General features: G+C 41.7%; 9 protein-coding genes across 15 annotated transcripts in view; 4 read left to right on the top strand and 5 right to left on the bottom strand.

Annotated features, from left to right (window-relative positions):
- The window catches only part of LOC120570801 (inactive phospholipase C-like protein 2), a 26,280-nt gene extending 1,420 nt beyond the window's left edge, over positions 1 to 24,860 (bottom strand). Inside the window, exons 1-11 of one of the 2 annotated variants that reach the window (XM_039819353.1) lie at positions 24,599 to 24,860; positions 14,355 to 14,456; positions 13,989 to 14,138; positions 13,653 to 13,813; positions 12,655 to 13,123; positions 11,300 to 12,523; positions 10,958 to 11,207; positions 10,512 to 10,798; positions 8,278 to 8,481; positions 5,875 to 5,950; positions 1 to 147 (exon numbers count right to left, since the gene is read on the bottom strand). The exon at positions 1 to 147 is cut by the window's left edge and continues 1,420 nt beyond it. In XM_039819353.1, coding sequence (XP_039675287.1) covers positions 1 to 147; positions 5,875 to 5,950; positions 8,278 to 8,481; positions 10,512 to 10,798; positions 10,958 to 11,207; positions 11,300 to 12,523; positions 12,655 to 13,123; positions 13,653 to 13,813; positions 13,989 to 14,138; positions 14,355 to 14,456; positions 24,599 to 24,844 — 3,316 coding nt within the window. In that variant the 5' untranslated portion in view covers positions 24,845 to 24,860. The remainder of the gene's footprint in view (positions 148 to 5,874; positions 5,951 to 8,277; positions 8,482 to 10,511; positions 10,799 to 10,957; positions 11,208 to 11,299; positions 12,524 to 12,654; positions 13,124 to 13,652; positions 13,814 to 13,988; positions 14,139 to 14,354; positions 14,457 to 24,598) is intronic. The other variant, XM_039819355.1, reaches the window with a different exon arrangement.
- Positions 24,861 to 27,975: 3,115 nt separating this feature from the next.
- On the bottom strand, positions 27,976 to 56,259 carry dnah3 (dynein axonemal heavy chain 3). The gene is made up of 63 exons (XM_039820903.1): positions 56,026 to 56,259; positions 55,849 to 55,880; positions 55,352 to 55,453; positions 55,039 to 55,246; positions 54,817 to 54,862; positions 54,565 to 54,724; positions 54,273 to 54,465; positions 53,213 to 53,408; positions 52,627 to 52,752; positions 51,589 to 51,784; positions 51,309 to 51,488; positions 51,043 to 51,173; positions 50,845 to 50,950; positions 50,574 to 50,752; positions 50,246 to 50,430; positions 49,932 to 50,055; positions 47,952 to 48,105; positions 47,683 to 47,827; positions 47,343 to 47,554; positions 47,113 to 47,204; positions 46,830 to 46,944; positions 46,498 to 46,614; positions 45,721 to 45,900; positions 45,481 to 45,617; positions 45,053 to 45,254; positions 44,782 to 44,874; positions 44,498 to 44,608; positions 44,269 to 44,383; positions 43,979 to 44,177; positions 43,700 to 43,808; positions 43,456 to 43,569; positions 42,415 to 42,591; positions 42,166 to 42,257; positions 41,832 to 42,051; positions 41,580 to 41,714; positions 41,349 to 41,460; positions 40,736 to 40,977; positions 40,497 to 40,593; positions 40,145 to 40,227; positions 39,893 to 40,022; positions 39,516 to 39,749; positions 39,321 to 39,424; positions 38,934 to 39,228; positions 38,647 to 38,826; positions 38,435 to 38,558; positions 38,181 to 38,337; positions 37,951 to 38,094; positions 36,507 to 37,173; positions 36,259 to 36,424; positions 35,106 to 35,322; positions 34,832 to 35,014; positions 34,461 to 34,659; positions 33,819 to 34,332; positions 32,081 to 33,708; positions 31,689 to 31,914; positions 31,359 to 31,603; positions 31,056 to 31,172; positions 30,559 to 30,716; positions 30,069 to 30,236; positions 29,798 to 29,940; positions 29,434 to 29,638; positions 29,017 to 29,154; positions 27,976 to 28,900 (listed from the first exon to the last, which is right to left on the bottom strand). Exons 2-63 carry the CDS (start codon positions 55,864 to 55,866, stop codon positions 28,547 to 28,549), a joined length of 12,099 nt encoding a protein of 4,032 aa, XP_039676837.1. The 5' UTR covers positions 55,867 to 55,880; positions 56,026 to 56,259; the 3' UTR covers positions 27,976 to 28,546.
- A 725-nt stretch (positions 56,260 to 56,984) lies between these two features.
- dazl (deleted in azoospermia-like) lies at positions 56,985 to 64,561 on the top strand. 3 transcript variants are annotated; one of them, XM_039821076.1, is made up of 10 exons: positions 56,985 to 57,113; positions 57,918 to 58,031; positions 58,779 to 58,870; positions 59,913 to 59,964; positions 60,058 to 60,124; positions 61,021 to 61,160; positions 61,709 to 61,789; positions 62,022 to 62,072; positions 62,412 to 62,482; positions 63,801 to 64,561. In XM_039821076.1, exons 1-9 carry the CDS (start codon positions 57,111 to 57,113, stop codon positions 62,454 to 62,456), a joined length of 645 nt encoding a protein of 214 aa, XP_039677010.1. In that variant the 5' UTR covers positions 56,985 to 57,110; the 3' UTR covers positions 62,457 to 62,482; positions 63,801 to 64,561. The 3 variants fall into 3 exon arrangements, with proteins under 3 accessions (XP_039677010.1, XP_039677009.1, XP_039677011.1); XM_039821075.1 differs by having other exon boundaries at positions 56,986 to 57,113; positions 57,909 to 58,031; XM_039821077.1 differs by lacking the exon at positions 62,022 to 62,072 and having other exon boundaries at positions 56,986 to 57,113; positions 57,909 to 58,031.
- A 2,724-nt stretch (positions 64,562 to 67,285) lies between these two features.
- rftn1a (raftlin, lipid raft linker 1a) lies at positions 67,286 to 91,172 on the top strand. 2 transcript variants are annotated; one of them, XM_039819730.1, is made up of 10 exons: positions 67,286 to 67,561; positions 73,392 to 73,543; positions 79,769 to 79,952; positions 83,971 to 84,079; positions 86,314 to 87,082; positions 87,181 to 87,384; positions 88,122 to 88,231; positions 88,414 to 88,517; positions 88,902 to 88,977; positions 89,262 to 91,172. In XM_039819730.1, exons 2-10 carry the CDS (start codon positions 73,396 to 73,398, stop codon positions 89,691 to 89,693), a joined length of 2,136 nt encoding a protein of 711 aa, XP_039675664.1. In that variant the 5' UTR covers positions 67,286 to 67,561; positions 73,392 to 73,395; the 3' UTR covers positions 89,694 to 91,172. The 2 variants fall into 2 exon arrangements, with proteins under 2 accessions (XP_039675664.1, XP_039675665.1); XM_039819731.1 differs by lacking the exon at positions 67,286 to 67,561 and adding an exon at positions 68,164 to 68,239.
- On the bottom strand, positions 91,173 to 103,805 carry oxnad1 (oxidoreductase NAD-binding domain containing 1). Its single transcript, XM_039819732.1, has 8 exons — positions 103,642 to 103,805; positions 102,897 to 103,009; positions 100,939 to 101,011; positions 100,594 to 100,697; positions 97,164 to 97,305; positions 93,783 to 94,025; positions 93,497 to 93,605; positions 91,173 to 93,315 (listed from the first exon to the last, which is right to left on the bottom strand). Exons 2-8 carry the CDS (start codon positions 103,001 to 103,003, stop codon positions 93,158 to 93,160), a joined length of 936 nt encoding a protein of 311 aa, XP_039675666.1. The 5' UTR covers positions 103,004 to 103,009; positions 103,642 to 103,805; the 3' UTR covers positions 91,173 to 93,157.
- Positions 103,806 to 112,821: 9,016 nt separating this feature from the next.
- On the top strand, positions 112,822 to 115,147 carry LOC120571033 (proline-rich protein 15). The gene is made up of 2 exons (XM_039819728.1): positions 112,822 to 113,180; positions 113,700 to 115,147. The coding sequence occupies exon 2, from the start codon at positions 113,719 to 113,721 to the stop codon at positions 114,070 to 114,072; it is 354 nt and encodes a 117-aa protein (XP_039675662.1). The 5' UTR covers positions 112,822 to 113,180; positions 113,700 to 113,718; the 3' UTR covers positions 114,073 to 115,147.
- A 2,039-nt stretch (positions 115,148 to 117,186) lies between these two features.
- On the top strand, positions 117,187 to 127,204 carry LOC120571029 (WAS/WASL-interacting protein family member 3-like). The gene is given in 9 exon segments (XM_039819723.1): positions 117,187 to 117,495; positions 119,719 to 119,816; positions 121,209 to 121,344; positions 122,624 to 122,785; positions 122,907 to 123,316; positions 123,319 to 123,634; positions 124,524 to 124,661; positions 125,834 to 125,938; positions 126,025 to 127,204. Coding segments are annotated over 8 exon segments (1,389 nt in total). The 5' UTR covers positions 117,187 to 117,495; positions 119,719 to 119,735; the 3' UTR covers positions 126,066 to 127,204.
- A 239-nt stretch (positions 127,205 to 127,443) lies between these two features.
- Positions 127,444 to 132,339, bottom strand: LOC120571032 (peptidyl-prolyl cis-trans isomerase FKBP14-like). The gene is made up of 4 exons (XM_039819727.1): positions 132,005 to 132,339; positions 130,283 to 130,434; positions 129,175 to 129,302; positions 127,444 to 128,605 (listed from the first exon to the last, which is right to left on the bottom strand). The coding sequence occupies exons 1-4, from the start codon at positions 132,193 to 132,195 to the stop codon at positions 128,447 to 128,449; spliced, it is 630 nt and encodes a 209-aa protein (XP_039675661.1). The 5' UTR covers positions 132,196 to 132,339; the 3' UTR covers positions 127,444 to 128,446.
- Positions 132,340 to 132,425: 86 nt separating this feature from the next.
- LOC120571030 (acetylcholinesterase collagenic tail peptide-like) lies at positions 132,426 to 141,131 on the bottom strand. 3 transcript variants are annotated; one of them, XM_039819724.1, is made up of 18 exons: positions 140,735 to 141,131; positions 139,924 to 140,038; positions 139,713 to 139,822; positions 139,469 to 139,582; positions 139,180 to 139,224; positions 138,993 to 139,019; positions 137,718 to 137,789; positions 137,566 to 137,628; positions 137,448 to 137,474; positions 137,312 to 137,356; positions 136,942 to 136,977; positions 136,789 to 136,869; positions 136,264 to 136,360; positions 135,995 to 136,134; positions 135,759 to 135,878; positions 134,641 to 134,770; positions 133,825 to 133,927; positions 132,426 to 133,238 (listed from the first exon to the last, which is right to left on the bottom strand). In XM_039819724.1, exons 2-18 carry the CDS (start codon positions 140,018 to 140,020, stop codon positions 133,169 to 133,171), a joined length of 1,377 nt encoding a protein of 458 aa, XP_039675658.1. In that variant the 5' UTR covers positions 140,021 to 140,038; positions 140,735 to 141,131; the 3' UTR covers positions 132,426 to 133,168. The 3 variants fall into 3 exon arrangements, with proteins under 3 accessions (XP_039675658.1, XP_039675660.1, XP_039675659.1); XM_039819726.1 differs by having other exon boundaries at positions 139,469 to 139,579; XM_039819725.1 differs by lacking the exon at positions 140,735 to 141,131 and having other exon boundaries at positions 139,924 to 140,702.
- Between the last annotated feature and the right edge of the window lie 1,552 nt (positions 141,132 to 142,683).

Below are 142,683 nucleotides of genomic sequence, written 5' to 3'. Positions count from 1 at the left end.
TTGGGTTTTTGTCAGTGTACGAGTGTGTGTTGCTGACCTTAAGGATGGTGATGTTCCAGCTGAAACTCTCCAGCGCCCGACTGACCTTGCGACCCCTCAGCCCCTCCTTCGCCGCCAGAGTCTGCAGCTTCTCATGAAACTCCATGGCTAGAGCCGAAAATACACACAACAACAGCAGGTTAAGATCAACCTGTGAAGAATTATACCTATAAACAAACTTGTCTGAACACAGATAACAAAACTATACACATTTTCTGTGTAGATGTAATTGTACACAATAAGCATCATCCAAAATAGTTAGAGTTGTATTTTCATTAATGAAATATATGCCATGCTAGCAGTGTGGCTCTATGCATGGCAAAGTCAGTCAGTCAGTCACTCGGTCCACCACTTTGGTGCAGACTGAAAAAAACTATTGGATGGATTGACATGAATTATTTTTGGACGTAAATGATCCCCAGAATCCTACTAACTTTGACGATCCCTTGATTTTCCCTCTAGTGCACTAGTATGTTAGCATGCTTATGTTAACATTTAGCTCATAGCAACACTGTGCTTAATGGTACAGGTTTTATTTACATCCATGGTGGCACAGCCTTACAGAGCCACTAGGGTGAAGGTAGACTCTTGTCTTATTGTTTGTCTTAAGTGTATTATGTACGTTCAGAATGTATAACAATAATATCACAGAACGTCCTCGCTCTGTTGCACTTGTCATTGTAATTTTGTTCAATTCTGTGCAAAAATACCAATAAAGAATTTTTTGATTAGAATCTATGACAATAACAAGCAGTAGTCTCCTATTCCCCCACAGACCTGTGTCCAAAATGACACGCAATTTTTGTATGATCTTGTGCTAATTTGACCAAATATAATTTAGCTCAGGTTCTCTTTTCTCAAATAAATAAAGCTACTGTAGTCACTTAACAACAGTGTATGTTACACAAGAGTAGCTGTAATGGACCATGAACACAGGGATAATTTTGATTTCTGTGTAGACTACTTATCAGTTAAAGCTTAGAGCACATTGGTCTTGTCTCTTTCAGATACTGAAGCCCACCAACCATCACCATCACCACACATAACACAATAGTGAACACTCGGTATGGATCTCAGAAAGTTTGTCACTCAAACTTGCATTTTACACTACTGATCAGCCCCTTTTTTGTGTAAACTGTGAAATGAGAAAAGAAAAGATGTATCCACACTGAGCCATGGCTATGAAAAAAAAAAAGGCTGAAGATGGTTTGTATACTTTGTCGAACAAACTGAATAGATTAAGAATGTCAAAATACATCAACGCCATATGTCTAATCCAGTATTTAGTGGTTGGGCTTGGCTCTCTCTGGCTATTGGGTGTGTGTGAAATTCAATAGGTGGCTCCCACACTGATTAAAGGAAGCTTTGGCTAAAGTTCAGTAAGGAAGATGTTTTGTTTTGTCCCACCGTTTTGCCTTTATTTCTCTTAATTACATTCACAAATTCTGACGTGACCATATCTGACCAATCAACTTTTTGCCTGCATTCCTCAAACCAATCAGTCTGCGAGTTTACACCTACCATCCACCCGCAGGCTTTACTCCACCAACAGCAGCGTCTAGACTCTGGGGAGTCCTGTCCTATCTCCTGTCTTCATACGGGCCTACGCTTAATGAAGATGCTTCAAATCAATAGGGCCTAATCATCAAAGTCGTTCTACGTTGCCACCCTCAATTAATTGTTATACACACTGATTAATCTCTCCTTTTTGAAATTCAGACTATAAGCATTACATTTCACAGAAATAGAAAGAATAAGAAATGAGAAATGCAAAGGAATGATGGAAAGTGGATGGAAAATCTGAGAGACCAGATAGAGAAAAATACAGATAGAGAGATAGAGAGAGAGGGTCATAGAAGTCTGGCCGCCGGGTAGTTAGAGTATGTGCAATGAGTTGTGTTGTGTGTCTGGCTTCCTCTGACTGCCTGGGGGCACTGTCCCACTGTTACCATGGAAACCCGGAAGTGGGTTAACACAGGGCACACATCACTGTGAGCCATCAATGTTAAACATGCCAAGCTGTGGACCACACACACACACACACACACACACACACACACACACACACACACACACACACACACACACACACACACACACACACACTCTCACACTCTCACACACACACACTCACACAAACATATTTTGTAAACACTAAACAGATTGGATGTGATTATAATTTAACAATCGCTCACACATAATGCCTCTCTGTCACTAAAGGTCTGTAAACATAGACACACACCTGCACACACATACGTTGCCACTGCTCCATATTCACACACACCTACAAAAGTTGCCTGAATAATAACCTTTACGGCACGGTTGCTAGGCAACTCAAAGCCTGCGTGCCAACTTAATGTGTGTGTTTCCCTGTGAAGCCAATGGAGGGAACATGATTTCCAAGCCAATGCTGGGACAGTTTGCATACACAGACAAACACACAGACACAGGGTCCGGGCCCAGAGACCAAAATAACCTTCAGTGCCAGCCAAACAGGATATAGCAGGAAGAGTATCACCTTCACTTCCTGCCTTCTATTTGAACTGTGAGCAGTTGTGATAGGATAGACATAATCTACTGTTCAGACTTCCAACCTGATGTCATTAAGAAACAAACAGGCATATGTATTTATTAGCATCTCATGTGTGTGGAAGTGTGGAATCTACGTCTCACTACTATACACATCAGGGTCCTGGAGGAAAAGCAGCTGCTCAACTGAGGTTCTTAAAGGGTCAGTTCACGCAAATGCACCAAAAAAAAAAAAAAGAACAAAAAAAAATCTTCCAAAAGATATGTTTATTTGGGGATGATGGTGGTGGAGAGCTTGTTGAAATCTGGTGGGTGCGACAGGCCAGAGCGTATGATTCACATAATCTTATTCATCAAACCATTCAGTGACTCCCTGTATGCTCCATGTAAAGCATGTTCATTCATTATCAAAATGGTGTAACAATTACAAATAGTAGTTTGTCCAACAGAGAGCACTAAGTTCATCAACTTATTAACTACAAAATGCGTCTTTCAGTACATATCTTGGTCCCAGTTCTTTAGCAGATAATTTTAAGGGAAACGTATCGAAAATGTTTGTTGGTCATGCATCTATTTATTAAAAAAACGAATATCATCTGATATATCATTTTCAGATTTGATTGGCCTCAAAAATCGAGTATTGGTCAGGTGCTATCACATGCTCTAGTGGTTAAAGCTATTAAAGCTGTGGTAGGAAATGTATTTTTGGCATCATTTGGCAAAAAAATCAAACATAATCTTTCAGCATATTATTATTCAAGTGTTCTGAAAGAAGAAGAAAAATACACATGGTTCTGTTTTCAGGCTTGAATGAAATTGCATTGCATTGAATTTTCAGCAACACCTCTTTCCAGGAACTACTCTGTATAAACCACAGCCCTCACTATGTTTTCATTGGGCCTACTTTCTAGAAAAAAACCACAGTGTGTAGTGTGGATTATCCAGAGTAATGACTCTGAGGACACTCTGAAAGACACATGGCAAAAAAAATTAAATAATAATATATATCAATTTTTCAGAGGTTTGTAGCTCCACTCTAGATGTGTACTCCAGGGTGTAAGGGTACGCTGTGACATCACTTATGGGTGTGGTTGTTGGGTGTAGAGACGGCATCAAAACATTTCAGCGTGGTGTTGTTACTTTTTTATTAAGAGACAGATATCTCAAAACCTGTCTAAATAAAACTAAAACTATTTGTATGGCTATATACCACCGAGAAAATAAGCGTTTCTATATAATCCGGATGAACCAGCTCTTTAACACACCAACACATTATGATACTGAGGGGGAGTCACTCTCTCTTCTCCACTGAGGTTCTTGTCTTCCTCTCAGCATTGCCTCTTGCTATCCATCTCTACCATCTTCCCATGGCTTTCTTCTCCCTCTCTGTTTCAACTCTCTGATCTAATGTAACTTCCAGACATCCGTCTCTGCCACCAGCCGTCCCATGGCTCTCTCTGAGTGACCTGTTTATGCCTTCTCGCTGCCCGCCCCCTTGTCCAAGATTGAGAGGAGGACCTCCGCAATGGGATCACCTGATTGCCATCTTCACTCTGTACACACAGGAAGAGCTTTGTTCATCAAATCAGGCCTCGGGGTCTGCAGCAGCTCTTGAGCGTAGTGGCACCTAACCAAACTATCTCACTTTCAAATCTCACTCTATTTACTAATAATACTACAAGTGATCACATTAGAAATAAAAGTATATGATAGCGTATAAGATGGTTGCACAGTATCTCAGCAGCAGTTGGCCTCGGCTGCAGTCCGAGCTGCAAAACGGATGTCACAAATTATTTGATCAGCGAGTGACGCTGTGGCCACGGAACGCTAGAATAAAGTTCAGTGGAGGATGGGTAGGTTGTCTGGAAGCAAAGTGGAGCAGTTTGCAAATTTGTAAACGACACTCATCTCTGTCAAACACTCGCAGTCTCCAAAATGTTTTGTACCATCATCATCCTCTTGAAATATCAATTCACTTCAGGTTCACTTTCATTTCTCCTTCCTCTCCTCTTTTCTATTCACACCTCTCTCAAGGCGATGTTAATGAAGCTGACATGTTTGTGTGTATTTCAACCCACAAAGGTTTTATGAAACCTATAGATGAATAAATATATGTCCCAATAGTTTGAACCTGTGATGTCTGTAACTGCAGCTTTTTTTAAATCCAGCGCCTAGAGAATCATATTAATAAAGTGAATGTGTTTATTTTTTCTCTCCAAGCCACAGGTTAACGCTTCCAAATGTCATTCATAGTGACTCCTGGGCGACAGCTAAAGACAGGCGAGGATGGGGATGTGGGTGCAGTGTGTGTGTTGTTGTGTTTGTGGGTTGTTTATTGCCTCTCTGATGACAGTCAGCCTGACTAATGTCAGATGACCCAGGGGGTCTGGCTGAGGTAAACAAACCTCTGCCAAAGATCACAGAGATGATTTCAGCAGGTCAGATAGGGTGCCCTTAGCTTAACAGACTGAAGGATGATCGATGGCGGGAGCTCGCCAATTTAAACCCCCTCCATCCAAAACACACAGATGAACAAGGCCAGTAAAAATGTAACCTTGTGTGACACTGTTGATTATAGACAGATGTCTGCAGAAGATAGGATAGGAAAACATATGGTGGGAGAGGAGAGGACAGGAGAGGAAAGAAAAGGAAGGAGCATAAGAGGAAAGACAAGGAAAGAAAAGAGGATACAAGAAAGGGAGATGAGATAAAAGGAAATGAAAGGGACAAAAAGGACAGAAATTAAAAGGGATACAAAGAGAAAAGAGGACAGAGTATAAGAGTAAAGGAAAGGAAATAGGATACAAGACGAGCAGAGGTGAGAAAAGCGCATACGCAGAAACAAAGAACAATGGAGTAAAAGAGGTGGAAAAGGATACACAGAGAGGAAATGGAAGAAAAAAAAGAAACAAAAGAGGAGAGGGAAGGAGAGGAGAGACCATAAGAGGAAATAAAAATAAAGAGAATACAGGGAAATGTGAGGAAAGTAAAGAGAATGAGGGGAGAGGACAAAAAAGGAAAGGAAACAGGATACAAGAAGCAAGGATACAAACGAGAATAGGAGAGGAGACGAACTGAAAGGAAAGGAAGGGAGTTAAGTTAATGACCAAAGCAGCCACTGCAGTGTGGAAAACAGCACTGTTGTAGAGGCTGTGTGGGAGTTGTCATGACTGAAATGGGAATATTGCCTGGTTTCAATACACACATCATAACACCAGCTACATACCAGCATCTCATACAAACACCCACAACACCCACCCACACACACACACACACACACACACACACACACACACACCTACACACCCATTGTCTGTATATGCAGGATCCTGTCGTAGAGTCCATCGGAGAGCTCGATCACTGCTCTGCTGGTCTGGACCATCTGCAGACAGGGAAACATCTATTAACATTAAACAGACACACACACACACACACACACACACACACACACACACACACACAGTTGTAGTGCAACATTAACCCTTTAAGTAATTTTGCCATCTTGTTTTTGTGCGTAAATCACACATGTAAGCAAATATAGCTACAGTCTGTTTTATTATCTGCTGTAAAAGAACAAAATATACTACACATTAAACTGGTATAAATGACACGGGAGGTGAACATTAACAATAAAATAAAACACAATTGTGATGTTTTGCATATGTTGGCGATTGCTAAAGGTGCCCTGCCATACAAAACCGTTTTTACTTGCATTTTTTTAAATATGTTAGGTCCATATGTGTTTGTGTTATGTTTTGAATGTGAAAATGAACTGCTACCTCCTCTGTCAGCTCTAGCCACTGAAAAGAAATAAGCAGAGAAATCAGGCCAATTACAAAAGCTGGTCAGTCTGACATCATATTGCCTGAGCTCATTACTATTCATTAGCTCGCCCAGTTGGGCTGGGTAAAGGATTCTGACAGACAGGCTCTCGTTGGCTAGCTGTTAGCCTATCAGATTCAAACAGCTTAGCTTGTTGAATATTAATGAGAACTGGCAGAAATCAAGCTTTCTATACCACACGAGAATGGCTTGAAACAAGGTAACCAAGGCATTTTTTCCACACAAAATTTTTTTACAGAGTCCATGGTAGAACTTCAGACATTACGACAAAGTAATGAAATACATGTGGCAGGGCACCTTTAAAATTATGGAAATAGCTGTTTGGAGTTCACACTGTAGGCTGTTTAGCCATATATAAATATATATATGTATCTTTCCATTTATATGTTATCTGCTTTGGCAATATAAGCATGCCAATAAAGCTCTTAAAATGTATAAAAAATATATATATATATATATATATATATATATATATATATGTATGTATACACACACACATACACACATTACACATGCATGCATGAGAAGTCACCCACAGAGACTTTTTTAAGTAATTACCACACACAACACACATACACACACACACACACACACACACAGTAACAAACACACACACACACACACACACACACACACACACACACACACACACACACACACACACACACACACACACACACACACACACACAGGAAGGACATGAGTAGCTTCCGCCTGATTAATTCTGCACCTCCTCTAACAAACCCTGCTGGGAAGTGACCCCTCTATGGGAAAAAACACTGTTCAACAAATAAGGGATTAGCTACAGAACATGAATTTAACCAGATCCAATGCAATAAGATGCAAACACACACAAACACACACACACATTACACACTTCTTACTTACACAGTCACAGGTCTATGTAGTTGCTATAGTTGCATAGCAGTGACAAACAACCCTAGTTAAAGTGTCACACTGAAACCATAACTTAATAAGTACAGGTCCACTTGTCTCCACGACAGCCTGTTTCTGGCTACAAACCCTCTCTCACTCATAATGCACACATACTCGCACACATCACACATGCACTCTGGACAGTATCTCTAAATTGGCAATTCATACTGACTATCCATCATCCTACCCAAAAGACTCCTGGGGAATATCTAATATGAAACACAACAAGTGCACTTTGAGTAAATATCAATTTAAAAAGTATTGCAGCAGCCAGACAGATGGCGAAGAGAGGGGTATAATGTTGTTTCATTTCATGTAACATGGCAAAGTGGGTTAGAGTGCTGGACCACAGCTGGTATGATAAGGACAGAAAGAAAGCCTGACATTGGCAACCTAAATTCACACAAACACACTGATTCATCCCACCTTATTGACTATTTGACGCGCTGACTAACAGACCAATTGACCGCTCTGCCCCTGCTTTTCTCTCTTCCTCTTTATCTCTTTGTATTTATTTCCGCGGGGGAGGCTGGAAATATTTTTAGACATCATTAAATAAATTAAGTCAAGTAAATAACTTTCTCCTCGTTCGGTGAAAGTCACAGTGGATTCAGGCCAAGGATGTAGCCGATGTGTTTACGAGCCTTGTTACAGCCAAAACAATTGGGAATGTTGTGTGCTACATAACAATGAGAGCCCACTTTGTTTTTGAGAACATATTGGTTACAGTAAAAAGGAAGCTTTTGTCTGGGAGGGGATGTTTCATTGTTAGGTCAAGTACATAGGAGATGGGAGGTGGTTAACTGATTTGTGATGTTTGCTAGTTTTGTTTGGCCTTCCCTTCCTTTTTATGTATTTCAGAAATGTGAGACTCCTTCATCTGTTAAAGAACCATAAGTATATTAACTGTCAACTCTCTTCCATCCTCACCGTTTCATAGGTGGAGACGACCCGGCGAAGGACGTCGGGAAGCGGCCCCTGGGGCTCCAGTGTGGGGTAGTGGTCCCTGAGGTCAAACAGTAGTAAAGGTGCCCCGTCTGGTCCTGACACACTGGAGCCCAGAGCCAGCACGCACTGCATGAGGTTAGCCACTGCAGACACTCCACACAGCTCCCTGAACACTGCTACAGAGTTCTGTTGGAAAGAAAAGAGGGTAGACAGATATTACATCTGCAAATGTAAACCAACACAAAAAGTCTTTCACAATCTTTCTTATTTAATTAATTGTGTGAATGCTGATTTAGCAGCATACACAGTACTGTTATCCGATTCTTCCGTACGATTTTCGGTCACCTACTACTTCTGCATACTTTCAGCTACAAAAACCATTAAAATATCAAAATGTTCAGCCCTTTAAGGACATTTGTGCTTGTATTCAACTCTTCTCCACCATTTATACTTTTTAAAATATTAAGCTATTTTCTTTTTACATAGAAAGTCAATGGAGCAATCTTTAAATTCTCTTCAGGCTTCTTCCACTTCTAAATGCTACTCCTCCCACATAATTTCACCTATAGACGTCATTCAAACTTTAGACTGTCATATGTTACAGTGTGATTCAGCTTTTCAATATCTTTTACAGTTATGTTATCACTGTTTAAGTTTAGCTTTTTTTTATTTCCGTGTATTGCATGACTATGCTATGACAGTTTATTTGTTAGCATGGTAGCTTGATAGGGTGTTTTAAGCCCCCAACGTCGACTTAAAGGCAGCGCTGCGACCGTCGACTTCAAGGCACCTAACCCTAACCTTAACCATAACCCTACCCATTGCCTAATCCTAGTGCCTTCCAGGCAGCGCTGCCTTGAAGACGACGTCGGGGGCTTAAAACACCAAACACCGGCACTGTAGATCAGTGGTTAGCACTGTTCTAACTAGCACCAGCAAATAGGCACTGCAGACTCTCACCCTTCATCGACTTTTTCAGCATACTATACTATACTACCATACTATGAATTTTTTTGATATGACATACTATAAATTTTCTATCACTTTTTTCAACATACTATACTATGACTTTTTCGATATACTATACTATGATTTTTTTTTTACATTTTATACTATGACTTTTTTTCAGCATACTATACCAGAACTTCTTTATCACTTTTTTCGACATACTATATATACTATGATTATTTTTGACATACTATACTATGACTGTTTTATAACTTTTTTCGACATACTATACTATGACTTTTTTCAACATACTATACTATGAATTTTTTCGATATGATATAATAAAATTTTTTTCAAAATGCAATTCTATGATTTTTTTATAAATTTTTCGACATGAATTTTGTATCACTTTTTTGACATATACTATGACTATTTTCGACAGACTATACTATGACTTTTTTATCACTTTTTTGACATGCTATACTATGACTATTTATCACTTTTTTCAACATACTATGACCTTTTATCACTTTTTGCGACATACTATCTATGACTTTTTTATAACTTTTTTCTACATACTATACCATGACTTTTTTTTCACTTTTTCAACATACTATACTATGACTTTTTTATAATTTTTTTTGACATACTATACTATAACTTCTTTTATCACTTTTTTTGATATGCCATACTATGACTTTTTTCGACATGCTATACTATGAATTTTTATATATATTTTTGACATACAATATTACTTTTTTATCACTTTTTTTCAACATACTATACTATGACTTTTTTCGACATGCTATAATATGACTTTTTAATCACTTTTTTTGATATTACTTTTTTTTTTTATTATTTTTGGGCATTTTCAGCCTTTATTTTGATAGGACAGCAGACAACATAAAAGGGGAGATAGGGGGGAATGACATGCAGCAAAGGGCCACAGGTCGAAATCAAACCCGGGCCTGCTGCATAGAGGAGTAAACCTCTATATATGGGCACCCACTCTACCAACTATTTTTGACATTCTAAACTGACTTTTTATCACTTTTTTCGACATACTATACTATGACTGTTTTATCACTTTTTGACATCGGATACTATGATTTTTTTCAAAATGCTATACTATACTATAATGCTATACTATAGGGGCGGCCTATAGCTCACCCAGTGGGAGCGTTCGCTGTGTTGGCTGAGTCCTGCAATAAATACAATGAATAATCAATATTGTTACTTTTGCAAGCTAAATATTCACTCTTCCTCACCTGCATATTTTCCCTCAGGTCAGTGGCTTCTCTCAGCGGAGGAGCAGCCATCTTGAAAACCTCGTCCACAGCCCGGACCCCCAAGTCCCTCAGGGCGGTGTAGTCTCTCCCCTTGCGGGCCTTTCGCACAGACAGTCCCCTTTTGTAAGGCTTTCCCCCTCCTCGCCGATTGGTGAGGGCCACATGGACAAACAGCTTGGCGTGGGTAAGTTCCTCCCCTGTCAAAGACTGTAGTGGTACATGTCGGTAGCCCGGTTGTAGACAGTCCAGGCCGATGGTATACTGACCTGTGGTGGTAGGCAGATCACATTTAATTTAAAAGCATTTCAAAGAAATATGAAAACATGAGCGGTAATAACATTTTCCATCCACTCAAACCTAAACTATGATATCGTCCATTGAGTCCATTTACAGTAACCCTTCTGAACTCTGACCCTGACACCGACCTATGAAATCATCCCCTATGAAGTCATCATCCAGCACCACAAAGCGAACCATGGCAAGCTCCGGCAGGTTGATCTGGAACTCAAAGCTCTCATCAAAGACGGGGTTGTCCCCATTCTGTGTCACCGTCCTGGTGCGGCGCTCTGTGCAGTCAGCTGGGATGCCGTGGATTTCAACATACACGTAGGGGTCCACCACATCTCCTTTGGCCCCCGCACCCTTCGGCTTGGGCAGGTTCTGGCCGCTTATCACCTGGGAGAAGAAACATACTCATGAGTTGAGAGGATTATTCCAGTTTAATATAACTTCACATTTATTGTGGTTTGCACATTATTCCACCACACCTTGACATGGAGCAGCTGTGGAGACACACCAGGCACTGTGTCTCTGGTGTCGGCACTGAAATAAGACACCTCCTGCCGCATGATGGCTGGCCGCAGAACATAACCACAGTTCCCGTTCTGCCTGAACCAGGCTGTGTTCAGGTCCATCATCAGTCCTGCTGTCTGAAAATTCATGGACACAATCTGGCAACCGCACTTCCACAGGTCCTGAGGGTTCATGTTGCTTGAGTCAATACGCATGGGACTGGGGTACACCCGCGACAGGAAATGCTTGTTGTGATTGACAAAGTCGCCAGGACTCTCGCTAGCGAGACGCACGGCCAAAGACTCATGAAAGGAACACAGTTCCCAAGGGTTTTGGCTTTTCGATGATGTTGGGAAGTCAATAAAGAGGACTGAGCGGCAAAGAGTTACTAGGTCAGAGAGCTCCTTCAAGAGTTGGAAACGTTTGGGAAGAAGATGAGGAGGATTAGACTGAGTGACAGCTGTAAAAGAGACACTTTTCTGCACCATGTCCTTCTCATTTCCTCCAGGCACTGTCCCTCCACTGTTAGCCGCCTTCATCCTTTGACACATCTCTGCCCCTTCATCCTCCTCACTTACCTCCCCGTCCTCCCCATCAGAACCTGGCCCCAACTTTTTACCCTTTAGGAGAATTCGATTCTTTAGGGCATGGGGCGATGGTAGGTATGACTCCCCTTCGTAAGGGGGATCTGTGTATAAACTCTTCCCTAGTATCCCTATGAGATGTTGCCACAACACTTTCTGTTGTTGAAGTGAACAGTGGTTCTCAATACATATAATTAATGGGTACTGCGAGGCCACAAATGCAAACTTTCCAATTGCTTCTAACACACAACGCAGGACCAGTGGTGGGGAGAGGGTGTGTCCAGTACACACCACTGGCTCCTCATCGGGGCCGTCCCAGACGTCCACCTCCACACATCGACAACCCATCTTGAGAGCGCGGATGTAGCCGGAGATGTCGGACGGACCTCGAAACTGGTCCTCGATGAGGTAGGTGTTGTGGGAGGAGCTGATGTAGTAGTGAGACAAAGGCTGGGACATGTCCTGGCACACGGTGTCATGCTCCCTATCGAAGAGGTGGCACTCTGCCGAGGTGAGGTAGCTGGTGAAGCCATCCAGTGACAGGTATCCCTGCTGCCGGCCCTGCTCCGATGGCTCGTGGGCCTGGATGAGCTTCAGGCTGGTCTCCTCACTCACCTGGAGGACACAGTGAGAGAAGGGAATTGAGAGATAGAAAATTGGATAGGGGTGTAATGACATACAACAGGAATGCTGGGATTGCATTTGTTTTCTGCTATTTGTATGCATGATTAATTTATGTTACCCACTTGAGCCATGCCTTGCTCAGCCTCGAGGAACCTCATCAGGTCCTTGGTGTCCAGGAACTCCTTGTTGCTAGAGAACTGCACCAACAGAAAGTAGATCTCTGGGCGTGTGCAGAAGTCATGGAAGACCTCGATGAACTCCTGCCTAGTGACTCGCTCATTTCTTCCTATTAGTCTTTTGTTTTCGCCATGATCTTTAACTCCAGATTTGCTATCTAGAGTAAGCCCACACATCTTCTCCCTAACTCTTTGAAGCTCTTTAAACCTGTGCTCCACTTTGCCTCTGCCCACCCCAGGGTTCACGCCCTGTATCAACTTAATGGCTAACTGCAAGCGGATCCCTTCCTCGGCATCTTCCTGTCCGTCCGATTCAGCAGCAGAGGAGAACAACTGCTCCAGCCAGCCAATTCGAAGGCTGTCCTGACTGCTGGCGAGCATGTCCAGGGCATGTTTCCCATACTGCATCAGATACCTGGAGGAAGATGAGAGAAGACAAGGCAGATGCAGTTGGACAGAATATTTGCCTTACAATGCTGCATCACAAACATTTTCATTTTCAGCTCACTTTCATTTCGCTGACTCTCACATAAAACACCACAACTGCAGCAGTGGAATCAGTTTAAAGTCAAATCACATTCACTGCCATAGCCCTTCATCACAAGAATGTCTCAAAGGACTACACAAAGAAATCAGACCACCAAGATCTCACTATTCACCTCAATACAAGAAATACAAGAGAGAACACAAAGCCTAAGACATGAAATATCATGTTGGACTGACATAAAGGGCCTGACTAAATGAGCTAGCCTAGCCTACCCCACATGTACAAACCTCAGTTCAACCACAAATTGATGTCAATTTGTATCTACGTTGGCACCTTTGAGAAGCTCTGAAGATCAGAACATTCTTTACCTATCAAATGCATGTGGTGTGTTTCTGGTACATGTTACATCACAGGTGTACAATGTAAGACCGCTCCTAGTTTTATTGTTGTGTCATACCTCAGGCCAGTCACCCAAATGTTAGCCACTTCAGCAGAGTTGGCCACCAGGTCCAAACTTTCATACATCTCTCCATAGATGATAGAGAATGCACAGTCTTCTGAAATCTGCTCATAAACTCCACTGGTGCGGAAGGTTTCTGTGTTACGACCTGTCCGTACCTAGAATGTGAGACCATAAGTGATGCAAAAACCCACATCAGATATAATAAAAACAAATCAACTGCTTCCGTATGGTTCAGGGTTGTTTTTCATTGCCTCAGTCTAAAGGGATCAGTGAGATCATTCATAAAGTGAGGGAGGGTTGATTCATAAAGCTTTTTCTCTGGACACTGACCTCTCGTATGGAGGCCAGCGAGATGCGAGCTTTGTCTGACTCCTTCTTGGATGGCTCCCAGCATAGAGCCTGGAGGCCTGCGTCCAGCAGGTAGTAACGCTGGTAAACACGTGAGTTGGTTCGAATTTTCTTCAGCTCAATCCCCTCCACCTGCAAGCAAGATATGGATGAAGTTGTCACACACTGACTATCAGTGTAGAGCTCACTCATTTTCACTTCTGAACAAAACTCTGTTGAGTGTTTGAGAGGCTCAAAAGCCTGTGATCTAACAGAAACCACTGATGCATGCACTGCACATTAAATATTTCATGCACAGATATGTAAGATGTATATTCTATGTAAAGGGTTACACTGTGGCTGACCCACCATGGAGTGGATACAGTCTGCAGCGCTGCTAATCTTCTTCTCTGACAGGCTGCTGCTGAAGGACACTGTCTTCTTCCTCTCCCGACCAGCACGTGACCCATCCTGATGAGGAGGATTGGAAGGAAGGATGAAAAGATGGAGCAGAGAAAGAAAGGGGGGAGGGATACAATAAGAAGAAGACAGATAGTTATCCCTCTAAAGAGTAGGCTTTGCTTAGGCATGATAATAATTTCCATCCAGAATGGATCTCAAAGGATTAAAAGGCATGTCAGTTTATATAACCATACAGTACATAAACACAGATTATTTTGTCTACTACATAGAGCCTCCTCCTCCCAATCTGTTATTGTTTTTCCTGATGCTAAAAGCCTTTGCTTGACCTTCACCATTAGACCATTAATCATACCTGACCAGACAAAGGCAGCAGGCAGCAGCATTCTAATTCTGCCCCTCCGCAACGACACTGCAGACCCAATCAGTTTATCTGAGCCGACCATCGGAGCTCATCCATCTGATGTATTGACCAATCAGATATCACCCCCAAGAGAACAGATAAGAGCATATATGTGGGTGGTTATTCAATTATGGATATATTAGAGTCCTGATAAAATCCAATTAAATACTTAATTGAAGCTAAGGCAGGATAAACAGAATGACATAATTGTAGTTGATTTAATCGAAGTTAGGTGATGGAAGACGTAAACACCCTAACCCTCAACATATGATTGTCTTAAATCTTAAATATAGAAAATGTATATATATATATATATATATATATATATATATATATATATATATATAAATGTCAGAAAATACTTTAAAATTCCCATCACAGTTTCCTAGGGTCCACAGTGACGTCTTCAAATTTTGCTTGTCGACCAACTGTCCAAAACTCAAAGATATTCAGTTTACTATAATGTAAGACAAGGAAAAGCTGCAAATACTCACAGTGGAGAATCTGTACTCTGCAAACATTGGACATTGTTGCTGGGAAATGACCAATAATTGGCAATTCATTTTCTCGATTAACCGTTTCATACAGAATTCCAATAAAAATGAAAATATGTTATTATCATAGTCTAGATTCAGATTTCTTTCAGGAAGTTGTTTTGTTTTGAAATAGTGAATAAATCGAAACAAAATTTAGAAAATTCCAGTAAGTGCACATATGTCTGCAGTGGAAGATCAAATCCATCCAGCAGCCTGTTGCTGCACCTAACAAATACATAAGGCTCAGTTGTTTTGGAGTATTTAAGAAGTCGAAATTGATCACCAGTAGACCGATCAATATTTTCATATTCTTAATGAACATCTGTGAATACTGATCAGTGGCGGATTAATATCTACTTATCAGCATAACTCTTTTCTTTTCATTCAAACAAGAGTTTAAATGAACCTCAAGAGCACTTGGATCTTTTATGAGGGAACCCTTCATATGAAAGAAATCTGGGGGATATGAAAGACAAAAAGAGATAAAAGAAAGAAAGAGAGAAAAAAAATCCTGAACTGTGTGTTATCTAAAGAATATAAACATGTGAGAGAGAGGAAGCATAATTCACAGAGGATGAAAAGGTTTCCTTTAGAGGGAAGGCAGGGCGCCTAACCATCACAAATTCTCATAGAATTGTCTCATTAGGATGGAGAAGTGTTTCCAATGGCGACAAGTTTTTTATGGCCTGGGTGGCAAGGGAGGGAGGCGGCGCTCTAAAAATACCCTTGGTGCCAAGGGGTATGATAGAGGGAGTAAGAGGCGGTGTGGACAGAGAGACAGTTACTCTGAAAACTACAGAAAGCAAAAGGAAAAGCTCTGACAGTCAATTTTAGCGCCTTCAAAAATATATTAACAAAATAAAACCTCACCTGAGCTAATTGATGTGTGTTCTCATTACAGTAAAAAGCTCAGATGCAGCTCCACACCAACAGCAATTTATTTTGAAAACAGCACTGAATTTGAATCTGAAAGCTCATGGGAAGTTCCCAGTGACGCACAAATGAAACACACTTATTCATTTAACTCACAAATACACACACGTGCACCTTCACACAGGAGCGCACAGTACCACCGTACTCAGTCACACTTCTCTCTTTCCTTTCATGCAGTGCGATGACAGGCACCGGAGATTAATGTTGGTCTCAATCTATATCTCTTCCTCTGTGTGTGTGTGTGTGTGTGAGACATTTACGGTTAATGGTCCCTGTGCGGCTGTACCAGCACCAATCGCAGTCCACACGACACCCAATTAGGAAACTCCACATAAATACCATTGGTCTCCACAGACATGCATGTGACCAATAACAAACATGTCATCCCTGATTAATAAACAAGCAATGGAAAGATATTATATTGAAGCAACCTAATAAGCATCATATGGTGTGTTGTGTGCATGTCACAAGCTGTGCTTGCAGCAGGGGAAACACCAGAATTCTCCCAGTGGCCTGTTCAACAGTTGGGATTGAATTATCGCATGTGTGGAGGCTGTCCTGCACGTCCACCTCTGTTAGCCTACAACATAAATTACTGATAGAGAGAGAGAGACACATCCAAAGAATGCTGACGTCACTGTAGATTCTGAATCAATTATCCTGACAGGATAAAACGAGAGGGCACAGATTAATCTCCAAGTAGATAAGCACATGAATAAAATACAAAGGTAAATTTATTGATTTTTCGATGCAAAAAAAACCACACACTGTCCAACCAGATTAGAGTACACACACACACACACAGACACACACATAGAAAAAGAAAACAAGTGCAGCTTCTACCCGCTGATAAAAAATTCCATTTGACTTTAAGCTCTGTTTGAATGTCTCCGTCACAAATGCCCTATTTCGTTTTGTTTTTGAGTGGGGAAGATGAGTCTCCAAAACCACCACTGTGCTTCAAAACAGGAAGCCGCCTGTCAGCTTGTCACAGAGAGCTTCCTGTGGCTCAGCTGAGAACCGTGTGAAGCGACAATGCAGAGGACGAAGAAAGAACGAAAGAACAAAAGGATTCTTGATAAAGCAATACAGTAAAACCTCATCACTCCTGATTAGTGATATATTAGTTGTTATTTTTAGGTTTAAAACATATGTGAGCCCAACAAGTGATAAACATTGAGACCAAAAAACCCATTTGGATACTTTTGTAGCAATTCATAGCCACGTAGACAGAAAGTTTTCTTTGTTTATACATTGTTAATACAACCTGTTGAATATACTGTAGTTCCTATAGACCTTTATAAAAAATAAGGATTAAAACACTTGCTGTTACTTCAGCAGTATTTCACAGAGGTTAAGTATTTCTTTTCCAGCTGCCAGTTTTTATCTGATGGAAACACATAAAAGATTACAGTTTAAATACATTTGGAAACTATAATACAATATAAATACATTTTACACACTGCTATGTGATTACTGATGTTCCTGATAGGACATCTAGACTGACTGAACTGTAGTGACAGATGGACGGATGAAGGGCGAGAGAAATGGGGGAGACTGTGTGGCAGAGCAGATTGGATGCAGTTATCAGAGAAGGACCCACAAGATAACAGAGAGACATTACAGAAAGTTGAAACTTGAGAAGAGGACACAGATTAACTAAACAAGAGGAAAATAAAAAGATGAGCTAGAGGACGGATGGAGAGAAATAAATAGAAGCTCTTTGGCACATTAGTGTCTATGTTTATACGTACAGGCACAGAGCCTCTGCCCTTGGTATTTGCCTCTAGGTACCAGCATAGCCTTCATTAGCCAGCTTACATGCATGCAAAGTATGATGTACTGTATATGAGCGTATGCAACAAGCCCGTATCACTAATTACAGCATCTCAGAGTCCGCAGAATGAAGATGTAGGTCATTAGTGGGTGTTGTCTTTGATCCACTAATTAAGAGAGAAAGAAAATCAGAGAAAGCAAGATGGTTGTTAGGTGAGAGAATGTAAAGAATAGAGGAGTGGAAATTGGTAGGAAGGCAGAACTGTCATCCCTGTGGCCTTGTGTTTGACGGCAGATGATGGATGATTAATGGCGTAGGTTATTTCAGGGCCTGTCACCCTGGAGGAGGGGGGTGGGGGTAGCAACATGGGGAGGTTTGCTGTGAGGTTTATTTGAATTGTGTTAAACTCAACACTCACAACATGGTGCCGGCAGCCACCAGCATGTGTGTGTATCTTATCATCACGTGATACCATTGCTACGGAATAATTGCTTCTGATTGGAGAACATAGTTCCAATCAACCACTTACCCACCACTCTGAATCACTACACAAGGCTATTACACTGCAGGTAACCATAGCAATACTAATGATTCATGCTATGTACCAGTAAAGTCTTAATGATTAAACTGACCTAAATGTTGGTTACACAGGCTACATACAAACAAAAATAATGGATGACAACTTACACGCAGACACTCTTTTCTTCTTTGGTACGCTAGCTACATGTAGAAAACTAGTGCACTCGGAAAGCGCAGACCTCAGTGGGGAAACACCATTCTGACTCATGTAGGCCTAATGCTAGTCTTGTCCTTTACGTTATTATTTTCTTAAACCTGGACTAGAACTGAAATGTCGATCAATAGATTGGTCGATCTACCTAAAATGTATTTAAAAGAATTACAAAAAATCATGACTAAAAGTACACAGCCATGTTAGTTGCTCAGTGAAGCTGTAGGCCTACTAATGCCAAGCACAGCTGCTGATGTTTAGCAGGTATTATGTTTACTATGTTCACCATCTTAGTTAGTTTAGGGTTTTAGCATGCTAACATTTGCTAATAGGCACTAAACACAAAGCACAGCTGAGGCGGATGGGAATGCCATCAGTTTTGCAGGAATTTGGTCATAAACCAAACTACTTAAGAAAATATATTTTTTTATCTGATGATGGCACTAGATGAAAAGTCCCCAAAGTCATTACAGTTCATCCTGAGGGGAAATTAAGTACCAAATGTTATGGCAATCCACCCAATAGTTGTTGAGATATTTCACACCCAAAATGTTCTGACCTTTTCTAGACTTAACAATTAATCAATGAATCTAAAAAAACTCACTCACTACTTGGTATTCACTGCCATAACCAGGACTTCTTCATTGGTATCACTTACTAATTACAAAGTGTGTAATCATCACACCATCTGTGTCTTTGTGTGTGTGACTGAGATAGAAGACGGGACGTTGGGGTCAAACAGGGAGCAGGAAGCACTGTGTGTTCAAGTTATTCTATCATGTATGGGAATACTGTTCAACAGAAAATGTGGTGAGCATTCAGAGTAACTCAGCTGCTCAGTCTGACTATAAACCCCTGCCCTTGTGGTAAGAAGAGCTGCAGATGCTCTTTTACGCCTCAAACCTTTAAAGTCCCATGTGCGCTTAAGCACACATACACACAATCAAACACACAAACCACACAAAATGAAACATGTAAAAGGTTGACTTGAAAAGGTCATCTTGTCAGAGAGCTAACTGCGTTTTCAGCTGACAAACGTCACAGAGATATTTACTGAAGATAGGAGGACCACTGAAACCAACAACAGGCGGTTGGAGACTTGAGTCAGACATCAGCATTTCACATGCCTCCATGATGGTGAGGCTCGCTAACAGGCACAAACACAGACATCCATACACATACACACATGCATGGCTGGATGTATATTATAAATGTAGAGTGTGTATGTGGAGCGACTCAATCGCCAAAGGAGCTCCGAGTAGTAGCATGTTCTGTGGCTCCATCACAAGCAGAGAGCTGGATTCCATAGAAATATGAGAGTAGAATGTACATTGAACTGTTTGCCGTGGGCATTTGACTTATGAAAATAAATAGTGACCAGCTCATTGACCATAAATAGAACGAGTTAGCCCGCTACAATGGTCACAGTTCTTTGCAATGGCAACGGTATACAGAAAAATGTGCGCTGCTCTGACCATCCTGCTATTGATTTGAATGGGAATGTCTGTTCTACTCTCAGTCTATTTCTATGGTTTATCCTCTCCCTGTGCTGTGCAGGGATCATTCGTCTGCAGGCTAAAGTGTTTTAAAGCAGGCTAAAGATGCTGATTTGAACTGCAGGAGGTGCTCAGGGCTGCTCTGACTCAAACTACTGCCTTTTCCAGCTGTGTGCTAATGCTGCTCCCTCAGTCTGAAAAACACACACACAAAACAGACATCAACCACCTAGGCCAAAATTAAATACTTCACTTGCGCGTACATGCATACTTCACATACATAAAAAAAAACATGTACTAGGTTCTCCAGTCAGTGCCCTTGATTAAGGCACTGGCTCAGATCTGGAGTAGGTCCCCGGGCGCTGTAAATGGCTGGCTGCCCACTGCTCCCTTGAGGGATGGGTTAAATGCAGAGAATGAATGTGTATGTGACAATAAAGTACCTTTACATACATATTTATTTGAACCCAAATGATCATCTTTTCCTAAAATTAACCAAGTATTTTGGGTTGCATTCACAACGTTAACCATGTGTGACGTTAACTTAAAGTTGCTACAACAAGGTGGCACACCAACCGCCAATAACATGTAAGAAGTCATGAAACTCAGAAAATAACAAGTCAGCTTAATGTAAAAATGGGTTTCTCATGGGATGCAAGTGAAAGTCTTGTGTTTGACTCATTCATCCACAATAATGATCTACCTGATTCTCTACAAAAAGCCAGGCTGGATGTCAGGATTTATCCCAATTTCATACCAGCACTTTACATCTGGCAATTCTGATATTTGAAGTTGATTACTATTGTTTTCCACAGCTGTTGCAATGGATTGATCACAAAGGGAGTTATGAGCGAGCAAAGCTTTACCTGAGCTGCATCATTGACTGCCGTAATGCATTTTGCCTCCACCTGTCTCAACCTCTTCATTTATGTCATTGGCGGTGGATGTGCCACATTGTTGTAGCAACTTCAAGTTAATGCCACATGTGGTTACGTTGTGAATGCAACCCAAAATACTTGGTTAATTTTAGGAAAAGATGATGGTTTGAGTTAAAATATGTATGTTTGTTACGTAAGTTAAGTAATCAATAAATAAGTCACAAGGTGGCTTTAGACTGGACTTGAAACCTAACTTCCTGTAAGAAAGTCCTGTGTTTACTCACTTCACCATACATGCCATACTTATACACACATACATACATACTCACACATGTTATGCATGTATGTGCAAGTGAAGTATGCATGTATGTGCAAGTGAAGTATGCATGTAGGTGCAAGTGAAGTATGCATGTATGCGCAAGTGGTTAGTACTAGTATGTATGTATGTGCAAGTGAAGTATTCAATTCTGGCATAGGAGGCTTCTCATACCAAAATGCGCACACACACACACACACACACACACACACACACACACACACACACACACACACACACACACACACACACACACACACACACATTAGAGATATACCATATTTGCACACTTGTGTGAACACACTCTAAAATATGCTGTCCAGTAAAAACATATCTTAAAATTTGAAAAAAGGAGCTAACCATTTATTATTAATAGAGAGAGAGTTAGATGAAAAGATCGATACCCCTCTTCGATCATTCGGTTAGATGTAGCTGGAGCCAGGAGGTTAGCATAGCTTAGCATAAAGACTGAAAACAGGGGGTAACAGCATGGTTCTACACTTGTGCTTGTGTGCAAATTCAACAAACAACATATAACAAGTTAATTAGTGAGCTTTAGGTGCTGACGTGCATATTTGTTATCTTTGGACAGAGCCAGGCTAGCTGTGTCCCCTTGCTTTCAGTCTTCATGCTAAGCTATGCTATGCTAAGCTAAGGTTTATACTGAATGGGCAAAATTTAGTGGTATCAATCTTCTTATCCAGCTCTCAGCAAGAAAGCCAATTTATATAACCCAAAATGTTGCAATATCCTTTTCAGATGAGTTAACACTTAAAGAGGTGAGGCAATTATTGGCTTATATCCCTTTAAACTCCCATTAGATTATTATATTAAAGTGCATTGTTTTTCTTGGTTATTAAAAAGCGGAGAGTGCCCACATATACACTATCTCTCTCACACACACAAAGGACCACATTAACATGCCAACCATGTATTTCGGAGTCTCACGCTGGCATGAGTAACGAGAGAGCTGGAAAGCTGATATTTGTTTTGCCTAGCTGTGTTTTACTAGAAGGCAGGTCTGTGCAAGAGTGTGTGCTTGTGTGTGTGACTGAATGTGTGTGTTTTAAAACTAAGAGAGAGAGAGAGACAAAGAGAGTGCCTGATGGTTATCTACATCAAGATGAACTTGAAGCATAAACTGAGTGGGCACCTGATTCTGCATCTCCTTCACAGACAGAATAAATGAGAGGACAGCAGACAGCATGAAGTACTGATAAAATACAATTAAGGGTACTCTCATTACTTCAGCCGAAGCGAATGGAAGCACACCCCCCCCACACACACACACACACACACAGACACACACACACTGGACATAATCCCATGACTCCTGTGAAAAGTGGTCTGGAATGTCATATTTCCTGTTTATCTGCCTACATACCACCATATACTCCTATTGTGTGGAATCCTGAGTTTAGCCATATGGGTAATTTATGAAACAGCACATGTAGATTGATAGCTCCTGAGCTCTATCTATCCCAAGCCTCAGCTGTTTAGGATTCAAAACATGCTTATGGTGAAAGCATAAACGTATACGTGCACTGCTGTGCGAGACGGCTGGTTGATTGCTGAATGTTCTCAGCATTAAATGTGCCCACTGAACCTGAACAAGTCAAATACATCCTCATACCACAAATGCATGCTTCAATACACGGGATGGATATGCAATGTACAGAGTTTTTTTCCCCACACTGTCATGCATTACAACTCTTTGGAGTCATGTTTTTGGATGCAGTCAGGACTTATTTAATGCCATTTCTGACCCAGCATATAGAGATAACAGAACTTCCCTGAAGCAAACAGAGTGTTTTTAAACCCTCTGTGTCAGGCTGGCTGCAATGGCGTAACAAAAAAGAAGACAGACAAGACCAGGCCTGTGTGTTGGCAAATAGGTGAGAAACATTGAAAAAAGCAGTGTGTTACGCATCATCACCAACTGCTCATGACTTAATAGCAGAATTGCAACATGAACCTTGCGAGGAAATTGGCCAACTGGCCGGCTTCCTGTCTTGCAGAGTGGGAGCCAATCAGACACAGATGAAGCCATATTTGAATAATCATGTCTTTACAGGCAGTAGCTCTGGAGACAAGCAGCAACTAGAGATCAATACAAGACCTCCATGCCAAGAGGACTGAAACCATAAAAGGCCAAAGTCAATAGATGAGTTATTGATAAGATGTTGTTATTGGCAATACTTTAAATGCCTTATGATTAAAATAAACATAAACTGTTGTGATATCTATTTCAAGGGCTTTATACAAATAAACATTTGCTTAAATCTGAGCTCAGATCAGTGTAGGCTGTGGGGTTAATTGGACAGGGGTACGCAGAGGGCGAAGTGAATGCAATTTCTCATTCTAATAAAAGACTGCAGCAGGTGCATTCACTTATTAGTTCCTCCTCCTCCACTCTGGCTGATTAAGTGCTAATAAGTGACATTGCCTGCTGTTGTCTGTGGCTGGAACAAAGCCTTGCACATATATACCCTATATGATTGAAAAGCTCTGAAATTGAATGTTTTTTTTCTGGAGTCCTGTGAGGTCTGTAGTCAAGGCTTGAGGTTTAAATGTATGACAGGCAGCATTTAAACATCCTAAATGTGACATGAGGCACATTTTTAAGCACAAAATACTTCTACTCATTCGTCCAAATTTCTTCAACAGCACTGAAACATGATGCAAATGAGGTGACTGATAAATGTGCTCGAGACAGATGGAGCGGAAGTTGACAGGAAGCAGAGACAGTGTATTAACCGTTTATTTTCCAGGTTGCAGGTAGATTATGTCAGCAGTTTATGTCAGAGGGAGAGCTCCGTGGCTGTGTGTGTTAAGTCACCACATCTATACATGCACAACTCAGTAGTAATTTTATAGTGGCATTGTATTTTTTGTAGGACTATTTTAATTTTATTTTTTTACATCCCATGGCACCAGCATGCAGGGACTTGTAGTGCAATCCAGAAGCCATATCCTGCTTCGTCATGTATTTTACGGAATCATTAACTTATTGTTTAAGGTGGACTTGCAACAGTTTGCATGCGTGTTTTATTTGTTTATTGTGTTTCCTCTTACATGTAAAAGCAAGACGAGCTGTTTTCTCCTGACGGAAACGATGGCCTACCTTGATCAGACTGCTGCGTCGAGGAATTGGTTTGCAGGCTGAAAGTGAGCCCGCGCTCTCCGACGTCGGGGACTCGCAGCTGGATTGGTTTTGGACCCTCTTCACGGTGTCTGACACGCTGCAGTTTCCGTTTGACACCGGCTCTCCTCGGTGCGTCTCCAGGCTCATTCCGGCTCCTCCTGACGCTGCTTTCCAGCCAGCAACCGGCAGACCGACGGCTCTTTTGTTCTCTCCAAATTCAGCCATGGTGACACTTTTTTTTGGATTTCTCAGATATCTTGAAAGCGCCGGGGCTCCGAACGCAACAGCGCTGGACGCGGACGCAGGCGTGCCATCATCTGAAGTGAGCGATAGGCGACCGTGCGCCAAGAGCAGAGGAAACTTCTCTCTCTCTCTCTCTCTCTCTCTCTCCCTCTCTCTCTCTCTCTCTCTCTCTCTCTCTCTCTCTCTCTCTCTCTCTCTCTCTCTCTCTCTCTCTCTCTCTCTCTCTGGGTGACAGGAGGAGAGACAGCAGAGCGACAGCAGTGACCGACACCTACTACCTCCACCGCCAACACTCAACACATCTCCGGCCGCTGCGTTCAGGAAATGCACATGCTATATGGCTGTCTGCCTTCCCCTCCGCCGCCGCCGCCTTAATACATCCTCTTCCTACTGTGCTAAAGAACAACGTAGCCTACACCATGATGATTTCTACATAACATCAGCTCCTACTGTAGTTTCCCTCCCTCGCTGTCTCGCCAGTCTTCATCAGCAGGCGCTGGGTTTATGAGTGCAGCAGCAGCAGCAGCAGCGGGCTAGCATCTGTCACCGGTCTGTCAGATCGGTGGTTTGTTCTTGTCTGGTTCTCCAGCAACCGTGCTACTTTCTATTAATGGTTGATACATCAGTTATTAATGCTTTATAGATAATCCGCCAATTTTGGGTGACAAGTTGTGGAATATCTCTTTAATTGGTTTGATAGTTTATTTCTAGAAAAGGGCTGCAGAATAGCTTGACCAGAATCTATTCACTAACAACTTTTTAACATTTACAACTGCCGATTTGGTCATTAAAACACCCTATTAATGACTTATTAATGGGCACAGCTGCAAACCTGACAATTAAATCCTTTTAATAATCACTTAGTAATATATTTATAACCGAATACCGTATATTAAACCCTTTTGACACTTATTGACATCTATAACTGCAGACTTGATGATTAAAACCCTCTATTAATGACTTATTGGCCTAACGTTCTTTGTAGACTAGATATTCAAACCCTTTATTTACTTGGCATTAGTATCTTATGTCATCTGTCTATGCCTTGAAAAAGTGGGTATTACGCCGTTTAGACTTGCACTCAAATTAATATTCTTTTCTGGTATGCACTTTTGAGACAGTCCCTTGCATACCTAAACACACAGTAGAATGCACCATCAACTGCCTCTCTAAATTTCAATTGAAATCAAGGTCAGGGATTTTGCTCAAGGATTCAGGGGGACATTTGTGTGATGCATTGCTCAGGGATAAATGCCAAGATCCATTCCGCATTTTTTTTGTTGCCCTAAATGCAATTACTAGAACTTAATAAATTATCAGTAAGAAAGGATAGAGTAGTGCATCCAGGTCCTATGGGTAGACTGTTTTTCATATTTTCTGAACTGCAGTGTTTCTGTGACTTTGCAAGATGACAAACATCACGCTCCAAATAGCTGAAATGATTTTGCTTGTTGACACACAGTTATACCAATACTTACACAAATCAAGGTCAGTGCAACGTCCACTGATGATCAAAAACTGAAGTCGAATTTTTGTGATGTAATACTAAGTAAATAGAGGTCTCACACTCTCATAAAGTGTTGGAGGACATGTCTGTGTTTTGCTCTTCTAGGCAGTTCAGTTGGCTCATTTTCATTAAAGAGAAATGATCCATTTAGCTTTCTAGGGGACTCTTTCTGAAGGACATTTACACATTAGCTTAAGGAGGAGCTGAAGGGACGATAGAGGATGACTAAACTGGAGCTGGAGTCAGAGGTTCCCTAAGTTACAGGACGGATGCTAGAGATGTACCACTGAAGTTAGTAGCATCTGTCACTGAAGTCTCCATCAGCTGCATTTAATAATATATAGATTTAATGTTGCAGTATTTTAGGCCCTATAATCTAGGATGGGTATTGATGCGGCAGCTGAATTTAGATGTCAGATGAATTATGGTTGAACCCACGAGTGCTGACTACAGAGTGCATCAAGCAATGCTGACATTAAAGGTGCTGTAGGTAGGATTGGGAAGATCCAGGACTTAGCCAAAACATTTTAATATCTAATATCTATAACTTTTCAGTCCCTCCCCCCTTTCTGCAAAAGCCCAAAACGGTCTCCTAAGCCCCTCCCCCCACAAGGCGTGTGCCTGAGCAGTGATTGACACACAGTTAGACACCACCCCCCCCCCCTACCCCGATTGGTGCATCCGAACAGGGAGTGGTGGATTTTTGTAAATCGCACTACAGGCTGTAGGTGGAGCCAGAGGAGCCACATTTCTTTTTTAAATTACCTGCTTCATGTTCTACTCAAACATAGGGTCAGTTTCAGCAAATATGACAGAAGGTTAGTTTTACCTACTGCACCTTTAATACAGCATCAGCCGCACAGCACCACTCACAAGCCACCTGATCTAAAGTTACAGGGTTGAGTATGTGAAACTATACCACTGGGGTTTTAATGCAAAAACATTCCTTACACAAAAGTTTGCAAAGTTGAATTAAAAGTCCATCATGAAAAGGCTCAGTTGGGGATTTGTGGCATCCTGTGGTATAATGTACAGCCTGTATGCAGAGAAAAGAATTAATCCCGTAAGGGGGTTTCATAATTAAGTCATGAATCTGCTTGTCAGTGCAGAGAATTGTTGCCACACTCCCAGCCAGACCTCAATCAGTGATGGTGAGGCACACTTATCAACCATTTTTTCTTCTTGCTTTGCATACAACTTCTCAGCCCTTAATCTGAATAAAACCCTCTTTAGTTTGATAGATGAGCCATGTTTTAACATCACTGTTGCATTACCAAAGCACTACGGTGAAGATATTTTGGCAACCCCTATGTCCCAACAATATGTGATACTGTTTCTCAAACCTAAGACCACACTTCCCATAAACCATACTTGCACTTGATGGCACACTGTTTTGCTGCATGAATATACATGATAACATATATTAATGATACAAGACTGTATCTCAGTGTAGATGTAGTGAGGGGACATTCTCATTGAGGGTACCAGTTCAAAGCCCTGTGGAATAGTGGTTTGCCTTTGCTGCCATCTAGTGTTTGCTATCAGAACACACTGCTGAGTTGAGAGAGCACTATAAATATTGACATCATCCAGTTGTTTTGCTGACTTTATTATCAAGTAATACATCTTAGCAATAACCCTCCACCCACTCTGAAACAAAAGAATCATATATAATATAGAAATGTAAAGTGCATCATAGTGCAAATACATATGAAAACTAGTTCTTTTCATTATGAGCTTACACCAGTTACTAGCCCCTTGACTAGAATCAGTATGAAACACATTGTAAATATCACGTTTTTGTTTTAGAGTTGTTTTGAAATACATTCTCCACATCCACACAATGTATCTTCTGTTTATTGTGTAGCTCACAGCTAGTATATGTTATGAACTTGGGGGTTTTAGTTTCAAACTTTAAGAGTCAATTTCCCAAATCATCAGAGAAAACCAAAAAATCATGCTTGATATCCTAAAATATTACATACAGATTTAAATGTCATCCACTATGACAAAAAATAATAAAAAAAGATTTGATTGTGGTCATGGTTGCCAATATGTGCTTACAACCGAGCTTTAGAACCTTTACGTGTTTCAGTTTACACCTGTGTTACTTTGGCATACAAACACAGACATTTTCTTTGGCATACATAGTTAGTTTAAAATACCGATGCTAGTTTTTAGTCATCCAGCTGGCAGAGGCATGCCACCCCACGGTTAATCCAGTGTTTCTGTGGCTTGTCAGAGGGCAGCTCGATGGACAGGACATAGTTGGTGGAGTGGCCGGTGGTGGACAAGGTGCCTCTGCGGGCGCTGGTTTTGTAAACAGGACAAACATAGATGTTTTCATGTTTAAACTTAGCCATTTCCCCTGGTTTCAGCTTGATGATGGGCAAAGAATCAAAGAGGATCTTGGGGAGGGACTCTCCAATGACCATGTTCTCTCTGTCCCAGCGCGCCCCCTCCATGTAAAGACCCTTGACATAGGCCCCGTCCTCTGGTTTCTCATCAATATGGGTCTCATTTTTGGTGACCTGGAACACAACTCAGAGCATGAATATCCACCCTAAATATATCCCTGTTATTATGAAATTCATATGATTGAATATGACCTGAAACACTGAGAAAGGTTGGCAAAATCATTACATGCCTCAAATTCAAAGCCAATGAAGTCTATGGGGATGGTGTACTTCCTGGCAAAATTCTGAGCCACTCCAGTGAGAAATGACTGGGTGAAGTAGAAGCCAGAGACCCAGAAGACTGTAGGTGGGCCGGTATCTATCCAATCCTGTCAAAAAGATATCCAAGCATATGCGTAGGAATCAGTATATTTTTTGGAAAAATGCAATGTAATCTATTCTCTATACAACCAGTGTTGCTTTACTACAATCCAAATGTTATAGATCAGTTTTTAAAATGATATTCATTATGCATATTCAAACAATTTCCCTGACTGTACATATGCTATTGGACTTGAACTACTATGTGCTTAATTTATCTTGCAAGTCATATTACAATGTTACCTTCGCTCAAGGACTGTATAACCTATAAAAATTATAATTCTTACTTGTAGGAACTTCAGCCTGGCTAAGAGATCAGTCACGTAGCTACCCATTGGCTTGAGAGAAGGGTATGACTTGGCTGCCCACATAGCGGGCAGCTTGCCCACCAGCATACTGTTGAAAACATTCTCAAGTTCAGCAGACATAACGATCTGGCCCTTCAAAGCTTTGCGGAGGTTTACCAAGCTGACGCGCACCACATGAGTGAGTCTGTTGAGAGGGGGAAAATAATGTTGTCAAGCATTAGTTGTAAATGATGCCATCAGTGTGTCCTACAAAAAACTGATCAATGATCATGAGTTATTGGTAAATAAGGTTTGTCTTTTCTAATATGAATATTTATTGCATAGCAGCCCAAGTTGTTAATACCTGTTAAAGCGGATGATTTCCTGCCTCAAAACCGTATTCATGGACTCCTCATACATGACTGGGTATTTATCTATCACCATTTGTATGTCAAAGTCTGCTGGCAGCTTAGACAGGATGTCTTCTGCAAGCTCATCTACTACCTCCTGCAACACAGGCGACAACACATAGCTTGAATATAAGTCAACACGTTTGCAAGTAATGTTTCCTCAGGGAAATAAGTGTAAGCCGAGAGGGTGAAATTAAAGTGATTCACACAACAGGCAGTGCAAACCTGAGGAGACTTGGCCCCGCCGCCTGTCTGCCTGGGCAGAGTCAGCAGTACTCCATCCAAGAGCTGATTGGTCTCTTGATTATCCTTTGTGATGTCAGCGTTGCTATGGAGTCCGAACACACAAGGATCGGCACAAATTGGAAGACTGCGAATGTAGTTAACATATGTCTGGAATAAAGAAAATAATTGATCAGATAGGATGATTAAAGCAGTACTTGAGTTATAACCGTGATCTTCAACACAGTGCCTCCCAGGCCAAACATGATCAAGGTTTCATTCCAGACGCTCTATGATTGAATGATTAATCCTCCTCTGGGTAACCTGTGGAATCTGCTGCTTTTGGGTTCATTTGAAATGCAAGCCTGTATGTACTTTGGCCATAACGATATCAGAAGACAACTGCTTTATGTCACGTCATGACTGATAACAATGGATATGACAGTCTTGCGCTGTAGCAATAATTAGGAATTGACCAGCGTTCTGACAGTACCTGATAGGGGCCATGAGCTGGGACATAATACAGATCTCCCTCACACAGGTGGTAGCCCTCCTGCTCTATCAGGTCCCAACTGTAGAAGATGGACAGAAGCGACAACAGCAGACGCCTGTCTTTGTCGTCTGTCACCCTGCCACCGTAGTTGCACTCACCTGAGAAAAGAGAGAAAAGAGATGATTATTAAAGCAAAAACAAAAGTTGGAAGTGCAAGCACAATGTTTTGATGTTAATTGTGCGGTTTTGTCAAGTTTGTTTAGTGATTATATAAGTGACATGTTACTATATACGCATGTTATATAAGCAAAGAGAGAGGGAGAGAGATTTGTGATAAAGGCCATTCATTTAAAAAAATAAAAATAAAAAAACCTGCCCAGAGGTTAAGGGTATCCACCAGGTTACATCAGCCTGTGATTCAAGGGTGACCTACTTACTCAAAATATCACCTCGGAGTTAAGTAATGCCCTGCTGTGTTACAACTATGGCATTTTCACCTGTAAGGTATGCGAGGGCCTCCAGTGGAACCTCATCATACTCATCCAGGAACATCTGGATCTGCCTCATACTGATCCTCAGATCAGACTCGTTGAACTCATAAGGAATATTCCAACCTGAGAGAAAATGGACAAACAACAGCAACAGGATTGTTTTACAATCAGAATAATGGTACAATAAAAATATTAAATAATCACAAAAATAAATCAAAATGGAAACCGTACTTTACAATAAGCCAAGGTAAAAATAAAATAAAATACATCACACGGGTCAAACAGTTAACTACAGCTAATATTCCTCACCCAGAGGTCCAAAGTTCCTCCTCTCCTGTACTAGGGCGTGGAAGAAGGTGAGGCCAAATAGGAACTTCTGCCAAGTGACCTGTTTCTTGGAGCTGTCAAAGAAGTCAGGGTCAGAGATGGGGTGACTCAGGTAAGAGCGCAACAGGTTGGCTCTTATTCCTTTAGGAGGCTCATTGGTCATCTTCAGCCCATTCTGCAGGATACTGACTGGGAACTTGTCAGATGGATAACTTGTTAACCACAATCTAGGAGAGAAGAAAAGATACTTGCCTTTATCGGTTTCTTCAGACAAGAACACGTTTCAGTTAAACTCACTGTGTAGTCTGTTACCTAAAGCTAGGGTGTGTGTTCTCTGGGGTGATGGTTTCCTCACAGATCCTGTCCAGAGCAGGCATCCAGCTGGTGGCCAGGTGACAGTTCTGCAGGACCACCCAGGTGCCATCTTTGATGCCTTTGATAATCATCTGTGCTGCGATGGGTCCTTGTCCCTGTCCAAGAGAAATGGTTTGGGTCTTGCTGCCCCCCATTTCGAGGTCATCGGCAAACTTCAGCAGACCTGAAGAAACAATGCAATACTCTATTAAGGACTTTTTGCACCCAGACATAAAACCATGAGCCACTTTTGAACCAAGTTTCCTTCTGTATTTAATTCTATATTATAGTTTGAATATATGGTTTGTGTGTAAAAGTGTAGAAAAGGTCACAAGTCTTTGATTAATCACCTGCCGTTGGATCAGACCCTGGTGACAACACAAAAATGAGAGGAGAGCAGCAGTTGGAGTCTTTGTAACTTCCTGCCAGGTCAAAGGTGGGCGGTTCAATGTAAGCCTGTCCCATGTTATTCACGATGAAATCCTGCACTGCTGGAACCATTTTATCTGGCCTGAAGCACCTGATTACTACCATTCTGTCCATCCCTTTCAAGGTATTCCACTGGTCGGGTAACTGGTCCTCATGGGGCTTCCCTGAATCATAGAGCTTCTTCCATTTTGAGACGCTGTCTCGGACATGTTCAAAGAAACCATCCAGGTTTGGAAGTTTGGACGCCCTGACGACTTCAGACCAAGATTTCTCAGACAGCCAATCTGGAGCAGGGTTTGGGTAAGGGTTATCTAAAGCAATGCCACCTGTTAGGAGGAAGCGCCAGACTTGGTCGTCAACCTGGCCCTTACCCTGCATGATTCCTACAGTGAGCAGCAGGGAGAAAAGCAACTTATCCTTCTCAAAAAGCGAGCGGCACACATTATTGTAGATGCTGAGGGTAAAGTGCTCAACAATATTGTTGATCCTTTCAGTCACATCGTCGCTCTTTAAGCTCTGGGCAATGGAATACAGGTAGAGGTTGATGAACCAGGTCAGGGAGTACTGGTACATAGGCTCGATGTTTGCTAATTCTGAGATACAGAAAAATAAAATGGAGGAGTGCTCAGCCACAGGACGGTAACCCATGCGAGTGTCATCAATCTCTTTCTCTGTGACACTGGCAATTTTTTGCTTCTCTGAGATCTCCTCAGAGAGGATTTTGGAGGATGACAAGATCTTAATGGCGGTCTCATCCTCCAGGATGTTCCCCTCAGAGGAGGAGAGCACTTTCAAGATCTTATCCTCAATTTCCTTCAGCTGCTTGTTGTTGGCAGCACTCTCCAGAATGAGCTGGTTCTTCTTCTCTTCCAGCTCAGGTTTCTCTTTGGCTGCTACAATCCCTAAAAGCTGGTCCTGTAGGCCTTGTGGCGTGATCATGAAGTTCAGCAGACAGACTTTGACAGCCACCTCTGGGAGGTAGTGAGGGTTCCTCAGCCCAGTTGTCATGTAGAACAAGAAGTCTTTAGAATATTCCACAATATTCTCCCCTATTTTCATGTACTCAACACCCTGCTGTTTAAAGGTCTGCTTCAGCAACACAGGTTCAAGTACTGGATCAAGCTCCTCTCCAATGTTCTCCAAAAGAACTGGGGTTCCGAACTGGATGCAGTTCTCCAAAATTCTCACATAGTTTCCATCAGATAGTTTGATGACAGCAAGTTTATTACCCTTCTCCATGTTCTTCACCCACTTGTTGGCTTGGCCTTGAGGGTCAATCATTAAGGGCCATCGACGGGAGTTAAACACAATGATGCCATTGTCTGTGGAGAAGGAGTCCACTGGCAGTCCAGCAATCTGCCATGCCCTGATGGACACCTGGTTACCCAGAGTGTTGCTGAGGGTTAAGACCTCAGAGCAGGGGATATTCTTCTTCTGGCACAGGATATGCCACTGCTCCTGGCACTCCATACGGTAGTCTACTGTGAATGCCCCAAGGTAAGATACAGTTCCCGAAGAGAGGAGGATGTCACCTGTCAGGTTGGTGTATCTGCAGAAGGGAGATATAGTACCAATCTGATTATATCAAAGTTCAGGTGCACCACACATCATGACTAATAGTTAAGATTAATATACATTAATATAGGTTTGTTTTGATACCTAACCCCGAGTAGCCTTGCGGCCTCGGTCCACCTGTCCTTCTCCCCACCCAGTCCTCCAATCAGCTTCTCTGCCCTGATCAGCTTCTGAGAACACAATTCAATGTTGTCCTCCAGGTCTTTCTTCTTGGTAATCATGGCCGCCAAGTCATCATTCAGGCTCTGCAGTCTGTCTACAACTTTTTTTAGCTCAGCTCTTTTTACAGTCAGCATTTCCATCTGTACAGCCAGCTCATCCTCAGCCAGCTTCAGTCTCTCCTTCTTGGGGGCTACCACTTTGGCTACACGCTCATACACTTCCATTGCTCGCACCCATTTACAGAGACCCTCACAAGCCGAGGAGACATTTTTGATGATAGAGGGCTGGAACTCTGGGTTGTCGACAAACTTGTCTCTGATTTTCTTCATGTACGGTGCAGGAATGTTGTCTCTGTCGTAGGCTTTGAGGCCTTCCAAAAACTTCAAGTCTCCCAGGAGTTTCTTTGAGGGGCCCCAGAAGTCCTCAATCATCTTACCTGCAACAAATTTATTGGAAACAGCAATGCTGTTATCATATTTTATATTGAGCTGAATATTTTCTTTCAAAAGTGCAATATAAACTTGATGCCATATAAAAATCATTCTTTCAAAGCTGTGATCTTACCTGAGCCACTCGGATCAGGCTTTCTCTCGGGTTTGATGCCCTTCATGATACAGATTGACTCCATGACTAGCTTGACCAGACCTGGTGGGTTCTGCATAGACTTAACTACCGTAATGTCTGCAGGTTTTAAGGTGTCCAAGGCTGATAGGGCAGCCTCTAATGCAGGCATTGCTTCTGCCAAGTCTCCCTCACACTCTTCCTGAAAGACAAACAATCCTTGTCTAAATACATAAATGGATGCAAACCAAAATACTGCACTTCTTAAAAACAATTGGTTGAAATATTTTAGAAAGAAATATTTGAAAACAATATAAACTATGGACATTTTTGCAATGGCAAAATGAGTCATTACTGTTGAAATATCTGTATACCTTAATGGCCTGGGCTGCAGCTGCTGCGTCATTCGCCACTTTCTCATCAGCAGACACAAGTTCCTTCTTAGCATCCACCTCCACTGTTTCCCCCTCTATCTTAACCATCATCTTATCTGTCTCAGCTGAGGTCTGGATGAGCTCTGGCTGCAAGGCAGTCAGCTCCTCCTGCATCACAGACACCTGTGGACATAGCATGATGTGTCAATATCATTCATATGGTCAGAAAACCAAAGTGAAATTCAAAGTAATATTGTTTGCCAGGGTGCAACACCTGAGATGCAGCGAACTCCAGTTTCTGGAGACCAATGATATAGCGCTTCCTTGCAGTATCCACTTCATTCCTCTTGGCATTGAGCAGAGTCTTGAAGGTGAGGATGAGTTCAAGGTAGGAGGTGGGCGTGACATAGTTGTGTCTCCTCAGTCTGGAGAAATACCTTTCAGACATATTTTTGACACTTGTCTGAAAGGTCTTGCACATCTCCACCACCCTGAGATCACAGAAAAACAACCTAAATGTGGGCATACTACATAGTGATAGATGCAAATTAAAGGGATACATTAGCATTAAGCTTTGTATCAGTAGAAACCCGGTAGTATTTAGAATGACCGTGCTTCCCTCTGTCATGTCCCCCTGAAACTAGATTTCTCTGTATTGTGGGTCTGGAAAAAAGCCTCAGATGACGCAAAAATCGTCATTTAGCGTCATCTGAGGCATTTTTGCCCAGAATCTATCCAGCTACCAGGCCTGCTAGCCCTCCGAGCAGATGTTGCTCTGTCGGGTAAGACTCATGGAGGCGGGCTGTGTTAACACGGACACGGACTGGTGCAGAAATGGGGTGCTTTTATCCAACTACTGCTAACTGCTGGTGGAGTTTGTGACTGTTAGATGCCCACCATTCTACATTGCACGCAAATTCACGGCTGTGTTTATACTCTGTGTTTACAGCCCACCAAGCGATAATGCTACCAATTAGCTGAACTTTATGGAGCCTATAATGTGTGTGCACTAAATGTAGCCTATTTCGTATGTCATTTTTATATATTTTAAATGTGTAACACCATTTGAGTCACGGTGAAACGTTGTTTTGTGTATATGGTTGAAATGACAATAAAACACATTTGAGTTGACTTAACGGTCTCACTGTCTATTATGTCTGTAAACAGTAGGCGTGGCTTGGGAGTGGACTAGTAGGGAAGCGAAGCAAGTGCATTCTGGGAGTTGTTGTCTTTCTTCCACATGAGCCAAAAATAAATGTTCTGGCTTTTCTCAGTCCAGAAGGCACCAACTTCTAAAAGATTTTCACATTTCTACTACATAAATTACCCAATTTAACTTTCCAGTGGTGAAATATCCCTTTAAGTATGTGCCACAGTCAAGCAGCTAGAATTAGTACTACTTTTTTGCACCCTTCTTATGTCCTTACTCCAGTCTGATGTTACTTTCCATTTCCACATCCTCAAGGAATTTGTGTGCCACCATTTCCAGAGCATCATTTGGCCAAGCATGGAACCAGTCAATTGTGCAGCAGTTGATAAGGGAGGGGAACATCCTAAGACGGTTCCTAAAGGCATCACCGATAGGACTCATTGCTGTTGAATGCAATAAATCCCAGTTACTTACTAAAACTTCAATAAAAAAAACAAACGAAAAAGGGCAGGTAAAAGTGCCTACCTAGCACAATGTGAAGGTTAGCCTTCACACGGTCAATGAAGAAGTTGTACATTGAGAGCGGAGTGGCATCGATCTTTTTTCCCTCAAGCCGGGCTATTCCCTGCACTTTATCTATGATGTCAGCACGTTCGTCGGCAGCAAAGATGTTCGGCACATCACCAGTGTTAAGCAGCATGTTGATGTCTTCTAACATAGCCTCATCCTTAATTTGGCTGTCGTTGAACAGGAAAACCAGGTTCTTTCCCTCGATGCCTGCTTTAAGCATAATCCGCTTCAGGTCATCACGCCAGTCTGACATGCTGTAGTTCTTGGTCAACTCAATCTGGAACAGGACATAATCGTTGATATAGGTGCCCAGCTTAGTGGTGCTCTGACGCCCTGAACCGCCAATGCCGACGAGCAGAAGGTGGCCATTGTCTTGTTTCAGCACACGGCATATGCGGGAAATGTGCTCAATGGCAAATTTGAACATTACAAGGGGCATTGGTGCCTTACTGCAGTTGTTGTACTCATTCAGGTAGAACTCCATCACTTCTTGTAAGGCACACAAGTCTGTGATTTCATCGTAGGCCTTAACGTCAGAATCAGGCTTGCCATAGTCCCCGAAGAACAAGCTACGGATGCTCTCGTCCACTACATTGCCATCTGTGCTTAGATGGCTCAGGAGCTAGACAACAATAGGAGAGATTTAGGATTAAACGCAGTGTACAGTTTTGAATCTAGATCATAACACACTACACTACACAAAGCAGCAGCTTCTTTCACAGTTTGTTTGTGTACTGAATCTGCTTGTGATTGCAGTGCTGTATAGGTGACTTGGAAATGTTTAGGTTTGTACTTTCCCACTAGCACTTGGATGCAGAAGTAGTTATTGAATGAAAAATGTATCTAACAGCAGAAACCCTTTAAACTGATTTCGACCCAAATCTACTAAAGTGATCTTTTTGCAAATAGCTTTTTATCTATCTATTTAGCTCTGCAAGTCAGTCTGGCCAATTCTGGCCCATTCAAGCCCATTACCAATTTTTCCAAATCGAGGTACAAATCACAACCATTGAGGCGGGCTTTACACGATGACTATAGCGCAGCGAGGCAAGCAGCTTTTTGTTTACATTCAACATGGCGGCCACCGAAGCGCAGCAACCCGTTGATGTCGCTGTCGCTGTTACGTCACCCGGATCGTTGGTCTGATTGGTTGAAGGACTATCCAATTGCGCCCAGAGGCATTTGAGCGGCGTCCGTTGGTGACGCCCCTTTGGAAATGAGCTGTGAATGAACCTTGCCCAGACCCACTCTCAGTTACATCTGAGAAGGGTCTGGTGTAAACCAGGCTACTTTTATAATTTTAATTTGTTATATAAAATGGCAGGACTAATAAACTATTGTTTTGACTTTACTAAAATAATAATTGTTAAGTGTGTGTGCGGACACTAATCAAACATACCTTTTCCACGTTCTGCTTAAAGAAGTTTGAGGTTCTCTCTTTGACAATACCAAAGAATGTCTCCCTGTCTTCATTGTCAATGAGTCGGTCATAGAAAACCCGGTAGACCTCATGGATCCACAGGCGTATCAGTTTGTTTCCGTCCTGACATAAACAGCCAACATACATGGAAAAGATACATCAATTCAGAACAATTAACTTAAATATTTCACTATCGTCTCCCCTCTTACCTGCATGTGGGTATGTGGAGCCAGGAGCACACCCCGTATCACTCGAGCAAAGTCCCGCAGGTTGAAGATGTAGTGGGACTTAGACGGGGTGGGGAGGAAGCTGTCCATGGTATCATTATAGACTGCCATGGTGGCCTGGACCATGATCTTGCCTAGCCTTGGGTGTAACACAAAAAACGGTATTTCTTTCTGACAAAGATAATTTATTTAATTATGCCACTGTTTGACATTCTAATACATATTTCACAAGTTACCTGTAGAAAGAGGCATCAAAGCCCTTGCTGAAGTGCCAGTCAGTGATGGAGCTGAATATCTTGGTCAGTGTTTCAACATCAAAGGAATCAATTGAGATGACATTCAAGTGGCGGGTGAAGCGGCCTAGCATTTAAAAAATGTTGTCAGTTTGATCTGCGGCTTTCTTTTGATGAAATTACTATTATCAAATAAATAATTATTTCAAAAATACCTGTAATGTCATTTTTCCCACCACCAGGAGGCCCCATTGCAGACATAAACAGCACGTCCTCTATGTTTATTCTGGAGGTGTCGGCCTTGTCATACCAGTGACGATGGTCAATCCACTGCCTTAACAGCTCGATTGGGGGTTGGGCACCGTAGATTTCTTTAGCTGGCATATTCAGATCATCTATGTAGAAGAGATAACAATCAATTTGTATGTGAAAAGACTATCAAACACTCAATGATCCAATTTTAGTCCAAGAGTGTGGGATCTGTATTTGGGTCTATCTTTACCAACATAGATGATACACTTCTTTCCCATAGGAGGTCCAAACACGCCCTTCCTTCGTCGGTCCAGCTTGGCCATGATGATGTCTTGAGTCTGATTTGCTGAGGTTCGGGCTGAGAAGTTGATACAGTTTGGTGTGTACTGCTCTTTAGGCAGCTTTACCAAGAAGCTTTTGTTGATGACAGATTTGCCAGTGCCAGTGGGCCCAACAAACAACATAGGTATCTCATGTGCCAGGTAGGTACGCAGGAAAAAAAGCTGACGTGCCGTCTCCATGGTTGGGATAATGAGGTCTGACACCTGGTAAGGAAAAGCATAGTTTCAGCGAACATGGAGATTTACAGTGGCATCTTTAGCAGCAGTAGTAACCTCTGTGGCATAAACATACTCACATTGGCTGCAACTGGAATGACATTTTCTTCATTTGTAATTGAATCAGTCCATATATTCCACTGTCCTTGTCCATCCTTATGAAAGTAGTAGTCGTAGACAGTGCCTGCAAAACAAGTAAACATGAGGCATTTCTAATGTTAAACGGGCAGGTTTTTAACTGCTATAGTAACTGCATATGTAAATAAATGTGTGACCTCTCTCAGGGAAGATGTTGTTCTTTTTGAGTTTGATACTCTTAGGCCGAGGGTGCTCATCGTCCATGCCCATGATCAGATTGCGGTAGAAGACATCAAACTTCTTACGGCTGTTCCCAGCGATGGTCCCACCCACAGTCCATACAACAGCAAATATAAACAAACCCTGCAGCCACATGGTTATCTGCTGGCTGGACATCTGAGTACCATCAGCTCCGGAGGCAGAAATTTCATCTGGGTATAGACAAGACCGTTAACCCACACAGACCCACAGCCGCACACACACACACACACACACACACACACACACACACACACACACACACAGCTAAAAAGAAATATGTATAAATTATCAATTAAATACAATTCTTACTAACCCATAAGGCAGGTGTACAACTTCATTAGACTGGAGGCCAAGTGAATGGGAGATGTTTGAACCACAAAGCGACACTCTCTATCTATAAAGTCCAGACAGGGCTGAACTAGCCAATCAAACAGGTCCACTATCTGTGAGACAAAAGTTCAAAGAAGCAGGTATAAGACACATCATATGACACCTTTAAGGACATAAAAACAACAAAAACTGAGCATCAATGAGCCAATTAGAATAAGCGTGTTTGTAATGTCACCAGTTCTCTATGTTCAGTGCTCAGGCTTTGGGCGGTTATTGGCAGGTGTGTATGAATGTCGACGAGGGGCATCTGCTGAGGTGCTGGAGGATGTCCATCCGTATATCACACCTGGTCAACACAATGTTTACATTCAAAAGTTACAACAAAATACAGATAAATTTCGGAAACGTGTGCTTTCCACACACACACACACACACACACACACACACACACACACACACACACACACACACACACACACACACACACACACACACACACACACACACACACACACAACACACTCTCTCTCTCTCTCTCTCCCTCTCTAAAGTTGCTAGCGTCGCTTCTGTCTGTGCTGCTTACCTACTGACGGTAGCCGGAGAGGCTTGCTCCAGGTCAGCAGCCTCAAAGATGAGACTCATCTTGCTACTCATCTGGATGATCTCGCCACTCATCAGACAAAGCTAGCAGAGAACAAAGTGAACAGGACAGAGGCAAAGTCTGACCAACCAGTTGACTAACTAATTGCTAGCATTTAACACCCAGGATTTTAACAGAAGTACATAAAAAAAACTACAGCGAGGAAAGCATCAAAGTGGCCAGTACCTTCTTGTTGTCATCCAGAACAGTATTCATGTTCTCGATCCAGACAGCATCAATGGGCCCATCGAAGATGATCCACTGTCGATTATCTGAAGTGTTGATGGCCTGATCCCTGTAGGAGGTGGCCAGCACACCATCAGACCACTCATGGCTGACTGGATCAAAGCAGCCATACAGCTGGCCCATGGTGATGGCCTTGGGGTTGATGATGCAGTAATCCACTGCAAACTCCTCCACCAAATTGTCTGAAAAAGTGGAATGAGAGAGAATAAACTCTTATGAATAACAATTGCAAATAATTCAAAACTGAAATAAAAATCATATCTTTGTTAATGGCTTGCTAGGAACCAACGTATGGTTAAAAAAACATGGTGGCAGTGGCCCGGGTTAGCTCAGTTGGTAGAGCAGGCGCACATATATAGAGGTTTACTCCTTGACGCAGCAGCCGCGGGTTCGACACCGACCTGCGGCCCTTTGCTGCATGTCATTCCCCCTCTCTCTCCCCTTTCATGTCTTCATCTGTCCTGTAAAAATAAAAGGCCTAAAAATGCCCAAAAAATAATCTTAAAAAAAACATGGTGGCAACTAGAAGATAAATATTAATTGCAATACCTACCCCTATAAAGGTCCCCAAGGGCAGCAGAAAGAACTTTATATGCACAAGTCTTTCCTCCAAGAGGGTCTCCTACTATCATGAATCCATGGCGTACCAACATCATCTCATACACCTAAACACAATCACAAATCAAATTCTGAGCACATTTATGTGGTTGATGTATAACAACTAGCAAAACAACGTTTATGAGCGTAAAGTATTACAGTATTACTGTATGCTCCTGCTTGGTACCTGGATCATTTTGCCAATGAACCATGGGACAGACTGGAGGTTGAGCTTAGCAATGTTGTCATTAAGAGCCTTGAGGAGGAGATCATAGTCGGGTTTTGGAAGGACCACACCAGGGAATAAATCTGAGATGATACCCTGTGGCAGCAGATGGAGAATTACATTAACTAATTAGTAAACCAATTCATGCATTCTTTACATAGGAAAAAAAGAAACACTAGTGATTACAATTGGATTTGGTACAAAGTCTGTCACCTGAAACAGTGGCACATCCTGTGCTAGAAATTTGGCCATGTTGACGTCCATCAGCGCCCTAAGCAACAGCACACTCTCGTTCTCCTCGGGGTACTTCAGCTTCAGGTTCCCTGCTGCAGTCAGCACAGACTTCACAGCTCGCATACCATAGTCATAGTGGTGTTGGGAAGACAGCTGCTCGGAGCACAAGCGGTAGGTGGCCACAATCTTCCCGGCGAGACTGGAATTTTAGATGTATGAGGCTTGATGAATCAACCAACCAGGAGCTAAGAGTAGCCCAGAAAGAAAGTATTCTTAATAAAAATATGTTGTCCAGGACATCATTCACACATACCTGCGAGACTCAATGAAGCCCATGGAGTATAAGGAGATTTCTCCAATGAGACCATAGTCTGGCACCATCATAGCAACTGTACGAAACAGAGCCTACAAGACAAGATTGATAGGTATACATCCGGTGCCAGCATCTTATTCTCTCTTATTAAACTCTACTACATTACACTTTTCAAAGCTCTTCTTCATTATCATATTCTGCTCTGTTGAGTAATGTTTAAGACTATGCTGAAGTGTTACAGTGATGTACCTTTAGGTTGTCAGGGAGCTCTGCCCTGCCAGCATAACCAGGGTTCATGGTGATGAACACAGAGCAGGTTGGGTTGAGTGACAGCTCGGTCCCCTCAAACAGGAAGGTCTTCAGATCCTTGGCAATGGCCTGTTGTATGCTGAGGATCTGCTGAGCCACCACAGAGAGCACCTCCACCTGTGACACACCAAAAAGACACATGAGTAACTACGTGAACAAATATGATAAAAAAAGAAAAGAATATGCATTTATGTGACTTGCAATGTGACTGAGAAATAACATTATATAATATTCATGGATTATTCTGGATTATAATTTACTCGCAAATTTACATTTTGCAGGCTAAATATTCTCCTCAAGTGGGAGCTATAAAGTAGTTTTCTCTGCATTCATCATTTGCATAAAAATGTAAGTGCTGATATGTTTGTTATCTAATTGCTTGGCTACAAAACAGCTAATCCCATGTGTTGTACTGCCATTGTTAAAAAAAAAAATGTTTGTGCACAGGTAAATCAGGGCCGATTAAGGTGCATGGTACATTTGTGTAGAAGAAGATGAGAGAAAGCACAAGACACAATATGAAATTATGGATATTCTGATATATGAAAAGGTGATTGTACCTGACTCTATAATACAAAGGAAGCCAGTGCAATACAGACAAGACTGGAGTCAGTTTTTTTAAGAAAACTCTAGCAGTAATGTTTTGTACGTTGCAATCTGTCAATTTCTCTCTTTCTTAAGACAGTTCTGTATTAAAATAATCCAGCAGCGTCTTTATATCCTATTGAGTTGCAGGATTCTCTGTTGTTCCAAATCTATTAAGATTCTGAACATAATTCTTCATCCGAGATGCCAAACTGACCATTTGAGCTTTATCATTAACATGTTACCAATAACAAACAAAAAAATAGTAAACCTAATATTAATAGAATATATGTTCACTTGTCCTAAACTACTATTCAGTTAAAGCAGATAGGGTATTTGGGTCGTTTGATTTAACAGATTTACAGATTTGACCACTATAACAATAGCTGTGCTCACCTCAATACGATTGAACTCATCAAAGCAGGCCCAAGCTCCAGACTGAGCCAGTCCTTTAAAGAACTTACTCATGGCCTTGTAGTCCAGACCATCGGAGCAGTTGAACACCACACACTAAGATAAGATAAGATAAGATAAAAATGTATTTATCCCAAGGGATATACAGAAAAATAACAGCTCATGTGTCAGTTTTAAGAAAAGCAAAAACAAATAAAATGCAGATCAGTGTTTCACTGAGGTGTACCTGTTTAGCCAAAGCTTTTGCCAGATCTTTTGTGGTCTCAGTCTTGCCAGTTCCAGCAGGACCCTCAGGAGCTCCCCCCAAGTTCAACTTCAAAGCCCCCATTAGAGTTCTGATATAGCACAAATTTGACCAAATGATACAATGAAAGAACTTCACATCTTTTGACATTTGAATTAACTTTAGAAGTGACGGTATGTCAGAATAAATTGTTTTACCATGATGTATTTTGCAACTCTCTTCCATAGCCAAGGATAAGGGATCAAATAAACTGTAACTAACCTGTAGCAGCGGTCAGTAAGCGGTGTAATGACAAGACGGGGGGAATTGCCCAGATATTCATAGCCATATTTCAAGCAGGTGGTGATCATGCGCAGCATCACTTCTCCATCCTCCCAGAAGTAACGCAGCTGAGAAATCCACGCAAAGTCATTCAGTGAGGAGATGCCGTCCTTTGCCAGTTTTGCCACAACATCTCGAGCTAGTAGAGGAAGAAAGCATGAGATTGTCTGCAAGCTAACTTTAATCAAGAGAGCATATTTTGTATTCCTTTAAAAGAACAGTTATATTACCATGAACATCTATAACAGTAAGACCACCAAGGGTCATCCTTGCCCCTCCTGGCAGCTTCCCACGCACCAGCTCCACAATGTCACCAATCTGAGCGTTGCATTTCTCCACATATGCCTTTAGATGGAATAGAAAATCAGTCCAATGGTTAGGCTAGGTGTAATCATTATGTAAGTTTTAAACTTAAAGAAGTTGTCTTTCTATGTGGAAGTTAGCAGAGGATTTACTGACAGGCAGTGTGTTGGTCTGGATGGCTTCAGATACTTCAGTAGTCCAAAAGATAGAAGAGGCACAAATGACAACTTGGCCAGGCCACTGCAACACCCACTTCTTCCTGGGCAACTAGGGCAAAAAAAAAAGATAAAACATTACACAGTAGAGATAAAAACCGTACACTGCTGATGGATGGTTTGATAAAATGAAACGAAGTCCCCAGTATAGTCCCCAGTATAGTCATGACTTGCCCACATCTACTATCAGTCAAGTTCATCACAGATTCAAAAACTAAGTTTTACCTCTGTATACTGCATCACTCCTTGATGGATAACATGTCGAACACTCCTCAGCATTAGCTTCTCCACCTGCAGCAGCCACTTCTCTACCATACCCTAAAACAGCACACACATACAGTATGTTCACTTTGTTATGTCCAACAAAGTAAACTTTGTTAAGAAATATAAGAACATAAAAGATATGATACATTTAGTATATCCATTTAATGTAAAAAATAATATATGATACAACTACGGGCACAATGTATAAAAACCTTGTATGTATGTTCTATACCTTGGCTTGTGCTGGATAAATCTTTTCTGTGAAGGCCACAGTCTCCTTCTCGGAACTGATCATGCCAACGATCTCCAAGTCCTCAGTGAACTCCAGTTTGGCAATGCCCTCAAAGCACTTCTTCAGGTGGGGCTGCACACACAGTGGGTCTTTAGTCTGTGACAGGATCTCCAGCAGCTCGTCGTTGGAAAGGAAGAAGAACCTGGGAATATGACGAGGAGAGACAAAACAAAAACAGTCACTTGACAAGACCCTTAAAAAGAATGTCAAGTGCTCACTGTGTCATGTTGTCATGTGTATGTTCTGTAATGTAAGCAAAATTAAAGTGTTTTTAATGTCCCTGACGAGTAATTTGGTGTACAGACATAAGTCAAAACAGTCAAAAGCTATTATAATGTACTATTAGGGCTAATACTAGTGGTCAAAACCTTGGGAAATACAGCCTCTTCTGTTCCAGGTAGGTATTGAGGCCTTTTTGGATGTCCTCTAGAAACACATTGGACTCCTGTAGCCGTTCCAGCATGTTGGGCTGACCTGTAGCCACCAGCACACGCGTATCCTTAACCTGGACCAGTGAAATCACACAGAAGCCAAAGCAAAGCAAAGTGCATGAGACATGAGAAGTTTTGCATACTAAAACAGGAAGATGTGTTTCAGGAGTATCTTACCGACTCAGCGATGATGTCCTTCCAGTAGCTATCCACAATGGCAAACTTGCGTCCCTCCTCAGGCATCTGGGCAATGATGTCCTCAGAGCTGAAGATGGGTTCGAGGTAGAGCCAAGTAGCTTGACACTTCAACATGGAGTCGAGGATGTCCTGCATACTCAGCAGCTTGTCCTCCCATTGCTAGGTAGGAACGTTATGGTGAGAAATACACAATTATAGCAACAACAAGCTATTGTTGTGTCCCACAGTTGTGGCATTTCTAAAGTATAGTTTACAAAATGCTTTAACGATCCAACAGCCAACATCACACTCAAGACATTAATGATCAAAAACCCACAAAAAAATAAGATGACAGGCAGAAATGATACTCAAAAATGGTAGTGTAAAAAAAAAAAACATATACAGTACCACGTTCAATCCATAAAATATATTTGCATTCAGGAGATTGCTGTGTGGAACAGGTTGTTCCAAGCTTTTTATGGTAATTTTATGGCAAAGCCATTTCCACTGGTGTAGAGAGTGGGACAGCTGAGGTTGTTTTATGCAGAACAGGCTATTTTGTTACTTGTTCTGGCATGAAAGTGTGCTTGCATTTCCATCTGCTCACACCGCCTCCATCGCACACACAACAGTTACTTTTGTGGCTCCAATTGGCAGAGGGGCACACACAGACTTCCAAAACCACACAAACTCATTTAATGTATGTTGGCTCTTTGGCTTATATATATTTTCAAAGTCTAAAGGGAACCAAGAGTGACTTGTGGTGCCATGTCTTACCTTACATGCAGTTTCTATTGGCTTAATGAAAGGTGAACCTCGTATGGTCTGCGTCTTAATAATGTGGTCATCAAGAAGCATTTGGATTTCATCCACTGCGGACATAATACTGGTACCCTGTGGTGAAATATTAAATGTATTTAATACAAAAAAAAAGTTGATGTCAATTTCCTGCATGGAAATTAATTATTAGTTAAAGACGACATAACCAACCAAAAATGTTGTAATATTTCAACATTCAATATGTAATTCTTTGGAAAAAGTTACAATGACAATCCAATTGTGGTGTGTCTATTGTAATAAGTATGTGATTATTTATGCGTTTGTCTTACTGTATCTCTGTATGGAGTGAAAGTGAACCGGAGCTCGACCCATTCATTTCTCATCTTATCCATGGATTTTTCCAGAGAGTACTCCTTACTAGCCAATGCGCCAACCTCTTCCAACCTAGGGCAGAGGTAAAAAAAAATAAAAATTAATCCATCACCTTCTGATCATGGTAAATATTTCCATTACTCTGGGTTACTTTTTCTTACAAGCCATGATTTACCTCTAAACACAGTACATTTATTCTGCTCTTTCCATGTATTCCAACATGTCAGTAAAGTGTCTTACTTTTTAGAGAACTTGGAAAGCCCCAGTTCCAACATGTTCAGCAGTGAGCTGCTCACATCCGGTTTGACAGCAAAGCCCACAATGCTGCTAATCTGTAGACGGACAGAAAGTGTCGTAAATTATTTAGCTTCATGGATCACAGGACACGCAGGACACTTGGTCCACACAAAGTGAATCTGATACTGGATCGTCAGATGGTCTAATGAAACTAAAACACTAATAGAGCTGACCGTGTCCCAGTGACGGTCTTTGATGCCAGGGTTACAGATGGTCGACAGGATGGGTAAGTGCTGCTTGAACTCGTCCAACTTGCTTTTAAAGCTTTTGGCCACCCGACAAGGCCCGGGAAGATTAGAGAAAGACTTTGTCAGTTTATGCATGGTCCTCCACATGCCATCTAGTTCATCAGAGATTTTCTCAGCATCCAGGTGTAGGAAAGGACCTAGGAGTTAAATGATAAAGGAAGTATGCTAATGTCAAAAGAGCTGAGCATCCTGCTTGTAGTTGCTGTAGGCCATTAGTTAAAACCAAACAAAAATGGATGTAGTTTTCCCTGTGTGAGTCACGTACCATTCATCCACTCTTCTGACATGCACTGAAAGTTTAGCGCTGTGGTCCAGAGCTGTTCATATGGCTGTTTGTCGGCTATTAGAGTTTGGAGCTCTGGGAACTCTGTTTGTTCCCTGTCCAGCAAAGCCTGCTCTTTGTTGATATCCTGTAGAAATGACGTGGTATTAACATTTTGTAGCTCCCAAGATCTATGTTTTGCTTGGGTATGAAAGCTTTGAAATGAAAAGGATAACCACATGCATTTTGGTGCTATCTGAAACACCATTTACCTCTAGTTCAATGACAGCAGCCTCCAGGTTTGCAGAGATTTGAGTGAGATTTCCCACGTTGTTTTTCATCTCCTCCATGTTCATCACTTCCTTCTTCTTAAAGGCCTTTATCTCCTTTTCCACATCCTGCAGCCTCTGGTCAAAGTCTAATATCCTGAGATAGTCAAATGGAGATATATTATTTGTCATTGCAGTTGTTGGCGTTGGAGACACTATAGTTAGTTTGGTGCTTTAAAGAACACTGAGTAATAATAATATTTTTTTTATAGGCGTCTTTCGCGACACTCAAGGACACCTTACATGTAATAATAAATAAAATAGTATAAGTCTAATTGAAGAAAAATTTAAAAACTATAAAATTACACTGAGTATGCCAGTTTAAAGAGGCAGGTTTTAAGGTGGGATTTGAATGTGGGGATTAAGTCAGTGTCACGGATGGCTTGTGGGAGTGCGCTCCAGAGACGGGGGGCTGCACAGCTGAAAGCTCTTGACCCCATGGAAAACAGCCGTGCAGGTGGTGTGGTGAGGAGCATGGAGAAGGAAGAAAGGAGAGTACGGGTAGGGGTGTAGTTGTGGAGGAGGTCAAGGAGGTGCCCAGTTGTGGAGAGCTTTGAAAGTGAGGAGGAGAATCTTGCTGTCAATGCGGTGTTTGATAGGCAGCCGGTGCAGTTGTCGAAGGACAATGGTGTTCGATGGATGGGGTTCCAGTGATGATCCGAGCAGCTGCGTCAAGTTTATGGAGGAGTTTGAGTGGGAGACCGGAGAGGAGAGAGTTGCAGTAATCTAAACGGGGGGTGACGAGTGCATTAACAAGAACGGCTGTACTGTTAAGTGTGAGAGACAGACGGAGACGGTTGATGTTTGCGTATGTGGAAATATGCAGACCGAGTAATATTATTGATGTGAGATTCAAATGATAGAGTGCTGTCAATGGACGACAACCAGACTCTTAAAATGGGGACACACTAGTCATGTTTCCATCTAATTGTCAAGCAAATTTTAAGCAAACTTTTAAAATGTCGCAAAAAAGAAAAAAAAAAGAAAACGCGAATTAGAAGTGTTTCTGTCTGGTTTAGAGCGAATAAACTAGACTACGCAAAGCGTAGTTTTGTCACAAATTGACGTTACGCATGGTTGTAGATTGCAAACCGGCTTGCTAAATTAAAGAGTTTAGAAGCCAAGTTCTTTGTCTAAATGGAGAGAGGTAGCATTGTACAAGTTGGCCACCTGTGCAGAATACAGGGTTGTGGCAGAGACATTTGGTGTCAGCGAGATAACCGTTCACCGCTGTGTATACGCGGTGTGCAGGGACATAGAATTCAAGCTGTCGAACCAATTCGTCAATTTACCCAACGTGGCTGAGGTACAGGCTATAGCGCACCGCAACTCCACTACGCACCTTGTGCCACAAGCACATTGGATGGGACCCATATCCCGATCCTTCCCCTATCCGATGGATACCGGGACAATAGTCATCTGAGTTACATGTTCGCTACGTCACAACTTATTCGGCTGTTTCCATCTCCCATTTGCGAATTTGAGGTTAGTGAGGTTAGTAGTTGAGGAAGTTATTTTTTTTATTTTGCCATTTCCATCAACATTTTCTAATGCAATACCTCAAAATACGCATAAAAATACATTGATGGAAAGATGACTATTGACACAGTTCAGGAAAGATGCTGGGATTCTTAAAGCGTTTTTTTCTATACATTTCAGTGACTTTCTGCATACTGTACGAGGGATGTGAGAAAAAAAACATAGACATTGTATGTGTGACATCACCCACAGGTTTTGGAAGGGATGAATTAAAATCTAGATTTGAGTTTACTGCACTTCTTGGAGCCAAACAATTCTCATGTGGGACACCGGGTGGTGCGTGGGTGAGGCTGATGAGGGACAAAGAAGTTGAAAACACCACATTCAGCTGTGGTGGTTGCCACTTGTGTGAGACCAGAGTATGAGAAGTGTTTACTCAGTAACCTTGTTTGGACATGGTGTTCAGCCTGTCTTCTAATTGCAATCAGACGAATTGTGCTGTCATCAAGCTCAGTGAGGATCTGATTGGGCCACTGGAAAACCAGGGAGTTTAACCTCAAGTCATCAGCTAGAGTAAGAAAGAAAAGACAGAAAATAAAAAGATTAATTTAACACATTCAAACATTCAAACATATTGATAGACCTTAGGTCTGGCTAAGATTTTTTTTTTTTAAATACACGTCATCTATGGTCTATTTGTATACATTAAATGTCATTTCTTTTGACTGTAATTGCAAATACCACTGTGTTTCACATACAAGGTAAAGCGGCATAGTCCAGGAGGAAGCTGAGGCGGTATGTTGCCTCATCAATCTCATCTATCAGCTTGTGAATGGTCACTTCACTGGTCTTTTTAATGTACTGGTTGAGAGACACCAACTCCTCTGTGGTTTCTGGGGTGCCTCTGACGGTCTCTGTAATCTTCTCATACTTTTGACAGATCCTGGGAAAGAACATTAGCTTGTAGTTGACATTCTCTCTCTTTAAAATGGAACTATACTCAATATAACTGATTTGCTGTCTAAATTAAACAAAGAAAACAAATCAGATGTTGAATCAAGTTAGAGACAGAGAGTTTCCTCTCACCCCTTGTTAAGCTCTCGGTTTTCCTCCACTTCAAACATGATGATCTTGTCTCTCAGTCTCTCAGCATGGTCACACAGGTCCTCATTCACATTGCCAGCATAAAGACAAAACATGGAGAGGGGCACCGTAACGCGCAGTGAGGCAATCTCCTTCCACAAGCGATTAATGCTCTCAATTTTCTGAAGAGAGGACATGGACACTTAGTAGACAGCGAAGGCCAGTTGAAATCTTTCAGATTCAGTGTCAATTTTAGATAGAAAAATGCAATCACCTTTGTAAATCCCTCCAACGAGTGTCTCTCTTTGAGAAAAGCGGAGATCTCCTGCTTTGCTGTGTGGTCCAGTAGATTGCTGTATTTTTGATATACATTCAAATACCTGAAGAACGAGATGAAGTATTAGCAGCTCCTTTACACATGCCGGTACATCAGAATAATTGACAGGCATAAGTTCACTTCATGTGCAGTTACTTTGTAGGTCCCACAGTGTTCTTGTGGAAAACGTCTTTGGCTTTGTTGATTAGGTCTATAACCAGCGGCTCATCAGGACGGACTGTGCGTAGGTACAAGTTCTTGATTTCGGGAAAGAGGTTACATTCGACCTGGCAAAAGCACATTAGTCACAGATTATACATAGGTTTGTTTTATAAAAACAAAAACAGCACTGTGTATTGTGTAATTTAAAATAGATGGCAATGACATAGGTAAAAGCTTATGGAGCTAAGGGAATACTGTACCCTTGGGAGCTTCTCAGCACTCTTGATGATTTCCATGAAAGCTCTGTGGATGAGCTCCCAACATTCCTGAAAGCTCGGACTAAAGTCAATGCGAGGCTCATCCACTCGTAGCTTAACCAGCAGCACCTGAGACTGGACATACTTCATCTCATCGAACACCTCGCCAAAGTCATTGCCGCCCTGAATAACACAGAACGCAGGTGATCCTTTTGCACAATTCCAAAGACTTGGAAATTTGAACATGTTCCGAAATTGGAACAACTAAAAATGTTGTCCATACCTCATGTAAAGTGAAGAAATATAACAGGTCCTGTAATGATTCTATGACCAAGCTTCGGAGCTGCAATGACATGAGAGCAGCCACACAGCTGAAGAACTCCTGAACACTAGCTGGAGCCAAGTGCTCACCCTTGGGTAAGAGGGGCAACCCCAGGTCCTCGAAAGTGTCAAAGAGTGAAGCACAGTGAGGCAGCCACCTGAAAGAAAATGGTCTCGATAAGTTCAGTTCTAGCTATTAGTTTGTGTTTAATATCAAAGGATGAGAAGAATTGAAAAGACATATCGACAAAAAATATACCCAATAATAGTGTTGCAAAATATATAATATCCAGAAATGTCAATTTAGGTTTAAAAGAGGTCTCAAAAATGTGGTTTATTTTTAATTGAAAACTCCAATTCACAAATCCAAATGAAACGTATGCCTGGACTGGTCACATAACACAGGGGGTCATACATTTTCTCTCTGCTGTTAATATAACTCGCTTCCAAGGGCATGTGTGATAATAAAATACCTGAAGGACTTCCTGCACAGTTTTTTGTTTTACTCTACAATATGATGTCTACTGAATAAAAGCTCTACTGACTGCACTAGTTACGGCATGTATTATATCTTGAGACACGGCAGAATAATGGTATCCAAGGAGGTGCAAATTACGAACATGGAAACAAACAAACAGAAGCCAGTTTCTACAAATTATAGTGGCTCATATTTCAGTCAGCCAGCCAGCCATCCTACAGGGCTGTTACATGGTCTAACAGGCTATCCAACAGGCACGAAACAAAGGATGCCATGGAATCCTAAAGTGAGACAGTGTGTAAAGCATTCCCCTGAAAGGCAGCCTGACATGGTCTGACAAAGTGGACAAGGCGGTAACCTGAGACTGTACCTACAACAGGATTAGCTCTCTTGGTTGTGTACACACTGCAGACATACAAGCCAATGAGAGAACAAACTACAATGATTAAGTTTGGACATCACATTATGGTCTCACTGACAGACTGGCTGTTTGAGAGTGTCTGGCAAATTGGCAGTTCTCACTTTTGGATCAATTCCTCTCTTGTGGTTTGGCACCGTCTCTGGACAAACTCTTCAAACTCAGATGGCAGGAGGGGGAGGCTGGTGGAGAAAAGGTCCTCCAGTCGAACAAATCTCAAGGATGAGAAGCTGAAACAAGATTTTATTTTTTATCTATTCTATTTGTTTGCACATTAAAAATGTACACAAAGTACACACTCACATATACACAAACACACTTTTACCTACATACTGTAAACCCAGATTCACATGAATCCAAAGTAAACAAGAGCTTGTGAAGGAGAGGTACAGTAAAAAGACCTCTCTTAAAAACTCTAGGCAAGATAAACACAAGCACACAGACAGACAGACAGACAGACAGACAGACAGACAGACACACACACACAAAATTAGAGTAAACTGAGAGGATGACCAATGTGCAAATATTAATTCCACAAAGCAGCACTTCAGTATCTAAATAAAAATGTTGCCACATTACTGCAACATAAAGGAAGATGATGTTCAGACTGTCCAGTAGGATATGAATAAATAAGCGAAATATAATCTAACCCTCACTGAGAATGTACAGCATGATACTGTTCTGTATTACCTGTTGAGCCAGACATCCTGCAGTAGGAGCATAATCCGACAGATCGTAAACAGATGTTGGCTTTGCCACGTTTGGGCCTCCTCGTAACTAGCTGCCCAGGGCACAGGCGCACGGATCACCCTCCTGGGAAATGGCTTGGGGACGCTGGATATGGACAGTCTCTGCCGCTCAGATGGGTCCATCAGAATGTAGTCCACTGACAAGGAACAACATGGAAGACAAAATAGATTGAACGGATTGACTAAGTGTCATTGTCAAGGCAAGGGAGGCACTTCATTACAGAGGAATTTATTAATTAACTAAGGCACCAACTAGAGTGACTAGTAGTTGTGTAATTTTTCGAACCTATAAGGTTATTTATATGAAATAATCATATTTAATATTTAAAGTGCTCATATTATGCTCATTTTCAGGTTCATAATTGTATTTAGAGGTTGTACCAGAATAGGTTTATGTGGTTTAATTTTCAGAAAACACCATACAACACCATGCAGCTCCTCTTTTCACCCTGTGTGTTGAGCTCTCTGTTTTAGCTACAGAGTGAGGCATCGCACTTCTGTATCATCTTTGTTGGGAGTCGCACATGCGCAGTAAGTACTGCTAGCTAGTCAGTTGCAGAGCATGAGGGAGTGCCATGCTAGCAGCTAGGCGAGCATTATAACGTGTGTTACAAAGTGATGCACGTTCATCACAGAAGTAAAGGCTGGACTACAATAGAGCTGTTTGGAGCAGTTTGCGAACAGTGTTTTCTGTTGGAGATGCTAAGTCCCTTTGGGGTGGACTTTGGGCTTTTTCACTTTGTAAACCTATAATGTGCACAAAAAAGATATAGAACATAATAAAGGAAAGAGAAAAAGCCAAAAAGCATAATATGAGCACTTTAAGTTTAATGATGCAACAAACGTTTAGACAAATAGCAGTAGACATAAAGAAAAGTTGAAGTGGCGTTCTATGTTTGTTTTGGTTGGACTGTCTATAAAATCAAGGTTAAAGTGATACTGAATGTCTAAATAAAACAATACTGCCATTAAAGATTCACTGAGATTTTATTGTTTCATACCTATGTTCTCCTTGAGGCTGAAGTAATAATCTCTTTTGACCTCTTCTTCCATGTTTGCCCTCAGAATCTGGAGGTGTTTACTACTATCCTCAGTCTCAGGAGGCAGCAGGCGCATGATGTTCATCATCTGCTGGTGTGGCTGGGGTGCCAGCACAGAGCTGGGGACACCATTGGTGATGTAGTACATATACCTCTGTGTGAGAAAACATCAACAATGTGTCAGAAAAAAAAGAGACTCAAAAAAATCTAATCAGCAACTTACACGTTCATTACTGAATTCATTGATACTTGCTTTCAGGTCTCTCTCATTAGGTTCTGTCTGCATCTTCTCCTCTTGGCTGTTCATGATGTCCAGCTGCTCTTTAGGACTCATAGGCCGGCTGCTGGGAGTGCGAAGGTTTCTCGATCTAGGCTTTGGCCGAGGCGTGAGTGAAGCAGGAGAAGATGTATCTCTGTAAAAGCATGAACGAATCAGATCAAGTGCCTCAAGTTAAAGTACATCATAAAAGATAAGCTATTGCTGCAATGTGTTGGGCATAATTACTTTCTTCTCTGTGTTATTGCTCCTCTCCTTCCAGGTGAGGTAGATGCTAAAAGCTTCATTAAGATCAAAAATCCATTCTGACAAGTTTCCAGAGCAGTGCTCAAATTTTTAATTATTAATCAGATAAAAAAGTAAAGAACGTTGCAATCACAGACAGTTTCAGAGTGGTGTCCTTTCGTCACACAGACCAGGGTTTGACATGAGAGGAACATGAAAGGATACAAGGCCCTGCTGGTTTTGCCAAGGATTGACGGATAGTGTGTCGCCTGTGCTGGAGTTTGACAATCTTAAGGTCCTGGGCCCAGGGACTGTAGTTATTTCCAATAGACTCACTGGGAGTACGGTGGTAACGTTGCTCTTTAAAGGGAACTGCTATTGTCCAAGAATTGGTCTGGAGGAGGGGAGGGTGATGACTGTGCCTCATGACTGTCTGAGGTAAAATAACGTAAATGTTAAGATTGTGAATGGTAGCACCAAGGTTAATGTGTTTAACTTGGTAAATATCTGAGCAAAACTGGCTTCTCTAAGCACTTACTTGATACAGTTCTGACGGTTCTGCGTCACAAGCAATGGGCAAAGGTGGAGGAACAGAATATCCTCTGCTCTGAGTCATATTGTAGATAGAGTCATCCTCCATCTGTAGTTCAGACAAAAATAGTAAAGGTTGCAACACAAAGGACCACTGACACTTTCATTTGACTTGTATTTGTTTAATACAAGCCTTGTTTATTCAAAGGCTATTAAATATAGGCCTCCTTTACTTTTCCTCATATGATAAACACATGCATTTGTTTCTTTAAATTTGCTATTACTGCATATAATTTGCATACAATATACAAATGAATACAGTTAATTTCAGAATCAGCCCATCAACATTGTTCAGTGAAACTGCAAATTAAATGTTTAGCTATACAGAGGCATAGCTATAGCGTCATATTTACGACGGTATCAAATAGCATATAAAACTATGTAAAAAATGAGAGCATGAAATGTAGCCAAACATGTAGCTAACGTTAGCTAGGTTAACGTTACCTGTTTCAGACGTTCCATCTTGTTCAACTTTTCTGACAGTGGAAGGAATACAAAAAAAAATGGAATGCATGAATGAAAAACGACAGACCTTTCCATTTGCATCAGTATAACCTGACAGCTAAAGAGTACACAAACGCTGAAAAACACGGCTGTACCGTTAATATCAGTCAACGTTACCTGGCTTCTATCTGTCGCTCTGTAAGGTTATGCCGGCTTACAGGATTTCATTCATTGCTGCGTGGCATTAGCTTAAATGTTTTATGTAAAAGTGTCCGTCTGCAGCAAAAGTTGCCCGCAGAGTTTGGAAGTTATAATATATCACTTTTCTACTGTACAAATGACACAACTAGCTAAGCTGATAAAGGTTTAGTTTTGCCCTGCCATCACGTTGCTGCTGTAACTCAAACACTGTTGATCTCGTCCGGAAACGTCTCCATGGTAACCCCAACCACCTTTGTATTATTTAAATTGTGTTAACTGTTATGTTGTATTTACAGTAGACGTTATGAGTAGTGTGAATATGAATCATTGTATTGTTTCTATGTAAACTTTGTGGACCACAGGAAGAATGCTCCTGCGATGCAAAAAGCTAATGGGGAAACATGTTACCATTTAGAAAATGAGAATTAAAGTCACAAAAATAATGCCCGGGGCGCTTGCTCATGGAACAGGTGGACCAGATAGCTAGCTAGGCCTAACGTTATATATTTCAGTTTTAATTCTGTTTTCAAAAGAGAACAAAGCTCAACGCTATGGATGAGATCAAAGAGCTCAACCAATCTGGCCAAAAATATACATTTCCATCATTGTGTACTCAAACAAATCCAAATTGAATTGAATATAATATGAAATCACACAACATTTTAGATTTTCACATATAAACTATAAAATGTCCCCTTGGAAAACATGTTTTCAGTTATGAAGGAGTCCTGTGGGAATTATTTGTGCAGGACAATTACTTTTTAATACAGCTTTTGAGATACATTTGCATTCAATTAGCTATGTAAAGATATTATGGTCAGAGTGACGGCAAACCAAAAAGGTGTTTCGCCTCTTGATATAACCTCTTCAAGCTAACTATTTAAAATTGAACTTTGTATAACCTAGCTATAGTTACGGTACTTTTGATAGGATGTTAGATGAGTCATGTAAACTAGGCGTGGTTTCTGACTAAAGTGAGGTGGCTGTTGTTGGGCAGAAGAAGCGCTGCAGCTTGCTCTCGAGTCCGTCTGACTAACTTCTTAGTTTTAATTATTTTAGATATGGTAAGTTTCAACGACAATTCTATGTGCACAACAATAAAATGTTGGAATTCCAGCCATACAATCGCTGTATTTAATTGTATGCACTGTTGACTTCTTAATCAACATGCTAGCTAGCTAAATGTGCTAACATCAGTGTTCGCTGACGTTAGCTAGCTAGTTAGCTAACGTTTGATAATTAGCGACCTTCGCCTTGAGAACCGAAAAAGGCGCACTAGCAGCTGGTCGCTAACATTAGCTGGGGTTAACACACTTAGCTAAGCAGTATTTAATATTAGCTAGCAACGACTAGCATTAACGATAACTTAGTCTATCACTCCTGACCTTTTTTGTCAGTGCTATCCACGTAAGACAGATCAAGGTTTGCTTGTTGAAGTCAATTTAACTTGGACCAGTTAACATTTAGCATGACAATGCAAACTAAGTTAGCAATATCATATTGCTGGGAATGTTTCGTGTAATAACTTAACATTAACCCACAGAATAGTAAAATAAAAATGTCATGTTATGGCATTTGTTAACTGCTGAAAATAGACAATCTAATTTGGCTTAAACTAACCTTATAATACGGTTAATCTTACCTTTATCAAGTCAACAGTTATCACGTGGAAGCAGCGCCAGATAGCTAACGTTAATTCAAGTTCTAAACATGCACAAGTCATTCAGTGTCATGATCTTGTAGGTTCATTGTACAGTACTTGACCGTAAGTATTTATTGGACTGTTGTCCATGAGAATGTACAAGTTTTGTGGTATTATCCTATCATTCAGTTTAATAATTCAAACCTTTTATTGTAAGGATAACCAGAAGCCCAGGAGCAGCAACCAGACTTCCCCTTCCCATAAACTGTCAAATGGCTACATTCTACCTGAGGGCAAACTGACTCCCAACGCCCTCTTTGTTGGTGGAATTGACATGAAGGTAAGACCAGCGGTGCCTCTCATAGCCCTTAAATTTCCTCCTTGAGTCCTCCACTTGCCTCCCTTCCCTCTCGTCTTAGTCCCTCCCACCGTCTTAGTTCCTCCCACCCACCGAGGAGGCACTGAAGAGACGCAAGGAAATCATGGGAGGAGAGAGGCAACAGGCAAGTGTGTTCTGATGAGTTAGCCACTCCTTCAGCTGCACGGCTTCCAGGAAGGCTGCTCTCGTCTACCCTCGCCTATAGCTCCTCGATGATCCTCCTCGAGCATCTTCGATGATCCTCCTCAGTCCTCTGGGAAGAAATTAGAGCTTTGAGACAGCCTTCACGGAGGAGGGACAGAACCACAGAGGAGCTATCAAATAAGGGCCATTAGATGCAGCCCAGATGTATTAAGTTCATACCACATACCAAAGTTTTATTCTACTGTAAAAAAAACAAAACTAAAACATCAATGCCATAGCACGTTTGAATGTGTCACTCACCACTTAAACATAGTAGATTGATGCTATCAGTTACATGTAAAATTAAGAGCTGTCAATCCAATCATATCTGCACTGACATCATTTTTGTGTAACTTGACCTTGAACAGATTAAATTATACACAGACTAGGTCTGCTGTATGGAAAAGATAAAAAAAAAAAAGTGCACTGCTTTTCTTTTCTTCTACAGTACACAATGGAGTGAAGGTGGTAAAGTATAGCAACTCAAATCCAGTTTTTCACTTTGAAATTCATTTCAACTTTCAGGTGGATGAAAATGAAATGCGGGACTTCTTTGCAAGATATGGTCCAGTAAAGGAAGTAAAAATCATCACATACCGTGGAGGGATCTGCAAAGGGTGAGTTTTGCGGTTTGGTGACCCTCAGGTGTAGGTGCTACATTTTTACAATACTGGGTGACTTGTTTTTTTTGTTTTTTGAGTTTGACTCTTTAGCGATGGGCAAATGAAGCCTTGTGAAGCTTTGGGGCTTTCTTTCTGTTAGTGCTGAAAAAGATTCAAAGCTTTGGGGATTTAAACAACAGCAAATAGTGACACTTGGTGGCTTGCTAAATGTATAGCAGCCCTTCAAGACGGGCCTGAAGCACTTCAACACCTCTGATTTTAATAGTTTTAGTCTCACATGTGCAATACAAGTTCAACAAGCCTGTGTGTTATCATGTTCTTTTGATCAGAAGTGCTGCATTAAATGTAGATGGTATTGTGCAATATGTTACAGTAAACTAATTCATTTAATCAATGCATTATCTAAAAAGCCTAAACTTTTTGGCTGGCACAAAACCTTAATGTACCTTATTGGTGAAGTATGGGTTCATGTATTTATGTATAACATTTCATATAAATTGCAACGTGATTGGAGAATGATATTCATTAAAATAGCTTATTCATTGTTACCTTTTTACTTGGTATCAGGTGTAAATGTTATTATACCTACTACATATCTTCAGTGTACATCGCCATATTTCTCAGTTCTATTTAGAATAGTAACATAGATTAGCAGCAAAACCTTCCAACTGAATGAAGCGCCAGTGACATTTGAAACTTTGGACGTCTTTAGTCACGTGGCATTCCTCGCTTAACACGAGCTCCGACGCGATGTATTGAAACGGTGCGCTTCACAGAAGTTTGTGTATTGTACTGCACTCGTGACCTTCATTGAGACATTGGTGAAGTATGAATACAGAAATTGTTTTGATTCATTGATTTTCCTCGTTAAAGAGTGTTGGCTGTATTTTGTCAGTGAACTTGTGTGACAGTGTGTGGGTGTAAACTGGGGGATTGTTTATTTACAATAGCTTATTTAATAACTTGGTTTGAGCTCTTATTTTTATTTTTTTCTTCCATATTTTAAATGAGATATTGAGTAAATGTTTGTTTCTAGGTATGGGTTTGTGTACTTCAATGAAGAGGTCAACATTCAGTCAATCATTGAGGTGAGTGGATGTATTTCTGCGGAAGGTGTGGTTCTATTATTTTTCATCTGCAACTGAGAATAATATTTCCTCTGTTTTAATATTTTACCATAGCAACAGATCAGTTTTAAGGGCCGGAAACTCAAGCTGGGCCCTGCCATTATGAAAGAAAGGAGCGCTCGTATGTATTCCGATACACTTCACAAGAACTTCATTGACTACGTTTACATGCAGCCAATAACCCGTTCAAAACCGGAATATTAGCAATAACCCGGTCGCGCACGGCCATGTAAACACCGGCAAAAACCCGAATATGCTCATATTCCGGTTTTTAAAAACCCGAATATGCTACCTGGGTTACCCGTTTTCTAACCCGAAATTTTGGTCATTTAAACGCGTATCGGCATATCCCCATCAAAAGGAACATTGATTTGTGTTCTGCGCATGTTCTATTCGCAAGGAATCTTGGTCTTTTGAGTAGAGGAACTTCTTGTATGCGCCAGAAAACATAGTTATAATAATAATTATATACTATAATAATATAGTTATATGTATGTCAATGCAGAAAACCTGCGCGCAGTATACCGGAAGTAAACAAGAAGTAGAGGTAAACATGGCGAGACGCAGCACAGCACCACACTTTTGGAGCGAGGAGGAAACCAATTTTTTTATTAGTGTGGTGAAAACCATGAATATAATGTCTTTTGTTGACGGCAGAAAGTACCGAGATAGTGAGATTTATAAGAAGGTGACCGAAAAGTTATTGCGTCTTAAGGTTGTCCGTAGGCTACGTCCAGACGCTAACCGTGCGTCGCCGTTTACGTCGGGATATTGCCAATTGATTACAAATTCCATGTATACAGGAGTAACTCTCTCTGCTCACGCATGTAAACGGGTTATTCCGAATGTTTCAGAAACCCGAATAGTGACCTTAACCCGACCATAACCCGAAAATTGACAGCTTGTAAACCTAGTCATTGGCTGTTTGATTGGCAGTGATAATGCAAGGTCTGGCCACTAAACGTCATGCGTTTCATTCTATCTTTTTTTTTTTTTTTTTTTTCTTTCTTCATCTAGGGTCCATGCCATCCCGTCTGTTTGGCCCGGCTCCCTGGATGAGCCCCGCTCAGTACTTCTACTGCGCCTGCTGCTCACCCATGGGAGGGGCAATGGCACCACCTTCGCCCATCCTCAATGGAGGCAGCCCCTACAGTCAGGTAACACACGCACATAGCCAAGCTATCAATCTCATTTCAGTAGGCAAGCAGATTTAATAATAAATAAAAAAAAGAAGTCATGCCAAATAAACCCACTGTGTGGCTTTAGTAATGCTGTCACATAACACCTGTCTGTTCTTTCAGTTACACTCTGTAAAATAAAATGAACCTTATTTTCTCTGAGGGGAAATTGGCTCATTATCACAGCCAAGAATAGAGGTGCACGGCAGAGAGCAATCTACCAATTTACTTTTCAAATTATTATATTATTAAATTTTGCAAATAAAGTTGGCTGTGGCATGATTAATGTCATTGCTAATAATATCCAAGTTGGTGAATTATTCAGACAACACCAACTGTCAAAAACATTAGCAGTTGTGGTGCAATCTTTGCAAGATACTAACATGAGAAACAGTGACTTATTGCTGTAGCCTTTCAGTCTGTTTTAAGATATTAAATATGTATTTTAACATCTGCTGAGCAGTTTGCTGTATAAACGTACATCTCTGCACTGTGGTTTAAAGTGTTTATCTTGGCTCTCTATGCAGCCGTACTCTTACTCCAACTTTGGAGGGGTCATGATCCCACAGATGCCAATGAACTACGCACAGAACGCCTACGCCTACCAGGTACACACACACACACACACACACACTTGCACTAATTAGTCAACAGCATCCCATGCAGGGTCTCCTAGGCACTGCACATATGCTCCTGCATATGAGATGAAGGGTTTAGCCTGGCTTAGATCCAGTTGTCCCAGCCTACCCCACCTTCCACATCCCCATCTCCTTCAGAGACAAGTCTGGGTTTGTCTGTTGCCCTCTGTCTCACCGCTGACCCATCTCCCCCTACACGCAGTACACTCCACCTCACTGGATGGCGGACCAGAGGACACGGCCTGTCAATCAGGTGACTCTACATTTAGTGAGAATAGGTGTAGATGTCAGTATGAGTAGTAGTAGTTTCAAAGCAACGCAAATCACGTTTGAGAACCCTGTGCGATGAAAACATTGATGGGAGACTTTCAAAATCCACTGGATTAAGTTGAATGTTTTATTTATTTCATGTTTGTCGCAACAAATTGTCCTCAAATTGCAATGTTCATGCAGCCCACTAGATGGTGTTGTCTGGTCATTGTTCACATCCTGAAGAATGGACTGTGCGGAGCAGTTTTTGTCTTTTTAAAGCATTTCTGTGAGATTGTTCTCACAAAGCTGTGTGTTATGTTATGTTAATGTCTGTTTCCAGAACTTTGTGGACTGCGGAGTCCAGACAATGATGACTGTGCTGTAGTCCACAGCTACTGAGCCCCTTGCCAGGTAAAAACACTACTTCAAATTGCTGTCCTACAAGTGATACAGTAGGTAGCAATGTGCCAATGAGGGCCAAGTGTCTGCAAGCTTGCACACCTTTTTTCTACAAATACGTTATGGTGTAGTGTAAGGCATGGATACCCGACCCGAGGCCGACGGGTCCCGACGGGCCGGGCCGGGTTCGGACAGATATTTAGAAATTATGGTTGGGGTCGGGCTCGGTCACATCAGCGCGATAAGGCATTTGTTGTAAAATGGTGCTGCGGCTCCTGAGAGGTGGGTGTGGGTGGGTGGGTGGGTGGGTTTAAGTGGGCAGAACAGAGATAGAGAAAGAGGAAGCAGACGTGTTGTAGATGCAACCGGAGCAGAGTTAGTGGTTATCATGTTATAACGTGGGCCCTGGGGGTAATGAGTCTCCTCTGGTTTTCTGATCACGGTCGAAAACGAAGCGATCAGGAAAGGTTAACCCATTGAACAGTTTAACAGCTTATTAACGTGCGCTTGTTGCCCCGTGTGCGCTGATGCACTCATCTGTTGACATTTCCGAATGCCTTCCTACAGTTGCTTAACAAAAGCGGGCTTTCCACACAAACAAACGTAGCCTACATGTGTCATTAGTATGAGGAAAAAAAATTTGATTTTAACTGTGTTGGGCTCGGGTCGGGCTCGGACACGGCTCTGTCGGACGCGGGCCGGCCTCGGACAGAAAAATTCGGCCCAATCTGGACTCTAGTGTAGTGTTTGGTTGGAAGAAGAACCTGTATATAGTTAGCCCTCCGTTGTACATGGTTGCCTATCCCTGTTTAGCTGCTTCACAATCACTTTGCGGAACTTAAACAACTTTGGGATTAGCGAGAAAGTCACTGGAAAAAAAAGAGTGCTTATGCGAACTAGTGTAGGTTTAAATGTAAAGCGGATAATTAGCCGCTGCAATAAAGAGATGGCAAAATTAACTGGGTTGAGCTACCGACACAAGATGCTATCGGCAAACAGAACGCCGCCAACTGGAAATGAGGCAGTCCGCTTATTGCTGCACGTCAGCTAAACTGGATGCAGGACAGCCAAGCCGGTGTAGCCAGTTTCATTGTTTATAGTGGAAGCGTAGCGACTGATGTCGAGTAACTACGATTGGACGATATGAAAAGGAAGGGATCGCACAAGCCTAATTCTTTACCACTGTTACACAAATACGGTTAACAGTTTTTATCTGACTGGCTTTTGAAAGGACTAATCCTGATTGGGTGTGTAATTGAAGGAGGGAACCGTTCTTAGCTCTTAGATTTGTTTTTATTTATGTATTTATTTTTGTCTTCTGCTCCCTTAGATGTTCTACAGTGGCTACAGTGAGTCAAAATGCGGACCGGATTACATCTTGATGTTCCAGAACGGCTGGAAGCAACCCAACGTCTCGCACTGTTTCCTGAATGCCCTCCTCTCGCTTTTTGAGACCCATTTTAACACCAGACTGCAGGAGCTCTCCACTTTTTCGGTAATTTGATCACAATCACTTTGACCACGACGGGTAAGGACTACTGTCGTGTGGTCAAACCGCTTTTAACCCACATGGATCACAGGGACAGAAGAGCAGAGCACCCCTCACCGTACCAGCTGATGTATGGGCTCACATTCCTCATTCTTGTTTGTACACCTTTGTTAGTAATCCCAAAGAAAAATGGAAGAGACTTTTAAGCTCACCTTTTGTGCCTATTTATATTTTATGTTTAATTTATTTTTGGAATTATTTTAAGTGTTTGTTTGGTTGGGGGCTCTCTGTACATATAAAAGGTTTGTTTATATATATATTGTAACAATGTCTTGACAGCAATCTGGTTGTTTCAGCATTGGAGTAGAATGATAGTTTAACTCCAGTTCAGGTCTAATGCCCCTCTGATTAAGAAATTGTATTAACTTGTGTACTACAGTATAAGGGCACTTGGTCACTCCATTAATTTCAAGCACTCACATTTATTTTCTGCTCCATTCTATTTAAAGGGATACTTCAACGATTAGCATTAAGCTTTGTATCAGTAGAAACCCGGTAGTCTTTTTGAATGGCCGTGCTTCCCTCCCTCATGTCCCCCTGATAGGAGATGTAGCTGTATTGTGTGTCTGGAAAAAAAAACCTCTGATGATGCAAAAATTGTTTTTGTGTCATCGGAGGCTTTTAAAAAAATAAAATTTGGGGGGGGGCTGTAGAGGGTTTTTTCCAGACACACAATACAGCTATCTCTCGTATCAGGGGGACATGACGGAGGGAAAATACTACCATGTTTCTACCGATACAAAGCTTAAAGGTGCTCTAAGTGATGTGATGAGTTTTTTAGGCTACAACATTTTTTGTCACATGCAGCAAACATCTCCTCACTATCCGCTAGAGGCCTGTCCTCTGAACACACTGTAAAAAAACGCGGTCTAAAAACAAACCACGCCAACCTGCACAACGAACCATAACCGTTCCAGCCAATAACCGACAAGAAGGAGCTGGTTGAGTCATTAATACACATTGTGGAAGTAGCCTACGTGCTAACGCTGCTGCAGTGATGGCTCAACCAACTCCTTCTTGTCGGTTATTGGCTGGAAAACTGTTTGTTATGGTTCGTGGGGCAGGTTGGCGCAGTTTGTTTTTGTTTCTGTTTGTGGAGCCTGGGCTGTCTACAGAGACCGCGTTTTTTTTTTTTTTACAGTGTGTTCAGGGGACAGGCAGCTAGCGGATAGTGAGGAGATGTTTGCTGTATGTGACGAAAAATGTTGTAGCCTAAAAACGCGTCCCATCACTTAGAGTACCTTTAATGCTAATCGGTGAAGTATCCCTTTTAATTGGGTGTTGATTGAGGCTATAAATGAACAGCAATTTTGTCACACATCAGTATCACTGATTTATTGTCTTGGTGAAACACCAATTTCTTTTTATTTTTTTATTTTAAGTTGAATTCCACACACTGATCATCTGTGTTTCTAAACCGTCCCATCCTGTGACTGGAGTTTCACGCCCAAGGACAATCACGGCATAATTTCTTTTTCCCATTACTTGCCAATCAACTTCTATTTGAAAAGAAAAAGTGGAAAGCAGTTTTTAATCCACACTGAAAATGAAGGACAGTGCTCTCTTTCTTTGGGGAAAAATACCATTCACTGTACATAGTTCACTTTATACCGGTTGTTTTTCTCTGGGTTTTAATCTAGACGCAGATGATTTTGCACAAAGTATTTTACTGTCGTATGAGTGAACAATGCTTCTTTTATATATATTTTTTTTTTTCAGTAAGTGCACTTCATTTGTTTTCTATTTTACTATATACACTAAAAGCAGCTTTGTATGGTTTGAGATGCACATTTTGTAATTGGTGTAGATCACACATTATCTTTCACTTGACCCAGTTCTGCCTAGTTGTAATGGGGCATTGACCTCAGGGTCTCCGGTGTGCAGACATCCGATTGTATTGATAGAATTTTGTTCAGAGAGCCTGGACACTGCACTGTTAGGTTTAGTTCATTTTTAGTGTTCATGTTTAGTGGGGTTTGAACGTCTGTTTGAAAACAGCTAGGACTACAGTTTAAAATTAGCCATCTGTGGCTAACACTGGCACATTTACAAAAATGTTGATTAATGTGCATTGTCCTAATCAAAATAAATAATAAATAAATAAATAAAAGTTGAAGTATCTTATTTATTTTATTTACCCAGGTAGGCCATTGAGAACAGCTTCTCATTTGCAATGGCGACCTGGCCAAGAAAAGCATAAATGTACAAGACCACATATAGTTTCACATTCAACATAGAACAAGAAAACAGAATACAATAGGCTACGAAGGTACAGAGTGAGTTTGCAGTTCAAGCCGGGCGCAAAGTGAGGTGTAAGTAAGTCGATGGATATGCGAAAGTGGTATGGTGATAACATAATATACATAAAATAAACAATCTATAACATTGCTGAGAAGTAGTAAAGAGTCAGTATACAGTTAGTGCAATTTACATTGTGGTCAAGATAGTGATGTGGATCAAGTGATCAGTTATAACGCACTGTATATAAATAGATAGTTGATATGAATGCTGAGAAGTAGGGAAGTCTCATGGAGGCCCTAGGTTTCTTTGCATCATTGTAAACACTGTGGTTGTGTATTTTCTGGGATATTTATTTGAAAATGTAGTGATGATGTTAGAGCATGGAGCTTTCCGACTGCAATGTGCCCACCTCTGCCACTCCCAGCATCCATAAGCCTGTCAGTGGCTGCTGCTTTTCAGTCAGGGTTGGATTCCCTGTCTTCCCTGGCAACAAGCCCATCATTTCTTGGTCACAGAGCGTTTTGTTTTTGTCACAGTCTAGTGGTGTGACTGGGCTCCCCAGGGTGCCCTGTCCAGCCCGTGACCACCCATCAGCCCCACCCACCTACACCCCAGTCAGACGTTTCTGAATTATGGATAAGTCTGGATCTTATGAAATATGAATTTTCCAAAGGAGACCTTTGAAAAGCACAAACACCTTGATAACCTTGACGGGAGAGCCACATCCACATGTGACTAACACTGAACCAAAAACTTAACACTTTTCACTATTGGTGCCAGTCTATGATTGGTGCAAAAATATCTGGATACAGTGCAAGTACATCTTATCTCTATGGTAGGCTACTTTAGTATATTCCACCCTCACTTTTCTAAGTAATATGCCATCACGGGGTAGTTTTATTCATTTAGGTCTTTATAGGATTCATACTGTCTCCCAAATTGTTTCAGAGTATCCAACCTTGAGAGCAGCTAGTGAGAAACAACAGGGAGGAGAGATAATGTTTGTAAGGCGCTCGCTCTTTTCCCTCCTCACACACGCTGGTGACAGAGAGCTAGACGGAGTGTTTATGAGCCGCCCGTGAGATTCAGCAGCAGTCAGCTTTAGTTTCAAATGGAGGATTCCCGTTTTGTTTCCATTGGATCGCAGCATCTGGCCTGATGTGTGCCTCGTCCCAGCAGCCGTGACGGGGACAGACAGAAAGACATTAAAGAGTAGAGGGACGCACATCGACAGACTCAAGTGTGAGCTGAAGCTTTCCGTCCAGCATACACTTAGCGCAGATTGGGAACGATCGTGATTGGTGAGTGGAAATCTTGTCTGTTCATTTATTGACGCTACAAAAGGTATTTCCACATTTATTTAGGATTAGTGTTGACACATTTATGATTATTGGCAATATGAGTGGCCCGGAACTAAATGTAATATTTCCAAATAACATGTGTGTCTCTCTTATTGACTCATTATCTTATTGTGAATTTCCTCACTGTGGAATATGATATTTCTTGGCTTTAAAAAAAAAAAGAAAACTTTTAAGAGTCAAGTAGAGGCGGAAATGCCCTCCTAAAATAAAGGGCAGGAGTCATAGAGAAGTCTTTGGAAACCTTTCACAATAAAACACTTGTGACAGAGAGAAATCCTCTTGGTTTAGACATTCAGCCAGTCTGCTTGATTTGTGTGATGTTGTGTGCCATTTGTTATCCGTGGCGGAACGAAAATGAATTAGCCCTCTGCTCACTGTCACAGGTTGAAGTGAACTCAAGATATGCGTGACGGAGTAAATGTGTCGAGCGCAGATGGAAGAGGGGGGTGGAGTGTGTGTGTGTGTGTGTGTGTGTGTGTGTGTTTTGTGTGTGAGCGCGCGGCGCGCGTCGGAACAAGAAAGATTCGGTGCGTAAGCGACCTGTCATGTATCATTTCCCGTTCACTAAACTACCGGCGTTAACGGGCAGCACCAGCTACCCACGTGTTGTGAGAGTGGGTAAGTGTGTGTGCGGCAAGAGAGGTTGAGGTTGAACGCACCAAAGAAGGAACATGTAATTTCAAGCTAGGCTGCACCCACAAAATGCAAGGGGCATCAATTAGTTACATGGATATGTATGGGTGCTCACCATATAGCTTGGAAATCTATTTGGAAGCACTTGAAAAAGCAGTCATTAGTGGTGAGTGACATCCAGTTTATTATACGGGCCATATTCTAGAAGTCATCAGGTATATTCTTACTGCTCAGACCGAAACGTTAAGAGTCTACCTCAGGGTTTAGTCAATTGCAGCCCAAACAATCTCCCTTTGTTAATAAACTGTTCTTTTAAGAGCAAAATAGGCTGTGCAAGTAACTGCGCGACAGACCGATACATCATTGTCATAATTCGTTTTTATCCTCCCCATGCAGCCTCATTAAAACGCTGTTTGAGGTGACTACTTTTGTTGCTTGCTGAAATCACACCTCCCTCCAGGCAACTTGACATGCTCTCAGCCTCCTCTGTCTGTCTCCCTCACTCTTTCTGTTCTGTCTGTCTCTGTTGCCCCCCCCCCCCCCCCCCACCCATCCTTCGATGTGGAGATCCAACCCAGTGGGAGGGAAGCCCACTCCCCAGGACTCAGTCTGTCACCTCTAATTTAGAAATTCAGTGAAACACATCCAATATAATACAACAATCATGTATTAATAATAATGCTACCGTTTTCATTGACATGTCTACATGTTTTTATTTATTTTTTTGTCAAATATCACACAGCTATAAAAAGTGACTTAATTCAGAGTCAAACTGCTGATAGGCTGAACATTCCTTGCATACACTGCGCACTCACAAGCAGTAGGAATTATGGCTTCTGAACAGGCCCATAAAGTCTTATAATAGAGGAGACTGGAAGCTAGTAATGTATTCGCTGATGAATTTGCTGATGTTTGCTATAAATCAGTTTAGTGCATCGGTGAAAAAAATGAACACAACCAGCAACTACTGTATATTAGATGCAGCAAAACAAACCTAACCCTCCTCCTCCGGTGGCCTGCGGTATAGTAGCTGTAGTCACCAATGATGCCAGACATTATGGGCCTTTTGATAACAGCTCACTCAAGACCCTGAAATAGCAAAATATCTAGAATCTCTGGCCGCTCTTCAACGTTTAACACAAAATGTTCGTATTGAAATGAAATGCCATCTGTGTTTGGCACGCACACTGGTTAAGGTCTGGCTATGAATAGGCTTCTGCAACCACTTGGTTTAGTTTTTTTTTATTTGAGAACATCAGACTATTATATAAACCTATTTACTCTGACCTCCACACATGCAACATTTTGCTGAAAGCCACACTGCTTCTTGCATTGGCCCCTGCTGTTTATGCTAATGCAGATTTGTTAAGAACATAACCGATAGGAGGCAGTGCTTTGAGGATATATATGGTAGAGCAGAGTGGCATTTTCTCTGCTAAGCCCATAATTATTGGGATGCTTCAAAGTGTGTTATCACACTTATACCGTGACCACAGAAAATACTGATTGGCTGGCAGGTGCAGATATTATATTGGTAGAGCTAGACCGTTAAATCAGGCAGTATAATGGCCTTTTATTGGCGTACTGCAAATATACCAGTATCGGTGTATATAGCGGCTGATAAATAACAAGAAATCACGGTACAGAAACACCAAAGATATGATTGAGCAATTTAGAAATCGTGTCATTTTTGCTTATTTATTTCTCATCATGTAGCTGTTGCTACCTGTAGCTAGTCTGCACAGTAGTGGAGTATAATTAGTGGGTTTAAATATGTATTTTATAATATTCACTGTAGTTGTAAAAAGAATGGCTAAGACAATATAAAGTGTCCAGCATGAATACATGTGAATTTTAACTACAGGGAGAGCCTCCCGTATAGTTCCTTCTATATTTACTGTTCATTTTCGTCTGTAGCTCTCCCTCTGCAGCGGATGAATGCAGACTCTTGGAAAGCAGACATCCCCCCCTGAGTGGCACGGGAGGTAGCAGAGCAGTGGCATAGCACAGACGGATTATGCTCTCGCTTAAATCTGCTGTCATTTCAAAACTCTCAGTTACAAGAGATTCTCTAATGAGAAGCCCTCTGCTACTCCCTGTCTATCTTCGTCTTTACTCCATTCTCTCGTTTTCACTTCTTTTATCTGTCTCTCTCTCTCTCCCGTTTTCTGCTGTCAAGGCCTTTTTTCTGTCTGTGTTTGTGTGAGAGCAAGTGAGAGATTCTGGTTGAAGTCAACATGTAGTGAAAAAGCCTTCATATGTTGCAAAAAGGGCCTTGAGTCTCGAAGGCACTGGAGTGTCTCCGCTACTACAACCACCTTGGTTTTTCAGTCTACGTTGTGTCCAATTACAGACATCTGTTTCTAAACTGAGCAGACAGAGTTCAACTGTTCAAGCGAGGCCTTTTTGTTTTGAAACAGAACTGTCAGAGTAAAAAAGGATGATGAGACGTTGGATCAAACCGTAAAGCTCTAGGCTAGTCAAGACCAAGACCACAACAAATCAGGTTTTATTTGAGAGCAATAAAACCAACTGCCACTAGCAACATAGTGAGCGACTTATTCCAAATTGTTTTGATATTTTTACACTGCATAATGCATAATGACATTTTTTGAAAATTGAGATAATTTGCATTGGGGTGAGTAGATTTGTATTAAAACACTAGAGCTAAGGCGAAGGATGAAAAAAAAAAGTGGATCCAAGGAGGAACTCACTGATGCAAATGACTCTCCACAGACATTTCTGTCTTCTCGGGGAAGACAGAGAGTCAGAGATTAAGCCTGCTAAACATCCCCACATTAACCTGCCCTGTGTCCCTGTTGCAGACAGAGCATATTAAAGCACGGCCCTGGAGGGAAAATGTTTGGGAGTGGATCTACATGCTCCAACTTAGTCATAACCCAGGGCCTACTTGACTGGCTGGCTGTCTGTCTGGAGACATTGTAATATTTTTATGGGACTCAGCAGGGGAGTACTTTGTCTGCAAAATCTCATTGAGCCACCAGACAGAAGGACTGGACAGACAGAGAGGAGGATGGAGGATGGAGAGGGTTGGAGTGCTGGGAGAGATTGTGGAAGGACATAATGTACCACTATAATGTAATAACAGGAAGGATCGAGGAAGGTAGACATGGGTGGTGCGACGTCAGTGAATTGAAGGAAAGAGTTTGGGGAAGGGTTTGAAGGGGCAAGACTGGAGGGAAGTTGAGACAATAAGAGTGGACAGATGGAGTGAAAGAAAAAAATCAGGATCAAGTGATAATGAAATAGGGAAGGTTGGGAGTTCTAGTAATCAAATGGACAAAACAAAGAGAGAATGACAAAAAATTACTGTCAGGCTAATCAAGGCCATTGTACCTGTAGAAAGAAGGGAGTTAGTGCTAATCAAGGACGGCGGACAGAAGAAGAGCAGAGGCCGAAGAGAAAGAGGTGATTAAGGCATGGGTCAAACAAGAGCAGAGAGTTGAGCGATGACACATTGAAGAGCTAATGGTGTGAGAGTTTAAGTGGGGAGCAGACAGGTCAAGAGGAGAGAGAGAGAGCGAGAGAGAGAGAGAGAAGATGATCAAATATATACTGTTGCCTCTCTCTTTCTCCTCCTCCAGAAGCTTCACCCCCTCCGTCTCTTCTCATTGGTCTTCATTATGAAAGCATGCTGTATTGAAAGAATAATGACTCTTAATTGCCAGTTCTTTGCGAAATTTAAAATGACGGTGTACTGTCTCAAGACAGATGAGGTATGAAAACCTAGTTGTAGATGCTGCCTTTTGCAACTTTGTAACCTTTTCGAAATGAACGTATTATGCAGTCAAAGCTGTAAGTCACCAAACGTGCGCGCACACACACACACACACACACACACACACACACACACACACACACACACACACACACACACACACACACACACACACACACACCAGGCTTAACGTCGTCTGTTAGGATCGTTAGCCGAGTTAATGTCTGTGCACTAGGCCCAATGGGAGTTACTGTGTCATTCTCCATGCTCCCTAAACAGATACAGGCATGCAGATATAGACCTGCCTTTGGGGAAGACATATGCACAAAGACACACACGGACACACACAGACATGCAGATGCGCACCTCACCGTGTGGCTCTTACAAGCCGTGGCAAACGGGGATATTAAGCGTAACTGTGGTGATGGTTTGAAGGTACCAACGCTGTCACATTCGATTAGCTTGACGATATTTGACCACGCCCGGCTCTTGTCCTGTTACCCCTCTCTCTTGTCCTCTTTTTTTCACACCCTCCACCCATTTGTCATTCCTCCTACTTCCAATTCCTAAATCACTTGTCCCAAAAGCCACCTCACTTCTTCTTGTTGCTCTTTTTTATGCAACTCAAATTTTAAGTCTGACGTCAAAAAATCTGTCCAATCACCTATCCTTGACAGCTTACACATCTGAAAAACTCTTTAGCATTAAATTTTTTTTCTTTGATAAACATATAAATTCTAAGCAGTAAACATCCTCTTTTTTCCTCCCTCTCTCTCCTCTCCTCTTCCTCTCCCTCTCCTCTCTCTCCTCTCTCTCTCTTCTCTCTTCTTCTCTCCTCTCACCCCCCCCCCCCCCCCCCCCCCCCCCCCCCCCACCCACCCAATCAAACAAACTTTATCTAGCAGGCAGGAAATCAGTCTCATTTTGTTTTTTTTCTGTTATCAAACATTGTCGCTCCTAATCAGTCCTACTAGATTAGAGTATCACAGCCCACCACGCAGGTAATGGCTGACACTTTCATATTTCAGTTTTATTGCAGTGTGTGTGTGTGTGTTGGTGTGAGAGAGAGAGTGTGAGAAAGAGAGAGAGAGAGAGAGAGTTAGATACACACATTATTCCTCGCAGCTTGAGCTCGCACGTGAGAAATAGCATTCACACTTGTCTGTGACTATTACACACACATACACACACAGATACGCACACGCACACACAATCTCTCTCTTTCTCTATTGGAAGTGCTAATGTGTTCTGTATATTTAGAAACTCTATCAATTCCATGTCTCCCACTCAAGTCTTTGTTAGCACCCTCCTCTGTTTTTTTTCTTTTCATTTCCCTTTTTTTTTTTTAAACACTTTCTAATGCCCTCTCCTCTCGTCTCTTCTCCTCCTCTATCACAGAGATATGGGTTGTAGGCTTCCAAAGTTGCGGAAGGCAGAAGAGAGGCGAAGCCCGGGCAATATCTACTCCACCCTTCGACGGCCTCAGGTTGAGACTAAAGTGGGCGTGGCATACACCTACCACTTCCTGGATTTCCTGTTGGGAAAAGAAGGTATGGATAAATTCTCATGTGAGGACTTATGTAATATTGTACTAATCCCCATATAGGTGCAAAGATTTTCCTCTGTCCTTTTTGGGTTGGGCTCGTGAAACCCAGTGAGGCGTGTACTTTATGTGACTTGACTTCTCCCACACTTGCATGCTTGAAATAGCCATGCGTTACTTGTTTCTTCATAACACACTTCTCTATCAAAGGTGATGGACACAAAATAATAATAATGAGGAACTAGCAATTCCAGCATTTAGTTTGTCCCTTCATCTCTAAGATGATTGATGTTAAGATTCTTGTTAAAGTAAAACCAAAGCCGCCCTCACAAATTTCAACAATGAAATAAATAAGGTAGCATCCATGGCATATAGTATGCTATTTTATGCTAAAAAACATCATCCCACAAGGCAGTGCTTCTTTGCTTCTAAGATGACAAATTGATGATGATTCAGAAGTTTCTGAAATCACTCACAGTAGAGTACCTTACTGAGTGTTTATTATGTACTGAAGGGAACAGCGAATTAATGGGTATTAGAGGAGGCGATTTCAGAAACAGCTCAAATGAAAAGAACAAATCTTGGCCATCACATGCAGCAGATCTGATTCAAATTTGTTCCAGTTCCACTCTAGCGGGGGCTCCAAGGAATCTGTCTCCACATTTGGTCATAATTCCAAGGTATTATTTTTCACTGAGCACCTTGTTCCTTTTTTAAGTATAGTTATCTACTTCAGTCTTCTGTTGAACCCTGTGCCTGCGTCGTCATCCTAAACTCTGGCTACAGTGTTTGCGTGTTCCACTCATAAAATAGCCACAGTTGCTGTTCCAACTTTAACTAGTTAAAATGAAATGTTTAGGTCAGCAACTTTGTGGAACTGTTTGTGTGTGTGTGTGCTTTTTTTTCCCGCTGTAAGTATCTTGAGGGGGGAAAGTGGCTTATAAGCTGAAGTTGTGTCTTTGTGCGGCTCCTGTTGCAGGGAGTTCAAAGAGTTCTGTAATTCTCAGATTCAGCTATATTGTGCACGCTGTAGCCATGCCCTCCAACTTCTCTCTGCCTCGGCCTCCCACAATAACAATACACTAAAGCGTGTGTGTGTGTGTGTGTGTGTGTGTGTGTGTGTGTGTGTGTGTGTGTGTGTGTGTGTGCATGCATGCTTGCGACGTCTTGAGAATGTTTGATGAGAATCCTCTAGAGGCATTTGGTTTCTAAAAATACTAATTCTGCCATTGTGTTTGTGTATACTGTGAAGAGATAGAAGGGACGGAGCGAGGGGAAAAGAGAGGCGAGGAGGAGAAACAGATAGTGTTGAAGCTGATATAAAAAAAAAATATCATGTCTTTTTTTTCTTTATGGCTTAATGTTTCTACAAGCCTGCCCTGTGCACTCCATTACCTGACAAGCTAGAGCAGGTGCAAGTAGATCACTGAAGTTCTTTTTTTAGAGGACTTTCCAATACAACACTGTAACAGACAGCAGGCAGAATGCCACAGCCAAGTGGCAATGGTCTGTTTGCCAGCCGGCTTCATTTTCAGCCAGCCCTATTATGTTTGGCAAATTGGTTAGGCTGTAGTGTTGGCTGAGAGAGATCTGGCAACTCGAAATGGTGGTGGTGACTAAAACAGACAATAGACATGAGGATTGCTCATCTTTCACTTTGCTAACAGCAGGAGCAGATAAATTGTATAATCGCGTATAACGTGCGTATAACGTGCACCAGCGACACACACAGAGATACAGAAAGACACACACACACACACACAGTTCAAACAAGCAGCAATGGCGGCTCATTCACACTCACACAAAACACTTTATAGCACTTAGTCAACAGAGTTGGCAGGTCATTTATATGGTAAACTCATTGACGCCACCTGAGCTGCTTGAGATAGGTATACTTTATTTTAGGATAAACATAGCTACTTTGAATTGATTGTGTTTGCGTGCGTGTGGTTTTGAGTGGGTGCATGCTTTCCTCTATCTGTGTCTGTCTCCCTCTCTCTCCATTTGTGATAGAGAGACCAAAAGAAGTGAAGGATTCCTTAAGGATTATCTGATTGTTTGTGGAGATTGAGAGACCTCATTCCCAGCAAAGGGATTTATTTGTATTTGTCCATGTGTGTGTGTGTGTGTGTGTAGGAGGCAGATAGAGGAATCTATATGTGACATGACATTGAGGAAACCCACGGTCAAATCCACGCTTTAATTCAATTTGGCTTCTATTAATGATATTATTTCCATGCCAGCGTGACTTGACGACTCCTACACAGTAATGAAAAACAAATATCTTTGCCGGCGCCCCTCTGAGATTTGTGAGACTAAGGTGGCTGTTTATTAAACTAAGTTGTGTTTCTCGGTAAGGGAAGATTTAATATTGAGAATGAAGAGGAGTGCATTGTGGTTTGTAACTTGACCTTTGACTGGTGGGTGATGGTTTCATCACCACCAGAAACTGTGTTGCTGATGATATAGTGCCAGCTTTTGTTTTACGAGCTTTGCTCTAACTGCAGGAGTGCTTTTAGCTGAAACATATTTCTGTGTGACTAAGCCCAACTTGCTCACATTGGGTCAGAGCGACCCTGTGGTGAATCCATGGAGGATGAGGAAATGTTTAATGTTTCAGGCATTTAGCCTGCGCTTCAGACATAGACCATTTGTTTGCTCCAAACCAATGTCTTATTCTACAGAACTGTCTTATTACTCTCTAATCACGAATCTACTGTGCCTTGACAGCCACCTTTACAATAGGTCTGCCATGATCTTCATTAGTCCCATTTTAACACTGATTGGTTACCTTGACATGTCAGCATGAATGTCGAGTATGAAATGTAACAGCCAGGTGTGACATTTTAACCCTCCTTTGTGTCGAAGCTGTGCTCGGATAACGAGCAAAGGATACGGGAGAAAGCAGATAGCATGAACAGAAAAGGGGTAGAGTGGAGAAAAAAAGGGGGGCGGAATAAAGTCAAGGAGTTGCAAGGAGAACAGAGGGTGAGAGAACGAATGGCATGTAAAAAAAAAAAACAAGAGATATGAGCGAGCGTTATTAGTCGGGTCTGGAGTGAGGAGGAAAGCCGAGTGCCTCAAGAGCGAGGAGGTGTGAGAATGAGCGCGCGGGAGTCAGGGATCTTGAGGATGTGTGAGGAAGTAAGTTAGGTGTGATGCTGCGTGACTAACGCTGGTCTCTGGAGCAGACATTGAGGAGCTGAACTCTGCTGATGACTTTCTGCCGCCCTGCAGAGACGGAGACCCACTAGGCTCATTAAAACTTACAACATGTGCCTAATGCTCAGCCGTGTGTGGGGGCATGTTTGTGTGGCTTTTCCGCTTCTGTATACCTGTCTGGGAAAAATTATTTTGACTGTCAGTGCCTGTGTGTGCGTGATCTACACCTGAATGCTGTGATAGATATTTCCTCTGTTGACAGAGACTGATATACCTCTGCCTTATGTGGTACAGCTTTTCTATCAGAATCTGTGTGTGATGTATTTGGCTCAGAGAGCAGGCGAAGCACAAATCCATCAGTTTGCGAGATCTTTGCTGCCTGACACACTTTTTCAGGCAAACTCATTTTTTTCTTAAAGATTGTCGAAACTAACTTTTTTTTCTAGATAATTCCTTCCCACTTCTTATTCAATAAGTCTTATTGGCTTGAGAGAATACCAACAAAGATGGCAGAGACATTCAGGGTATCACACGTATGTTAGTACCGTATGCGCCTTAAATGCCACACTGTGTTCTCATTTCTCTTGCTTGTACTGTACTTGTCAGCTATTTTTGTCAGACATTTCATGTGAAGCGGGGCCTTCTGAGGAGATCAGACCTCCTTTAGACAAAGCTCAGATGCTGACCAACGACTCTCATAGCCCGTGGGCTGCATTCCCAAAAACAGTGGGGAGAACCTGGCTCCAGGAAGCTGATTATTTTATAGTCACTGTTTTTGGCACATATCCTCGCCCTCCACAAACTTCTGCAAGTCATTAGAAGGCTATTTAAATAAACGTGAACCTCCAGCAAGCAGAGGGATAAGCCTTGAGAGTGGATGTGAGTATAGTAATCCCCATGCATCACCTAGCAGGCTTAGTGCAAACTCTTTCTTTCTCGTTCACACACACAGGCAAAGAAAGATGGCCCATACACACTTGCTGAGATACCGTGGCGCACACACCACAGAATATATGCTTTATAGTCACACACAGAAATTCATGGATTTTATACAAGGAATTAATAAGTCTTTTCAAACGGCTACAGGAAGGAGGATGACTCTCACACTCTTCACGCAGCTTGTGAAATCCAGGGTCAAAAAGTGAAGCGTCGCTCATGACACACGCCGGCTGTTATGTGGTCAAAGCTTCTGGGTGAAGACGGAAATAGCAGAGCGGGGATCAACAGCTGAACAGCCACTCGGCAGCGTCTCGTGTCTGTTAAACAATGCACTTTTGGACATCTGTACTGGCTTTTAAACTTGCATGTATGGATGCAAATGTTCCCACTCTATTATATAGCCTACTGTATACCCCCCCCCCCCAAACACACACACACACACACACACACACACACACACACACACACACACACACGCGCTTCCATTTCTTCCCTTCTCTGATCCTCAAAGTCCCAAAAACACTCACACGTACTCTCCTGCACTACACCTCCCTGCCCTCACTTGCTGGCACTATAAAACTCCACCCGGCTTTTCTGCCCTGAGCCGTTCCCATGTTCCCATTCTGGAGCGGAATTGCAGCCTCCCTTTAAATCCCACTGTGGCAGACAGTATAAATGAAGTCGCTTCCCAGCCTAAAGCGCTGCATAACACCCTAATAACTTCTGTATGCCTTGCCTGAATTAGCTGCAATGCCTTACTTATGTCTCGTCGGTGGGTGAGTGCCAGCCGTGCACAGCTAATGACAGCTAATGACTATTTACGGTGACAGGATCGTTGTTATCCCCCTGCCACCCCGCCCCAGTCTCCAGCTGTTATTATTATTATCAGCTCTGTACTGCTTTTGATAAGTCCCCACAGACACCCGTTTTAAGTGTTTGCTTGATGAAAGGCTCTCTCGTGGTTCAAAGCAGTTATGCCAAAATAATGTGACGGTTGGATTTTCTCTAGGAGTTTTTCTCCCATTGTTTAACTAAGATGGGAGTCAAAAGAGTGTGTGTTCATGTGCTTGTATCATAGCATGCTGGCCAGCCCCTCATATGTGTGCTTGTGTGAGTGTGTGTATGTGTGAAAACGCCAGATGATGGAGAACAAATTGAAAATGAGACGGCTTGCACATCTTTTTCTCCCTCTGTGTGTGCGTGTGTATGTGTTTTTGTGTGGGTCTAGTTAATTTATGCAGGTTATTTTCTCTTCTCCAGACCCATGCAAATGAGATTGAATGGGAAAGGATGACAAGCATTCAAGCACAAACAGACAGCCTCATCTCTCTCTTCAACACTGCTCTGCTTACTGCATCTCTCTTTCTGTGTCTCCCTTTTACTCATCTCTTTTTCCACGCTTCTCTCTCTCTCTCTCTCTCTCTCTCTCTCTCTCTCTCTCTCTCTCTCTCTCTACTCACACACACACACCTGGCTTCACTCAGTGATACAGAAACACACAGCAATACAAGCATGTGTTCTCTTAAAAGCCCATGAACAGAGAGTGAGCATTACTACAATACATCGACCCTGAGAGCGCAGCTCTCGCAAACATTACGCTCTCCCTGGTGGATTTGCCGTTGGGCCGTGACAGTTTGCTCCCATACGATAAGCTCCGCTAACCATTTTCCACTGAAGTAAATGGGTGTTCTTTCCATTGTGTTTGGTAATAAAGGAACCGGCTCTGTGTTAGTGATTGCTGCTAATACCACACGGCCAAACAAGCAATGTGATAGCATTGTCTTTTTAAGTGTGTGTTAAGAACACACTTTCCAGCATGCATAATACATGTATGTCTTTGCACATTTGATGTGTGTGTGTTTTACAAAAGCCAGACTGGTGATGGTGACAGTGAGGACAGAGGCTAATAGCTCTGGTGTAATTAGTTTCAGATTTAGCGTGAAGATGCCATGTGTTGTTGTTCAGGGGGAATTATCATAATGAAACATGCTCTGTCTTTGTTTCTTCACACCCTTTTTTCTTCCCTCTTCCTCTTTGTTCCATGTTTTTTTCCACTTCCAAATACCTCTTTTGCAACCTGTAATGTCCATATCTGACTCTTTTTTCCCCATGTTTTTTTCTCCCTCTCCAGAGGTGCCGGTGTCATCGGTGCTTTGTCTCTCCTCAGTCAGAGAGCTACCGGTTCAGGTCAGGGAACTCTACGCGCAGGGCTTTGTCCTGGTCGCCGTCCACCCGTTTGTCCATTCCTGCGGCCCCCGTCATGCACACATCCAGCGCCAGCTGCACCGGGCCGTTCTGGTTCGAGAGACGCCAAGGTACACAAATTAAACACACGCTTGTCTGCAGCATGAGCGCCACATTTGTAGAATAAAACAGTTTGCACCGTAAGGATTTTTATGGCAGAGTGATTGAGATAAATGAGGTGATTCATTTGCAGCCAGATTTAGACAATAGTTTGCAACTTCATTTTTTTGACATGGAAGCCAATTGAGACCCATTACCACAAGCTAAGTTCTGCACTTCACCTCCTTCTCTTGATGTGAAATTAATTGCATGAGTCAGCCACAAAAAATGACTAACTTTAGCTCACTGTCCCAATTCTTTCACTTTTGACTATACATGATAATATACTGTACTTTGTGACTCCACTGCATACTGTGTATCTCTTCTGTAACCCATTTATTCTCTAGTAAAAACTGCAATATTCAGTCACATTTGAGCAGAGCATTATTTTCATACCTCCCTGCTATCAGCTCTGGTACAGCATGCAAGCTGAGCTTTATTCTCTGCACCTTATCATGGAAGTTACTGACAGATTTGCTCCAAACAAACCGTGCAGAGTCCTGCATTCTAATATGGGTTTTAATAATGCCCATTTTTCCCATTTTGGCCCCAGGTTTGTCTCAAGACGTGTACCAGTTTCTCAATAAAGAGCGCGTCTACATTAATTACTAGTCATTGGTTCCCCTTTTCCCCAAATTCCTCATTCTGCATTTAGCTATGCTAGCGGCATACCTCTGTAGATGGCAATGTTGGTCTGTCGTTCAGTTGGGCCGCCACTTTGGTCCAGACTGTAATATCTCAACAACTGTTGGATGAATTTCCACATTCATGTTTCCCAGAGGAGGTTTCCTAGCAGGCCAAAGTTTTCACTTATCCAGGGAAATATATCAACAAATATATCTTTCCTATCTAATCTCAACATTTACCAGATGCATTGGTACAGCATTAGGTACAGACATTAGTTTCCCCCTTAGGTTGAATTGTAATGACTTTGGTGATGCTTTATCTCTAGTGCCATCATCTGGTTTAAAATTTCAATTTGTCCAATTATTTGGTTTTATGACCAAATACTAATAACTAATTATGTTACCATCAGCCTCAACTGTACTTTGTGTTTATCGCGAACAAGCAAATGTTAGCATACTAACATGCTAAACTAACGTAATGAACATGATAAACAAAGCTGCTCAACATCAGCATGTAATCACTGTCATTGTGAGCATGTTTGCCTGCTGATGGGCTGTTAGTCTATATCCACGGCGTTCCACTTCCGGGATTGTTCAGGTGCCGCCGGAAATTCCGCCGGGTGTCTTTTATTTCGGCCGGATGTCCATCACCTTCCGCGTTCTTTGTGTTGGCATTTTAAACTCCGGTGGATTTATGAGGACTATGGTTAACTGCTGCTCAAATCTCTGCAGGGTAAATCCAGACAGCTAGCTAGACGATCTGTCCAATCTGAGTTTTCTGTTTCATGACTAAAACAACCTTTGGACGTACACACGTTCCACCAAAACAAGTTCCTTTCTGAGGCTATTTTGCAGAGGTGCCATTGCTCTGTGCAGCACTTAGCACCGCCCAAGATGATTGTGATTGGTTTAAAGACATGCCAATAACCCAGAGCACGTTTTTCTCCAATCCCAGAATGCTGTGTGGACTAATAATAATAATAATAATAACTTTATTTGATATAGCACCTTTCACAGACAGAGTCACAAAGTGCTTCACATGATAAAAATTTGTACAAAACATAGTAAGTTATACAACAAAAAAAAAACTAAAAACAGTCATAAAAAGACGACATTTTACATACAGGAATCAAAAGCAAATTTAAACAAGTGCGTCTTCAGCTGCTTTTTAAAAGCTTCAACAGAGACTGCAGAACGTAAGACAATAGGAAGAGCATTCTACAGGTTTGGAGCCACCGCTTCAAAGGAACGGTCACCTCTAGTCTTTAAACGGGTTCGTGAGACAACCAGTAATCCCTGGTTAGAAGACCTGAGGGGCCTATTCGTAGTGTATGAATGGAGCAGGTCCGAGATGTACGCCGGAACCTGATCATGCAAAGCTTTATAAGTCAGAACCAAAACTTTAAATTTGATCCTGAAGTTAATCGGAAGCCAATGTAATGAGTATAAAATCGGAGTGATGTGCGACATCCTGCTAGACCTGGTTAGCAGCCTTGCAGCAGAATTCTGGACTAGTTGTAAACGGTCCTGGGACGATTTGCTGAGACAGGTGAAAATAGAGTTGCAGTAATCAAGCCGAGATGAAATAAAAGCATGAATAATCATCTCAAGCTCAGAATGTCAAACAGCTCCTCTAATTTTGGCAATGTTTCTTAAGTGAAAGAAACATGTGCAGGTCAGAGATTTAATATGTTGATCCAAGTACATGTTATTATCAAATATTACACCAAGATTTTTCAGTTTGGACTGAACAGCTGAGGACAAGGAGCCCAGCAGCTGACTAATCTTGGAAGCTATAGTGTCCGGAGCAACAATAAGTACTTCGGTCTTATTTTCATTGAGCTGTAGAAAGTTGTTTGCGAGCCAATCCTTGATCAAATTGAAACATCTAAGCAATTTCAACACTTTGTCAGTGTCTTCTGGCTCAAAAGAGACATACAGCTGGATGTCATCTGCATATAAGTGATAAGAAATATCTCCAACTTGGCTAATTATATGTCCCAGGGGGAGCATGTACAATGCAGACTAGCCAGACCCTCCTTCGCAGCGCTGTGGAGGAAGGTCTGGCAATGCGAGATTAATGGGCTGTAGACTCTTAGTCTTGTTTATTTGCTATCAATAGTATTTGAACGAAATATGTATTGCTTGCTAATAAAATAATCTTATATCCTTGTATTTATTGTAGCAATTTTACATACCATTTCCCAGTTATTTTCTGACATTTCCAAAACATATGTGAGTGATCTACAATACACCAAATGATCCACACTCTCCTCCAACATATCTGACATCAGCTTACTGAACTCTATGATAATTGGAATAAGAAAATGTTTATTGTATAGAGATCCCTGTGGATCAGACTTTGTGTCTTTTTCTTAGACAACCATATGTTGTTACTTACTCTATGCATTTAAAGGAATTACTTTGCTTAGCCTACAGGTTTGGTCTGTGTACTTTTTGTAATGTGAATTTTAAGGTACAGCGTATTGTATAGACACTCACTCACACACACCGACACGCACACTCTAGTGCACAGGCAGGTGCCGGGCTGTTCCTTTGATGCCCCTCCTGCCAAGTGGTCCTGCTGCTTCCTGGCACCTGTCACCGTGGAGACGGCTGATTGCATCATCAGCGCTCGCCAGAGGGGAACGGCACGCTGAAAGAGAGAAACCATCTTCTCCATTCTTTCATCTGCTTTCTTCAGTGATGGCCGTCCCCCCTTTTCTTTTGTCCTCCTTACCCCCCTCCGTCCCCTTTAACTCCGCCTTTTATCTCCCCATCAACGCCATCCCCTTTCATCAAAAAACCCTAAAAATGAAAGCAAAAAAATCTGACAGAGCTACTGTTTCAAATCTAGCTGAGAATGTCACTCACGCCTCAGAGCACAAGATATTACCACAGCCTTTCCACTGACCTCAATCCAAATCTGAAGAGGCGTATCTGAATACTCCTTTTATGATTGTGTCTTGCAGTGGGAGCAGAAGGAAATTCAGTCCCTCTCTCTGTCTAATAAGTCTTTTGTGATTGTGGTGAATGGGTGTTCCCCTTAAATGGAAAATTTAGCCTGTACCAGAATTGACATTATGTTTCTGCTGTGATCATTCTGGGTCAATGAGTGCTCGTGAACATGAGCGTGTCTGCCAGAAGGGATCTCGTTTAGACTGTAATGTTACTGGGTGATGGAACTGCTCAGGTGATAATGGACAGGAAACGAACCGAAAGGAAATGTAATGTTATAGCAATAATATGAGAACATTTGACATTTCCTGGTTCATAGGAGCAGAATTGAACTGAACTAAATGACATATGATTGATGCTTTTATACTGACTATTTGTTTAAATGATTTTATTCCTCACACTATAGTTCAGAGAAAAGCCAACTGAGGTGGGCAAGACATCGTCTGGAGACAGATGTGTGTGTGGCAGGTCACCAGGCTGCTGACCCAGAAGTGATCCAGAGCTACGTCAAGAGGGTGAGTTCTGTATTTTTGCAATGGGCCTTTCTGCCAGCAGACATTTTTACTTGTCATAGAAGGAAAAGCACAGGTGTTACTAATAACACCAACGACGGCTCTGTGCCATTCAAGCGCTCTAGTGAGACAGTGAGCAAGCATGCACGATACCAGCAACCTGAAATCAAAGCAGCTAAATGGAATTCAGCCATCATTATTTTCGTTATTTACACCTGTGCTTTTCCTACTGTGTCAAGACAAAATGTCTTTTGTGAAAAAGGCCTATTGTGTGTAGGGGCCTTTTTTTGCTGTTATTACCAGGGTATGTCAAATAGGATCTTTGTGTGCACCATGTCTTTAATGATGCAGGGTAGAGAGCTTAACATTGCTAGAATTACTTCAATGCAAACATGCAACAACAACTTCAGGTGCAGATCTGACACCAGTGCTCTCTTTTTTCCTCTCTGCAATTGGAGTTAGTTTTATAAGGTAACGTGAGGCCAGGGATTGCTGTGGCACTAAAAATAGAGTTGGTGGCCAGTTGTTCTATAAACCTTTTTTGTATTAGAGTCAAGTAATGTCATTTGAGTCAGCGTCAGTTGGTGATGAAGACTACAAGGTTGAAAATGAAACAAATGTGAGGGTGTGGAGTTAAAAAGAAGTCAGGTTAGCACACCTCTGTAGCCCGCTCCTCATCTGGAGGCTAGTGGCTCAATGCTACTGTAACCTAAGCTGCTACTACTTGCATAACACACCTGAGTTTTCGCCTAAACTGTCGGTGCATTGTGGGTAATGTAGGCGGCATGAATGTGTGGAATTAAAAACCTCATTTTCTTTTTTTAAATATTGTGAGTCTGAAAATGGTATATTAATGCAGTAATAAATCAGTGGATTCTTTTAAAAAAGCGATCTATGTAGAATCCACCCCTCCCCCCTGCTTAGTTTTTGCGTGTGTACCTCTCATGTTGGTGCAACAGTGCTGTGACAGTGGAGGAAACATTACGGGGCTCAAAGGGCTACAGGCAACTGCCTAATTGTCTGTGCCATATGGAAACCTTGCCTCTAAAAAAATAGATGGAGGAAAATAAATCAGCAAAACATACTGGGACACGGCTCACTATCCTGTAACTAGGAAACTGAAGGAGGAGATATATAATGAATGGAATGTCCCAGAAGTTATGGTAAACTTTAATGAGACTTAACCCTAAGATACCCTGCCAACCACTCATCACTTCCATCACTTCCATTCATCACTGGCATTTATCAGCTGTAAAACTCACTTTTAGTCTCTCTGCTCATGAATTCTCCAACAGTCCTACAATGGGAAATGAAAATGTGCTCTATTGAATAGATTTGCATCTGAACACCCAAAGAGCACAAAGGGAAACCTGATTGGATGGAAATGCACATCACTGTGTATAATGTGATAGGCTCCAGCAGCGTGACATGAATAACCAATCAGATCACAAGCTGCCAGAGAGAGTTCGAGATAAGAACCCAGGAGCGGTACCAGGCAGACAGAGTGACAGGCTGGTTTTGTGTTTGTGTGTGTGTGTGTGTGTGTGTGTGTATATTCAGTTTTGAAATTCTGTACTTCTATTTCCTCAGCACTCTCTATCCCACCCACTCTCAATCTGTCTCCGGACATACTTATCAGATAAAACTGTGACTTTTTGTAATGCGAGTGTGTTGGATGGTAATAGAAAGACTGTGTGTTATATGTTGTGTGTGTGCGTGGAAGAGTGAAGTGTCAAAAGTAGTGGGTAATGGGGAAAGATGTGTCTCATTATTGTTTGGTGGTAGTTTGCAATCTGATTTCTCTCCCGTTGAGCCTGTCTAAAACTGTCAGCCCAAATATCAACTGACAATTAACCACCAGAGCTCCATGGGAGGGAGCGACACACACACACACACACACACACACACACACACACACACACACACACACACACACACACACACACACACACACACACACACACACACACACACACACACACACACACACACACACACACACGTTGAGATAATGAGGTCCTTTTGTCATTTGAATATTTGATCTTTGCAGATGATTAGGTAGGTTGTTATTTTGCAGAATATCTACTCTGTGTACGTCAGCCTTTGTTTGTGTGTAAATGAGGCTTTCTTTTGTTTGACTATAGTAGCAATGCTGTGAATGACGTCCTTTTATATTTATGCGTCACTCAAATGAATTCTAATAGAGTTTACCGTGTGTGTGTATGCTACACCTACAGATCCAGGATGTAGCAGAGCAAGGGGTGATGTTTGTGGGCTTTCTGCAGCAGCCGGGTGGAGGACCCAGCTACCTGGGCCACTGGGATGCTGAAGAGCTGTCATCCTTACATTCAAGCCCTTCACCCATACATCGACACCCCTTCAGCGCCAACACCAGTCCAACAGATCCTCCAGAGCCACATCATAATGACACAGAGCCTGACCATCACCGCTTTGAACCTCAAGAGTTAGATCATGAAGGTGTAGAGCATAACACAGGAGACCACAAGCCAAGAGAAGCGGACTTCAGTCCTCTGAAACCCAATCACAGTTTAGAGCTCAACCAAGACGAATCCAATGAGCTAATCCAGACCTCACAGATCAGCCTCAAAGAGTCACTAGAATCAACGAACCAACCTCAAGATCACGGCAAACCCAGTGTAGACGCAGTTCAGTGGTTTCCAGATCAAAACCCAGCAGAAGCACAAGGGAACCAGCGGTGTCCCAGCCCGCCAGAAACTGAAGATGTGATCAGACAGCAGAAGGGCCATCTACCAGATCTCAAAGAATCCACAGAGAAACATTTTAACCTTTACAACCAGAGAGAAATACAAAGTTCAAGCTCCGAGAGCTGGCCCAGCTCTCCTGAACTAGATCGAACCCATGAAAGGAAGTGCGGCTCTATCTGCACCGATGGGCAAAGCAGAGTGACTCACAACAACAACAACCATATCCGACTCAAGAGTCCCGAGAAAGATAAGAATGCAACTTCACCACCAGCGCAGGGCAGTAAGTAATCAGTTTGTACCGGGGTCATTGGACAAATCATCATTATGCAAAGTTCGACTTGGTGTCCAATTGTCCATTTTATCTTTGTGTGCTTGTAGGGATGCAGCTCTTTGCCTTGTACAACCACACAGGGGAGCTGAACACTTCTCTGAGGTTCTACTCACTCAGGGTGCCACTGCAAGTACAAAAGGAAGCAGGGCTAATCACAGAAGTTGACACACACTGGCTCGACCACATGACTCAGCATTTTACCAGCGGCGCGCACCTCATCGACGGGTTTTTTCAACTTGGAGATGATAACGGTATGCTTCGTGGCCGTAGCAATGAACTACTGCTGATTGGGGGATTTTTGGAAGTGCTGCCCCCTTGGAGTCGAACATTTAGGGCATGCAAAATCATGAAGTGTGCAACTTTAATCTAGGCAGCATGAGTACCAAGTCGCACCAGAAAGTGGCACAGCAAAATTCATTCTTGCGTTCTCACAGAATAGCTCATCATATCATGAAAAGAGCTGGTTGCTGCAGCAGGACACAAGGTTGATGAGAACAGTTAGTCTGGACCAAAGTAGTACAGATGTGGGCTGTAAAAATCAAAACAACAGCTGAAAGAAGCTCAAATAAAGCTAAGGGGACTGCAGAGTTGGGTGACAATTATCTGTGGATTCATCACTTTCACATTAAGCAGTGATTTCATCAGCTGTTAATACAAAAAAAAATATTGATTATTGCAGCTTTAAAGTAACTGTTTCACCATACCTCCTTACCTTTCACTAGTTTCTGTCAAGAGGAAAAAGCTGCTCAAGGCTGTAGATCTCTGCTCCGCTGCTGGGTAATGGATGATATGCATGGAGTGACGTGCCATAAATCCACGGCTTATACCATAAGTCACTGTTCAGTCACCCATGGAATAAGTAGGCTTAAGCCATATGGAACCAGGGGATCAATAGTGAGAGATTGGAGAGTGGAGATGAGCTTGTCTGACTCACATACATCCTCTTCTGTTTACCTGACTCCGTCTCTAATTTGCCCCGTTCTTCCAGACAATGGGGTTTCATCTGTGGATAGTGTGTTCATCTTCCAGAGCTCCGCAGAGGAGACCACCGACACCTCCTACGATGCCATCGTGGTTGAGCAGTGGACCGTTGTTGATGTGGGTCTTTTTGAGTCTTTAATACTCTGTAGATGTGCACTTTGGAGATGAAGGAAAGTAGCGTGTGTGCTTGTAGCTTAAATTTGAAAATGCACGCGTACTGTAATGCGTTTTCTCTTTCTTTCCTGTGTGCCTTTGCACTGGATTTGTCTGAGTGATTTCTGTCTCCCTCTCTTGTCCAGGGTGTCGTGGTGAAGACAGACTACATCCCCTTGCTCCAGTCTCTGGCTCCATATGGATGGAGGCTTATGTGTGTGTTACCCACACCAATTGTTAAGACCAACAGGTAGAGAACTACACCCCCAAGAACTCACCTATCCTCTGCGTTCTTTAAATTCCATTACTTTGAATAACATCACCTACAGTATAAGCACTTTGTTGATTTTAGAGTCATTGTTCTTTTGTCTTTTTTTTTCGGATTAGGACTGACAGTGTATCTATACACAGGGCAGATGGTTCGAGATCTGACAAATCACAATCATATGCTCATCTCAACATGAAACCACTTTTGAAATCTGCCGGCGCTGCGAACAAAAACACAGTCGCTGATGTTTTGTTGTCTCGTAACCTGTCACTTCACCAACCGCAGCAAACAGAAACTGGGTTTCGATACATGTAGCGACATGCGAGCTCCTCAGACTGTTAAAGTGCTGCTCTTTTCTTTCTGCAGTGACGGGAGTTTGTCGACCAAGCAGATCCTCTTCCTTCAGAGACCCGTTTTGCAGCGCAAGAGAAAAGACTTCAAGGTTTGTTCCCCTTTTGTCTTCCATCCAATCTGTCACTTGTTTTTGTTGTGCCTTTAGGATACGCCGTTTAAAAGTCGTGTTACTAAATATGGGATGTACAGCAAATATAAAGCCGTTCAGTAAAAGTCTAATAATAGGCAAAGAGTTGACCTTAAACTGTACAGGAAAGAGGCATCAGTGAAAGAGGCTTTGTTGCGGTTTGGCAGGTGTCTGGAGAGATGGAAAGAAAAAGACACGGCACAAAGCTAAAAAAACAGGGCTCAAACACATTTATTTGGTTTCAGATGCTGAACCTCAGGGGTCGCAGCAAGGCAAAGAAAAAATCCACTGGAGAAACGCAAGAGGAGAGAGAGAACATGTCCCCTCTGATGGAGACGGAGATGGACAGTTTAAGAAGAAACACAGACGAGGAGGAAGAAGAGGCAGAGGGGTGGAAGAGCAGGGACAGCGGAAGGAGCGAGGGAGCGAGTTATCAGAAAGGTAGAGAGGAGAGGGAAGAAGATGCACGGCATCAAAAGGGCTTCTCATTCCTATCGGGGAGCAGGGCTTCTGTCGAGGAGCAGGAAGAGGAAACCGACATTGACAAGATCTCATTGTCTGAGCAGGAGAAGTTGGCGCGATGGACCAATGTGTGTCAGAGGGATGATGGAGGGGTGAAGGAGGAGGTGAAGACGGAAGAGCGGATCAAACAGCAGCTGTTTTCTGGCGTCTGTTGACACATTGGGCACAAAGCAGGGGAGGGGGAGCCGAGGCCTGTTTAGTTTATCAAAAACACTGCCTTTCGAGTAACGTTTTGTTGATCTGGATTTTATTCCCCCACAACCCAGATGTATTCAGTCATGCTGTTACTAGTCATCATGTACTGTTACTTCGCTTCAGCCTGCCCTGTTTAGGGAGGTAACACTGTTGCGAGTCTTTGAGGTTGTAGCTCTCATACTGTATATGGGAAAGTGTTGTGCAGTTCTCTGCTTTGGGTCATTGTTGCTATTTGATGTATCCTTATGTGAAATGAAACTGTACAAGGCTAATAGAGTACAACCTATAGCAAGTCTCCAGTCCACGCCTTAAGTATTAATTTCTTCTTGCTGATTCTTGTATTTTACTACTTTCTTGTAATAGGACGGACTGTGAAAAGGGGCATACTGATTTCACTGGGCTGACTGTATTTTTATATGTAAAGTATATAATTTAAGATAGAGGCAAACAGGGATACAGTTGACACAAATGATGTATGTATGATATACAATGCATTAGAGCCTGACCAATACAACTGCACTGGCCAAATTTTGATTTTCACAGATAAGTATTGGCTTAAATTATTAACTAAGAAAGTGCAACAAAGAAATGCCAAAGATTTTTTGAGGCAATGTATAAATGTCGTCATAACATACTGTAGTTTCTTCACTGGTGAGTTGATTTTTAAATTCTAAAATGTTTCACTCAATACCATATTTTATTCACAACTTAACCAAATCTAAGGGACCCTTAACAAAAATGTTTCAAATAACATAATTGGCCAATTACAGTTATGAGATTTTAAAAGTTCTGTTTGTATCGGCCAGGTTCTACACCGCATTGAGATATTAGATGGGGCAGTTCATGTTAATTAGAAAAAAAAAGTATTCTGTTACATAGCTCTAGTTGAATTGAGATTGGTTTTCTTTGGCCAGATTTTGAGACGAGATCCCTGCCATTTCTTCACCTCAATACAATGGAGGTGAAAGAAATTGCGTTTGTGGTGCTCATTACATACCTTAAAAAAAGAAACCGAAACATCTCTTTTCAGATGCTATGTCCCAGACACTCTAGATAATCCACAAAACACATGGTCAACAGTTGTCATTCAGCGTAGCAGGGACGTCGCTGTTAAAACCTTTTTTTTTAATGCAATTTGTCAATGCTAGGAGCATCACAAATGATGTCCATTCACCTCTATTGTAATGGGCGTGGTGGTAGAAGTTTGAGACCGATATCTCAAACCGAAAATATTTGCTTGGGTAGTACAAGAGGCGAGGGAAAATGCCTTTTGTAATTTGGGAGAACTGACCTTTAAAAGGTTTCTTCTTTGAAAACTCTGTAAATTAGAAAATCAACTATTTATTACCTATTTCCTGGACCACCTGTGTTGTGTCGAAGTAGTGTGACATGTGAGTCTTTGTATAAAAGCAGAGGTCAATAAAGTGTTTAAAAACAAATTGACTCAATTTCCTTTTATTTTCTTCAAATCTCACGTTACCAGCATAAACCGTTTTCCTCATATGAGGAAGAAACACAAAAAAAACTTGAAAATGAGTCTTAATGGCGTAACCCCTCCCCCACCCCCACTGAGAGACGACAACAAGAAGCTCGCAACCATCTCCAAGGGGATGTTCAGTGATCCAAGCCAATCAGAGACCACCTGGAGGTTCCATTACAGTGCACCATGGGATACTCACTCCACCCCGGCACGATGAAGCGTTTGTGGGTATGTGGATGTGTGTGATTGAGTAAAAGTGTATGTGTATGTCACACTGTGTATGCATGTTACAGTTTGTGATTGAGGCAGGGACACTGGCCAATATGTGGGAGATTGTTGGGTTTTTGACTCTAAAAATACACTCTGTGTGAAGTTTGCATGAGTAAAATGTTAAAAAATAAATTTAAAAAAAACATGACTTCAGTGTAACTTAGTGAAACTCATTAGCCAAACAAATCTAAAATTTAGAGTGTGGTCTAGACCTACTATATCTGTAAAGTGACCTGAGATAACTCCCGCTGTGATTTGACAATATAAATACAATTGAAAGTGTTCAGTTCTGCAAATAAATGGCTCTGAGTTAGGGCTGGGCAATACATCTATCGATTTAGAAGACTAGATATTGTTTTAAATTTTGGATATCGTAAAATGACACAAGTGGTGTCTTTTCCTGGTTTTAGAAGCTACATTACAGTAAAGTTTTCGAATTACTAGCTGTTCTAGCTGTTCTTTTATTTGCCTTTCGCCACTTAGTCATTATATCCACATTACTGAATGATTATTTATCAAAAATCTCATTGTGTAAATATTTTGTGAAAGCACCAAAAGTCACACCTACAATATCGCTGCAAACTCGACATTGATGTATTTGGACAAAAATATCGTGATATTTGATTTTCTCCATATCGCCCAGCTCTAACTCTGAGTTTTATATATATATATATATATATATATATATATATAAATAAATAAAGTATAATATAACACTTCTAAGAACATATGATGGAATTAGCAGAGGTATTTTGATAGAAATAAATTAGTCAGTCACTCATTAAACACTTATGTACAGTGTACAAAAAAAGTACAGATTGCTATTGTAAGCACTGATCCTTTATATCCTAGGAATAGCAATAGTTTGAAATTTTGGGAATTGTGCTTGTTCACTTTCTTGAGAGTCACATCTGTCTGCTAAATATGAAGACAATAGCTGGTTAGCTTAGCTTAGCATAAGGCATGGAAAAAACAGCCAGCTGGCTCTGTTGGAAGTTTCCATAAAACCACAACGTGACACTTTCAGTTTTTGTACGGAGAAAAGAGATGAGGTGGATTTTGTTGTCTTTGGAAAAAGCCAGGCTAGCTCTTTTGCCTTTTCCAGTCTTTATGCTAAGCTAACTAGCTGCTGACTGTAGCTTCATATTTAGCGGACAGGTATTGATCTACTTATCTAACTCTATTTCGGAAAATGTCAAATTATTGCTTCCAACACATACTTGCATAGGTCAAGTTTGGCCTTTTCAGGTGAACATTTAACGTCACCTATTAATTTGTTCAAACAGAACCTCAGTCAGGCAAATGTAGGCTGGAAATGAGTTGAGATATGAAGATGTGTAACAGCTGTGTCTGTCACACACAGTTGCAGATTTGTTGCAATATTCAGCAAAACGAGCTGAAAAATGTCTTCCAAAGTTGAGCTTGAGTCTGCTCAGTCCTCAGAAATAAAACTCATCTCAGTGGGTGGTCCCAGCGGTCTATCGCAGATCAGGCACAGGTTGTAGTAGCAGTGATCGAGGGTGAACGTCCTCATATTATTGTCCACATCATGGAATATTTCAGCTGCATTCCATTATCGCCTCACCCCATACATCCTCCCCCCTCGGTGAATGCAAAAAAAGGAGCACAATCCGGGAGGACAACCCTGTAGGATTCTGGGAATCGTAGGAGGTTCTACCACCACTTCTCGAAGAGGATTCTGTCTTTCGGGAGGCCGAAGTCCATGAGGGTTTTTGAAAGTGCTTCGATCATGGGCGGGGGCCCACACAGGAAACACAAAGTCCTCTGCGGGTCCACATGAGCCCGCAAATCCTCGTCTGCAATTCTCCCGTCTGGGGAGACGCAAGGGAAGTCAATCAATTATTCAAGACTCAGTGCACTTGGATAGAACATGTTCTACATGACGACGGAGATAAATCAACAAAGACGGCTGTGGAAGAATCTGTGACAGTCACTAAATCATCCCTGCTAAACAAAGGCGTGTAGGTGCGTGCTTGTATGGGCATTGCTTACGGTTGATAAATGGCTGGGGGTGCGAGTCAACATCTATGCTCTGTTGCGTGACGTAGAGGTCGCAGGAGAGCTTGTCAGGGAACTCCCGACACGCCTCGATGATGGAGCTCTGGGAACACAGAAGGTAGGTAGTTAAGGTAGAGTTTCTCCTCACATACTGAGACCCACCTGCCCATATACTGTATGCCAGACATGCTGTACACATGGACACTGTTGTGTGCACAGCTAGCAGAGATATTCCTTTAAATTCCTCACAGATATTCCAACAGTCAAACACAATACACACCTTAAAGAGCAGTTCCTGGGTGTTCTTGGCGCTGTAGCAGAGGTGGGCAGAGATGTTGTAGTCCCGCCCACCAGAGGTGCGGTTGAGACGCAGCAGATCTGTGCTGTGCAACAGGATAGAGTACAAGGGGTTGATCCCTACGCCGCCGGCCACCAGCAGCAAATGCACACTGGGGTCGGAGGGCGTTGGGTTAAAGAAGAAGTCCCCGCCGACACGCATGGCCACCCGGGAGCCCACTGTGCACTGAGGGGAAGAGAGAGCGTTAAGGAGATAGCAACACACTGGGTTGAGCTCGGTAATTTACATTTCTCTTTGCTCTCCAACTGAAATACACCTTTTGAAATAAACTCCACAGACAGGCCTCAGGAAACAGACACTGTTACAGTAGAGCATACACGAAAAAAATAAAAAACTATGAGTGGGAGCGTTTTCACAAATTTCGCAGAGGTCTTTTGAAGTCAAAAGGAGCAATAAATACGCCTTTATCTGCTCACACACGCACACGCACGCACGCACACAATCTGCTGTTGCGGTCCCTACACTATTCCTGCTTACAGAGAGGAGTCGGAGTACAATATCAAACAAACAGATCATCAAACGATCCCAGAGCAGAGAGCTGTAAGTCGAAGAACGCTCAAACACATCCCACCGCTTTCTGATACTTATTTACACAAGGCGTAGTAGCTCAAAGCTATTTATTAGGGCGCATCATCAAACACAGAAGCTGAGAACAAACATGCAGAGTGCAGAAATGGAAGGGGAAGGTAATCAGAAAGGAAACTTATATTCACACAACTACTCGCACTACTACCACTACTGGATTAAATGTCCTTGTAGACAAAATACAATGTTATGCACTAGAGGTGTCAATCTTCCTCTATAATACCATTCGAATTCCATTTGATATTTTTTTTTATATTCAAATGATATTCAAATATTTAATGCTCAATTGCAGCCTGTAAAATAATGTGTACTACACTACTCAGGCTAATTCATTGTCAATGCCATTACAAGCATGTGGTGGTTGTTACACGTTCCGTCCACTAGAGGGGCTTCCAACATTTGCCTGGCCTTGAGGGGACCTACACGCAACTTTGTTTACATTCATTAGGCTCGTTCGAGATGAGCCAGGTCTGCGCAGAATCGATCACCGGCGATCGGCGCCCAATGCATGCCGGTTAGATTTGTGTCCGACTTGATCCCGACTTGCTCTGACGTCATGCACACGTGGGCAACAATGACCTCGCGAGATCAAGGCGGCTGCAGTTTTTAGAGCCAGGCGCCACAGTTGCTCTCCACCGACTGCAAGAGCCAGGCGGACCCAGGGCATGCTGGGAAACGCCGGCCTCTCAGCTGATCTAACAGCTGATTGGTTCAGAATCGACTCAACATGATGACGTTTTATATAAACTTTTTATTGATTTTGAATCGGAGGGATTTTAACTGCTATTTGTCTGATTTAAATGCTTATTCAGAACACATGTGTGACTGATAGTTGTGTTTAGAAGTCAGAGAGACTAAATCTGTTCAGATTACGGATCATCTGCAGTCTGTTGTTAATTAAAATCAGCAACAGATCGCATGTAGAGCATTTTGACAGCTACTCTGTCATAATAAAAACAACTGGAGACTGTGTACGAGCTGATATATGGGTCTGATAACATTTTATTAAATCGGAATCGGACCACAGTGTTTCTGTCACTTCCTGTTCAGCCTGAAGGCTGCTGGAAATGGCTGGAAACTGTCCGACTTGAGAGCAGATTTTTGTCACCGCCCCCGGCTGCTGCCGCCTGCTCTCGTCCACTTTACAGGCGAGGCGCATTTCATCTCGAACGAGCCTATTTTCCGCCACGAGCACACACAACAGCGACAAACATAAATCAACAGAGAACTCTGTAATGAAACATTATCAACAAGTGTAGTGAAGCAGCTCTGTTGTAAAGGCTAACGGAGCTCGGTTGGCACAATGACAACACGTTAGAAAGCACAGCCGAAACCATTTGTCATAAACTAGCTAGGTAAGTAACAAACGATGCTAACTGCATTAATAATCAAGTCAAACGGTGCGGTCACTACTATTTTACTGATTTATAAGCAACCTCCTTTTTGCAGATTGTCACGTTACTGGGAATACAGCTATTAGAAGGTAATATATGAAGTTTAAGCTAACTCTGACAGCTGTGAGGGCAGCTAACATAAACTTTAGCTTTCTCCAGGAAGCTCCAAGCTAAGCTAACGTTACTATACCTCGTGACGCAGTTAGAAAACAAGAACAAGCTAACTAATGTTAACATAAGCACTTTGGCTCGGTGGAAGTCGATTTTAAAGTCATTTCCCGTCCTTCTTACGATTTCCAGGCCCAGTCTGTCACTCCCCCTTGTACTAATGTTACTCGGTACGTAACGTTAGCTCCGTAATGTTGTACTAACGTTACTCAGTACGTAACTTTATCTTAGACCTCACAATGCCTTGTGTTTCTCACTCCCGCTAAGTTATTGTTCATAAGACGTGACATGAGTGACACATGCGGGTAGGCCAAGGCGAGAAGAGGGAGATTAGCTGATGTTAGCCAACATATTTATAAAAAAAAGTCACATTCAAATAGTAATTTCAGCATTCGTATAGTATTGATTTTTGCACCAAGAACATTTTCATATAACATTTTTTTAGGTGTTCACACAAACTTTATTTACCCTGTCGGCTTGCTCTACACACAGTTAAACACCAACTTCTCTTGTTTTTTTTAGCTTCACTACCACAATTCTACTTTTCTAAATTCTAATTTTTCAAATTTGCCGACTCACTTTGACAGCAAATAAACGATTGAAAAACATTGAGGATCATATGGCTAACACCTAAAAAATATTTATGACAGATTATGATTTAAGTGGTTTAATGTAATAGATGTTCAATTGGGAGTGTATCACACATTTTTATTCTAACTTTTTAGTACAAGTTAATGCCCACTGGCTGCTTCTGCAGGGCTGAAAAACTAACAAGATATCTGAAAATCTCATCTGACTTGCCATTTTTCTTTTGACGCTTCATAACCAGTGGTGTGATTATGTGGCGGCAGTCTTTATTTTCTCACTCTATAACACCTTAACCATTTCTCAATACCCTGATTGCTCCACTCCTTCTGCATCTCTTTTCTTGCACCCTCGCTTTCTTTATTCACCATCTCCCTCATGCATACACAAGCAATGTAATCTTCCAAATCAGTAGACAGATGATCAAATCTACTTTTCAGAATATTCGTACTCATAGGTAGCAATATTTCCAGGTAACTTTCAATAATTTCCCCAGGAAAATGACCACTGACAGTAATTTGAGGAATTTCATAATATGTCATACAATATCATACTTTTCTGCCCCACTCACCATGGTGTGGATCCAGTGTGCTGGGGGGTGTTTGGTGTATTTGACGGCCAGTTCAACGATGCCCTCCCTCTGCAGCAAACCCGGGCTGGAGCACATGGAGAAACCTCCCACCTTCTCCACACCAGGGATGAAGAAATCCACCCTGCACACAAGACCACAAGGTCACTTTTGATTCCATTTTCGGTTTAAACAGGGTTTTTTTTCAACAGGGATGTCAATGCCACAATGAGAACCACTAGATGGCAGGAGGGTAGGCTACAACAGAGTGAGTTTCTCAGGTTTTTTTAGAGGCGCAAGTGAATGCACCATTAGTTGAACAAGGTGTACCTGAAGGCACCATGGAGTCCCATGGGAGCCCACATGCTTTACCTTCGTTGTTTGTTTACATAACTTATGGGGAAGGCAAAATGTTGCCACTAGGGCTGGGTACCGAACGTCGATACTTTTATGGTATCGAAAAAAATATCCCAATCCTATGAGTATCGAAAAATTCTTTATCTTTCGGTGCCAAATTTCGGTTCCAAAAGCGTCTTAGCGTGTAAGCGCAAGCTTATCTGTCCTCTCTGCATATTGACACAGAGCGGAGCTCCGACCGACACACACACACACACATACACACCGCGAGGAGGGTGCGGACGGAGTAAACTGTCTGCAGTTTTGTTGAAGTCACAGAGAGTCACGGTTGGTTTCAAGTGTGGTTACAGTTTTTTAAAACTTCACGCAGACAGCGTTTGCTGTGATATGATATTAATGGCGAGCCGAAAGCGGTCGCGGTGCTGTTGACGTTCCACTTCCTCTTACAAGCAGCCACAACGGTGGTTTCTCTGCCCTGATGACCGACTGACAGGCTGAGCTTGCAAGGCAAGGCACTTTTATTAATGTTACTCTGAGTGAGCAGTTTTACCAGATTTTTTTGATTCACAATTAAGGTGGAAATAAAAGCTTTGTGTTTTAATGTATTTTTGTTGATGTTGAAATGGATTTTAAAACATATGGTATCGAAAAAAGTATCGTTAGGAATCGGTATCGAAACTGAGGTATCGAAATTGGCACCGGATCGAAAGATTCTGAACGATACCCAGCCCTAGTTGCCACAACGTGACTTCAGGGAAGCAGGCAGATTTTCCAGTTATGTTGTTTCTCTGTCATCTCCGACTCCAGCAGTGACCGTGGTGCCTGGAAAAGTCAAGCTGCAGGCACCCTGTGTCTTTAGCTGCATGCTACCAGTTGGTAAGCTACATTGTGTCTGTTGTTGTTTTCTTCAGACATGTACGAGTAGGCGGGGGTGGAGAGAAAAAAATAAAAATAAAATACGCCTACCCTGCTTCTGATTCTGTGAAATCAAAAGCTCATTTTGATAAAATTTTTTATTTAAAATCGAAATTGTCACACCCCTAATTAATAAGTCAACCAATGTATTATATAAGTGGATATTTGAACTTAATTATCCATAGATAGTGAGAGTTATCAGAAATATGTATTCCCAGTGGTTAAAAATCTGCTCATGTTCTTCACCCTATACTATGTTTGACCATGGATGTGTTGTTTTAATATCATTGTATTGTATTATATGTAGTATTTGTATTGGATTACATGTATTACAACTACATGCACCTTGTTATAAACATAACTATAATGCTTTCCTTTGAATTCTGAACATTGAGTTTTCCCTCAAAAGTAAGTTATTCTGATTGACTTTTCAGATTTCTAAACAACAGTGTATTCAAGAGTAAAAACTCGCTGAACTGAGGGGGTCAAAGTGTGAATGAAGTTAGAGTGGTGCCCTTTGACCTCAGTGAAGGGGACAGCCTGTTCCAGAAACCAAGTAGAACAACACCAAACCAGATGGAAAGTTGCTTGCTGGTCAGTTTATACGAAGTGCAGCGTCCCAGTCTCATTGGCCCATCGTGGTCGCATCGGTCCGTCAACAAGCAGAGCAGAGTACCCCCAGAGGTAAACTGCAATGCTTAAAAGTTGGGCTAATGTTCCAACAACACAATGACCCACTGTTACACTGTCTCTACAACCCTCAGAGGCATCATAAATATGGATCTGCTGTGAAGACAGACACATATGTTCCACCCACCTCCTCCTTCTTCTTCTCCTCCTGCTCTCCCACCTGGAGACGAACAACTAAACAGTCCTTTTTCTCAGAAACACTGAAATTCAAGGATTTCCATCTATTTACATTCATTATCAGTCGCTGCAGGGCAACTGGCTGCTGGTTTTATATCTCACCACCGCCCACCTACAGTATGGGCTCGTGTACATATACTGCATGTGCGGGGTACTAATTAACATTGGCAACACTGACTGACAGACAGACAAAATTCTGCCTTCATCCAAGAAGAACTTAACTTGCTATTAAGATTCGAAGAGAGCTACTGGAAGTTAGCTTGCAAGCTAAAACACTGTCCAGTGTTATGTGTTGCACCAGCGAAAACAATCCACTGTGTCACAAGCACCTTTCAAGTCAAAGCTGCAAGTGTAGATGCAAACCCAGTGCATACAGCAATTACCTACACAAAATCTATGAGCAAACAAGCTTTTTACTGTAAGTCCCTAACTATTTAGTTCATTCTCATTTGAGAAAAATCTCTAAATAGGCTAATTCGTAAGCTTTGATCCTTCCTTTAGCTGATGTGATACATCACTTGACAACGCTTGTTTTCTTCTTATCAACAATAAGCTTGAGCTGACGTACATGGCGACTGTGATGTAGGATTGTAAACTCTGTAAAAAGTTTGTGAGAAAGGAAAACCACGGGGTAATGGTTGGACAAATCCAGCACAATGCCACCACCTTCTGGTTACTATGTGCACTACAGGCACTATGAAACCACTCCAGAGGGATGTTTCATAAAGCATGCTCCGGCAGTGACCTAGACATACAGTATTTTGGCAGGTTCTCATTATTACTGTGGTAACTTCTGCATTGAGCCTGACGGATCATAAACAAGATTAAGGAGACTAATGTTGCATTCATGCAATGTTGGCAGAATAGGAAGAAGCTGACTTCATTTGTCCCAACAGGAGAGGTCAGAAAATAGTAAAAATAAAAAAAATAAAAACACAACTAACCCAGAGTAACTTTCTTATTTCTCTTAGTCTCATTTGTCATAACCACCTGGGCTCATATCAGAAAAGAGCAGAGAACATCTGGCGTTAGCTGTCAAAACCGATAATTGTCATTTACACTTTGCATCACATATGTGAATATTGGCAGTTTGTACATTCACCCTTTTCCTTCAATTGATAAATCCTCTGTACAGCAGCTGTCGATTCAACTACTGAGCCAATCAACAATGCGGTTTAGCTAAAACGTCACCCCCCCCCCACCCCGGTGTTACAACACAATGCAACAGTGCTCGTTAACCTGATTAAAACATGTTTAATGAGTGGGTGAAAAGTTAACATGAACGTCTACTCACCACTGTCCTGCTTTGAAGCTGAAGTCTGGATGGACAGCTAATCTCAAACGTTTTACCGTCTCGGACTCGTTTATGATGCCACATACTTGAGCTGGATACAGAGCCTGTGTTAGGCGCACGCACACACACACACACACACACACACACACACACACACACACACACACACACACACACACACACACACACACACACACACACACACACACACACACACACACACACACACACACACACACACACACACACACACACACACACACACACACACACACACAAATATCTTAGGATGGGCTGGATGAATGGATACAGTCGAGATTTATTAACAAAAAAATATCAACTTACATTTTGTCTGTAGTTGCTCGCTGTTCTCTCTAGATGGTCCATTTGGCTTTTGGAGGACATATTTCTTCTAAAACTAAAAAAAGGAGGTAGTTTTTGTCACTTGCCTTGTAGGTCAAACGTGATCTTATTTAATGAGGGAAGAGCTACACAGGAACTACATAACAAGAATATTAAAAACTGCAAGTGGACTTTTAGTGGAGCAGCTAGGTTGAAAATATATTAATAACAACTGTGCATTTTGGGATAAAAGCAACACATTTGGCTCAGATGTAGGTCAATATGATATGAAAAGACATAAATATTGCGGAGCTGCAAATCTGGCCCCAAGGGCTAATAAGGGACACAAAATTTGCCAGTAAACAAATGAGGGACTATAAGCAGGTGCAGGTGATGGCAGTAGTGCCTGTCCCCACACATGGCCTGCCTGGTAAATTGCCCTTCTTACATGCTGTTCCAGACAGGCACTAGTTGTACTAATTCTGTTATAGAGCAAGATCACAAACATTTTGAGGTATCTCATTTGGTGCCATAGTCCATGTCAACAAGGCCTCTGTGAAGCGATCAAACATATGCTACAGATTTTGTTATTTTACATGTTAGTAGAATCAGCTTTGTTTGATCGTTTGAATATGTGCTACAAGTTTACAGCACCCGGACAGTGTTTCCCGCAGCACTTTCCATTTTAGGCGGCCGCCTTAACAACACGCGCCTGCCGCCTTAACTAAGTCTTCAAAAAAGAAAAAAAGTAAATATCCGCCGTGTTACTCTGTCCTGTTTGAGTGGATGTAATGTCCAAGTCGCATCAACACAGTCACAGGAAAACAAGGTAACGGCGAGTTGTCAAGATACCACCAATCACAACGGAAAGAGCATTTGCTGCGGGTGAGTGTAACTGTCTGTTATTCACATTTAAAAAGGGATAAATCGCCATTAACCGTCGCGTGCGCGTCGGAGTTTGTCAACAAATGTGCGGGCAGCTGGGTCATGCCCGGGCAGAGACGGGGTGATGGACTTACCGGAGCGTTGGCATATGGCAGGCAGAGAGCATTTATATGTGTATCTCTGTCCTGTTCTTCACATCAGCGAGGCTTTCTTCTCTTGTTTCAACGAAGTGAATACATGACGAAGTGACTGGAACTATCCATCACCTCTCGCGCGTGGATTCTCAACGTCCCGGCTGCTGCTGCCCGGTCTTTGAGACACAGCTATTGTCGGTTTGTTTTTTATCACTACACGCGATTCACAACACACGGTTAGTTAGCGTAGTTAACACTACACACAGTGAAATTACGTGTCCTGTTTTTATTTCACGCATACTATCTGCTAAGAGTGAGTGAATCTATGGGCTGAGCTATTATCACAGAGCTGTTTGTTTTGGAGAAGAGTTGTCAGGCGAAGTGCAAGAGAGCGTGTCACGGAGGATAATGGGAGCCATGCGAGTAAAACTGTTTTTTTTATAGTTGAGCTTAAAATTGCACATTTTTGAAAAGCTGGTTATTTATTAATTATAAATTATTATTGAAATGTAATACATAGTGTATTAGTGTAGTGTCTAGTAACCCCCCCGGCCAGATGCCAACCCTACCACCTTAACTAACAAATTTTCTGCGGGAAACACTGCCGGACATATGTATTCATAATATTTAAACGTACAACTGTGTCAAATTGCTGGTTGCGTTTATTGCAAATTGCACAATTGTTATGCGCCACTATTTTCCCTCGTTGCCTATGAGCAAAAACAAACTAATTTGAATAATAAAAAAAATAAAAAATCTGTAGTGCTAATGGAAAGTAACACACTTTTACACCTGGACAGTAAACTAACAAGCATTTCCCATGATAATGCCAGATTAGAGTTCCCTTGTTGTGTAGCACCACACTGTCCTCAGGAGTGATCAGGACAGCAAACCACAATAACGTTAATTCTATCCGCCTGTACCTTCCAGATAAAAACTCACCTTGTAACGGAGCAGGGGCCCAGCAGCCGGCAGCGGAGCAGCCTGGCGGCGGGACACGGTAGGCTGAAACTTCGGGCAGCGGAGGACAAGAAACACGGGGTGCTCATCGCGACCTGGGATGATAACAGGAAAAAAAAGAGCAGAGAACATCTGTCGTTAGCTGTCAAAGCCGAGTCATTTACGCTTACATATGGGATCATTCATTGACATACACAAGTTTCTTTCAGATTTCTTTATGATAGATAAACCCTCTGTACAGATGCTGTCAATTCAACAGCTGAGCTAAGCCCCTCAACAATGCGGCTTAGCTGAAACGTCATCACCCCCTCTGGATGGGAGGGCACCCCACACAAAACTCACGGAATAATCTAGCGTACCTTAACCATAGACTGTAAATATTAACGTAGCATGTCAGGTAAATGCCACTTAACAAAACGTGCCTCAAGACCTCTGTATAATTGATAATGCTCGCTGCCATCCTCTGGTGTCTTTTGACGGACGAGGATGACAGAAATAAGAGGCAAACTAATCCTAAAACGTTACATACTGATCATAAAGCGGCTAAATATAGTTGTCATTATTTTCAATTGAGTTTGTCGTGACCTCCTTCGTCATGCTGATGGTTAGCTAGCTAACTAGCTAAAGCTGTTAGCAATTTAATGCCGGGGCCGGTTTGTTATTTGACACAGGCACGTAGCTAGCTAATACTATCGCAAACAACGAGCTGCTAAGCTCCTTTTCTTACCGAGATAAGACGATGTCAAATGATGTTCATATTTGTCTCCTGTACCTTCGGAGTAACCTTGGTCATGTTATGATTACATGACACTACTGATGCGGTATTATGAAAAACCACTTGGCAAAGGCAAACCCCGCCCTGCGTAGAAGCCTGATTGGTTAAAGTGAGGCATTTACCTCGAGTAGTTAAGGTCCTGGTAGCTCATTGGCTAAAGGTTAAAGGTCCTGAACAAATCGGGTTCCGGTACCTCCTAGCGTCTTCTTCTGCTATTACAGCATTGGCTTGGCATTCAGTCTGTTGCTGTAGCGCCCTCTTCTTGACGGGTGGCGCATCAGAGCATGGACCAGACTCCTCACTTTCCTACCGTTTGCCTATTCTTTCAATTACAAGTGTATTCCTCAAAACCCATTCACATTATTCCTTTAGATGTTAATAGCAACAACTATCAACTGTACATAAAAATGAATTTGTTTAATAGATTCTTTACTGATTGTCTTGTTTAGCAAGTGGCATATATTTTTGTATATAAAGATAAAGTAGGCTATAGCTTGCTTCTGAGTTTTGCCATTAAAGTTTTTATTTTGTCAATAAAATGTTAGGCATAGCTTCTTCACTGCATCGTATTAATTGTCTACAAGCACATACCACAGCTGGTTTAAGATGAGGATCTCTCAAAGAAATGACAAATTTGGATATAATCTTATTGTCTTTGTAGCTTGTCAAAGAGCAACTTTTAATAGAAGACATGAGGTGACATGAGACAACGCATTGGTCGGTGTTTGTCAGCACTAACTCTTTAACACCAGTTAGATGTAAAGCAGAAAATTGGCCCAGAGAGGGAGAGCTTACACTGATCTGATATGAAGTATTGAGATCCTTTAATAAAGTAAAAGTACGAATACCACACTGTAAAAATACTCTATTAAAAGTAAAGTCCTGCATTTAAAATATTATGTAGTCATAAGTAAAAGTATGAATGTATAATAATCAGGAAAATGTACTTAGCCTACTATCGGTACATTATGACTAATGCACTGATAATGTAGTTGGTTGAGGTAGGGATAAGAACTTTAATTTATGATTAGGGAGGACTAATCTGTGGATTATTTCCCAATTAATCAAATAATTGTTTATTTTGTAAAAATACACTGATTACATTATGATAATGGAATGGTCTTTTCACAATCTGTCAACAAACTAGCTCTGAGAATAGAATGTGAAAATAGATCAGCATATTATGATGAACTAGAAAATTCCGGAAGAAATTTTTACAGTGTGCCTACTACTTGGTGCACATCCGAATAACACTAGCTAAGTAGATACATATGTCACACCGTCACAGAGAGAGAAGAGAAAAAAAAAAAAAAAAAAAAAAAAAAAAAAAAAAAAACAATACGAATAGGAGTCAGAGTGAAAAAAAAAAAAAAAAAAAAATTTAGGATGCTTAAAGTACTGATTATGTACATGGAGTCTGGTGGGTTTAGGATGCTTAAATTACTCATTATTTACATGGAGTCTGGTGGGTTTAGCGACACAAGCCTCAGCACTACAATATATATATAATTTGTCACAGCAGGGCTGAAGTAATCCAGAATCTACAGTTTCTGGTCCCACTGGTGCCAGTCATCAGTCATTTCACACAGATTCACTGAGTGCAAACCACGTCTTGTTCGACTGCTATCTACTTTTTTTTTTTTACTTGTTGTCTACAACAAATCTCATTGGAAACCAACTTCTACTAGGACTGCAAAGTTTACGGTTGGCTTTGTCAAGATCATGGACACCAACACATCCTTTAACCTGGAAAGAGCTGAGACTCAGACCTGCACCAGCAGCATGGAGCCTTCATCAGTGCTGGCCCACAGCTCCTCTTTAAAAGAAGTTAATGGCCAGCTCCCTCTCCCTGCTACAGTCACTGTCAGCAGTGACCTGGTGGAAGATCTGCTCGTCCAGCTGATGCTGGGGCTCAATCCACTGAGGAGCACCATTGGAGCACATCTGGACCAGCAAGAGCTGCTGACACTCTGTCTGCACCTGAGTATAGAGACTTTGGAGACCCTGAAGAAAGTCCCAGGTGTCATTGTTGATAAAAACCTCCCTCCTCCCTGCAACACATGGGAAGCTGCCGTGCTGCTCCAGAGCAGCCTCATGAAGAGATTTGGCACACCCATCCAGGTGAGGAAGCAGCTGAGGAGGAAGGACCCTGAACTCCTGAGCTTCATCCCTCAACACATCACCGAGGCCGTCCTCACAACACACAAGGCCGAGTCTGCAGGTGAGTCAACTCCCAGCCAGACTCCCAGTGATGAGGAGAGCCAGCTATTCTCTCAGTTTCTCCCTGAGACCACCAAGGAGGAAATGCTCGAGCAGTATGGATCCTGGATCAGAAAAAACAAAATTTTCCAGAGGGCTTTTCTCAATGAGGACATCCTGGAGTGCCAGCAACATATCAGCGAGCCTCATTTGTCCAACCGGTATGCTGTGGACTGCAATAACATTGTTGCCTGGAGCCTCATAGTCACACAGATGCTCAACCAACTCAGGCCTCCTTTGAGCTTTGTAGTAGAGAGGAAATAGAGCCAGAAAGAGAGCACGACATCCCCGACAGTAGAGAGGAAATAGAGCCAGAAAGAGAGCCTGACATCCCCGACAGTAGAGAGGAAATAGAGCCAGAAAGAGAGCCCGACATCCCCGACATTAGAGAGGAAATAGAGCCAGAAAGAGAGCCCGACATCCCCGACATTAGAGAGGAAATAGAGCCAGAAAGAGAGCCAACAAACCTGGAGCTGCCGCTGCAGGAGGAGCTCTTCCCTGCATAGACGGTGACAGAACCAGAAAGAAGAAAGAAGAAAGAAGAAGAACAAGTTTTTCTCTTGGCTCTCTAAACTGGCCAGGTGCAGGAAGCCATAGACGCAAACACAAAGACAAAGGGATATTGTTTTTTTCTGTTCTTTTCCTTTTGTATTGCATTTAATAAACATGTGCTGTGAAGATGGTTTTTAAAGGTGAATCTTTGTTGCACGGGGAGCCAGTGAAGGTGTTAAAGTGCTGAAGTAATATGTTCAGTTTCCATGGATGCAATGACACACAAATACACACATGAGACTTGGGGATGTTGATGTTGGTCCAGGCTTTGCAGAAGCATGTTTATACCAGTAGGTGGCAGAAACAGACAACTGCTTGAAATTGTGTCAATTTAATCTGAAGGAAATGATAGATTGGCAATAATTATTTTTATTAAAAACATTTTTTGTTAACATTACAGTTTAAATCTTTACATTAACATTAAGTTTATAAAAGCATTGTTTCTACTTTATGTGGGAAACACAATCACTCCTTAACTCTTTGATTTGATAGGTAATATCAAATTACCTATCAAAATAGAATATTGAATCTGAATGTGAGCAACTGCAACTGAACAATTTCCCTGAGAGGATGAATAAAGTATTCTGATTCTGATTAATAAAAAAAGATGGTGCCACTTTTTACACCATATTTTTGTTGTACCAATCAATATTTTCATATTAATAACTAATCAAATGACTAGTCTGCAGTTGCTCTGAGCTCATTGTTTTGGTTTTACAGCCCACAGCTTTACTGTTTTGGTTCACTCTCAACACCCTTATCAACCTTGTTACCACCAGCACCAGGCAGATATGCACATTTTATTTCTATTTTATCTCTAATCCCAGATAAATTACCATATTTGGAGTAACATTTATTAGCCTTCATCTTAAAATCAAACATGTCTGTCTAAAAGCACTGATGAAGTCTGGGAGCGCTCTCATCTGTCAGCTCTCTGTCTAGGTTAACTTGATGTTTCGACTGCTACAGTGACACTTTCTTCTGTGATAAAAGTTTCTTCGTTACTTGTGATTTACTATTGCTTAATTTGGGAAAAATCTATGTCAGGGGTCTTCAACGTTTTTTGAGCCAAAGACCCCTTAACTGAGAGAGACAAAGCAGGGACCCCCTACTACATCTATTGTATAAAATGAAGTTGCATAATAAACTGGGCCTACAGTAACGTGTAGGGTGGCCTAAAGCCTTTATACAATACATACCTTTTTTGCATATCATACTAAGCTATTCAAATAGTCTAATAATTGTTGGCATGAGTTTATAAATCATGTTTTAATGTTAAAACATACATGTGGCATAGTGAATCCTTAGGATGAACTGTATCTGTGGATGGCTACCTTAGTGACTACAGTACCTTACCTATAGGCCAGTAAGCCTATCATCAGTGGGGATTTATATTTGCTAATAATGTGTTAGATTCATGTTAAGACTTTCAAAGAGTAACAATAATTTGGAGGCCACCCTGCATTGACTCTGAGGACCCCCTGTTGAAGATCCCTGGTCTATGTAAATGTAATCAAAGTTTAAACTTTACACTTGCTGTGAATCTGTTACTTTGTGACCTTTACAGTGCAGCCAACCTGCACCTGTCACAGTCACACATGATCCCAGTCATGCATGGTGGTTTAAATTCTAGCGTGTCAGTCTAGAGTGTCAGTTTGAGTGTCAAGTTCTAGGATCATGTGACAACTTTGTAAGAAGCTCTAAAAGTTCTGGGTTATATACAGTAGATATATATATATATATATATATATATATATATATATATATAATATATTTTAAATATTCTTAAGATAAAACTTTTGTTTTGCTTTATGCAAATTATTACATTGTATAGCTTCAATTATGTACTGGACATATAGCATGCCAACATCAATCACATTTGGAAAAATGTTTTATTTAACTTATTTAACAAAATGGTCAGGACTGAGTACTTGATGCAGGTCTTTGTGGTTGTGTTTCTTTACTTCTGCAATTACAAGGAAATGTTAAGAATAGTAGAACGATAATGATAATACCAAGGGTAAAGAAGCTACTTTAGGTTTAGGACTTTTGGTTTAACGTTGGTAATGTAGCAGAGTGGGTTCATGTGGGTGGGTCCTTGTAAATGCAGTTTAGTCAACCTAACCTGTGTGTGTGCATAGCTGCATGTTTATATGTGTGCTCTTCAGTTTATCTGTCTGTTTTAAGAATAGTACTTAGACACGCACTGATAGACACTCATGAAAATGGCCAATAATTAGATTAGATTAGATTCCTTTCTGCATTCCTGAAGGTTTCATCTTTAGCGTCTGCGGTGCGATCCGGCCAAACAATGCAATCCTCAAATAAAGCACATAATGCAATTCATCGAAACTCATTCCATTCAAAGAACAGAACTCGACTTGCTCCACCCAAATACTCGGGAAGAAACAATTTGTTTAGTTAGTACAGTTCTACTTTTTGAGCCATAGAACCCTCAGTCGGTGGCTGGAATGTGATAGGATGTCATTTTTGTACCTGTTAGGTGACCCGTGTTTAAAGAGCCCTTAAGTGTTTGTGCTGTCAGAGAAGGCCAGTAAACCAGGTCTCTGCTTGTTACTGTCCTTAGATACAGTAGCTGCTCACTTCCTTCGAGAGGTTTTCTTTAGCTGACTCTACCAGTCCAACTGGCTGCCTTCCTGCTCTCTTTACCATAGTTAGCACGCCTCGGCTCAACCTGTTGTTCAATGCTGCACAATGACAGAGATTTTCAGGTTTATATTGTCACAATACTGGACTCACATACACATGGCACATGTAAGCACACTAGCGTCATCACACACGAAATCACGAGCGTAGACGGACGCAAATAGTTTGAACTGTACACTTCCGAGACAACATAAATATTTATGCATGGTGGACTGAGTCACTCTGTGTTTAGTGTGTCTCTTACAGATGATTATTGACATCAATTGCATGCTGATAATAATTTAATTCCAGTTACAAAACAAAACATTAAAAGTCAGTTTTACTTCATGTATCTGCCATTAATAGGAAAATAGTACGTTATTATACTTGGTAGTCCAAAGATGTTTGTTCTTGATTCCAGAAGGTCAGAGCAGGTCATCTGTATTTGAAAGCAAGTGAAAGTAAAGTCTCCATCCTTGTGTTATGGCCGATTCATACCATTTGTTGTCAACTACCCCTGAGACAGAAACGGATACAGGTGGAGGGTATTACCTCATGCATTCATAACCGTTTCAATATCTCTCAACAACGTCACTTTGTGTTCTACACACATTCTCCGCATGCCTCTCAGTCTCAACGGGCAAATGCTCAGATTTCACCCTGAGGAAATCCTTCAGTCCAATCTGGAACATTTTCAATGTGAGATGTCTTCTCGGGGTGCAGATGTTAATAATGCAGCTCTATCTGAAACATATCGGCATGGGTTGTTTTCTTTATCTGGTCTGGTTGAAGTTAATGATCAACTTTCAGTGAGACTAACCGTGGTTTGTGGAGGGAAAGCAGATTGAGAGATATGGGACAGAGAGTTGGAGAGGCAAAGCAAAACTGAAAGGTGATATAATCAGATCCTGTGATTATGATGCTGTGTTGACCAGAAGAAGCTGTATCCATGTGGGTTGTGGGTAAGTAGGAAAGCAGAGAGTATGGTGTTATTTGGACTATTTTATGTAATTTAGTAAGTGAAAAATGTTAAAAAGATTAGTGAGAGTAAACGATTCCAGCTTCCTAAATGTAAGGATCTGCTTTTAAATGGAACATCTTTGGGGTTTATATTGTGATGCGCAATTTTCCCCCTTTTCAGATATTTTACAGACCAAACAATTATTCTATAATCAGAAAAAAATACAACAGATTAATTCATATTAATTATTATAATATTATAATTATAATGTTAATCCAAAGGATCATCTGCATCTGTATTGTCGACAGTGTGTATTTATGTGTTTATATGTGTGGAAATGTGCATGTAAAGGATGTGCGTCTTTTGCATTTATGCTTACCTGTATGTTTGCGCAGGTGGAATGAATTATAATGGAGGACAGCATTCGGTGTGTGGCGGGGTGAGGAAATGACCCAGCAGAGTTTCGACTGCGATGGGAGATGGGAGGAGAGGGAGTCCCCCAGGTATGCAGGCCACCAAACGGCACACATTCCTGTTGCCGCAGCAACTATCAATATCAACTTTCGGAGGAGAGAGACAAAAGGCATTCCTTGTATCCTCCCTCCTCTCTCTGTTTCTGTCTTTCTGTTTTGATGCTCAGACCGGGTCTTCCCTGTTGGCACCGACCCACACAGAAACCATTTGGGATTCCAAAGGCACACCAAGAACTACAGCTTCTCGTCACACCTCGGAGATATCATTTCCTAAACTGACACTTTGAAACTTGGCATTTACACAATAGATAGTTTAAGAATAAAAGGTTGTTCCATTTGTGATGCAATATGTCCCAAGCTCTACATGAAGCTCTGCTTTTTCAATCAATGGATATAAAGTGGACATTGCTAAAACTTTTTTCTTTAGCTCTCCAGCTATTTTTGTACTTTATGTACTGTATATTGTAAACGAGTCATTGTGTTTTCAGGATGTCTTGTAGCTTGAGAATGTTCCTATTTTTAAGGAGTTTTGTATTATTGAGATTTTTTTTAAAGACCCACTTATTTTGTATTGCATTTTCTTAATATAATTATTGTTTTTTTTGCTGTTTTTAACTGTTTTAAATGTTTACTGTTTTTATCTGTGCACCTGTAGCACTTTGAGATGTGTCCTTCACATGTAAAGTGCAATACAAATAAAATGTATTATTATTATTATTATTATTATTATTATTTAGCAGTTTGATATGTTGTATGTGTTATGTTTTATGTCATGTTTATATAATGAGGCTGTGGACAAATGTAATTGTAGACAATAAAGTTTTTGTTGTTTCGTATCATTTTGTACTGTATTTTATGCTATATGATGCAAACCACCAAATCCACCATCCATCATCTGTAACCGCTCATTGCTTTCCAACCATTCACACCTATGGGCAATTAAGAGTTACCAATCAACCACATTAACCTAACTCCACACTTTTTGCACACAGAGCCTGAGTCTGCCAGGTTCAAACCTAGAACCCTCTTGCTGTGAGGCAACAGTGATAACCACTGCTGTCCCAAACCACCACTAATTCACTCAAATAGAAATTCAAACTCACACTGTAAATTACTTACCACTTTCAATTAAAGCAGCCTTTATAAGATGTAACTAATAGTCTATATCAGTTAAGCTACTCCAGCATGACACATGCTTTGTCTTTATAGCTTTTTAGTTTATCAGGAAGACGGCTCCAAAGGACCATGCTGGAAAAAAGGACCCCTATGAGAGTATCAAATATTGTATTATTAATATTTATGCATTCATGTGAAAGTAGCCTTTTTACTCTTGTGGCTGGTCCAGGTGGAGCTAAATATAGTTATTTCAGTTAATAGGCTATATTAGACAGTGGTAGGCTACCCCATAAGCAGGGTATAAAACCTGTTACACATTTTCTAGTTGTTTCTAAGTGTCAGAAATCATAAGTGTCAGAAATCATTATCACAACTGAGTAGAGTAAATGTCATCTGTATGTCTATATTGGACATATGCAACTTTATATACTGAGCTGTAGATGATGCAGCATGTGTTGAAGCCATGGATACGTGAATGTGTCCTGGTTATGTGTCAATATGACAGACAGAAAGACAGACAGACAGACAGACAGAAAAACTACATGAAACTGACCCCATTGTTGGAGAAGCATCCGAACGAATCACACGTGACAGGTAGCCCAGTGAAACCGGCCCCAGGCCAAAACGCTTCCCCTCACTCAATGTGAATTTACAATAGCAATAATTGCACATCTAGTGCAGTAATGTTATTTCAGGAGACTCCTGATGTCTTCCTGTCCCCTCTGGTAATGTCAGCACAGGGTCTCATTTAAACCATGTGCTGCTCACTATAGCCTACAACCTGTTTTGATCGGTGGCTATTAATACCTTTAATTGAATACACATCTCATTATTCCTTTGCATTCCTTTGCATGACAACGTACAAGCCATTGTGGCCTAAAATACTGGGCGTCCAAAATTGGAACATAATTTGGCTCCCAGACTTGGGTTGGGTTCAGGTGATACAAAAGGTTATTTATCTTAATGTGTCACTGAAGAGGCGCACGCTCCCATGGGGTATGTTGCCACGCAACCACAAGCCCCGCCTACCATCGCAGTGGCTTCACCTGACGGTAGCACACGTGACATACCCTGGGAGTACATCCAATCAGGAGTGAGGACAGGTGCTCCGCGATGAGAGTTTCGGAGGCGGAAACCTGCTGGTTCAGTAGAAGAAAGGTCGCTCCATATAAATGTGTTAACTCATTTGTAATATTCTCATGAATTGCAGAAGAAGAGTAGAGATATTTGACGAGAGCAACAGGAGAAAAATCAAACTGTCTGGAGGTGGGAGATGTAAGGCAGCAGGACACCTGGCTCGTGCGTAAAATGGATACTGCTGCGACCCCTTGAAGGACTGCCGTCACAGTTGTGCTCCATCACTGAAGAAGAAGACACTGATCTGTCCTGTGGATTTATACCTCGGAACAATCCAAAGTGTTACATTTACACTTCGGGTTGCTTTAAGTGTCCACACGCTACATTACACTACGACAGTAGCTCAGGTAAGTGTTCATTAGAGAAGTTTTTGCGCATTGTTCACCTGTGAATCACGGCTTGTGTTTGCTCTTCTGTTTTCACGACTCATTAAACCAGTTTTACAGAAAATGTAAACATTGTTACACTGCTAAGTCTTAGGATTAGTTGGGGAGAAGTTGTCTCACCAGTGGAAAATTATGTACAAGAGAGGTGAAATTAAATCACATTCAAATTTAGAGAGGGGAAATCATGATATCCTAACAATAGGATTTGTGATGATTATGAGGGTGAGGATAAAGATGTAGACCATGATGATTATTTGGACGATAATTTGTCAGAGTAATATTTTATCAAACCAATGACATGACAGTTTTACAAATATAATTTTTAAAAGGACAATTTTATGTTTTACTAGAAATTACAGTAAGGTAAATCAGGGGCCAGATCAGAGCATGGTGATGATGAAATGACATGTATAATACTGATGCAGAGGTGACGATCTCAACTACAACTGAATTACTGATGGTATCTGTTTCCTGTTCCAGGTCCCTCCCTCTAGTCAAAATGACAGAGAGGGTCCCATGGTGGAAGGCATTCCTGCCAAAAAAGAAGAGCGGAGGCCCTAAGGACACCAGTACAACCCACACCCTTGACCCGGACTTTGATCCTTTTGCACAACAGACTGAGAAGCAAAAAGATCCCGCAGCCTCCAAGACCAGCGGCGACCAGTCCCTGTCTCAACAAGAGTCCAGCAAGAGCTCCAGCCTCGCCAGCGATGACACCTACGACGACTCCCGCCTGGAGTCGGTCTTCAACGAGCAGACATGCCGCAGGAACATGAAGGTGTCACGCTCAGGTCGATTTAAGGAGAAGCGGAGAGTGCGCTCGAGCCTTCCTCTACAGGAGAAAGAGACTTAGAATGAGGACATGTGGTGACGGAGAGGAAGAGGAGGAGAAGATGGATCAGGAGAAGTTGATCCAAGACTGTTGCTTTAGTAAAAAAAGATGCTTGAAGAAAAGGAGAGGGTGTTGAGTACATGAAGATGCTTCATTCTCTTGAGGCATACCAAGAGGTCAGTTGTATGTAAGTTGCGATGGTGATGATGAAGATGAGACGATGATGGAGCATTTAACACTTAACCCAATACTGCAGGAATGAGGTTATGAGGTATATGACAAATTGGAAATGTGGACATTTTTGTTGATGATCATCAACTTGAAATTGATTATATCTTTTCTTCATGTTGGTTATTGAACCATTTCGCCAACAATATCCCATAATCAAAGCCCAAAAGAAGAGATACAGTACTAATGCTGTAAGTACTTAAGAGCGCAATATGTAGTGTGTATCCCAAAGTGTCCCTGGTTCAGTCCCGGACATTGCCATCATTGGAAAACTCCAAAAATGACCTACAAACTTTTAAGAAAGCACAATCCTTGAATCCAATTTTCTGTCAATACTCAAGATTAGGTGTGATATAAGCTCCCAGAAAATATTGTTCATAAGATGTCTACATTATTTCCGTCATAAGAATTATATATGTTTGATAATGAAGAATAGTAGTATAAGTAATGCTCCTTTTACTAATGCTTTTACAAAACACATGTTGATTCTAAAGGGTTAGAAGGATGTTTATGAAGGTGTAAAATTATTTCATTATAATGTGTGAAAAAAGAAATCAGTTAGTGGAAGAAATTAAGGAATGCTTGTGAGCAGCTTTTAGTCAAGACGCACAACACTTGCCAGCAAAACTGCATAAATACTCTAAATGAAGGACGAAGCCCAGCATGCTTTATGACATAATGGGTCCTATTGAAGTAAGAAGGTAATGTCGTGACTGGCGATATTTAGCTGAATGATAAATGGCCATGTAGCTAAGGAAACATGATCCGTATGTAGTTTGCTTTGCAGGACTACTGTATTTTGGACCACCTGTGAACTCCTAAATGAAGGCAAAATATGAGAAATAAATCTGATAACTGCTGATAACAAGTGATTGTATGAGTGTGTGTGTATGTGCATTATTACCCTATCCGATCACAGTCTAATGGTTTGAACTGGACAGTGTTTTGTGTTGTCCCTTTTGAGAAATGTATCTCAAAACAGACGCTGATAAAGAAGAATTTTACAGTTAAAGGATTCCACAAAGTCACATAAATACATAAGAAAATGTGCACTTCAAAATATCAGCTAAAAGTGCAAAAGACTCCATGTACACAGGAGTCATATCGCTCGTCTTGTCAGCCGGGCTTGTGCCTCATCATCACTTTACTGGAGGAGGCAAGGAGCGTGGCCGAAACATTGTTTGAAAAAGGCAATTACAAGGAATTAGTGGCATTTATACACTCACCTAAAGGATTTTTAGGAACGCCTGTTAAATTTCTCGCTAATGCAATTATCTAATCAACCAATCACATGGCAGCTGCTTCAATGCATTTAGGGGTGTGGTCCTGATCAAGACAATTTCCTGAATTCCAAACTGAATGTCTGAATGGGAAAGAAAGGTGATCTAAGCAACTTTAAGCATGGCATGGTTGTTGGTGCCAGACGGGCTGGTCTGAGTATTTCCCAATCTGCTCAGTTACTGGGATTTTCACACAAAACAATTTCTAGGGTTTACAAAGAATGGTCTGAAAAAGTAAAAACATCCAGTATGCTGCAGTCCTGTGGGCGAAAATGCCTTGTTGATGCTAGAGGTCAGAGGAGAATGGGCCGACTGATTCAAGCTGATAGAAGACCAACTTTGACTCAAATAACTACTCATTATGTAGTAGTCTTCAGTCTAGTTGAAGACTGGAAAAGTGTTGCCTGGTCTGAGGAGTCTCATTATCTGTTGAGACATTCAGATGGTAGAGTCCGAATTTGGTGTAAACAGAATGAGAACATGGATCTGTCATGCCTTGTTACCACTGTGCAGGTGGTGGTGGTGGTGTAATGGTGTGGGAGATGTTTTTTTAGGCCTTTATTTTCACAGGACAGATGAAGACATGAAAGGGGAGTGAGAGGGGGAACGACATGCAGCAAAGGGCCGCAGGTTGGAGTCGCACCTGCGGCCGCTGCGTTGAGGAGTAAACCTCTATATATGTGGGCCTGCTCTACCAACTGAGCTAACCTGGCCACATGGGCCAACATTTCTAAAGAATGCTTCCAGCACCTTGTTGAATCAATGCCACAAAGAATGAAGGCAGTTCTGAAGGCGAAAGGGGGTCAAACACGGTATTAGTATGGTTTTCCTAATAATCCTTTGGGTGAGTGTATGTAGCGTGTATGTCAAACTCTGGCTTAATATATGCTGTCCTGTCACTTAAAGGGAGGAGCACGCCTGTGTCACAGCATTCCTCTGTCACAGCATTCCTCTGTCACTGTTGACGTTTGAGGTGTGTGTGTGTGTGTGTGTGTGTGTGTGTGTGTGTGTGTGTGTGTGTGTGTGTGTGTGTGTGTATGTGTGTGTGTGTGTGTGTGTGTGTGTGTACAGTATCTGCAGCATTCATGTTTATGTAACATCAATTATGGCTACAAAATCCCTTTATGACTTTCATATGTAATGCATTAACATCATCTAGTTATCTCACATTAGCTCAAGAGTGAAGCAGTAATCTGCAGTAGGCTATGTGAAGCATGTTATTTAATACAGACCATATACACATATAATACAGTCTATGATACAGACACATTTGATTAAGGATGACTTGCAATGTCATATTTCCAACACAAGGGGGCGAAAATGTGCAGCCGAAAATAGAGTTGAATAGAACTAAAATATTCTGAGTTGAAAAACAATCCATCGAGTAATCTTGTTACAGAAAAGTCACGGGTGCAGACTTCTTCCCCTCTCAGTCCGAAGTTCTCATGCATAGCTACACAATCTTTATTTTATTCCACACAGGTGTATATATATCAAGGTGAGGGAAAGTCTGTTGGCAACTTCAGCATGAATTGAGTCGATGATGATACCGGGCCAAGTGTCCGCCTCTCTCTCTCTCTCTTTCTCTCTCTCTCCCCCCCTCATTGGTCCCGTGTTGAGCGTGGGGCGGTGAGGTGTGGCCTCCTGCGCTGCGCTCACAAGGGAATAAACAACCATAGCCAGAAAGAGACCACTGTTTACGACCACTATCGCATGTTTTGACACCAATGTGAAGTCAAAATGAAAAGATTCTGCAACTTTTTGCAACGTTTCTTCAAGGTGTAGTTATTGGCAGCCCAAACGCCAGATAAGCTACATGGTGTCCTCATTCGACTATAAATAACGCTATTGGGCGCGCACTATGAGGTCAGTGTGCTGTGGTCCATCTCACTGAAGCTTTCTCTGCAAACAGGTGGACTTCGGATATTTCGCAAAGGTGAGGATGCTTCTGTCTATTATTAATGCACACCACTTATATGTGACAGGTGGTTATTCTTATTCCTGTAAAACTGCCTGATGAGGGTGAAACAAGAACTGTGTGTAGCAGATGAGCTGTGCTTGTTCAGGCACCTTGTCTTTTCTGTTTTAGTGGTGTGGAGAAATCCAAGGTACATTTTTGTTTCCAGCAGTCAACTTTAAATTAAATACTTCCTCATTGTTTAGTGCCCAGAGACCCACTGCTGTAAAATCCACCATTTATTTTTCCTAAAAAATATGTTTTCTTTTTGCTTTCCCTTCTCACATTTAATGGAGACAAAATACAGCAATGAACATTAACTATTGCTTTCACACCAAAAAAGGTTTTAAATATTATATGAATGGATGCTTTATTTTGGCTTGCATTATAATGAACAAAGCATGACAATTTGTGTGAATAATTGATGAAAACATTATTATACATGTTTAAACCAATCAATTTCACACGGTATAACAAATATATTATGGGGTATGTATCAATAAAAAATAAAAAATACATATTATTTTGTTGTTAAACTCATTCACAGACAAAAAAAGTACAATATGTTATAGTGTTGTTGCTTATGTTTAAGTTCAGTTAACTCCCTGTATTATTATTATTATTATAAAACTCCAATAATAGAAATCAAATTGACTTTTTAGAATTTGAGTGGGGTAGTGCAGCATAAAAAGTACTGTCAACAGCAATTCCAGACATAGAGCACATGAAAATCCATTGCATTTAACCATGAACTGTGGAGACAGGTCTGGCTGTGCGAGACTAGGGTCTCTGAGACCCAAAACAGAACATTATAGCTGCACCCTCCCTTCCTCTCGCTGATTCATACAATAAAGATGCAGTGCTAGGCCTATGTCATATCCTCAAGTAAGTTAGGACAACCTCGGCTGGGTTTCCATGGTCTCAATTGTTTTGCATGTCTTTCACAAGTTTAGAAATCCCTTGTTTAGGCTACAGCAGCTGTCACTTCCAGCATGCTTGTGTGCGTACCATAAGATCTTCTTTGCTTCAGGAAGAACGAGACGTACTACAGGTCAAAGAAAAACAGCTGGTGTGAGAGGTGCATTTCCACTCAGTATCCCACCTGTTCCTTTTGAGCTCAGCTAACCAGTGTCCAGCTTTGTCCCCTTTAAAGACCTACACTGGCAGTGTCACAGAGGCTGCTTGACACAGATATGGAGATAGAAATAGCAACGACAGGACAGTCTGCCAGTTGGAAGGCATGACTTGTACACACACGCGCACACATACGTACGCACGCACACGGATGCACGCACATGCACGCACACACACGCAAAAAAAAAACACACACACACACACACACACACACACACACACACACACACACACACACACACACACAGACGGACAAAGAGAAGAGGGACACATACATAAGAGATTCAACAAATACAGGTTCTGTTCTGTCTTTTATTAAATTGCTTAGGAGGAGCATGTGCAAATTCCCCAGAGAATCAAATGTGCACAAACCTCTGGCTGTTTTCAGTCTTTCACAGCCATGCAAGACAGCTCGTCCAGAATATATGATGTCAAGACAGTTGTGTGGAGGTCTCAGTGACTGTCACAGTGGATCATTTACTAGCTGATTTGGCCAACAACACGGTGACATAATCCTGGACACGAGCTGTTCCTGGAAAGTTGCTGTTTGGCCACCGGTGCTTATCACTTTGATTACTGAACCAGTTGCTCTTGATGACAGAACCACAAGACATCCTGTTACATGTTCAGTATAATCTGGAGGAAAAAAAGCATGCAGAAGCATTTTCCTGTGGAGTTTCCTGAATGTGTTTTACTGCAGTGAAGGCCTTTGGTTACTAAGCGACTGAAGGGTAGGGGTCCATTACTTTTCACACAACACTCTCCATTGTTCCTCTCCCAAGTACCGCCACAGGGCATTGTGGAAAGAAGAGTAGGACAGGGCCGGGTGGGGGGGGGATGTGTCAGATTTCTCTAGAGAGGATGGAGCACTAGCTGTTTCCTGTTTTGCGATGTACGCTGGTGAAAGCTCTTCCTGTTCAGGGAGGAGGCTAGGAGGTCATCAAATGTGCCACTTTACATAGTATCAGCTTCTGACATGGAGGACAACAAGTCCTATATGGTGGTCAGTGGCTGCAGGGCATGAATAGCATGGCAACTGTGTTACAAAGTGTGCATTGTCTTGTGCAGGTATCTGAGGCATCAGCATGCCAGTCCCCCCTCCTCCCCCTCCACCTCCTCTGGCTCCCCCACCACCACCACCACCGCCCAACGCTGCCCTGCCAAAGGTAAGACTGTCTTTCTCTAGTCTATATCCACCACGTTCCACTACTGGGATTGCTCCGTTGCCAACCGAAAATTCCGTCGGATTTGACCCTTGTCGGCCAGATGTCCGTTACCTTCTGCTTTCTTTGTGTCGGAATTTTAAACTCCGGTCGATTTGTGAGGACTGAGTTTTCTGTTGCACGACTCAAACAACTTTTGAACGTACACGTGTTCCACCATAACGAGTTCCTTCCTGAGGCTGTTTTGCAGCGGCACCGGGGCTCCGTGCAGCTCTTAATAGTGCCTCCCATGACGATTGTGATTGGTTTAAAGAAATGCCAATAAACCAGAGCACGTTTTTTTTTCCAATCTCTCCCAAGGTCTGGCAATGCGAGACTAGTCTTTCTCTAACTCTCTCTCATGCAATTGCAAACACTCCCTCGTGTCCTTCTCACTGACCATCAACCCTCACCTGTAGGTTATTTGCATTATTGATTGAGGTAATGCACACACACACACACACACACACACACACACACACACACACACACACACACACACACACACACACACACACACACACACACACACACACACAGGCGGGAAGACAGCAGGCTCTCAGTAGCAAAAGAGTGTTATGTTTCCATACCAGGCGCTCAGTATCCTCATGTTAAATGAGTCGCCGCTGCCAGCAAACAAGGCCACACTGCAGAGTGACATTGATAAACTGAAGTCACGGTGCTTCTCATCTCTCTATTACATAACATAGCTAAAGACGATCCTCTCCCCTCCTGTTTCTCTTCTTCTTCCCTCACCTTTAATGAGTTCCTCTTCTTCCTCCCTGAACCCTTTGCTGAATGCTTTCACTGCACCTTCATCCTTTTTTTTTTCGTTTTTTCTGTTGGTCAAAAAGAGCTAAGGTGAAGTTGAGGAGATGGCGATACAGAAGTTCCATACATTTGTTCTCACCCACCGTAATGTAAATAGATCACATCAAATAAAACCTAAAAATCTTTATCCTTCATGTTTTAACCTGTTATTTTTTTTGTATTCAATGTTAATAACAAAGAAAGAAGTTAAGAAATGAAATGAAAAATAAATTCCCAGAGTCCAAGGTGATGTCTTCAAATATTTTGCTTTGTCCGATCAGCACTCCAAAACTTCCAAAATATTCAATTTACAACAATACAAAACAGAAAAGCACCAAATGGAGCCTCTTCATGCCATAATTTATTAATTAATTCAAAATAGTCTGTTCTTCACTTGGTGTCCTGAAGTGTACCATGAGACAGAACACATATATGGTAAAACACTGGTCACTGTTACATAAAAGGTTGTTTTTGTCTGTATGTGTGTGTGTGTGTGTGTGTGTGTGTGTGTGTGTGTGTGTGTGTGTGTGTGTGTGTGTGTGACAGTGTCCATCAGAGCCTCCTAAGTTCAAGTCTGGTGGAGGAGGTGGTGGAAGGAATGCCCTGTTGGCCGACATCCAAAAAGGAGCCAGACTAAAGAAAGTCACACAGGTCAATGACCGCAGCGCTCCTGCCGTCGATAGTAAGATCAGAATCCTTACTGTGCTACTAATTTGCACACGGACATGCTCAGCCTGCATTAAGACACTAAATGATTCTCACTCTGGTGTCACCGACTATGTCGAGTAATTCTCACAGTGGAGATAGAGGAATGGGGTTTAAGGGTGTGTTGTTTTTTTTGATTAGATAGTGTGATGTATAAGGGTAAAAAGAGAGAAGGGAAAAAAATGTTAGTGGAGAAGGTAGTATGTGTAGTTCATTGGGAGTATGTTGTTTCTCTTTGACCTATATATGAGCATAGACACACAGAGACACACACACACACACACACACACACACACACACACACACACACACACACACACACACACACACACACACACACACACACACACACACACACACAAGTGGACACTTCAGGAAGGAACGCACATCAGATAAGGATGCAGCCAGAATGGAAAACTACTACAGAATATACAGTGGCAAACACAATAGACAAGACATACTCTGTATCCACAGTATACCATAACATTTATAAAAATGTCTACGTATCTTATCATGTTTTTAGTACAGTATTTTTAAGTCTGTGTGCATTTGACTGTATGTTTTGTCTGCATGGTTACAATATACATTTCTCTAAACTTTTAGCTGCAAAGGACAATCAATGTAACATTAAAACAGAGTAATTGTTAAAAAGTTCAGACAGAAACATGTACTTTATACATGTTTGCCACTCTGATAATGGCCATCCTGCCCAACCAGAAAGCTATCTCATTGACAGAGACAAAAACACATCTTCCCTTTGAAAAAAAAAACAAACTCAGAAAATATTGCATAGTTGAAATATGGATGTCAGTTTATCATATAATATGTTAACGATACGTTCATTCAGTTATACGAGGAATTAACTTAACTACATGTGGCCATTGGCCAGTAAATAGTACCTAAGAGTAGCTTTGTGTGTTACATGTATGGAGCCAGGACAGTTGAAACAGACCGCTCTGTTTTGCGTTGGGAAAGGTGTGTAGTTAGCCCTCAGGAGATGGGAGGTGCAAAAGGTTACTGTTTACTCATGTTCCTGTCTGAACTATTGCGTCTTTTTGTTGTCTTATCAGAAAATTTCCACAACTATTAAACCTACTGAGAAAAGACAATGTTAAACAATAACCTTATGTGTGAATGCATGTATGTATTTGTTAATGAACATGTGATAAATATATAATGATTAAAAACACCAAATGGGCACTGGTGTCATTGGTATTAATCATTTGTAATGTATGTGTACATGTCTTGTTACTCAGAGCCCAAGGCTAGCCCTGGAGATGTATGCAGCAGTGTTGGTGCTTCTCAGGGCTCATCAGGAGGGATGGCACCCATGGCACCCTCTTTGGGTGGGCTCTTTGCTGGAGGGTTCCCCACTCTCAGGCCTACAGGACAAAGAGACTTAGCAGGCAAGACTTCAGGTTAGTGCCAAATGTCTTGCTCTGACTAAATCTATATATTATTATATATATTAACCATCCAAATGACTCCTCTTGTGTGTGTGTGTGTGTGTGTGTGTGTGTGTGTGTGTGTTTGTTGAAGTGTCCCGATCGAGCTCCTCAGCCTGCCTGAAGCCTCTGTGGAACCCCCCCACGCCAGCAGACACCGGCAGCGTGTCTGAGCCTCCCAGGACGGGGGAGGTCCGAGGCTCCGTCCACCGTCCGCCCGCTCCCTCGTCCTCTGCTCCTTCCTCCCCCTCTCACTGCAGCAAGCACCTGCCTTCTTTCCCTGCATCTTCTCCCCCTCCTCCGCCTCCACCCGCCCCTCCCTCTGCTCCTCCCCCGCCTCTCCCACCTCAAGCCTTCCAGGACCGGCCGGCCAACAGGCCTCCTCCGCCTCTCCCCTCCTGTCCTCCTCCTCCACCTCCTCCATCCCAAGTCACCAAGCCCACCTGGCTCCCCATCCAGCACTCCTACCACACCTCCATCTCCCAGCCCTCTACTCCTCCTCCTCCCCCCCCCCTCCTCCTCCACCTTTCCAACCTCCCTCTGCTGTTCCAGGGGACCGCTCCTCAGGGTGCTTCTACACTCCACCCCCAGTCCACTCTGAACCTTCTAGGTTCCCCATCCTGCGGGACAGCCCACTGGGACCTCCTCCCCCACCTCCTCCTCCCCCCCTCCCAGCTTCTTACACCCCCAGCTGCCCATCCACCCTCCCCCCTCCACCACCCAAGGTGGCCGCAGTGCCCTCCCCAGCTATGCGCTCTCTGCCTCCCTCGTACCCCTGCAACGCCCCCACCCGACGGCCACCTGCTGTGCCCAGAAGTGCAGGTAGGTGGATACCAAGAAGAGGAATAGTCTTTTCTGTTGAGCTGTTGCAAGGTAGATAAAAAAAGAACCTCCTGTCATATTTGTTTGGAGTGCACTTTCCAAGGCAGTGGTTATATGAGATGATGTTCACTCATGTTAAAACACAATGTAGAGTCATAAGCAATGCTAGTAAAATGGAGCCAATGGACAGTAAGAAACGATGACGTAAAGATAATGTATTAGATGTATAAGAGAAAGATTGCCCATTTTAAGGCAGTGGTTTTTTGTTTGTTTTTTCCATTTCATTTACAAGTTAGATAGGAAGACACCCTAAAACAGTAGTTCTAAATCTGAGGTGTTTGGGAACCCTACAAGGGTGTCACAAGTTACAGTAAATCTAAGGTGTTCCGAGATGATATTCAGGACAGGAGGGAAGAATTGGTTTTGTTACACAAAAATGAAATCAATTTATTTTCTTTATCTAATCATTGCTTTGCTTTTGTGAAATGCTGTTTTCTGATAGTTTCATGTCCGTAGAAATGGTTTAAATAAGTCTACACCGAAAAGATGAAAAACTAAACTCTTTGGTGGAACTGTTGTGAGTAGACATCGCTGTGTTTTTAACAGGTCACAGATGTCCAAATATATAAATGTACATTTTACAACATATGATTCAACAACGATCAATGTTTATGGGGAATATTTGTTGTAATTGTTACAACAAATGGGATTAGGGTTAGGTACATTTGTTGTGTAACTCTTTATTTTCTAAACAGCATTTACAAATCAATGTTTTTTTTCTCAGAGAGAAAAAAGTGTGAATATGGTGATGTATTTGACATGTTGCACATTTTATTGCTGATGTCTGACACCCCTCTGACTCCTCTGCTCTTGCCACCCATGGTAACAGGTGTGGGTCGGCTGGCTCCTCCTCCAGCTCCCCCAGCACGATCCCCCTCTACCGAGCTGACCAGCCGCATTCCTCCACCACCGCCACCACCTCCCCTGCCTCCATCAAGTCTCAGGAATGGACACCTGCACAACCTGGGTCAGTGTAGCTTATATATATATATATATATTTATATATATATATATATATATCCATATATGACATTTTAGAATATGTTTAAGGCCTTTAGGGGATTTTCATATCAAGAGTGACTTCAAATGAGAGAAATAAAATGTTTCATTGTATTACATTTTATTTATTTAATTCTTTCAAATTGTTCTTATCTCTTTAGTTATTTCCCACATCATCCTTCAAAGTAAATCGGAACTTTTATGTATTTTACAAAAATAATAAGTGTTTCCTATTGATGATGATATACATCCCTGCATGTGGAGAATATGGACTGCTGTGTTTAAAGAAATGATAGGCTAATTATTGCTTGTGGAATATACTTATATAGTATTTTGTTTTCATGTCTGCTTTTATTGTATGTGCATTTCTATCTTGTTGTAAATTTGGGTATGATAGGAGCACTGTAATTAAATAGGATTTTATCAATGAAAAAATGTAATTCTCAGAGTGAAAGAACTGTAGAGGAAAGGAGACTCGACAAGGGTTGCTTTTGAGAAAAGGACATACGTTTATTTTTGAAGAGGCAGATTGAATAACCTTGTATTTGAAAATGAGGACAAAATGGCAGCCTTTAATTGCATCTTTACTGTATGTACAGTACAGGCCAAAAGTTTGGACACACCTTCTCATTCAATGCGTTTCCTTTTTATTTTCATGACTATTTACATTGTAGATTCTCACTGAAGGCATCAAAACTATGAATGAACACATATGGAATTATGTACTTAACAAAAAGTGTGAAATAACTGAAAACATGTCTTATATTTTAGATTCTTCAAAGTAGCCACCCTTTGCTTTTTTATGAATAAGGGAAAAAATTCCACTAATTAACCCTGACAAAGCACACCTGTGAAGTGAAAACCATTTCAGGTGACTACCTCATGAAGCTCATTGAGAAAACACCAAGGGTTTGCAGAGTTATCAAAAAAAGCAAAGGGTGGCTACTTTGAGGAATCTAAAATATAAGACATGTTTTCAGTTATTTCACACTTTTTTGTTAAGTACATAATTCCATATGTGTTCATTCATAGTTGTGATGCCTTCAGTGAGAATCTACAATGTAAATAGTCATGAAAATAAAGAAACACATTGAATGAGAAGGTGTGTCCAAACTTTTGCCCTGTACTGTATACTACCAGCAGATGATTTTGAATCCAAGTTCCAGTTCCACCCCGTAGAGGACTTCCCCCCTCCCGATGAATTCAAGCCTTTCCCTCGGATCTACCCCAGCAAAGAAAACAGAGGTACAACCACAGTACACTCGTTATTTCTCAACTTGTTTACCCATGACTTCAATATCATCTATCTTCCTCTTTCTCCTCTCTTATAGGCAACCCCAAACCACCTGGGATAAGGACACATCTAAGATGAGTCAAGGCTCCCCCCCCCCCGCACCCACACACGTGTGTGTGTATTTACATTGTGTGTATTTTTACACACGCACGCACGCACGCACGCACGCACGCACGCACGCACGCACGCCCGCACACACACACACACACACACTCACTTATCAGGCAGTTAGACTTAATTTTCATCCTCCTCCTCATGACAGCTCATGACAATGACATAACTGCCATGGGCTTATTTTGATGCAGGCTGTGTGTGTGTTGTTTGTGTTGAGTGTATTTTGTGTGTGTGTGTGTGTGTGTGTGTGTGTTAAACAGGGTCCCGCCTTATTCTGACTATGTGACCTCTGACCTATTCCAGTGTGGAATGTTTTGAATGTGTGTGAGGAGGAGGACTCTCCCTACATACAGACTCTATACACACACACACACACACACATATACACACCCTCCAGGACAGTGTCTTCCAGCAGCTATATTTAACACAACTCTTGACACAGTTTGTAAGCATTTCAGTTTCTACAGTATATAACGAATAGAATATTTTGATTTTATGTCATGATCTGTCCCTTTTATAGAGTAGCACTTTTGAAAGTCTGTATTTAACTCAGAAACATTCTTAAACGCACAGAAAGTGAAGCGCTTTTATAGATACAAACTGTGGTCAGCAACAACAACCGTACAAGAAGAAGCTCCTAGTACTGTATACATGTTTGACAAAATGCTCCAACAATAATTTAAATTTTCAATGTTCAAGCAGGACAACCCTCCCTAGAAGTCATCTGTTTTGGGGAATTCAATGACCTATGTGATCACCGTTAGCAGGGAAACCTCATCTTAAACTCAATGTGAAAAACAATTACAGGTTCATAAATCCTTGCACATACAGTGGTGCTCCTCTGTGTTATTGTTTTTATAAGTAAAATATGCATCCATAAAAGTGCAAAGAGAATATACTGAGAATGATATATCTTAGAATGATGGGAATGCATCTGTTTTAAGTTACATTGTTATGAATAGATAATGGAAGAGGTTTAGAGTTTCCTTTCTTACTGTATTAACCAATACTAACACATGTGAAGACATTGCCACCTGCTGGTTCAATGTGTAAAGTATTATAAGTTGTGACCACCAAATAAACCACAGTATTTTGTTTAAAAAGTTCACTTTATTGTTCACATTGGTTGTAAAAATACATTAAAACTGCCTTGTCTTGATGAATTTGCATTAAGGAACCCTGGAGCTATGGAAACTGGACAGTCTAGATTCTAGTCGGCACTGTGTGAACAGTTTCTGGTTTAAGGCTTGTGTGTGCAGTGTCTCAAAACAGCCTCCAGCACACTGTTAAAAAAAAAAGAAAAATAGCACTTTATCCCACTTCACCCTGTCAGACAAGGGTCAAAGTTCTGTGAATTTTTATTTAATTAAAAATCAGAATGAGATTCCATGGAAGTTGCAGAGCAGGGCTGAACAATATATCCTTTCTGCATTGACATTTGAGTGTACACATGTGCAAACAGGTGTCTCTAATAACGTCAATGCTGGCTGCATTCCATTTGGGTTTACCAGTGCCAGGTCCTGAGTACGGTGTATGCTGGCTTACTGGGAGCACTTACAGAAAATTAAACTGAGCAATTCTTGGTTACACCTGCTTTTCCTGCTATGTCAAGTCATCATGTCTGCCATGGAAAACTAATGATCACTGTGGTCCTTTAAAAAATACACATTCTGAATAGAAATTAAAAATATCAAAGTTGGCATTGTCATGACTTAACTCAAATACACACAAACTAATCAATATGATAACACTTAAGCCTGATTTAATGACAATCTATATTATCTGAGGTCGACTGATTCGTTTACCATACAGAGAAAAAAAAGAAGCAAAAGCACTTTCTTTCCTAATGGACCCACAAAAGGTAAACTACATTGATCTGGTAACATTTTGTAAAGGAAATCAACACTGGATTTCCATTAAGGGGAATTTCACAGCCAAACTTGGCAACCGTAATCTACTTACATTGCCTGCCCACAGGATGCACTGCCACTAAAAGCATTTGCTCAGCGTCTGTTACCTCTGATATTAGTGACAATGATAACTGCATAACATTTAAATCCTTAAAACATTGTGGGGAGAGTAGAATGGGCTCTTGCAGAAGTAAACACAAAAATGAAAAGTAAAAAACATCAGTGAAACAAACCCGTTGGCTCAGAGCTCACCACACGGCTCTACACAGGAGGAGTTTCCATGTCAAGCACAAGACAAACACAGTGCTTCTATTAAAATGAATTACTTTTCATGCTGACAATAAAAATAAAAAAATAAAAGTATTTCCACCAAAAATCAATGACAACTGGAAGATACTATGGGCAAGTGAGTGGTTCATGGGACTGGAAGAGAATTCAAAGTTCATCGTGTTTGTAAGTAAACTCTCTGGACGATATGAAGCCGTCTTTGTTCTCGTCCTCTTTGGCAAAGATGTCCTCCACCATGTTCTCGTGTAGAGTGTCGTTGGGAGCGTAGCCATGACGCTCAAACTCTTTCCTCAGATACACTTTCACCTGGTAGATTGAGTGAGGGCAGGGCGATCGGTGAGACAGGTTGAGAAGAAAAAAAAACAAAAAACAACTTGTGCACTGTGCGGAAACTAATCAAATTCCAGTTACATCCTTACAGTGCCGGGTTTACAACACAGTCAACACATCAGATACTGCCGTTGTTGTTTTGACAAATTGGCAGTAGTGTTTAACTCCAAATTACTGAGTAGATTCAATAATATACCTTCCATTTACCTTACCTACTGTAAAACATTATAGCTGCACAGCACTTGTATTTTTAGGATATTACTTTATATCTTATTTCTAATCGATTTTTAATTATTGACAGTTGGCCCTGTTGGTCTGTTTCAACTAAAATTATATGAGGGGTCATGAGGTGATTAACCAATTAGGAAAGGAAATAGAGAATTTGACCAAAATAATCACAATCTGAGAGGGGAATTCCTCCTGGGCTTCTGGATAGGCACTGCTTAGCTTTATAGGGTCATAAGCCAAAAAGGTTGGGAATTTGTGTATCATAAGAGGTGATGGGTAATTAAGTTTTCTGAAGTGTTTGAAATCCTTGTGTATACCTCATGCTTGGAGAGCCTCCAGTCATCGTTGAGGTCCATCTCCTGGAAGGACTCGTGTGACCTCGGCCCATTTCTGATCTCAAGCACCTCGATGACGAAGGTCAGTGTGCTTTCAGGTGGGATCTTACCTGAGCAGACAACACCACAGGGCAAGAGGTCAGCTAAAAACTGAGACTGGCTATCACCTGAGGTTTCTGTAAGCATGCTTCAGTATGAAAAAAAACAATTGGTTTGGTTAGTGCTGCAGTAGTCTCGCATTTGGCTAGTCCACACAGCATTCCGGTATGGAACAACGTGCTCTGGTTTATTGGCATTTCTTTAAACCAATCACAATCGTCTTGGGAGGCGCTAAGAGCCGCACGGAGCCTCGGTGCCGCTGCAAAATAGCCTCGGGAAAGAACTTGTTTTGGTGGAACGTGTACGTTCAAAGGTTGTTTTAGTTGTGCAACAGAAAACTCAGAGTGGACAGATAGTCTAGCTAGCTGTCTGGATTTACCCTGCAGAGATCTGAGGAGCAGTTAACCATAGTTCTCTTAAAAATTGTTTAAAATCCCAACACAAAGAAAGCGGAAGGTAACAGACATCCGGCGGAATTTCCAGCGGCACCTGAACAATCCCGGAAGTGGAACGCCGTGGATATGGACTAGTGCTGAAGAAATGATACCCCTTGTAACACATTTCAATTTAAAAATGTTAACTTGTGAGTAAATAAGTTTGAAACCATGTTGAAAGTGTTTGAGAAACAAACCTAGGTTGCATTATTAGTCTTATTATTAATCATCAGGTTGTTGTTATCCGGGCAAAAGTTAGTTCGGCACAGAGGAGATAGATGTTATTGGTTAGAGTGGTGTGTGCTTACCAGGACAAAGCAAAGTATTGTTCACATGCTCCATGTTGAGAAAAAGTGGACTAATAGTGCTGAATGAAACCTTCATTCAGCATGGGAGTCCTAGAGAGCCATTCAAAACAAGACAAACAAGTATAATATACATACATACATGCATGCATAATGTACATAATATTACACACTTTGTAAAACCTCAAGCACTTTTATCAAGACTAGCATCATGCAGTAAAGTTTGCATGCATGTGGCCACAGCTACACTACCTTTTCCTTCCTTCCCATAGGCCAGAGCTGGAGGTATGATGAGTTTCCTCTTCTCTCCAGAGCACATGTCCTGCAGGCCTTTATCCCAGCCTTTGATCACTTCTCTGATGCCCAGTGTAAACCACACTGCCTGTTTGTCACCTTCGGTCCGACTGGTGGACATACACAGACATAGAGTGGAATGTTACAGGTCTGAAAAGGGAAGGACTGTGAGAAGGGCCTGGCAGTACAGTTTTATGGGATTATTTCCTGGCAGAAACTTGTCATTTCTTTCTGTGATTATTATTATTATTATTATTATTATTATTATTATTATTATTATTATTATTATTAGTCAATGAGTTCTGAGATTAATTGCAATCTGAGGAAAAAAAATGGATAAAGTGAGGAGAAAAATCAAGAATTCTTACTTACTTTGTTCACATTAATGATGTTGAATCTCAGAAATGAAATGGTTGGTTCACCAAAATTACCAAAACATATTTTCTCATTCGAATCACAATAAACAACCAATATTACCTCAATTATGTCTATTGTGATATGTATTGTATTGTTTGTGGTGCTTTAAGACCTTAACCCTTGTGTGGTCCTTCGGGTCCCAGTGACCCGAAGGACCACACAAGGATTATGTACTTCCCTTTAATTTGTTGAGAATTGCTCTCTAAACCCTGTTTCTTGTAAAGTAAGTAAGTAAGTAAAGTTTATTTCTAGAACACATTTAAACACAGTTTAAGCTGACCAAAATGCTGTACAAACAAGAACTAAGGTGCTGTATTAACCCTTGTTTAGAGAGCAATTCTCAACAAAGTAAAGGGAAGTACATAATCCTTGTGTTGTCCTTCGGGTCACTGGGACCCGAAGGACAACACAAGGGTTAAGTATGAAATGCAGTGATTTGCTGGCCTCTCGGGTGGAAAGTTTCAAGCCTGTTTGACTTCTGACCCTACAGTGAGTTCACCTGTACATTACTGCAGCTAAACCACTGGAAGGCAGCAAAGGTAAGATTTTTTTAGAGGGTGTCAAGAAGAAAAAATTGAAGCAAACTGCCCACACTCCGCAGGGTAATTCACAGTCACCAACATGACTGTAAACAGCTTTCATTGGGACTTTTTCTTCAGTAGAACAAAACTAATTTCCAGTGAAAATAAAATAAAATTATTCACAGCTAGGTGTGTGGGGAACACGGTTTTTGTTCAGATGTTGCTTTAGTGTTTTTCAAATGCCACTTTTCTTCTTCCACTTTTGTGATTAAATTTAGCACAAAAAAAAAAAAAACTTTAGCACATCAAATCAAACCACTAAGAGAAAATATGTATTCTTATAATTTGGCTGAACTGACCCTTTAAAAATGTTTTATCACGTGACCCCTAATAGATATAGGCGTCACCAAGGAGATTTAACACGCGTGCACTTGGAATGGAGTAGTAACCATAGACTGTATACCATTAGCATTATACAGTCTATGGTAGTAACCCGGTAAAAACAAACAAAACCCCCCCAAAAAACTAGCATTTAAAAGTTTTAATAACAAATGTGTTATAAAAAGCCGTTTATTAAAAGAGGAGTGATTACAGCAAATTGCTTCCACTAACCGCAGTGAGCGAGGCGGTAACATCCCGCTGTAACTACCAGGAGTAATGTAGGGAAACTTCTTTAAACTCAGTCCAACTTGAAAGAACAATAATAAGACGATATCGTGTCAGCCATTAAGCATAGCGTTACCTGTCATGAAACATGGTCCCATTCTCAAAGTATCCCTGATGATGTACCAGCAGTATGTCTCCGTACTTTGATTGTCGGTGACAGAGAAAAGGTCTGTGCAGGACTTCTATGTTCACCTCAGCTTCAGGCAGCTTCCCCCCGCTGACAGACAGCAGAGAGGAGCAGAGGCAGCTCAGCACGGTCAGCAGCATGCTGCCACGTTCAAACCTTCCGAAGAAAAAGCCCGACAAAACAGCTGACTAAAATGTTTGAGAAAGTTTTGAGAACCAGCAGCGATGCGCGTGAAGTTGCTCCTCTACGTGGCAGTGACGTTTCATCATACGTGTTGTCGCAGGAAGTTTGCTTTTGATTGGTTTCCTGAACAAAAAGAAAACGCCCACAAATGCTCCCTGACAGATCCCCTTTGGAGAACTCTGACGCGTTGGCCTGATGTCTTTTATTAGCGTACAGTGTTTAATGAACATTACAGTCATGCAGGTAGATTATCCACTAATCAAATTTGACTAAATTCATTTCATAGTCATTTTGTAACTGATCAGTTTCTTCATGCTGCTGCAATAACCACAGGTATTCTTGTTGCAGTATGACATTCGTTCAAGAGGGCCACACTTTGACTAGTACGTTTACAGCACGGGGTAAAGCAGTCCGCTGTGTTCTGGTACATATTTACATGCAATATCACAGCATTGCTTTTCATAAATACATATTTTTCTAAAACATTGCACAGGAATAAATACATTTACACAATCCTGATTTGCATACTACAGTATATATAGTATCAATAACATAAGTGCCTCTTTTGTAAAAAAAGGCTTTTTTTTTCTTACAAAAGAAGTTCAGAATACAGCTTATTTTTGCATTAACAGTCAGCAAGTCATACACATTGTAACTATTTCATATGATACAATCATTAAATCATTAAAATGTTCCACAGCATCACCTGTGTCCATAACAGTGCTGGAGCCGATGTAGTAACAGTAACAGGAAGCTGCTCCCTGAGGCCAGTGATAGAATTAAACCTCCAGGGGAGAGACAGTCGATTCAAAGCTGACTCCCGTGACTTCTCATGGCTCAGAGCAGCCAGTGATTTTTTTAAGGGGCAAGACTCTGAAATGTAACCCCAGTGATCACAAAGAGCAACTGCAAAGTTGCAATATTTCTAGTTCAGGTGAAATACTTGCAACCAGTGGAATCAATGAGGCAAGATTCGGTGCATCTGAGCTGCCCAAAGGACCTGCAGAAGACATGGAAAATTATTTTTAAGAAGTGCAACTGATTGCTCTATGTGCATACTTATATTTACACTCAGTACCTTATGCAGCACACCTCCAAATTTCAGCTATTTTGCTCTTTATTAAAGGAATAGTTCAAAATGTAGGGAACTACGCTTATTTGCTTTCTTGCAGAGAGCTTGATGAGAAGACAAACACCCCTCTCAAAGCTAACAGTGGTATCCGTCTTCGCAAATCTCAAGCAAGAAAGTGAGTATGTACATTTCCCCAAAATGTTGAACTATTTCTTTAAGCATAAGTTTAAAGCATGCAGAGTTGTGTGATTTAGGCATCTAAAACATTGTACAGTAAGTGGTGCCAGGATAATGCACCTTCATGTCTGAATGGTTTCACAGAAAAAGTTCATTCAAATGACCTTTACAATCCTTAGATGGGTGCAGTATAAATGGGCTGCTGACTAAAAAGGAACTGCATTGTGCTACCTTGGCATAGAAGATATTTAATTAATAGCAAAGTGTTCCCAAATAAATGGACATTGAGTGTACGGTATGTTTCTGTATGCACGCTGAATGCTGTCAGTGAACATACCCAGGAAGATAGGATTTGCAGGTCTGATAACCAAAGTCCTTTCCATCACACTCCTCAATGCCGTCATGTTGGTAGCCATCTCCGCAGTAGGCCCACTTACAGTCTGAAGTGATGAAAGGAAAGGAGATGAGTTGAATGTAGTGGCAGAGTTAGGAGAGAGCAAGGGAGGGAAGGGGGAGAGAAGACGTTACTCATTGCTTTGGCACTGCTGTGTGTTTCAGTGATGCCAATACAGCATTTTGCTGCTAATTTAATTGAACAGAGCAGAAGAGAGAAGTGAGAGGATGGCAGGGTGAGATTAATGAAAGATCAAGGAAAGGTTTCACAGTGCGTACTGCTTTTATCCTCTGTCATGTGGGTGCAGACTCTGTGGTGCACTGGAGCTCTGCAGGGCATCTCTTGAGCAGCTGGGTATGCATGCATGCAGCAAAAAGCCTAACCTTTATATTTGAAGATTTGTTTTTTCCCACTAACATAAACAATTTTTTGTTTTTTTTATTTAATTTTGTTGCCATTTTTAGTCCTTTATTTCCGACAGGACAGCTTAGACCTGAAATGGGAGAGAGAAGGGGAATAACATGCAGCAAAGGGCTGCAGCCTCCGAGCCTCCATACATGGGCGCGCATGCTCCACCAGGCGAGCCACCCAGGCGCCCACATAAATCATTATTTATCTTAATTCTTGTTACACTGTATTTCATTACCTAAAGGGGTATTAGAATAACTGTCTATAGATCATTTTTACCTTTTTCTTTACCTCTACATTACTGGGCATGTGTGCACGTATTCAATTGAGCAAGAGATGCATGTAACTCACTGAGACAAGCATCGGTGACAATCTGGTTTCCATCATCACACTCCTCTCCGTGCTGGGCCTGCACCTTTCCGTCCCCACACACACCGACTCTGTCCGGGACTTTTTCTGTGGACTGGAAGGGCTGGAAGGGCTAGACAAGAAAACAAACGCTAATTTGACATTTCAGGCAATAAGAAAATCTTAGCTTTATTGTCAATAAAAAATAAGGCTAGGCTTTATTAGGTGGAAAAGTGAATGTTTTATGTAACCTGGTACATACAGTAGATGTCAACCAAATGTAGCCCAGTTTGACCAAAGAAATCTTAACTCAAGGTCTACTTATTAGCTTTTTCCACCACTTTTCAACTACATCTCATGGTCTTTCTCAGCAGATGGAATTTGTTCAGTTCATGCAATACATGGATATACATAGATGTTGTGACAGCAACCAGTGCCATCTCTACGACAACTGCTAAGCGAACTCCATCCGCTCGGGAAGACTGTGGGAAAGCTAGTAAGTGGACCTTGAGTTGAGATTTATAATTTTTTGTCAAACTATGTTTCTAAGGGTCAAAAATAAAACTTTCACGCTCAAATGTGGTCCAGTTTTAGCTTAGAGCAGATATATTCAAGAGGGGGTCCTCAGAGTTAGTGCAGGGGGGCCTCCATATTATGTCTAAAAAATAATGTTTTGGAAGTTTGTTTTTTCAAAAATGTAAATGTCTGAAAAGATACATTAAAATAATTCTTACATTTTAATAGCAAGGATAAATTGGCCTATTTGTGAAGAAAAAAACCCATTTAATTTACACATTGGAGATAAGCTTACTATAGGTAAGGTAGCCATACAGTTAAGCTTAAGGATTCACAGCCATTCATTTTCATCCATCCGGCCCAGTTTAATGCAACTCAATTTTATACATTAGGCTACATGTAGTTGGGGGTCTCCCTTTCAGCTAAGGAGTCCTTGGCCTAAAGACGTTGAAGATCTCTGGCCTAGAGGCATAGACGTGAGCTGTAAATGATGAATTATGTGCTCATTGGCTTCTGTTTGAAAAACAATGTCACTGGTTATTTAAAAATCTGTAGTTTTACAGCTCAGTGTTGCAATTACAGTACACAACACTAATAGTCGTCACCTGTATGGGCTTCCATCCCTCTTTATCTTTGAAGTAGAGCAACCTCTGATCCTTCCTGAATGCTATTGCATTGTCTAGACGTACACGGTCCATCTCCTCCTCACCGTTTACCACAAATATCTGCACAGACATATACAGGAGAAAGTGAAAGCTGATGAGAAATAATTGATTCAGTTTGAACATGGATTCAGTTTGGATAGTTATATTGTAAGGAAGCCGTTTGAGTTGGGTCTTACTGCAGGGACTTTATTGAGGCCGCCCCGTTGAGTGTAGCTTCCAAAAGGAGCATTATTTGCACCAAGAGTGGAATCACAGTCACAGCGACCTGCTGGACCTGGAGGACCCTTCTCTCCCTTTTCCCCGACTAGATAGAGACCTGGAAAACCACAACAATGTATGACAAATATGAGGGTTTAACACACACACACAAACACCTACTTTGATATTATACATCATAGACTGTAATTTGAGGCTGATGTCTGAGTGAACGTGTGAGTTACTGTACCTGAGGCGGGTGGACCAGGTGGCCCTGGATGGCCGTTTGGACCTGGGGGTCCTTGGGGGCCCATGACTCCTGGGGCTCCAGTGTGGCCCTTCATGCCCTGTGCAAGCCAGGCAACATCCCATTAGAAATCACACACACACACACACACACACGCACACACACACGCACGCACGCACACGCACACACACACACACACACACACACACACACACACACACACACACACACACACACACACACACAGAAGGGGACCTACATGCCACTGCCACTTTGTGCATAGCTGTGATAATCTAGTCCATGGAAAAACAAATGTGTGTGTGTTTGTGTGCATATATGAATGTGTAAACTGATGCCAAAGACACCGAAGCCTCTATGGAAGTCTATACTTAGAGCTGGAAGTATAACTTGAGTGACTGAATTAGCCAGTGAGAGAATGTCTGAGAGGAAGAGCAGAGTATCAGCGCACCACACCAGGATTAAGTGATGCTTCCAGGATGTGCATCATTCTTCCTCGTCTTTCCTCACCTGTTTGCCTCTCTTCCCAGGCCGTCCAGTAGGCCCTCTTTTCCCTACGACTCCTGGCTCTCCCTTTGGTCCCTGCTCACCCTGGGAAAGGAGTTGAGTAATAATTAGTTTAAATAAGATTCATTACTATCCTCATTATTGAATCATTCTTACCTTCTGTCCAAGCATCCCAGGCAAACCAATGGAACCCTGCATAGAGACGAAATGAGAGCTTGATGTGAGAAAAGTCATTATCTCAGCAGAGCAGGCACTCATAAAATGTGTAATGTTAATTGAATCTGTCTCTGAGCTTGAAATGTCGGGACGTGAAAGAACCACTTTGGAATTTAACCAGTAATTGAACAAACTATTGTAGAGTTTTTCACTGCCTAGTCAAATGATGAGGTCCAATATAACACAGCATGAGGTAAAGTGTTCATAGTCAAAGCCAAGCATAAATGGGCTTTAAAGAGTTACACAACACAGCATTTTCCAAAGCAATTTAAGCATCTACAATAAAAGAAAAAGACATTTCTCCACCAACCTTATCGCCTTTTGGTCCTGCTGCTCCAGGGTCACCATAGCTGCCCTTTTAAAAAAAGAGAGAAAAATTAAATGGAGGATTTAATAGTTTTGTAGTTAAAAAACGTATGCACTGTGAGAATTTATTCGGAATTTACCTTATCTCCTTTATAACCGGGCAAACCCTAAAAAGATTAATGAGGAATAAAACAGCAGATATGATAGTCAATAAAAAATACATAATTGTGTGTATGATGCAGTAAAGAGGTGACTAACCTTTGGCCCTGGTGGTCCCCTCAGTCCTGGTAATCCCATGAGTCCTGGGTCCCCTTTCTCACCCTTAAGAAAAACCATACATACGTGAGGGTTCATTTTGTTTTTGTGATATATACATTCGTGTAAAACCTCAAGACAGTACAGAGACTTACCTGGGGTCCCTCTGGACCACGCCATCCTGGTAGCCCTGGTTTCCCTGGGAGACCTGGAGCTCCTGTACGACCCTATACACAAACACAATCAGTGCCAGCACTTATGCAAACTAATGATACATTTTCTGACCCCTTTTGCTGAAAAAGTGACAGGAAGCAGTCTCTTGCTTTAAATTGCTTGAAGGAGGATTTCTTTTTGAGTGTTACTGTTATAGTCGGATCTTCAACAGCAGGACATTTTAACCTTGTTCTCTTAAATAAAATCTTACTTGCATTTTGATTTAATACATTACTTAAACAGGCTTGGGTTTACATGCTGGACTATTCTTTGACTAGTTTAGTGACTTCCTGGAGTCTCTGCTCATTGCATGCCATCTTCTCATCTAACATCGGGAAGAAAGCAAATAGGTGTATGTTCCAAAGTGTCAAGCTCGTCCTTTAAATTTGGACTGATTTCTGCTTTTGTACTTTGCTATATATGCTGATGATCTGCAACTTTAAAAAATAAGACAAATAAGCATGTCAAAACTGACCTCCTATGGCTTCCAAGTCGGACATGACAGAGGATAAAACCTTTAACAATGCCACTGAGATTGGCTAATTAGTGGACAGGAATAACGGTTTATTCGATTGTGCGCTATCGCCAGTTCCCTGCAAGCAGGTGACTCAGATGTGTTAAACAACCGCCTCCACTTCTCTGTGACACCTGGACGAGTCTCCCAGAGCTGCTGCCATGCTAGCAGCGTGCTCTCATTTAGTTGCCTGTCATTAAAACAGCAGCCTGTTGAGACCCCATGGACATGCTGCTGTGTGGAGTGATTTATCACGGAGACCAAAAGCACTTAGGGAGATTAAAGTGCAGAAGTGGAGTGCTGGAGAGCCTGGATCAGCAAGACTGAGGTCCAGTATGAGGGCTAATGGAGCCAGGCCAAGGAAAGGAGGAGAGAGAGAGAAGGTAAAAGCAGAGGGAAAGGAAAGAAGAGGGGGATGATAGAGAGGTGAGGAGCAGAAGGATGACTGGAGACATCCAGGGATGTGATCAAGCTTTGCTATGTGGCTAAAGCGGCTACTGAGACTAATGTAGCATGACCCATTTAGCAGCTGCTGAAGATATTCTGAGCACATCAATAGACAAATCACATCACAGAGATTGAGGATGCATGGAGGGGACAGCGGAGAGAGAAATCCAGATCCCATTACTCCAAGGACAAGCGAGATGGACCAGAGAGAGATGAGTGAGAGAACACGCCATGCAGGAGGGGAGGAGCGGCTCACCTTTGACCCTGGACGTCCAATTTCTCCCTGGAGGAGGACAAATGAGGTGGGGGGGCAGGGGTGGGGAGATGTAGCACTCATTAGAGCAGAGAGGAACACAAGGACATATGCACAAATACTTCTATAGCAAAATAAATGTAACATATTTCAACCTATAAAAACAAAAACCACTAAAATAGAAACACACCTTCTCCCCTTTTGGTCCTCTTATGCCGGGTAATCCATTGTGACCCTGAACAACGACATCAAATTTATATACAGCACACATATTTTAATAGAGCATGACACATTTGTAGAAAAATCAATACTTTAAAGGTCATTTTGTTTCATTTCCTTTTAACAAATATTCCCATCTACTGTCTTTAAATGGCTACAGCAGGCTGATAGACTTACTATGATTTCATCGGACTGGAAAGTGGCACACGCCCTGATGTAAGGTTTCAAACATATACGTATTTAAAAAAAAAGGACCTTACCTCTGGGCCCCTGGGTCCTGGAGGTCCAGGTAAACACCCAGGTATCACAGTTTTTTGTTTTTCCTGTACTTCTCTTCCAGAAACACTTGGCTCTAACATGCCAATACCATCCTTCTGTCAAACATGCACAAAATCCAACAGAATAGGGTATCAATCAGTGTCCCATACATTGAGCATACAAATGTGTTTAAATGAGATGTATTTGTGCAAGCAGGTGTGTGTGAGTGTGTTTGTGAACACCTACGGTAACGCCCCGCTTCCACTGGTGAGGTGGCGGAGGGAAGAGCGGCGGGGGAGGCGGTGACATGAGACAACAGGGGTCAAACGTTAACGGCTCTTCCAGAAACCTGAGAGCTGAGAGGAAGACAGACGAGGCACAGTGGTGAAAGGTACACGCAACATGTGTTCCTTCTGTTATGTGACACTCAGTCTTACAATTCACTCACACAACTTACCTGAGCGGGCTGAGAGGACGCTGTCCATGTAAGAGTGACGGGCCCACGCAGAACACAGAAGAATGTGGAAGGACACTGCAAGTTTGGCCAGATCCATCCTGACGATTTACTTTCCCTACAGCACACACAAACACATGCACACACACACACACACACTCTATTTCTGCTGAGCTTAATGCAGTTACTGGCAGCTGTCACTTCTCCTTACTCCCAGAGGGTATCTATTTGATCACACCCTTAACCTTAGTCCTCTGAAGTGTCTCTCTCTCTCTCTCTCTCTCTCTCTCTCTCTCTCTCTCTCTCCTTTCCCCCCCTCAAAGCATAATAAACTTGTTGCAGCTCCACACTGCAGCAGATGCGGCCACCGCTGTAATTCCACCTTGCATCAGCCACGTTCAGCCTTGTGCCAGAATTAGAATTAGATGGGTGGCAGGGGGCTGTCACTCAGGCTTATTATGACTTCTGCCACTTTATGACAGAAGTCATAGTAACAGTAGCAGCCTGTAACGGCTGTTACAGGTTCATTCACACAAACATTTCCAGCATACTCATATTTCATAATGGTAGTATGGAGGCAAGAAGATGTTAGAAATCCTAAAAAAAAATGATAACCCCGTGTTGAACCACGTGCAGAAAAAATGCCGCACCTGCTTCAGTCAGTAATTCATAGGCTACCTTCAATAATATGATTTAACATTTTCTATGTTATCTAATTAAACGTACAGAATGCCGTAATGTCCTGATGATCCAGATGCGTTACATAGAAGCAATGTCATCTACATCCATGGCTAATGCACAAGATCCCCCTTACCTTCCACTTGAAATTGTGCCGCACTTGTAGACACGCTGTCTGGCGCTCCTCTAACCTAGATGAAATGCGCTGTGTGCAGCCCCACAGTCTGTGACTCCTCTGGCATTTGGCGTGCTGTAGCCAATCTGGACCGCTAATAAATCTGATCCACTTATCGACCCTCTTCTTTCCCTCCGCCAGTCAATAACAACACAATTGAGGAGGGAGGACCTTTTTTTTTTCTCCCGGCGCTAAATGCCCAGCAGAGGCCACTGAGTGGAGCCAACACAGCGGGGGCAGCTCAGTCTCAGTGGGTCTGGATCAGAGGCTCATTAACTCTTGTCTGGTGTCTTCTGGATCGACTGCAGTGCAGCTGGCCGAATATCTGGGATGGCAACATTTTAAGTCGGCATGCTTACACTCATTTGGCACGTTTGATATCTACAGTGGTGCTGATGCTCTCTTCAGCAGTAAAATGACGCCCTCTGCTGGTTTTAGTTTGTAAAAGCAATAATAGTAAAGTCAATGTTATATTGCACTTCACTCTCCATTATTGACGTATTCCGATGTATGTCGACAACAAAGGTGAAATAAATCTGTTAGGCCTATGTAAATATGTAGATGACTGAATCTGACATCCACTCAGTCTGGTTTGCTGTGTGTTCCCTTAAAGGCCTATGAATACATTTCTTTTGTATTTTTAACTGTATTTTAAAGCCTTTTATGTTCTTGATGTTGGCCCTTCTTTATTGTATTGTGTTAATATGTGGTGAAGCCAAATACACTACAGATAATAAAGCCTAACTAACTAACTAACTAACTAACTAACTAACTAACTAACTAACTAAATACAAGTAGGCCTAAGCACAATGAATACAATATTAAATACAAACATTATTTCAAAGTGAAAGGAAACAATACATGTAGAAAGAATGGCCCACTGGAACATTTCACCAAAACATAAATATTTTGTGGTCACATCCGTTTTCTTAAGTCAAGGTCAAGTTATTGTCTAGAAATGTAACAGAATAACAGTAAGCCAGTATAAAGACTTTATTATAAATGTAAGCACAAAACATATTTAACAGGTCGTTATTAGACCAAGTTTAAGAACTGTAAATATTAGTTTTTTTCTGTAAATTAAATGACCTTACTGTTCTTAAGTCACATATACACATGTATATATAGAACATGTATAAGACTCATTTTAAAGTGCAACTTTATAACATTAGAAGTAATTCCACCCACAGGCTATTATGTAGCCTACAGAAAGAACTCATTGAGAGGTTTAAAAAACAGACCTATAAAAAGTATGTTTGTGATGTAGGCCTACGTACCTAGCTTAACGTTATCCCATTTCAACAATTGAAAACATAAAACTACGTGATAAAACAATAGCCTTGTTATAACACAGCAGCACGATATAATTCTACACACACACACACACACACACACGCACGCGTACATGCACGCGTACACGCACACGTACACGCACACACACAAGCGCGCGCACACACACACACACACACACACACACACACACACACACACACACACACACACACACACACACACACACACACACACACATCTTGTGATAATAAAATTAACAATGGTTGAATTCCATTAGCTACTTCAGTTTTAGGGTCCTGGTAGGCTATTGTACATGCTGGCTCACTGCCACACCGTCAACAGAGCCATCTTTAATGTAATTAGCAACACCTTTGATTTTCCTTCTATAACAAGTCAAATTGTCTGCTGTAAAAAAAAAGGCCTGTAAACCTTTTTTCTATAGGCCACTGCTATCATTAATGATGCCTCTGTTCCATTTAGGTAAGCCATAGTGAGCCAGCATACCAGAGCCCTAGAACTGACACACATAAAAGGAATGCAGGCATTATTAATGTTATTACATCGTGTTTTTTTTTTTGCCATGACAAGTGTCTGCTGTGAAGAAAGTCTATAAGAGC

This window comes from Perca fluviatilis, chromosome 13 (assembly GCF_010015445.1).
Source record: "Perca fluviatilis chromosome 13, GENO_Pfluv_1.0, whole genome shotgun sequence".
NCBI classification, from domain to species: domain Eukaryota; kingdom Metazoa; phylum Chordata; class Actinopteri; order Perciformes; family Percidae; genus Perca; species Perca fluviatilis.
Note: the sequence above shows the minus strand (reverse complement) of the source record. Positions and strands in the feature narration are given on the sequence as shown.

What these genes read in the sequence shown, in the direction of transcription:
- LOC120571032 (XM_039819727.1), bottom strand. Translation starts at nt 132,195, where the DNA reads ATGCTGCTGACCGTGCTGAGCTGCCTCTGCTCCTCTCTGCTGTCTGTC. An exon ending in GGGACCATGTTTCATGACAG is followed by an intron (nt 130,435 to 132,004) that starts GTAACGCTATGC and finishes TATGTCCACCAG; the next exon opens with TCGGACCGAAGGTGACAAAC. An exon ending in GGAGGCTCTCCAAGCATGAG is followed by an intron (nt 128,606 to 129,174) that starts GTATACACAAGG and finishes TCAATCTACCAG; the next exon opens with GTGAAAGTGTATCTGAGGAA.
- rftn1a (XM_039819730.1), top strand. Translation starts at nt 73,396, where the DNA reads ATGGGTTGTAGGCTTCCAAAGTTGCGGAAGGCAGAAGAGAGGCGAAGC. An exon ending in TTTCCTGTTGGGAAAAGAAG is followed by an intron (nt 73,544 to 79,768) that starts GTATGGATAAAT and finishes CTCCCTCTCCAG; the next exon opens with AGGTGCCGGTGTCATCGGTG. An exon ending in TCAACTTGGAGATGATAACG is followed by an intron (nt 87,385 to 88,121) that starts GTATGCTTCGTG and finishes CCGTTCTTCCAG; the next exon opens with ACAATGGGGTTTCATCTGTG.
- LOC120571030 (XM_039819724.1), bottom strand. Translation starts at nt 140,020, where the DNA reads ATGGATCTGGCCAAACTTGCAGTGTCCTTCCACATTCTTCTGTGTTCT. An exon ending in TTGGACGTCCAGGGTCAAAG is followed by an intron (nt 137,790 to 138,992) that starts GTGAGCCGCTCC and finishes GTTTGTGTATAG; the next exon opens with GGTCGTACAGGAGCTCCAGG. An exon ending in AGGGATGGAAGCCCATACAG is followed by an intron (nt 134,771 to 135,758) that starts GTGACGACTATT and finishes TTTCTTGTCTAG; the next exon opens with CCCTTCCAGCCCTTCCAGTC.
- oxnad1 (XM_039819732.1), bottom strand. Translation starts at nt 103,003, where the DNA reads ATGAGCACCCCGTGTTTCTTGTCCTCCGCTGCCCGAAGTTTCAGCCTA. An exon ending in AGCTTCAAAGCAGGACAGTG is followed by an intron (nt 97,306 to 100,593) that starts GTGAGTAGACGT and finishes TCTTGTGTGCAG; the next exon opens with GGTGGATTTCTTCATCCCTG. An exon ending in CACACTGGATCCACACCATG is followed by an intron (nt 94,026 to 97,163) that starts GTGAGTGGGGCA and finishes TCTTCCCCTCAG; the next exon opens with TGCACAGTGGGCTCCCGGGT.
- dnah3 (XM_039820903.1), bottom strand. An exon ending in TACTGTTATAGATGTTCATG is followed by an intron (nt 44,178 to 44,268) that starts GTAATATAACTG and finishes TTCCTCTACTAG; the next exon opens with CTCGAGATGTTGTGGCAAAA. An exon ending in GGCCCTCGCATACCTTACAG is followed by an intron (nt 30,717 to 31,055) that starts GTGAAAATGCCA and finishes CTCTTTTCTCAG; the next exon opens with GTGAGTGCAACTACGGTGGC.
- dazl (XM_039821075.1), top strand. An exon ending in ACATTCAGTCAATCATTGAG is followed by an intron (nt 59,965 to 60,057) that starts GTGAGTGGATGT and finishes ATTTTACCATAG; the next exon opens with CAACAGATCAGTTTTAAGGG. An exon ending in GGACACGGCCTGTCAATCAG is followed by an intron (nt 62,073 to 62,411) that starts GTGACTCTACAT and finishes GTCTGTTTCCAG; the next exon opens with AACTTTGTGGACTGCGGAGT.
- LOC120571033 (XM_039819728.1), top strand. Translation starts at nt 113,719, where the DNA reads ATGACAGAGAGGGTCCCATGGTGGAAGGCATTCCTGCCAAAAAAGAAG.